This window comes from Apodemus sylvaticus, chromosome 5, assembly GCF_947179515.1.
Source record: "Apodemus sylvaticus chromosome 5, mApoSyl1.1, whole genome shotgun sequence".
Lineage (NCBI taxonomy): Eukaryota > Metazoa > Chordata > Mammalia > Rodentia > Muridae > Apodemus > Apodemus sylvaticus.
In genome coordinates, this window is record NC_067476.1 from 115,607,288 (window position 1) to 115,750,069 (window position 142,782).

The following is a 142,782-nucleotide window of genomic DNA, read 5'->3' on the forward strand; positions in this document are numbered from 1 at the left end:
CCTTTACATGGACAGGTAAAATGAAAGAAGACAGCAGCATTTGTAGCTGCCTTACTCAGTGGTGCCCGATCAGCAGCCTCGTGCTTGTCTCCATTCCCTCCCTGCCATATTTGTCTCTCTCTTAAACACAAGCTAAATAATTCTTAAATTGCTCTGACCAGGTATTTTGTCTTCAACAGTATTAATAATCACTATATCAAAGGAACAAGCCAAATCACCACCAACACAGATACCTTTTCCAGAGTGGATCAAGAGATGTATTAGAGACCTAGACAATGTGACTGCTGGTAAAAATGGCGTCTATTGATTCTGAGTTTATTCAAAGATGACCATTTAATGACTGGTTGCACCACAGTAATCCATGATAAACCAGATGATTTAGGACAAGTACACAGATGGGTGTGTACAAGCCTGTAGGGCATTTTCTTGATTAGTGATTAATTGGGGAAGAGTCCAGCCCATGGTAGGTGGTTGTCTTGGGTTCTGTAAGTGAGCTGAGCAAGTCATGAGACCCAAAGCAGTAAGCAGCACCCCATCTATGGCCTCTGTATTAGCTCCTGCCGCTAGGATCTTGTGTTCATGAACTCCTGTCCTGATGTCCTTCCATGATTAGCAGTGCTGTGGAAGCTAAGCCGAAGAAACTTGTGGTATCTTAATCACAGCAATAGAAACTGTAAGGGAGAATGCAGTTGTGATTTTTAAGTTGTTTTTGTGTGTGCCATGTGAGTGTGGGCGTGCGTGTACTATGGCCAACAGGTACGTGGTAGTCAAAGGGCTGCCCCAGCAGTCACTGCTCCTTCACTTCTGAGACAGTCTCTTCATTATTTACCACTGTGTATTCTAGGATAGCTGGGTCTTGAGCCTTGAAGGATTCCCGCCTCTGCCTCCCATTTTACCATTGCAGCACTGGGATCACCACGTGTGGCTTTACATTAGTTCTGGAACTTCAAGCATCACGCATTGGTGGCCATCATTTTATCCACTGAGCCACTGCCCTGGTATTTACTGTGATTTTTTTTTTTAAGTTGTTTCAGGGCTGGCAAGATGGCGCAGGGGACAGAAGCACTTGCTGCACAAGACTGACTATCCACACAGGGAGAACTGCCTCTCGGGAGTCATCCTTTAACCCTTACACGTATACCATGACACACATATGCCATCACTGACACACCAGATACACACATACAGTAAAACGTTTAGAAGCTGCTTGAAGTACAGGGGATGAGAACACTGAACTGTCTACTGTCTGGGGTTGGTACAGCGTTATAAGACCCCCTTTGAAAACCTCAGAGTTGATTAAAATATTTATTCCAATGAAACAAATAAAGGATCAAAAGGCTGTGGGTACCTTATAAATGTTAACAGAATGGCTAACAGTTTGTTCTTTCTTAAGTAGCTGACCAGGCTTACAATTTGACCTGTGTTCATACTTAAGTCCAAGTAAAATTTGTAATTTAAGAAAAACTAACTTGTGTATGGCGTGTGGGTATGAGCACACATGGGCCACAATGTGTGTGATCAAAGGACGGCTTTGTGGAGTTGGTTCTGTCCTTCTACTCTGTGGGTTCTGGAGAACTCAAATCACCAGCTTAGGCAGCGAGCACCTTCAGCCACTAAGCCATACTGCTGGCCCATGTCTTTTATTTTCGTTAGGTAAAATGAGTATTACCCTAGAGCTCCTTCCAGCTGTTAGGCCCATCTCCTTCCTGGCGCTGCACAGCATGCATCATAAGATGAAGGCCTGAATACTGCCGACCTTGGGTTTGAGGATGGGGTCTCTAGCGTTCCCGCTGCTGCAGTGTTCACAATCAATACTTCCAAACAACATGCAAATGCTCCCCTAATTTTCATGGGTGCTCACAACCAATACTTCCAAACATGCAAATGCTCTATTTTCATGTGTTCACAACAAATACTTCTGAAGAGCACGCAGTCTATTTTCATGTGTTCCCACTATGACTCAATCCGAGCTCACTCCTTCAAATCTCGCCTCCTCTCTATTTTCTTTTTTGAGTTATTTGCCAGTAGCTCAGACCTTAGACCCCAACCTTGGAGGGCAGACTAAATGATTCAGAGACGGGAACAAGTCCTGGACCCCAGTTGAGATCATTTTCAACAGTGACCAGCCCTACTGGATAGTCTCATCTGTCCAATCTTACATTCTCCTTAAATGTGACTTCATGTGGCACATTCCAGTGTGGTCTCCACCACAGAGATGTGTCACGTCAGCTAGCTCAACGTAATAAATGCAGCATTGAATCATTAATGACCTATGGCTCAGAGTAGGAAAATTTTATTCTTTAATAGCAATTGTTGGGAGAAAAGGGCCAAAGAGCGGAAGTTGGTCATCACAGAAGCCTTGATCAGAACAGCACAAGCTATTAGGAAAGCAATTTTTTTTTCTTCCAAGATGCTCCAGACTGGCCAGACTTCTATGATGACAAGAACACTGCACATGTCCTAGTGAACACAAGACTCTCCAGGGGACAAGAGTCTTCGATTACTCTAGACATTTTTATTCCTTACAATGGAGATGGTAAAGGAATTTGATTAGATTTCTTTCAGAGCAGATAAAGGACACCCACCCACACTAACAGACCTGTACAGACCAGTGTGAGAAATCCCCAGAAGGCACTTGAAACACACTTGACAAGGAGTGAAAGCAACACAGCGCGCGCTGCTCTGTCCTGCACAAGTCTTTACCACAGTTCAATAAACATGTATTCATTCTCTGCCCCACCACAGGCAGTACATTCTTTCCATGCTGACATATAGACACATCTATGTGTATGTATATATACCATCACCAATACAGGTTTCTGTGTCTTTTGTCTACAGAGGGAAAAAAAATTGTTTAACAGTGCACAGAAGTTCTAATCACTTTATCCAGAACAAAGGCGAGCACCCACCAAACCTTTCTATGCACCAAAAAGGGGAGAAGCAGGAAAATAAACACCTGGATTTTCCTCAGGCCATTGACTATTAAAATAACAAAATCTTGTATCTAAAAAGAAAAGCTTCTTCCATTGCAGGGCACAGGGTAGACATTTTTGGTACTGTAAATCTCACAGGCTCACACATCCATATTGCTTAGGAGGAAGAGAAAATTTCCTTTCATTGTTCACCATGTTTTAGCTAGTTTGTGTTATTTATCTTTGCTTAAATATAAACAAAGACTTACACATCAACATTTTCAAGGTGTTGACATTCCCAAGGTATTTGCAGATATTTTATGTACTGAGTCTGCTGTGATACAGGACTGCTGTACCAGTCCATTACTGCCCATCAGAGTTGCAGCCCTGACTAATCTTGCTGCATCAGAGGCAAACAAAAGGCTTACTTCTTCCCAGGAATAGGTGTACGTACACACACTCTTAGGACAAGGAAAACATTTTAGTGATGTCACTTAATTATCAGCTGCAGAATGCCCTGGAACCAACATTAATCTCCTAAGAGTTAAGAGGCAGATTCCACACATTTCTGTTTTTTAGCTGCTGGCTCCTCAGCCTTGTGCGAGTCTAAAGTGGCTGCACAGGCCTTGAGGCCAGGGTCTGCTCGAAGGCTGTCTGAGACCACAGTGAATCCTGACAGGAGGTACCCTCCACCTCCACTCATCAACAATTTGGGATGACTCCGATCTGGCAGAACCTAACCAAAACAGAAAAAACAGACATTCATGCATTTCTGAATTCTTATAAACTATGTCAACAATCTAATAAAAATCAGATTTTAAATGACAAATCTCTTGATGATTTACAATGCCTAAGGTTTAAGACTACTTCTTCATAGGACAATGCAGAAGGATATGTAAAAACAAGGGGATTTATTTATTTTAAACAAAATATATGAAGCTCTGCTTCTCTTAAACTGCATGCTAGTTTCTGTGGAGGGGTGTGAATGGTTTCTGTAGCCCTCTGGCCTATGCACTGGTGTCTCCCTTCTGATTTCAGGAAGTTTCAGGGCCAACAACAGGGTTTGGGGGTGTATGCAGAAGCAACATTGGATGACTACTTCCCTGCTATCTGTTAATCCCAGCAAGGGCTCTTCTCACTTGTCACTTTTGCCACATAAAAAGGCAGTGTTACACAGGACTACTGTGGTAGGAGAGACTTCAAGCAGCAGGGTGGGGCACAAGGTAACCTGGAAGTGCTCCCCTCCGATCTCCCTTCCTGAAGGGAAGTGGCTGCGAAGCACTCAAGCAGCAAAGCCCCTCCAGCTGCTGGGACTTCAGGATCTGCTTCAGGGATTATATGGAGGACAATCAAAACTGAGCCCAGGCACAAGAGCAGACCAGGGGCTCTGACAGTGGAGCAGTCTTTACTACTGGCGTCTCACTGGCCTGCTGGGGACTCTGCTCATTACTGTAGGCGGCTCTCCACCTTTGCAAGCACTCACCTAGCTAACACCATTTCCTCTCTTTTTATTCTTTAAAGGGCCCTTTCCCTAATAAACTGGCACAGATCTGAGGTGTGGCTCAGTGGCAGAGTACTTGCCCAGCATCCCTGAGATCCTGGGTGTGATATTTAACCCTGGCAGAGAAAGGGAGGCTGAGGGTCCCTTTAATGAACATGAATGTACCTCAGTCTATGTGCTCTGGAATAGCACACACCCCACCAGTAAATCCTGAAACTGGCTGGGAAGATGTGGCAGCAGAGGGCAGGGTCATTTCGTTTTCAGTGACCATCTCTACAGATGGCAAAGTCTTGAGAGTAGTATAGCTAGGTATTTGCATTTTAAATACCTCTGGACTAGGGCTACAGAATGTGTCACTCTGATATTAAAAGCAGGCCAGGAAGCCAGGTAGCCAGGGTATTTTTTTCTAAGTGACAGGCAGACATTTCAACCACTGACACTGTAGAACAGTGGCTCTACTTAACAACATACAGCACCGCTGCAGGAAGCCAGCAGCCCCAGAGACCGGCTCTAGGGCCCGGCAGTGAGAACACTTACCTGGTAATTTCTGAGCCAGGTTTCAGACAGCCTTAGGTTAATGACTCCTCCCCTCTCCCGAAGTTTTGTGTAGCATTCCAATAAAGGCTAAGGGCAAAACCGGAGTCCCATTAGGTATATCTCAAGCTACAGTACAAAGATCAAAATTTAGATGTAGGAGTTCTGTCCATTTCATCTCAGCATTACCTCTTTATACTGACAATAGACCACAAACGGCCTTGACGGGGCCACAAAATCTAGTAAAGACAGCAGCAGCGGTGTGGGGTGGAAACGACTGGCCACAATCAAACTGCAAGATAAAACAGAGAATATTATTCTACACCCTCCAAGAGGAGCATGGGTTTTAAATGTACTTAAAATGATCACATTTTAAGTCATGTGATTTATACATGATTATACATAGCTAAAATCCTAATACTCAGACCAGACAGGAACACTGCCTGGAGTCCCAGGTTGGCCTGAACTACACAGGGAGGTCTAGGCTAGTGTGAGCTATACAAGAACAGGGCACTATACAACATTCTAGTAATTCAAAGCAAAATGAAACCATGAACTACTTATTTAGAAGAAATAGGGTTATAAGTGTTTGTGCTGCCTGACAAATATATATTGGATAATCTTGTATTTTTTCTTTTAGATCATCTAGAAGCAAATCTAATACTATACCCTCAAATCCAGCTCCAATTGACAGGTGTTCTTTTTCTTAAAGATGTATTAGTGTGTGTGTATGTTTGTGTGTGTGTGTGTGTGTGTGTGTGTGTGTGTGTGCGCGCGCGCGCTTGCAGAGGCCAAGAGTATCTATAACTAGAGTTATAGATAGTCGTGGGCTGTGATCTAGGTAAACACCAGTTCTCTGTAGAAGTACCAAGCTCTCTTTCTTAACCATTTAGTCACCTCTCTAACCTCTGACAGAAGTTTTCAGTAGTTCTGTATTGGCCAGTGTCATAGCCATGTTAATGGCCCATACAGCCCCTACAGTCCTATCTGATAGTCATTAATGAAGGCTAAGATTTCTTTGACTTCTCTCCCTGCCAGACTTGGACTTTCTTTAAAACCAACCAACCAACCAACCAACCAAGTACTTATTTTTACTAGCCTAAAATAAAAGCTTTGATAAATTAACTATGTTTTAAAGTTATGAATACATATGCCTGCATGTAGGTATGTGTATGAGTGTTTCCAAAGAGGCCATGATGTTGGATCTCCCCGAAACTGGAATTAAAGGGAGTTAGTTCTGAGTGGCTGGGCAGGGTGTTGAACATAACGCTGGTCCTTTGAAAGAGCAGTGTATGCTCTTGAATGCTGAACCATCTTTCCAGCCCAGGTCCAACCTTTCTTAAATGAAAACAACCCCTCCTCTACCAAAACCCCAAAACAACTGAGAGAAAATCTCCATCTCATTTCCCACAACAATCAGGGCAGACAGTAGAAAGTGTGCTGCATTCAGAGCAGACCGCTGAGCGCCGTGAAGTGCCCCGCATCCTTTATCAACATACCCATCTGCATTTCTTTCTCTCAGCAGAGCGGCAGCCTCCATGTGTCTTTTCCTCTGCTCTTCTTGTCTCCTTTGCTTTTCCTGAATCTTTAAGGACAGCAAGAAACCAATGAACTGACAGACTGAGCCAGATGTACAGAAATGCCCTGACCTATCAGAGTGGAGCAGTGGTGTTCAATAGACAGTGGGAGGGACACACAAGGAAGCTTGTTCTCAAAAGGAACCCTCACTCGAACAGAACACTGCTGAAGGCAGCCACAAGAGTCACCCAGAGCTCCAGCCCAAAGAGTAAGTCACACAGCCAGGTACAAACACACCTGTTTCCCCAAGTATTTCTGAGAGTTAGCATCTGGGAACATAACGTTTCTTTTTTTTTTGTTGTTTTTTTTGTTTTGTTTTGTTTTTTTGGATTTGGTTTTTCGAGACAGGGTTTCTCTGTGTAGACCAGGCTGGCCTCGAACTCAGAAATCCGCCTGCCTCTGCCTCCCAGAGTGTTGGGATTACAGGTGTGCACTACCATCGCCCGGCAGAACCTACGTTTCAAAGTCAACCCAAATTTCACAACTTCAAACTCACCGAGGCTCTGACGCTATTACAAGAACACTGACTCTTGACATGCTTACATAATCTCTTTTGCTTCTTTTTTCTTTAGGCTCCTTGTCTTCTGGGTCCCCAGGAACACTTTCCACCGGCCTCTGTTGCGCTGCGTTGCTTTCTGGGGCATCCACAAGGCTGTCTTCATCTGCTTGCTCAGCGCTCGGTTTCTCCTCAAGCTCCCCGTTACTTGCTTCAACTGCAGTGCTGTCTTTAGGCTCTGAGCACAACATCTCAGCAGAAAATGTTCCTTTGAGGAGACTGTTTACTTTGTTGAGAGGGAATTCATAAAGACCACTGAGGAAAGATTTGGGAAATCCAAAACAAGCTGTTGCTGCCCGAACAGGCCCGTCTCCAGGGTACAGCTGAATAATGGAGCCAAAGCCTGAACAGACAAAACAGACAGACATCCGCACATGGAGGGACTCCAGACTTCGAGCCTCGGTCCTCACGCGATTCTTCTCCCATGTCTAGAGGGTGGAGAATGCCAAAGCCCATGGGGTAAGGGTGGTCCCTGAGCTCGCTGACATCCCAGTCCCTACAGAGAGAATACATTCCCAGAGACCCAGACATCTTGTTCAGAGGTCAGATGATTTGGGCCTATTTGCTTTTTCCTTGTTCAACCCCAGATAGGGTGGATGCAAGCTCTTGTTTTCTAGTCGGAGAAATCAGACAGGTCAGCTTGTGAATTCCAAGAGCAAATTCCTCCTGAGAAGCCTTCCCCGCTCAGCCCCTTGGTTCCTGAGATCACAGTAAATACCAGCTGTTCTACTAAAATCATTAGCCAATTGCAGCTCCAGAATCACCCCCACAGACACCAAAGCAGGAAAGGACAGCATCACAGGACACCAACACAGCCTCAGTGGGGAGAAATGGACCACACAGAAAGATTCTGGGACAGGAGCCATAGAGGTCTACTGAGCTCCCTGCCCTATTGGTAAAGAAACTCCATCTGCTTCTCTAACTGTCAGTTCTGGACTCCTTGCCTCACATGGAGGTAGTTTACCAAATTTGAAAACATCACCTTACCTCCCATTCGTTCCATCATGGCACCTAGTACCAAGCCCGAACACGTTTCCATGACAATCATTTTATTGCCAGCACGGATATTTCCCAACGTCAACATCTGAGCTAGTGTATCATATCTCATGTGGCTAAGGGGAAAAAAAAAAAAAAGGAAGATTCGCTCACTTTCAGCCAAGAAAAAACTGACATTTAATAATAGCTTTTCTAGTTGTTCTGTAAGAATTATATTCATAAGATTATTGTTTACTTGAGGCGACAATAAAAGGACTTACAATTTATGAGGAAGGAGGACACTTTATGCAGGTGAGCAAGCTTTTCATTTTACTTAAAATCATGACTCGCTTAAAGACATATTTCCCCTAATTATACTTTGAAAGGAAACAAAGCGTACTTAATTTTTCCAGGTTCTCTTGCATAATACATAATTGAAAGAATACGGGTAGATGGCTTCAAGATAGTAACGATGGCTTCATATCTAGGGGAATTAAGAGCAAAATAGCAATATGAAATAAAAAAAATTAAAACATCTCATTTTTTTTTGTAATATTTATGTAGTGAACAGAAAATATATACTATTTTCAACCATTTCAAGCAATGCGACTTACTTTTTCTTCTTCTTTTTAATATATTTATCTTGGGCAAATTCTGTCTTGTCTCGGAATGTTGTACTATTTTCAATTAGCTGCTGAACTATTTCCTGGAAGAAAAGGAGCAAGCATATTTCCTGAAGCTTTACCCCGGCACTTGGCTGAGGGTCTGATCTCCAGTCCCTCTTCCATGGGAGTCTGAGTGGGTCAACTCTGCATTTCTACACTCTACTTAGGACTTGGAACAAAGACATTGCAACTCCATTTAGACGTTTTCCCCCCGGTGTTGGGCATGAAATCTAGGGTCCTGTTCACCAACTTCCTTTAAACCAAGTTAGAGGAAGAGAGATTGCCAAGAAAGGAAAACTACAGATGAAGATCAGCCAAAATCAAACAAGCCGAGCTGTTAACTTCTCTTCCACTGGTACTCTGAATGTGTCTACTCTAATGTGTTTTGACTATATACGCATTTTACTCCACATTATAGACAAATTTGTTACATACAAATGAAGGGAAAGAATCTGTTTTTACCTCTCCTTTAATGCCCTTGTCTTTCAGAGCTTTTATATCATCTTGAGTAAGTTTCTGGGACTTTCCATCATCAACTATATTTCGATTATCAGTGCCCGCTTCTTTGGTCTCTAAGGAAAGAAATTGCTCTATGATAATTTTTGATAGAAAATTATTATTAAAGATCACATTTTAGTTACTTAATTTTACATGTATTTGTGTATGTGTAAGGGTTCACACATGGCATGGTGTCTGTAAGGTCAGAGGACACAGTTCCCTTCTACCACCACGTCTTAGGGATCAAACTGAACTCAGGTTGTCAGGTACTTTTACTAAGCCATCTTGCTTGCCCTGATTTGAAAATATTTTGCAATGTTTCCTTAAAAGGAAGGAAGGAAGGAAGGAAGGAAGGAAGGAAGGAAGGAAGGAAGGAAGGAAGGAAGGAAGGTAGGAAGAAAGGAAGAAAGGAAGAAAGAAAAAAAGAATGAATGAATAAAATAGTATTTTTGAAGAGCAGGCATAGTAGCACAGACCTTTAATCCAAACAGCAGGATCTTGGTTAGAGGCCAGCATGGAATACACTGGAGGCTCAGTGCTAATATAGAGACCCTTTCTCAAAAAGAAAATAAAATTATTTAATTTTATGCATTTGAGTGTTTTGCCTGCATGTACGAGTACCAGGAGCATGCCTGGTGCCTGAACTCAGAAAGGACATCAGCTCCCTGGAACTGAAGCTACAGACAGTTGTGAGCCTCCATGTGGGTGTTCAGAACTGAACCTGGGTCTTCTAAGAGAGCAACAAGTACTTTTACTGTTGGGCTACCGCTCTAGCATCCTGAAAGATTCTTTTTGAGATAAGGTCGTACATAGTGCAGGCTGGCCTCAAAGTTGCTACCAAATTAACTTGACTTCTGATCCCCAGCATACTCTTGAGTACTTCAGTGACTTGTCCAGTTTATGGAGTGCTGCAGATGAACCTGGGCCTCGAGTATGCTAGGTGAGCACTCTACCTATGTGCCTGCACTGCAGTCTTCTTGTCCTGAGTTCCCACCCACACCCAGCCCATCAGCCCCTCACGTCTGGTCTTAGCATTCTTTAGAACAACCTCTTGTTTTAGCTAAGTTTCCTGGAAAGTGTCCAAATTAAATGGAAGTCTGCCAAGCACCTATCTCCTCCCCGTGGTGTACCTGATGTGGGCTCTTCCAGCTTCTTCCTGAGTTGAAGACTTCCTCCGCTGCTCACTTCAAATGTTGATCCATAACTATGGCCAATGGCGTTATCCAGGTAGAACCACTGTTTTTCAAAAGTTACTTTTCTGAGGAAGAAAAGGCAACCAATCAACTAATTTCTTTTATGCTTCTGCTACAAAAAGTGTGCTAGTCCTAGTTTATTTCAAGAGTCCTCATGATAAATAGTTAACTGCATTACTTCCGTGAGGGCAAACTGACAAATGAACTAGAGAGAAGCAGGTTGGGGATAGATAGAAACATTTATGAAGAAGCCAGAAAAACACTGACTTTTAGAAGAAAAAAGACACTCCTTTTGTGGGACACAGGTCTGACTGCATTTTGCATTGTCACCCGGGATGCTTAAATTCACAGATTCTGCAGATCCCAACAGAGGTTTGACTGACAAGACTCCCAGGCCATAAGTAAGTCTCGTAACGCCCCGTGAAACTTGCACTAGAAAATCCCAACAGAATGATCACTTAAGATGACAACAATTTTTAAAGCCTATATCAGAATAAACATTATTGATAATCTACACACTAGAAATGGATGTAGCACCAATCAGGTACTGCCAAGGGCGAGGTATTAGGCTTCCTATCAGAGATCTGTCCCTTAGAGCATCTTTAAACACAAGCACACGACAGAAACCCTTTCCTTTCACAGAAAGCAAGCTAGCACCTGCTGTGTAACAACTGGACACTACCAGTGTGTACCCCTTCATTCCCACAGCAATCCTCAGGCACCCAGGACAGACATCCCAGGCCCAGGGAAGCACGCTGGTCAAGAGTCAGTTACCTGGTGTGGTGGGACACACTGCTCCCAACATGCAGGAGGCAGAGGTGGAAAGATGCCAAATTCCAGGCCAGATTTGCTTTAGCTAGTGTCGTAGGATGCTCCTCTGAATTACAACATGCCCTCCATATTGAAATATTTCCTTTAGGAGGGAAGAAGACACTCACCAACCTTAGGGGCTGAGCAAAAGGAGAACAAAAACCTGGAAGATTCTTGAGGTTCCCTATCTAACAAAATAAAAAGGAGTAAATAGTTGCTGCTGGATGGTGTGTGTGTGTGTATGTGTGTGTGTGTGCATGCGCGGGTGTTTGTGCACGTGCGTAGAAATAACAACTGATTGGTCAGGCTGCTGAGAGAAGTTCAGCTTAGGAGCTACTAGACAGCTTCAGGGGTGTAGGTTTCTGGGCGTAGTTACCCATGTTGAATGGGCTTTCTATAGTTGCCTTGTAAATAGCCCCTTAGCCACACTTCTGTTAGTAACTCTAATAAAAACCTCATTGGTTCACCAAACTGGACATTGCTGCAGTCATTACTTTGGTCTGCTGTGGGTTCCATTTCTGAGGTGAACTGATATGTGTATAGCGACTCCACAGAAAAAGCATGTCACATAACACACAATGACAGCGGTATACATGTTTGTGTGAGGAGCTAAAGCCACAGGATTGAAACAGGTCTGCAGGTAGTTTCTTTATCACATGGCATGGTTGACATAAAGAACAGCTTTGTACCTAAGGAGCTTCAGAGCCCAGCTTACATGCACTGAACTCTGAATTCTGGGACCTGTCCTGTCCTGGTGAATTTGTGCCCCGCATCACTCTTTTCATCTTTCCTTTCCAGTTCTCTATGATCCCACCATATCTTTGTATATCACATCCTTAAAAAAAAAAACGTAACTACTTTCATCCTGTATGAGTGTTTGGGTAGCACAGCTTGCTGTGGAAGTCAGAAGATCAACTCAGATACTGGTTCTTGCCTTCCATCTTTCTTTGGGACAAGGTCTCTCTTGTTCACTGTTATACATGTCAGGCTGGTGGCCTCGACCTTCTAGTGATTCTTCTGCATCCGCCTCCATCTTGCTGTAGGAACACTGGGAGTAAAGCTATGTGCCACCACACCTCATGCTTGTGTGGGTAAGAGCGTTACCCTTTGAGCCACCTCCCCTCATTCATCAAACGTCACTTGAACCACATGTCCTCTGGAGGTGCTCCTGAGGTGCTTCAGGACCAATGACCTCATTCATCAAACGTCACTTGAACCACATGTCCTCTGGAGGTGCTCCTGAGGTGCTTCAGGACCTAATGACCAAAGCTTGATTCTAGCTCCCGCATGGTAGAAGGAGAAAGCTGATTCATGCAAGGTGTTCTCTGACCTTCACATGCTTGCTACTGTATGCATGCACCCTCTATGAATGAATGAATGAATGAATGAATGAATAAATAAATAAATAAATTCATAAATGGAAAAATATTTTCAACTTTATAACTTGGTACAGATAATAACAATAAATAATCTAAATTTAGACCCAAGTAGTTTATCAAGATTTCACTAAGACCAGATTAAACTCATTTACAGGAAATACAGCCAGTGTGTAATAATGATTTGGGGACAGTGGGATGATAGATTTCCAGTAACTAACGTCTATTTGTGCCCCTTATCTCATCCTCGAAGCATGTTGGTATTAATGAAACGCTGAAGCTGGGCTGGCTTACGCCTCTGCCAGCCTGTCTTATGTGCAAAGGTGTGTGTGTGTGTGTGTGTGCACAAGTGTATGTGAGGTGGGGGGGGGGGGGAATGCACTCAAAAGACTGCCCAAAAGCTCAGTCAGGAAACTGTGGGAGGCGATCTGATAAATAATGAGCTGCAAGGTTCTTGGAACGGAGTAAGAGCTGCAGAGAGCCAAGATCGCTCGCGTTGCTGATAGGGAGTCTGGCTTGGGATGCGGCTGGGTTCAGCAAGTCATTTTCTAAATAAGACAAAAAAAATTACTATCATGCTTTTCCTAAGATAGTAAAAAGAGCTAGGAAATAACTTCTAAAGGGCACTTCTTAGGGGGCTGGAGAAATGACTCTCGGCACTTGAGAGCACTTACTGCTCTTCCACGGGATCTGACGTTGGTTCCCAGCACCCAAGTTGTGTGGTTCCCAATCGGCCATAACTCCAGCTCCAGGAAATACAAAGCATTTGCCCTCTGAGGGCACCAGAGTTCGTTCATGTACTCAAGCATGCAAACACGAACACACACACACACACACACACACACACAATTTAAAGCAATACTAGTTTTTTTTGAGACAGTATTTCTCTGTGTACCCAAAGAAACAAACTAATTAACAAAGAAAGTACTTTTTAGAACTGAAGATACTATATGACTCATTGGTAATAAAAAGGATCATCCAATAAAACTCGTTATAAAAAAGGACATTCAAATAGTTGTATCAGAAGAGGAAGCAAGCTGAGTGTGGTGCAGCAGACCTGTAATCCCACTACTTGGGAGGCAAAGAAGTGTTTGCTTCAGCTGGCTATCAGTAAGCACGGGTGAGCACAGCATTGGGCTTCACCCGGCTATGAACATTGTATTAAGTTCTCTTTTCTTACAGTTGTCGGATTTTTCCCACCGGGGTCCAGAGAAGAAGACTGCCTACCTGCAAGCCATACCACAAGAGATCTTTCTCTCTCACCTCCCTTCTTTCTTACGGAGGATGTTGAATTTATGGAGAAAGTGGGGAGGTGGGAGGAGGATCAGACATAATGAAGAGATCTGAATGTGAAAGTTTGGGTAAGTTCTGTAAGAATAGAGAGCCCCCCCCCCCCGAACCCTCGGGAAAGCACCCTCCGGGGTGGGAGTATCAAGAATGGAATTCTTGGGTAGAGAATCTGGCGCAGAAGATAGAACAGAAAGTTGGGGAGTGAAAGGTAGTGGCGAGTGCTATAGGATGAGAACATGAGAACGGTGCAAAGGAGATCCCATAAGCCAAGGATGCAGCAAGATCCCAGTGGGAAGGCCTCTGTGATAGGAAGACCCGAGTGGTAGCAACAGAGGCTGGGGAGCGGGATTCAAAGAGCCAAGAATGGGACACAGGAGGAGTGATTATCTGGATGGTGGTGCGCGCTGCCCTAGGCCAGCAACCAGACTTACTTTCTCCGCTGGACTTGCACTGCTTTGAACACATCTTCTCGCTTCAGCACCACGAAGTCGCCGTCATGGATGCAGTGGTCCCCGAGATGCGGGGGCTGTGAGCTCGGCTGCTCCGCTGCTGATGTCTCCATGGAAGCCAGGCAGCCTTCAACCTCGGTTCTGGCTCCAGCCGCTAGGAGCCCCGCACAACCAGGAGGGCCCTGCGCCTCCGCCAGCACCGCCCCCACGTGCTGCACGCCGCTTCCGCTTTCCGGTCCCGACTTCGGGACGGCTTCCGGGACTTCGGGCGACTTCCGTCCCTCTGAACTCTTTGATTGGCTACCCTTCATCCCCCCCCCCCCCAGTCGCGAGACTTCCTTAAGCCGAAGCGCGTCATAGACGCGCCAAAAAAGAACTTCAAGTGAAGTGCGAGTTTGCCTGCTGCTGGGTGTGCTCGGCCTTCTCTGCCCTGCGTCTCGCGTTCTGATGCGCAGCTCCGAGCACCGGGCTGCTCCGGAGAGTGTCTGCAGAGCTTGTGTGAGAGTGCGTTACTGCTTACGACTCTGTGGCGGGATGGAGGGCTCGGGGACTCCTGAAAGCAGGACGCGGGGAAGAGGTGTGAATGAAGTCGCTTTGCGGGTGGCTTTTCTCAGGCTGCTTCCCTATGTAGATGTTGGAATTGCCACCTTTCTCAATATGTTATTCTGGTGGACCGATGTGGAACGTAGTGTTATGACGGAATGTCTCATCCTGAAGACTTGAGTTTTTATCTCAGGACTATCACAAGCAACCTTAATTTTTATTAGTTTGCATACTTGCGAACCTTTTATTAATTAAATCCACTTAAAGGTAGGACAGGCTCTCCTAATGAATTGCACCACAGTGTATGACTCTATCAGTAGTCACACACATATCTGTGGGATAGGAATTTTTAAGTGGAATTATTTTCTTTCTGAACAGTTTTAGGACATCTTGCCACAGAAAATAATACATCGAAGATTGAGCTATGATATTTCCCCAGTATGGTACTGGCGAGGATTACATTCAGCCAATACTGCCTAATGTTAGTTCCACACTGCAAACATGTTCAAGTTACTGCCTTGATTTCTCTCTTGGTGGTTCGTTGAAAACTGGTACTGAATAAATGTCTATGGTGTACCTTAATCGTGATGGAGATCAAAAGAATTAACTGTACAGCACATAAGGTTTATTCCACAGCATGGAACTTTACAAGCCTAAGTACTACTAGTCTTAAACACAGTACATCAGTTTCCCCCTTTTTACGATGTTAATACATTTTTTTTTTTAAGGTGTGCTGTTGACTTTTAGAAGACATGAGTGGCGCATATAGAGGGAGAGGTTTTGGACGAGGAAGATTCCAAAGCTGGAAAAGAGGAAGAGGTGGTGGGAACTTCTCAGGAAGATGGAAAGAAAGAGAACACAGAGCTGACCTGAACCAAGCCGCAGGAAAGCATGCTTCTGGTAGGTGCAATCAGGGAGCAATGTGTTTTCAAACAGGAAAGAGACAGTCCAAGGGCCAGTAGGTGCTGAGTGGGTAAGGATGGGATACCAAGCCTGAGGACTCTCAGTTAGGTCCCTAGAACCCACATGGTGGAGGGAGAGAACTGGCTTCACAAGCTGCCCTCCACATGTGTATGGTGGCACGTGTGGACCCAGTGTGCACAGGCAGCATCATGTTAAAAAAAAAAATACAAGAAATGTAAATAATGGTAACGAATATGCCTACTACTAATAACCCCTAGTAGATAGCAGGACAGTTTAACTCAAACTTCAGGTCTGAAAGTTAATATTTATAATTCTTATTGAAATATCTAATTCAGAGTCTATTAATAAACTCTTGTAAAAGGAGAAACTAATTAGAGGGAGAAAAAGCCAATGCTTTGTTTTTTTTTTTTTTACTAACGTCATATTCTACTTTTTCAGAACAAACCTCACAACTTTTATGTCAACAGTCAACACTGGATCAGTTTATACCGTATAAGGGCTGGAAGCTTTACTTCTCTGAAGGTAGAGTTAAAGAACCATGAGTTATATATTCATATTTGGATACTGCAACTCATGTTACTGTGGTTCACGCGCCTTTCTATTATATGCCTTTCGTTCTTCCAAACATTTATTTGAAGCATTATTATTATATAACGTACCAGGAAAACAGGATCTGGTGAATGTTTCAAAAGATTTAATGCAAGGAACTGGACATGTGTATAGATGACTCAGAAGCAGAAAGAGAACACTGAGGTAACCCCCCTGAGTTCAGAGCACAGCAGTCTGATTCCTGTGACTGAGGGAGAGCAAGTCAAGGAATGCCGAGGTTATCAGAAGGTGGGGGCTCAGAGGTGGGGGCACAGCAGCGGTGTGGTGTTGTCTTCACTGCTAGGTGCCTTCCGAAGCGTCTTACTTTGTGAGGAGAACATAGACGAATGAAGCTGATTGTCCCTAGTAACTGAGGACGATCAGATGCTCTGGGAGGCTAGAACTGTACTATCCTGCGCAGTAGCAGATATGCTGTGGAACAAGGGGCTGGAGGGATGGCTCAGAAGTTAAGCATGCTTAGGAGCCTTAGCGTGGCCCCCAAAAGGAAGCTCACTCTGAAATCCTTTTTGACTTCTGCAGATGCCTGTATGTGTGGTGTGCACATCTTCTCTCTCTCTCTCTCTCTCTCTCTCTCTCTCTCTCTTTCTCTCTCTCTCTCCCCCTCCCCCCTTGCTCCCCTCACTCTCCCTCCCTTCCTCCCCTCTCCCTCTCTCTCCCTTTGTCCTTTCCTCCCTGCCTCCCTCCCTTTCTCCCTCCCTCCCTCCTCCCTCCCTCCCTCTTTATCTCGCTTTTTCTCGCTATCTTTCTCTCTCAAACACATACACTCTTAAAAAAAATGAAAACAAGAATAGTGTCTTATTACTTTCCAGACCTTCCAGTGTCTCCAATTGCCTGAACCTAATGACTGAATAGGAACTTGGGCAAAAATGACAATCAGAGAGCAGGAAATAGAGTAATAGGCTTCTTACCAAGAATTGGATGGCACTTGATGTTTGTAAAGTATGGAGATTTTTTTTTGTCTTCTTATAGTATCTACATTTATTATATCTCTTATGAGATCTGCTTTTGTTCTTGCTTTTATTTGTAGCTGTGGGTTTTTCCTCTCCAGTGTATTGTAGTGGTTGTAGTCAAGGATCCTGCCTTGTGACAGACTTTCAGTGTTCATTGTGTGAATGAATTCGTTTCCCCTCCCTATTAATTTGATAGATGTGTTTCATAGGAGATCTTTTGTTCCTTTAGGATACACTAGCCACACCATTTTTATTATGCCCTTAGTAGCTAGCTCAGACCACCACAAAGTGATTTTTAGATTACTAAAGATGGAATTCAAGGGATACTTTGCTTAAAATTGACCCAGCTGCATTTTATTAGACTTTCAATGAGAGAGAAATTGAGAGATACTATAGAATCTTGTAAAAATATTAAAAAGTAGCATTATAATTTTGAGATTCCAGTTAAGCTTTGGTCTGTCTCCAGATCTTCAGAAATAATTGACAAGTGGTGGTTTGAACTACTAGAATTTACTTTACAAAGATAGTGATTGTCAGAAGCTCCATTCATGTACATGGCTTTGCCCTTCTTATAATTGAATAAGATATTTGAAGTGATATATATACACATACCCTTTGAGGAGTCTAAGACTCAGAAAGTTTCTCAGATATTTGGACTTTTATATATGTTTTAGGTTATTTAGACATTAGTTTTGTTTAGTTTTGTTTTTTTAAGAATCTCAAGTGTTCATATCTGTATTTATCCAAATGCAATTACAACATGAAGTAAGTAAGGAGGAAAAATGTATGGGGTTTCTAGGGCTCTGTCTCAGCAATATAAAATGCTTCCATCTGTGATTCTTGGTGCTAATGCTGAATTTGTTGGATTAGTTTACAGTAATAACTCTCCTTTTATTGAGAAGATTCAAGCATTTGAGAAATTTTTCACAAGGCATATCGACTTATATGATAAGGTAAGTGCTTTCTATAACAACTTTAGCAGTCTGCCTTTATGTGACAGCTAACTACACAGAATGTTTGAGGAGCTAGTGAGCATGAGCAGTGCAGTTGGGGAGGTGTTATAAATACCGACTTCAAAAGTTTGTTAAGTATGTATATATAAATATTTTTATAATATTACAGCTTTGTAATAAAACTTAGAATTGTTACTGCATGACTATTATATACTTTCTGAAAATATACTAATGATAATTGACTCAAGAAAGCAATCATTGTATATTAATTTTAATCTTTTATAGGATGAAATAGAAAGAAAGGGAAGCATTTTGGTGGATTTTAAAGAACTGACAAAAGATGATGAAATAACCAACTTGATACCAGATATAGAAAGCGCACTAAGAGATGCCCCTGAGAAAACACTGGCATGTATGGGACTGGCAATACATCAGGTAAATTTGGCCAAAGTTTTAAAAGATATCATAGTGTTTGTACTTTTTGCTAACAGATGTTGATCAGAACTTAAAGATTGCAGTCTTCCCCCTAGAGGCAGCAAGTTCAGTCGATGTACAATTTACTTGAATTAGTTTAATTTTACCAAAGATACAGAAGTCATGCTTCCTTTTTGAGGAAGTATCTGATTTCATAGGAAATATAAAAGAGGCATGGAGTTAGGACCTTGGAGAAAAAGGACTTACCTCAGATGCAGTTTCTTTGGCATCAGGAAAATCACTTATTTCCCCAAGAGTCCCATATGTAAACTGGAAGTGACAGTATGTTCTGTGCTTGCATCAGTTCTTCTCAGAGACAGACAATACAACTTGTGAAAGCACCCACGTAAGTGCTTCAAGGTAAAGGGAAGCAGATCCCAGGACAGGCACTTGGCTGCCGTCAGAGGCTGGGGCACAATGGAAAGGTCAGAGGAAGATGTGGGCTTATGGTAGGTCTTACGGGGGTTTGTAGAATTTGGACATAGCAAGGAAGTCAGCATATCCAGGTGCAGCAAACATCACCACACAATTATGTGTACTGCTAGAAACCCTGCACTGATAATCTTGTTTCTCGTCTTTACACTCATCCGGTTGTCCATTATTTCTCTAGTCGGGCAACCACAACATCTCTTTAATCTAACATGATTTAAAGCACAGTTCCTTTCCATCCTTGCTTAGGCTAAGATACGCCCTACATAATTTTTTTTAGTGGAACCCTAATGGTTCCACTATAGTGGAAGCCAGTTCAGTGTATAATGGCTTAGAGGGCTGTCATTTTATATGTATCAGTGTTTTGTTCATAAGTATGTATGTGTCGTGCATGACTCGTGCTCAGAGCATTTAGAAAAGGGCATCAGTTCTTCTAGAACTGGACTTATGGATGGTTTTTGAGCCACTATGATGGGAACTGAACCTTGGTCCTCTGCAAGAGCAGCAAGTGTTCTTAACTGCCGAGCGTCTCCCCAGCCCCGACTGTAAGGTTTTTAATGCTAAGTTTGTTTGGGTCAGAAGTAGAAAGTAAGTAGGGATGCTGAAGTGTTCTGGTACAGGTGTAAGAAAATCCCAAATACAACAATCTACTGCCAAATAAATAGTCATAATCAAATATCAGTCTTTCAAGTGACTATCAGGGTACTATTTTTTTTTCTGGGCTGTTCATAAACTTTGGGTTCTACAATAATTTTGCTTAAAGAGAATATTTATTTTTCAATTTTCAAATAAGGTGTTAACTAAGGACCTTGAAAGGCATGCAGCTGAATTACAAGCTCAAGAGGGATTGTCTAATGGTGGAGAAACAATGGTAAACGTGCCACATATTTATGCACGGTGAGAAACATGATACTATTTCTTTCTCAATAACCTTTTGATTATAGCACAAACATATGGGTTTCATTGTGAAATTTTTATATGTATGTAAGATGTTACTTTGTTTCTATTTTCCTGGCATCCCCCACTGGGTTTTCTTATTTCCCTCTCAGCATTTGGGTGGAGCCCTTCCTGCCCTCATACAGTCCCCACATCTGTTTTCACAGCACAGAGATTCCATTACCTTCTCTTGTTTTTCCCCTCTTATCTCCTTTGAGACTTGTTCCCCCACTCTCATGACTTTCATGTTCTCTGTCTATGTGTCTATAAATCTAGATTTCATATATGTGAGGAAGCATGCCTTGTGTATTTCTGTCTCACACATTTCGCTTAACGAAATGATCTTCAGTTCTATCTATTTTCATGGAGTGTTATAATTTAATTCTCGTTTACAGTTTAACATAGTTCCCTTATGCCCCTTACTTGTTATAGACATCTAGGCTAGTTCCTTCCTTGGCTGTTGTGAATAGTATGCAGTAAATGCAAGTGTTCAAGTTTCTGGTGTTCTCGCTCAGAATCCTTCAGGGATTCTCGGTAGTGCTATAGCTGAGTCATTTGATCTCTGTATTGATTCCCACCAGCAATGTATAAGGAATCCTGACAAATAGTCATTCTGATTGAGATGAAATCTCAAAGCAGTATTACTTTGCTTTTCCCTGATGTCTAATGACAGCAAAATCCACGTATCTGTTGGTCGTTTGTATCTCTTCCCTCGTGGACTGTCTTCAGTGTATTCTTTCTTGCTCGAGTTATTTGGAGTAGTGGGAAGTGTTTAAGAACAGGAACCTTGGGCTGGTGAGATGGCTCAGCGGTTAAGAACACTGACTGCTCTCCCGAAGGTCCTGAGTTCAAATCCCAGTAACCACATGGTGGCTCACAACCATCCATAATGAGATCTGACCCCTCTTCTGGTGTGTCTGAAGACAGCTACGTTGTACTTACATATAATAAATAAATAAATCTTTAAAAAAAAAAAAAACAATTATCTTTAAAAAAAAAAAAAAAAGAACAGGAACCTTGGGTTAGGGTTACTGAGATAGCTCCGTAGCTGAGAGGTGCTGCCGTTGAGCCCGATGACCTGGGCTCAGTCTACAGAACCCGCATAGTGGAATGAGAGAGCCGACTCTCCCGAGTTGTCCTCTGACCTCCACACGCATGTTGTGGTGCACACACAAAACAGTAAATTCCAACAACCACAACAAAGAGCAAAACCATTGACAAGGTAGGTTTGTATAAACAAGGAAACCGACGTTCCTTACTAATTTGATACCATAATTACATCAGCCTGCTGGGGACTATTCAAAGACATCAGACAATTAACAGTTTTCTACTCGAGCAAGCTGATTTCCCAACCTGAAAACTTGTGAAGATTGGTTTTGAACTTGTCAAGACTATTGTTTGGATGTAATAATTTGTGGAGTGTACTTTGTTAAATTCTTAGATTTACATTGTTGACACAGAGAATAAATATTCTCCCGTTTATCTTTATAGTATATCCAGTTTTTAAAATACTTTAAACTTCAGAGTTTCATTTTTTTCTTCCAATATTTATAGAATATATTTTATAACAGTACACACCATTCGTCCCAGCACCCAAGAAACACAGACTGGTGGATCTCTGAGTTCAAAAATTAGAAACCCAAAGATAACGTTATCCTTTTGGAATTTTTTAATTTTTTTATTTTTGGGTTTTGAGACCGAGTTTCTCTGTGTAGTCCTGGCTGTCCTGGAACTTGCTCTGTAGACCATGAAGACCAACCTGGCCTCAGCCTCAGAGGACTGCCTGCCTCTTACCCCAGGCATTGGGATCAAAGGCGAGCACCTCCACTTCCTTTTCTTTAAAGAGAAAGTTTTCCCACTTTTTTTTCTAGACAGCTATATATGGGATTTACTATTTTTCATTTTTAATAAAATTTAACTTGTGAGGTTTCTGGTATACAGAGGGATGAATTCCGTAGCCGCGCCTAAAAGGAACTTGTGAAAATATAACTCTCTGTACATTGTAAGTTTATGGAGAGACACAATTTTGTTTTATTTTTAGAGTCTACAACTATGAGCCCTTAACACACCTCAAGAACATCCGAGCAACTTGCTATGGAAAATACATCTCTATCAGAGGGACTGTGGTTCGAGTCAGTAACATAAAGCCTCTCTGCACCAAAATGGCTTTTCAGTGTGCTGCATGTGGAGAGATTCAGAGTTTCCCTCTTCCAGATGGAAAATACAATCTTCCTACAAAGGTGATGTGTTCTGTGATTGACTGTATGCTCTTGTCTTTACCGAGGAGGCACATCAGTTTCCAGAGAATGTGCCATGCTTTTGAGCACAGCTGTCGCAGAGCGAATGGCCACACACAGAGAGCTGAAGCCACGAGCCGCCATGTTTCCTGATTGCCTGGGTAGAGGCCGGAAGAACCCTCACCTGGGAAACTTCCCCTCTGCGTCTCTGTGCGGTTGCCATTACAAGATGGGTCTGGTAGAGGGAGGGCCACACCTTTCTTCTGGGCTGGCTTTGGCTTCTGACACACATTATGGCCTTTCGGAGCTTATAGTCTACTCATGGCTATTGACAGCTGCTGTGGAAAGAGACCAGTTGGTAGGCAGAATGCTGTCTACATAAGCCAGCCTCAGAAATCATATAATTTCATTTCTGTCATGGCTGATTAGAGTGTGTTGCAGACTGCCTGGATTCCAGGAGAGAAAATTTGACTCCTGTTCCCGATAGGGAGTTATCCTGCTGCATAAATGATATAATGCCTTAAGCTGATACATGCATCTCAAGTTATACACACACACACACACACGCGCGCGCGCACGCGCACACACACGCACACACACACACACACACGCACACACATACAGTGACATAGGAAAACTTGAACACAACTTGCACATACAATGAGAAGCACCTGTCAAGTGACTGTAGCACGCAAACAACACAAAGGGAGATTATTGCTGTGAAGAGACACCACGACCATGGCAACTCTTAGAAATGAAAACACTTAATTGGGACTAGTGTACAGCTCGGAGGTTTAGTCCAGTATGGTGGTATGCAGGCAGACATACATGGCGCTAGAGAAGCTGCTGAGAGTTCTGTGTCTTGATGTGCAGGCAGCAGAAGGAGACTGGTGCCACACTGGGTATATCCTGTGCACTGGAGACCTCAAAGCTGCCTCCACATTGACACACTTCCTCCAACAAGGCTATCTATCCCTCCTGGCAGTGCCACTCTATGGCCAAGCTTTCAAACACATGCATCTGTGGGGGCCGTCCTTATTCATACCACCCACCACAGGGGGCTAGAGGAGAGCTGAGGGTTACTGAAGGTCCTTAGTGAGAGACTTTTCAAAAGTTGGAGATTAGGTCAAAGCATATGGCCTGAAGGAGGTGGTGCAGTCAAGGCGTCCAAGGACTGGGAGACTGCCTGGGACAGAGGAAGCAATAAGTACACGCTACGGAGGTAAGTGGGGAGCTTTGGCTACTCATAGCAAAGTAAACACAGGTGTGAAGGGTCAGCTAGAAAAGGACCAAGAGTGACAGCTGAAGATCGTAGCAAGAAGTGGGTGAGAATATAGCTGAGGTCTCTTAACGTGATCGGGGCTTGCCGGAAGCTGACTGTGGATGACTCCCTTGCAGTGTCCCGTGCCCGCGTGCCGAGGGAGGTCGTTTGCTCCGTTGCGCAGCTCTCCTCTCACAGTTACACTGGACTGGCAGTTGATCAAGTAAGCCCTCATCCTGCTGAGTGACTCCAAGGTGGCAGAGATTACTGATGAGTCTGCTTTAAAATGATTATTGCTTCTTTGAAATTGATTGCTTACTGTATCCTAGAGAGGATGCAGCAATACTTCCCGTTGCTAATGAGAAGTGGTTCATTTCCTATCTAGATGATGTGATTCATTGTACATTCCACGATGGACTGGGATAACATTGATGCTTTAGGTAAAGGATCACTTAGAAGTGGGCTGTTTGGTGACATGCTCTCGTTCTCTATTCAGCATGTTGTACCACTTATCATTGGCTTGTTTTTCTTTATTTGTTTTAAAAGTCAGGCATTATTTCTGTATTTTTAAGGAAGACTTATTTATGTACAGTATGTCTACATGAATATATGCTGTGAGTGTGAGCGCCCATGGAGGTCAGAAGAGGGGCATTTAAGGGCAGAAGAAGAGCATTGGCCCCTCTGGAGCTGTGGTTACAGGCAGTCCATGAGTGCTGGGAAGCTAACCTGGGTCCCGTGGTAGAGCACTGGGTGCTCTTAACCACTGAGACGTCTCTCCAGCGTCATCATTTTTTTTTCATCCAGTAATTTTAGGTTTTCTTGATTATATGTCATATGTCCATAACCATATTTAAAAATAAAAATAAAAAAAGACTTAGATCCCTCGAGTTGGGTCTGTGTAATTTTCCCTGCTCTTAGTGAAAGGTTTGATGCTATTCTAATGCTCATTCCTTTTAGGGTGCTGGACACTTCTGCCCCACCTTATAATCTCTTTATTTGTGCAGTAATGAAGTGGTGAAGGAATGTTCAGTTATCCTCATGGCCCTCGACACTTTCTGCCCGAGTTGTCTTTAGCTGTCCTGTGTGCTGTGTGCTTCTCTCTTTGGCTCCTGTCAGACGCATCCCCTAGATTCCTGATGCCGTCTCTTTGCCTTACCCTTTCATATTTCTGCAGGCTTTCCAAATTAAAGTGGCTTCTTGTTATGTCATTTCTAGAAATGTGCTTGGTTGTTACTGTATTGAGGCAGTAACTTTGTAGCCACGTGTAACCTTGCCCCAACTCTTCCTGCTGAGAACCTTGGTTGCCACTTCTCTCTGCCCTTTTTCAACAGTTATCTCTCAACAGCGATGTGGTAGCTTTACTCTCTGGGCAAGATATGTTTGCATCTCAGTAGTTAAGGAAATTGCTTGTGAGGTTTGTCTGTGCATTCTGGGCTTTATTTTGCTTTACCCGCCACATCTTTCCTATTTGGTGTCTTCAGAAAGAGTGAGTCCTATTTGTTAGTTTTTGAGGGGTCATAGGTGAATGAATACACAGATTCATTCTGCCATCCTGAATTGGAAACTGCTAACGTGCTTCTTTTTATATACCATTGAACTTAAAAACCAGCCCGTCTTCATCTAGAACAGCATTATACAGATCCTGAGTTGAAGAAACAACTGTATGTAAAATATATTCTAACTGAAAACTTTGGAATGCCTTAGAATCCAGGAGCTGATGTCTGATGCACAGAGAGAAGCTGGTCGGATCCCTCGAACAATAGAATGTGAACTTGTTCATGATCTTGTAGATAGTTGTGTCCCAGGAGATACAGTGACTGTTACTGGAATTGTCAAAGTCTCAAATACTGAAGAAGGTATGTTGTAACTTTTTCAACAGCTGTCTCTCAACAGTGATGTGTTAGCTTTTTTTCATTATAGAAGATATTTCTACATTTCAAATAATTTAGGAAATTCCTTGATCCTTGTGTATGATAAGGTATTTGGTGGCCCAGGCTTGAAATTGCACTCTTTGGGAAGCTGAGGTAGGATAGTCACAGTTTGAGGTTAATTTTGAGGATTTGTGTCTAAAAAGCCTCTAGTGAGGGAGTAACTCACTTTTTACTGATTCACCCTGAGTTATAAGTCTTGTTTAACACTCTAGTCAATTGTATGGAAAATGAAACAGTCCATTTAATATTTTGAATTTACAGGTTCTCGAAATAAGAATGATAAGTGCATGTTCCTTTTGTACATTGAAGCAAATTCTGTTAGCAACAGCAAAGGTCAGAAAGCACAGAGTGCGGAGGACGGCTGCCAGCACGGGGCACTGATGGAGTTCTCCCTCAAGGACCTGTACGCCATCCAGGAGATCCAGGCCGAGGACAGCCTGTTTAAGCTCATTGTCAAGTATGCATTAAGTTACTGAAGCTTTGTTAGGAATATGCATGTCAACTTGCCCTTGTTACTAGTCAAAAAATCTAGACAGAATGGTTGGCCAACGAGTCCAAGCCATATCTAGATTGCTGTCTGTTTTAGGACCTGTGAAGGTTTTTATATTTATGAATGGTGTAAGAAAATGAAGAGTACTTCATAATACAAAATTATATGAAATTCATATATTATATGACATTTGGTATCCATAACAAAGCTTTATGAACAGAGCCACCTTCAGTCACTTCTAGGAGTTCCTAGCTGCCTTCGCACTGTGGTGACAGTGTGTAGCAGCAATGAAACCACACCCTTGGCAATGGGCGTTGATGCTGATGCCTTTCAGAAAACCGCTACCTAGTGTAAATGAAGACCGGCTTTCATAAGTGTGTCATAATAAAGTTGCTTTGGCATCCTCACAGTTTGAGAGTAATTTTGAAACAATGAGGAAAATCATGAGACTGAATTTACCATGCCTAGGAGTAGTGAAGAAAGACTTGGAATGCGGTCTGTGAAGAAATTGGTCTTGTCATACTCCCTTTTTCCAAGGCTTTGGGTTCCAGAATTGAGACTTTGTCTCTCTGCTTGAAGTATGTCAGTTCACCAACTGAAGAAAGTTTTGAGTTACTTGAGTTCTTGTCCTTAATCTCTCAAGACTTCCCCTCCAAATAGGCATTCTGACTTACTCTGTGGTAGCTAGTGCTGTGATTGGGTCAGCAGAGGTAAGCTACATAGGAATTGTCTGTTGTCTGAGCAGGAGCCTAAGGAGCAGCCACGTTGAGGCTCAGACACCTCTCTGTCATCCTTACCGCTTATAAGTGAAGTCGCCTCTTAGCAGCCCTTTGTCCCTGGTCACCAGTTTGCCTTCTTCCCTTTTGACTTCTTGTTTGTGGTTTCATCATCTAAAGTAGAGTTTTCCAGGACTTGTCACTTTATCAGAAGATTGGCAAACGAGGTGGACTATTTTTTTTGAAAATTTCTGGTGAAGCATATCAATCTGATTCATTTGCATGTTGTTAGCAGCTGCCTTCTACACTACATGTTGACTACTTAAGGCTGAAGCTATAGTCTACAAGGCTGAAATTTACATCCTGGACCTTTAAGAAACAGTTGATTGACCATACTAGGTGAGAGAACAGAGGAGCTAGTATGAGAATTCCCATATATGACAGGTGATATGTCAGTTTAGATTCCTGTGGAAGCAGTGATTGTGTTAAATGCCATTTATTTGGTAGAAGAGCTTAGAGATAGCAGGAAGGCAGGAGCAGTCCGAGAGGGGACACCGGGCCGGTGCTCTAATGAGCAGGTGGTTGCCATTAGCTGCCTGTGGGGACCTAGACTTGAGGAAAAGCCCAGCACTTCTGTTCTGCCCTTGTGTCTACTGAGGATGCTTCTGTAGCCATAGAAAAGTCTGTGATAGACTTTCAGGTGACTGGTAGGGTGTGGCTGGCCGTTAGCCCAGAACATGGTAAAGATGAGTTCCAAGGGGCGCCAGTTTCTGTTTACATTTAATAAAAAAGGAGGAAGATTCATAGTCTACTCCTGGTCCCTTCCCTATCCATTTTTATTTGTCCCTTGCTTACAAGATGTATATATGTAAATGCCATGTTTGTGTATGCATGCACATACCTACGTACATGAAAATGTCTGCATGCATTATGCTGACAATCAAGTATGTTCCTTGTGTTTCTGTTGGTAAGCATCTTATGTTCTGAGCCTGTCTCTCAGAGAACCTGCGGCTTAGAGGTTGCCTGGGCCGGGCAGTGGGCTCCGGGGAGCTTCTGTCCCCACCTTCCCCGTGCTACGATTGCACTTCTTCCCTCCCTGGCTTTTCACTGGGTGCTGGGATCTGAAATGCTTGTGCTTTCACGGCTCGTACTCTGCGGCTGAGCCATCGCTCTAGCCCTTGTAGATTTCTTTCTTTTTTCTTTTTCTTTTAAATATTATTTATTTAATGTTTTGTGTACAGTGTAGCTGTCTTCAGATGCACCAGAAGAGTGCATCGGATCCTATTATAGATGGATTGTGAGCCACCATGTGGTTGCTGGGAATTGAACTCAGGACCTCTGGAAGAGCAGTCAGTGCTCTTAACTGCTGAGCTGTCTCTCCAGCCTGTAGATTTATTTCTTTATATTCACATTCTTCATCTGACTCTTCTGAATTGAACTGAAAAGGATGAAATTTTATACCACCTTTGAATACTAATATTTGTGCTGAGCTCATATATTTGTGTTTTCCCTTCATTGACTTTACAGTTCTCAAGATGTCTGTTCTTTTTGTTTTGTTTTGTTTTGTTTTGTTTTGTTTTGTTTTGTTTTTCGAGACAAGGTTTCTCTGTGTAGCCCTGGCTGTCCTGAACTCACTCTGTAGACCAGGCTGGCCTCGAACTCAGAAATCTGCCTGCTTCTGCCTCCCAAGTGCTGGGATTAAAGGTGTGCACCACCGCTGCCTGGCAAGATGTCTGTTCAAAGAAAACAAATAACCAGGAGTGCAGAAGACCTCATGATAGTGTATTTTAAATGTTCTGTCAGATCAGCTATGTATTGAGTTAATTTAAGATGGTTTTCAAGCACTCTCTTGAAGCTTGGATTTTAAAGCATTCTTTTCTTTATAGATTAAATAAGACTTGAAAAAGCTTACTATAAGAATAAAATTTATAGGGTTGAGGAGATAAAAATTTGCCTCCCCTTTGATATTAAATAAAGGAGATTAAGAAAATTGTAAAGTAGCTCTTCTAATGTACCTATCAATTTAAGTTAGAATCTAAAAGTTGTATTCTGTTTTTCAGCTCACTTTGTCCTGTCATTTTTGGTCATGAAGTAAGTATATTACTTCAGTTTAATTTAAAAAAGTACATTGTTGTCAATATTAATACTTTAAAGTAGTGAGATTCTCCTACCAGTCATTAGTAAATATGAATCATCATTCTCTATAACAGCAGTTTTCAACCTGTGAGTTGTAATTCATAACAGTAGCAAAATTACAGTTATGAAGTACTGTACACTGAAGTCATTTTTTGGTGGGGCTTCCACAACATAAGGAAGTAGATTAAAGGGCTGTAGCATTAGGAAGGTTGAGAACCACTGTTCTGTAAGTTTATGTGGAAGCTGAATAATATCCCTGAAACTGTCAACAGTTACTGGGATTGGACGCCTTTCAAAGTGACTAGACACTAAACACCAATAGGTGTTTTGTGTTTCCCACTTTGGAATGAATTGTTGGTTTACAAAGTTGTTCTTAGCAATTGCCAAGGTCCTGTTGATTTAGATGCTTCCAATCTTTGTTTTTAATCATTTGTGTTATAGCAGGTTGTTTCTAGACAAACTTTTTTTTTTCTTTTTTAGACCAGGTTTTGCTTTGTTGTCTCAGAAAGCCTTGAGCCCATAACCTTCCTGTGTCTGTATCTCAAATGCTATGATTGCAGACATACTTAGCTTTGCTTCCCAACTTCATTGTAAAACAGTAAAATTCAGTCATGTTAAAAAGTATCCTGACTGGTGGTGCAGCTCAGGGCTGAGCACCTGACTAATTAGGCACTAAGCCTTGGGCTTCATCAACACTGCAAAGGTGGTAATCCCCAGACAGACCAGTGCCGTAGACAGGCGGAATGCCTCTTGCTAGTTATCTTTACATCTCTCTCTCTGTTCTCTCCTTCCACTCCAAGCTTGTTAAAGCAGGTCTGACGTTAGCGCTCTTTGGCGGTAGCCAAAAGTACGCAGATGACAAAAACAGGATTCCCATTCGAGGAGACCCACACGTCCTGATTGTTGGAGATCCAGGCTTGGGGAAGAGTCAGATGCTGCAGGTAGAAAATCAGTTACTTGGTATTTTGCCTTTTGCTTATATAATTAGCAGGTGACATTTTTCAAAGTATGACATGTTTGGGTTGTAGGGGAACTAGTTTGTCTAGGGTTACAGAGGTACTAGTGTGTATGAGTAATTCACAGTGTGTTTGGCCTTTTCACTTCAAGCTACCCCTGCCACACAGACTGCATAAGCATCTTGGCTATGGAGGTCTTAACTATGATGAAACACTGTTTACCTGACAACACCGTTATTATACCTGGCAATGCTAGTCTATTGTGCAGTGACTACATCAAGGACCAGATGGTGAAGGATGTAGAGTTGGGGCATGCATTCTCTCCATACAAGCACATAAGCTTCTTACTGCTTACTGATTCAGGTAAAGGTAGGGGGTCCATCTGTATACATCTCCACTGTTTCTCTCAAGCCAAAGCAAAGCAGCTTCTTTTTTTTGTTTTGTTTTGTTTTGTTTTGTTTTGTTTTGTTTTGTTTTCCGAGACAGGGTTTCTCTGTGTAGCTCCGGCTGTCCTGGAACTCACTCTGTAGACCAGGCTGGCCTCGAACTCAGAAATCCACCTGCCTCTGCCTCCCAAGTGCTGGGATTAAAGGCGTGTGCCACCACCACCTGGCACAAAGCAACTTCTTTGATCAATCAGTTTTTAGCCACCAAAGAAGGTTCTGTCTCTGCCAGCCAGAGCCTGCTGCTGTTTCCTTCTTAGGTTCATAAGAAGGTACTATTTGTGGTTTTCTCAGTGATACCTAGTAGACTTGGTGCAGTGTCCTTCTTAAGGATGCCTTCTCCCACCTTACCAAGGACTCCCTGGCCCTCTGGTGAGTAGCAGTCATTCCTGTGGTTGATAACTCTTCATCCAGCAGTTGAGCACTCCGGTTGTGTCTTGCAGTTATGTTTGAAACTCTTTGAACATGGTATAGGCAGCCTGAAGCTAGTACTTGTTTCTCTCTAGTTCCCCCAGGTGGTCCTGATGTGCAGACAGGATGGTGTGATCCTCCCGTTGGCATTGGCACCCATCGTCCTTCCCTTGCATGTGTCATATTTATTCCCCTTGGCTAAATATTAAACCAGTCATTTTAGTTCCTTTAAAACATTGCATCCTTGTTTGGGTCTCTTTGTCCAGAAGAGCCTGCTTTTACCTGTTCTGAGCCCTTGCATCAGCCTATATCTAAGACAGGCTTACCTAGCTGTAAGTTATAATAAAGTGAAAACAGGCTGAAGAGATGACTCATTGGTTAAGAGTTCTTGGTACTCATGTAGAGGACCTGGATTTGGTTCCCAGCACCCACATAGCAGATCACAACTGTTTCTAGTTTCAGTGGATGTAATGCCCTCTTCTGGCCTCCATGGGCACTGCACACATGCTACCCTTAGTACATGCATGCAAAACAGTCATCAATATAAAAATAAATGACTAAATAAATATTTTTAAGGGGGAAATGGCTAGCCAGGTTGAAGAAATAATTATTTTTAAAGGGGAAATAGCCAGATTATGGAGGATAAGGTGCATCCAGGGTTCTGAGTTGTTGAAGCTTTCTTCTATGGTTTGTGCAATTGTGTGTGTAACTTTTGAACTAGTGTTATACATGTGGAAGCCTGCTTTTACCTTCACAGTAACTGATTGTATATAGCCTAAAATTTTATTTGTATGTTTTGTTCGGGCTGGGGAATGGCTCAGTGGATATGAGCACACCCATGTAAATAGCTGGGCATCACTGCACACGCCTGTAACCCCAGTGCTGCTGGGTCAACCTCAAGAGCTTACTGATCCCAGCCTGGCTGACCCTGGTAAACTTCTGGTTCAGTGAGCAGCTCTGTCTCCAAGCAGTAAAGTGGAGAGTGATTGATAGAGGAAGACTGCACAGGCACACATGCAGGCACATCCAAAACAATTTTAAAATCCAAAAACAATTTTAAAGAGCTCTAACATTAGAGGCCATGTTTTTAAAGAAATACACCACTACTAATAGACCCACTTAACATTTACATTCCTACTTTGTTTTGATCACTTAGGAAACCACCCCAGTATCAGCATTGTCAGGATTCTCAAAAAAGACTAACAGAGGGCTGAGTCTGTGGCTCAGTGCACAGAATGCTCACCTGGCACACACAGAATGACTCCAGTGGTGGTATACCCCTGGAAAACCGGCACTCCAGGTCATCCTCTGCGCCGCATAGTGAGTCTGAGGACAATCTCAGCTACACGAGACCCTGTCTCGGGGAATAAAAGTGGCCTAGCAATTAAGAACATTGGCTGTTCTAGAGGACCCAAGTGTGGTTCCCCGTACCCATGTCAGGTGGCTTAGAATCTCTTTAATTCCAGCCCCAGGAGATCCACTGCCCTCTTCTGGCTTTTATGGGTATCAACCCATTTGTGATACATGCACACGCACATGCACACGCACGCACACATGCACGCATGCACGCACGCGAGCATAAGGAAATGGGACGTAGGTTCAGGGATTGAGCTGTTGACTATGATGGTCAGTGATTCTTCTTTACTGGTGTGTGTGTGTGTGTTACAGTATGGAGACAGTCATGATTCAGGTTTCACTAAACTTCAGAGCTTGTTGTTTCCGGTAAACTGTCTAGCCAGCAAGTCCTGGGCATCTGCCTGTTTCCACTCCGGTAGTGCCAGGATTATGAACGTATGAACATTAGAAACGGGAGCTGGGGATCCAAACTCGGGTTCTTATGCTGCATGACAAAGACTTTATCCACTGAGCCATCTCTTCCAGCCCTCTAATGATTTTTAAACCTTTGTTTTAAATAGGCAGTGTGCAATGTGGCACCGCGTGGTGTGTATGTTTGTGGAAATACCACCACCAGCTCTGGTCTGACTGTAACTCTTTCAAAAGACAGCTCCTCAGGAGATTTTGCTTTGGAAGCTGGTGCCCTTGTACTTGGTGACCAAGGTGAGAGACAAAAGGGACTAATGATTCTGGGGCTTAACACCTTTTTCTTCTTGAAACAGTTGTCTTGCTGTATAGGTCAGATTGCATCAAGAGGCATCCTCCAGCCTCTACCACCCAAGTGCTGTAATTAGAAGCATGTGCCACCACCGCTGGATCAATCTCTTCATTTCAATGAATTGACTTTTAGTTTGAGAGTCATTTCTACAGTACTGTCCCAGCCAGTGAACTGACAATGAGTGTCAAATAATAATGGAAAACACAGTACTATCATTTTATTCTATTATACAGCTGAAACCGGTGTTACTTTTAGAATCTTATAACAAATATGTCAAAATTAAATAATCTAATAAAATATGGATAGTTTCTACAGCTCCAACTTTATAACCCTGTTACATTTGTGACCATTTGGAGTTTTATCGTAAGTTCCAAATAGAGTCAGTTTGGATTATCCAGTGGATCATCTCTCGTTCCTACTGCCTAGTGACACGTATACAGTGAGATCAAAGACCTGCAGGCAAAACACCCATGCATATGGAGCAAAATAAATAAATAAATAAATAAATAAATAAATAAATAAATAAATAAATAAATAATTTAAAAAATTAGTATTTTCCTTTAGTATCTGGTAGAATGACCAGAAAAAGTTTAAGTATTAAATTTTGTGACAACATTTTATTCAGACAGGCAAAAGAGTTGAGAATTGTTATAGTTGTTTGAATTTTGTGCTTTATAGCCGTGGTTCAGGTGAGATGACTTAGCAGTCAAGAACACTTGCTGGTCTTTCAGATGACTTGGGTTCAATTCCCAGCACCCACATGGCATCTTAAACTGTCTCTAACTACAGGTCCAGGAGGTCTGAGATTCTCATCTGGCCTCAGTACCCACTAAACACACATTGTCCATAAATATATATATACATGCAGGTAAAAGACTCATACACACAAAATAAAAATCTTTAAAAAATGCAGTAGAAGTTTCCTGTCTGAGCAAAACTGAAATCCAAGCATGAACAATATCCATGAAATGTTTATGGTTTATCTAGGGCTACTAGATAAACCATTGATGATCGCCAGCCAGGCAGTGGTGCTGTAAGCCTTTAATCCCAGCATGTGGCCTACTCTACAGAGCTAGTTCCAGGGCAGCCAGGGCTACACAGAGAAAGCTATTTTAAAAAAACACAAACAAAAACTGATCAACACACAAAACTGTCCCTGTCAAATGAGAGGATAGATAGAGAGGAAAGGCTTATAGTAACTCCAGTGACTACAGAAAAGAGCACAGTTGCAGAGGTAACAAAGGAAACACAACACAGTGGGTGACTGGTTCCATGCAGTAGGAACCCAGATGTAGATGTAGCACTGGGACTGACTTCAAGGGTGTGAGAGAGTCCTGACTCTCAGGTGTCTTAGGTTCAAGTCCCAGCACTGCAAAAATAGCTCTATAGATCTTCAAATACAGACAAGCTAATGAGCAGTTATTTCTCCTATGTGCTTAGCTGGCCAGGATTTGGTGGCCAGAGTACAGGTGAGTTTAACCAGAGAACCCCTAACTGGTGTGAAGAAGAGGGAGAAAGCACACAAGGGTGGTGAGGATCCCCAGGGATGTGTGCTTTAGGAGTAACATCCCCGGTGCTCAGAAAGCTTCAGCCGTGGTGCTGTGTGTAAAGTGTCCCCGCATGCGCCATCAGTGCCTCCTGTCACTATGTATGCTCTTCCGCCCAAACCATGCTGCCACAGCCTGCCCAAGACTCAGCTCAAGGAGCACCTTTTTTGTTAGCCCTTTTATTCCCCATTTTAACTATATTGTTTCAGAAAGCTACCACATAGTCCTGCACATCTCTTCTCCTCTCCTCTCTCTTCTCCTCTCCTCCTCTCTTCCCCTCTTCTCCTCTCCCCCTCTCCCCTCTTCTTTCCTCCTCCCCCCAGGACAGGGTTTCTTTGTGTAGCACTGGCTATCCTGGAACTCTCTTACAGTCCAGGCTAGCCTCAAACTCAAAGTCCATTTGCCTTTTCCTCTGTCCAGTGGTCTGGGGAGTACAGCTCTTAGATGTTTGTATCTTACCTAACTGGTTAAGTCGTGATCCATTTTAAGACTTGCATATCTTCATGTATGCGGCTGCCTGCCACATCCTGTGCTCCCCACAGAGGGTGGAGAGTAAGCAGTGGCACGAGGCTTAGAATGAGACAGATGCATCATTTGCTGTAAAACATGGCAGTCCTCATTGACATTTGATAATTTTAAATTCTAGAATCAAATGGAAATAGTCATTGTGCAGCAACTTCTAAGAAGCCTTACAAATTTGGAAGCTGACCAAAGAAAGGTGTTTTTGTCTATTTTTCTGCTGTGCTTGTAGGCATTTGTGGAATAGATGAATTTGATAAAATGGGGAACCAGCATCAAGCCTTGTTAGAAGCCATGGAGCAGCAGAGTATCAGCCTTGCTAAGGCTGGTGTGGTGTGCAGCCTCCCTGCCAGAACCTCCATCATTGCTGCTGCAAATCCAGTCGGAGGACACTACAACAAAGCCAGAACAGTTTCTGAGAATTTAAAGTAAGTTTCTTCAAATGTGTATGCTGTGAGTTAGTAAGGATAGTTGAGTGTATCAGGAGATAGCTCACAGAAGTTAGAGGTCTCCAGGAATGTACAGAAATGTGAATCCTTAAATCCTGGGGACAGTTGGGTTGCCCTGATAGGCTGCCTGGAACTAGCCGGTGTTTTAGATGCAGTGTCAGTGTTGGGGGTGGGGAGGAAAGAATCTGCACATGCTCAATGTTTGAGACCGCCTTGTATTGTTGTGTATGTTGTTTACACTAACCACTTTGCTTAGGATTCCTGATTATAGTTAACAACCCCATAGACACTCGTGTAGAATGTGTTTATCACCATCATTGTTTACCATCAAAAATCAGAAGTTGTTTCAAACCTTAGTTGGCTGATTCCAGATGTTGCTTCTTTCCTGCTTCCTAGGATGGGGAGTGCCCTACTGTCCAGATTCGATTTGGTCTTTATCTTATTAGATACGCCGAATGAACAGCATGACCACTTACTTTCTGAACATGTGATCGCGATCAGAGCTGGGAAGCAGAGAGTGGTTAGCAGTGCCACGGTCGCTCGTGTGCTCAGTCAAGACTCAAATACTTCTGTACTTGAAGTGGTTTCTGAGAAGCCATTATCAGAAAGACTAAAGGTATACATGTTTCTTTTTTTGTTTTTGTTTTTTTGAAATGGTTTCTCTGTGTAGCCCTGGCTGTGCTGGAACTCACTCTGTAGACCAGACTGGCCTCAAACTCAGAAATCCACCTGCCTCTGCCTCCCAAGCTTGGTTTATTTAGAGAAGCTTTAGAACATTTTTTATTTACCTAAACAAGCTAGAAATTTTCAGCCATTGATTTCATCCTATTCTAGGTGACTCCTGGGGAAAAGACAGATCCGATTCCACATCAGCTGTTGAGGAAGTACATTGGTTACGCACGGCAGTATGTCCACCCACGGTTGTCCACGGAAGCTGCTCAGGCTCTTCAGGATTTCTACCTGGAGCTCCGCAAGCAGAGCCAGCGCATGGGCAGCTCCCCCATCACCACGCGGCAGCTCGAGTCTTTGATCCGTCTGACAGAGGTTTGCGTGCTTTGTCTTTATGCTTTCCGTGGCTAGAGGAAGAGGAGAGGAGTTCAGCCTGATGACACAAACCCCTAAGCTCAGCTACTCAAGAGGCTGACTTTGTATGAGGCCTGCAAAGTACAGAGATAAAGATGCAGTTCAATGGCCTTGAGTGCTCACTCAGTGTGTGCAAGGCCCTAGAGTCAGTCTCCAGCACTGAGAGGGGTTGGTTGAGGGTGTGTGTGTGTGTGTGTGTGTGTGTGTGTGAGAGAGAGAGAGAGAGAGAGAGAGAGAGAGAGAGAGACATTATGTTATGATTTCTCCTTTGATCAGTTTTCTTTACTATCTATCATCTTTCTACATCAAAAGTGAGTAAATAAAAGATTTTTTTTAGATTTATTCACTTTTTTTTTTTTTTTTCCGATAAAGGGTTTCTCTGTGTAGCCCTGACTGTCCTGGAACTCACTCTGTAGACCAGGCTAGCCTTGAACTCAGAAATCCACCTGCCTCTGCCTCCCAAGTGCTGAGATTAAAGGTGTGCGCCACCACCGCCCAGCTGATTTATTCACTTTTGTAACATGTCAAAGCTACAGATTTCTTTCTAGGCAAAGGACCAATTATGCCAAGCAACTTTTATTTTTTTAAATGATACTGTAGATTTCTAAAGTGTCTGTAAAGTGGTGAGGTTATCTAGAATTCCAGGCTTCCGATTTGAGCAGATGGAATGTGGAATCTGCTGAGTGTCTTGACTGATTATGTGACAGGTTGTAGGCGTAGGCAGCCTTTCTAAGCGCAGTACTGTGTGTCTGTCACATTGCACAATGCTCCAAGTACTGCTGCAGTTACAGTTAGCTGCGTCGGATGTTAACGTTCTTTTGATCCTAAAATATGGTTGACTCCTGTTATTTTAGTTTAAATATTTCCTGATAGTAAAAGGCAAGGGTAAAAATATATTTTCATAACCAAATCTCCTGAAATGAACACTCACAAAAATATTAGTAGGTAAAAGTAAATTTTGGCTGTATTTTAAGCTATTTGTACACTTTTCTAATTTTTAAAGATTTTTTTTTTATTCTTTGAGAACTGCCTGCATGCATACAGTATATCTTAATGATAGTCAGTCCTAGCCCACCCTACATAATGAATGATTAAGCTTTGATACAAGTATCTGCACAAGTGGTGAAAGTATTCATCTTTTATTTTAAAATAGTTGTTTTCCTTCACAGGCACGGGCAAGGTTAGAATTGAGAGAGGAGGCGACTAAAGAAGATGCTGAAGATATAATTGAAATTATGAAGCATAGGTAAGACTAACACTAATGTTCTAATGTTGGGGGAGGCAGTGCCATCCACACTGGCCATCAGAGGACAGCTTCTGGAAGTCAGGTCTTACTCTGTGTGGGTCCCAGGGATTGAACCAACGTTGGTCTTGGCCAATACCTTTACCGGCTCAGTCATCTTCTATTTAATTTTTGTAGGAATCTGTTCTTTCTCTTTTTTCTTTCTCACCTCCCTTCCCAATCCTCACTCCTTCCTCCCCTTGCCCCATCCTTTCTTCTCATCTCTTCCCCCCGACCCCTGACCCCTGACCCCCTTCCTCTCTCTCTCCCTTCTGTTTGGTGTTTTTGCTAGGTAATATCTGTTTCTTCAAAGGCAGATGTAGAGATACAAGTTTGCTTATGTCAGAATCAGGGTGCTTTGCTAGTTCCTCTCTGCTCCTGTTGAAGAACAAGGCTTTTATGGTCCAACTGGAGGCTGCCGTGGCAGGATTTACCGAAGGGGCCTCAAGGTGGCTCAGCGCAGTAAAAGTACCTGGCATACAAACCATGGTTGATTCATGCAAACAAGCTCAATGTGGAAGGAGAGAAATAACTCCACGAAGTGGCTCTCCGACTTCCACGCGTGGGCGTGTGTGTATACAATGATAGTGTTCTCCAGTGCTAGTGTAGTGCATGTTAATGGGCACTCCGGTCTGCCAGATTCGACCGTTAAGGTGAGCTGCATAGATCCTCCTCCTCCTACTCATACCATAAACTGAGGTCAGATCAGAAGTTCCAAGGAAGTTTTACGGTCCAGCACTCATTGCTGTCCTTCTAATCAGTAGGGGGGGGTGGAGCTGATGATCATTTTCTCCCTTTCCCAGCAGGGAGACTTCACCTCACTTGGTTTATTATGCTCGCCCCGGTTCTGACACACCTGTAGCTCCTTATCTGCTTAGGGTAGAGGGCCACGCTGCTGCCCCGGAAGGCTTGAGTAACATCTGCAGCTTGCTTCCTGATTTTATAGGCAGTCTGTGGAAGGAGAACTTTTTCTTTAATTCAGTGTCAGCAACAAGGGGAGAGACTAGTTTGATTCCAGGTGGCTAGGGTTATCTGGCATTTTCCGAGATGGAGAGCCAGCTAACATGTCATTTTCAGGTCTGTTAGGCTTCCATGCTTTCTCAGTCTATGAGAACGAGGACCTCACCTCCTTTCCAATGTCGTCCAGGGCCCAGAATCCTGGTATTAAATGTCCTTCATTACTCAAAAATGTTTGCCCTTTTGCAGTTCTTATCTCTTCTGCTTCATTGAAATTACAGTTAATGTGTTATACCTGTAAACTTACATTTTTCACTGGGAAGCAGAAGCATGAGCAAGAGAAATCTGAATCGTGACATGGCTCATCTGAGTTAGCAGAGTGCATACTTGTGCATTTTTTTGAAAAGTAAATGTTTTTATTTAGTAAGTAGTTTATGTTTACTAAATAATGTTTACAAACTTGAAGCTATTGTAGAAAGAAGAATAGCACTACCTCCTGAGATTAGGTTGCTGAGCGCTTTTTCACTGTGGGGAATTATGTCAGATATTTTACAAATCTTTTTTTTTTTCCAAATGGAAGCAAGGTAGCATGGATTAAAATCCCAGGTTTCAGTCATTATTAGTGTAACATTTGCAAGTTGTTCATGCTTGCATGCCAAAGCTGTCTTCATCTGTAAAAAGGAATACCTATAAATCCCCAGGCATAGGGCTGCTGGGAGGAGGCCTCTGGTAACTAAATAGAATCACCATCTGTCAGTAACTGAAAGCATGTCTGGAAATAAAGGAACATTAATTTATTGCTTAATTTAGGTAGATTGAACCTGAATGTAGTAAATAATGTACACTCAGTCAGGAAATGGGCGGCCCTCACTCTTCTGTCACGTGCTCCTGTCTTACTTTATGTGCATTTCAGTCCATATAGCTTCTCTTCTATTCAAGGAACAGACTGTGACAGTCAAGGTCATCCCTAAGGACTGCTTAAGGACAAGGCTAAGATCTGTTCTGTTCACTGCCCTGCACGTGGGTGGAAAATACATATTTGATAATTTTGAGTCAACACTTTGTCTCTTAAACTGCCTCTGGGATTTTATGTCCCACTGTACAGATGTGGGATCAGCAGTAGAGCTGGATTACAAGGCGGGTAATTCCATCTGTAATGGATATTGCAGGCTCCAGCCAAAACTCACTGTCAATGCCTATTTCTCTTTCTTGGTGATTCTGTAACAACAGAGAGAACAGAAGAGAAGTGGGGTTAGTGTCTGACTGTCACCACTGTAATTCATCATGAGCTGGGTTCTAAGATTTCTTCATGGGTATGGGTGTTTTGTCTGCACAGAGGCAGACTAGAGAATGGAACATCTTGGAGTTAGAGGTGCTCACGTGCGGCCACGGGTGCTCTTAAACCCCAGTCTTCTGCAAGAGCAGTCTGTGAGCTAAACCGTGGAACCATTTCTCCTGCCACCTTAGACTTTTAAACATCTTTTCTTTGTAGATGCTATGGTAGGAAATAATAGCACACCCTTACCTAAGAAAACCTAAAATATGTCTTCATAAATTTTATAAATCAGAAATGTTTTTGGTATTTATAATATTGCTTTTCAACTCTACATTTTTACATTTCATATTTGCAAATTTGTTTTGGTGTTTTGAAATAGGATCCCTTCCTCCATATCCCTAACTGGCCTACTTCTTGTTCATGTATTTCAGGCTGTCTTTAGGCTCAAGGGAGTTCTTATGCTTTAGCTCCTGAGTACTGGGATTACAGGCATTTACTGGCAAACTGGTTATGGTTTTGATCTTTCAGAAAGATCAGTAATTGTGTTCAAAATACTTTTCTGTCAATTTATATCATAGTGATTTTCAAAGTGATGTTTTATACCACCTCCAGACTTTGTGTGTGTGTGTGTGTGTGTGTGTTTAAGACAGGGTTTCTCTGTGTAGCACTGGCTGTCCTGGAACTCATTCTGTAGACCAGGCTGGCCTCGAACTCAGAAATCCTCCTGCTTCTGCCTCCCAAGTGCTGGGATTAAAGACATGCGCCACCACTTCCTGGCTTCAGACTTCTATTATGAATTGGAAACCCAGCCCAAAAATTTCTGTAGTCCTGCCGCATGAGATAATCCTTTCTTCTCCATCTTTAAGCATGCTAGGAACTTACTCAGATGAATTTGGGAACCTGGACTTTGAGCGATCCCAGCATGGCTCTGGGATGAGCAACAGGTCAACGGCAAAAAGATTTATTTCTGCTCTCAACAGCATTGCTGAAAGAACTTATAACAACATATTTCAATTTCATCAGCTTCGTCAGATTGCTAAAGAACTAAACATTCAGGTATGATGACCTAAACACTGAAGTGAATGTCAGAGGGTTCTTATTAATATAGCAAAAACACAGGGTTCTTATTAATATAGCAAAAACACTTGTTTTGTTTTGTTTTTCTAGCTGTTTTCTCTGTGTACAACTGTGGCTATCCTGGAATTCTGTAGACCAGGCTGGCCTTGAACTCAGAGATCTGTCTGCCTCTTCCTCTGCCTCCTGAGTACTGGGACTAAAGGCGAGCACATCCATGCTCGGGAACAAAACCACTTTTCAGCTCTAAGATTCTTTGTTACCTCTTCTCAAAGGTTTTGGCATTTCGGTTGAGGGGCTTTTTTTAGCAACACTTGGGCTCTCTATTCTTGAGTGTCCTGTGGCTACTCATTGCCATGACTCTGATTTCTCGGTTGCTGAATCCCTGCTGCTCCTACTTTGGAGCTCTAGTGGAAAGCAGTGTAATTGCACTTTAAATGTGGCAAGTAGTTTTAGATGTAAGATCATGCAATTTCAAAAGCTGGTCTAAGTTGGGCTTTTAATTAAGACAAAGGATTATTTAATGGACTGCTCTACGAAGCACACACTGTTTTTGTTTGTTTGCCTAGGAAGCTTGTTGGGTATACATCTGTTTAGAGATTGATGTGAAACTCATTTTTGGCATATTACTGAATGTGCTAACTCTTAATATTTGCTTTTAGGTTGCCGACTTTGAAAACTTCATTGGATCACTGAATGACCAGGGTTATCTCTTGAAAAAAGGCCCAAAGATTTACCAGCTTCAAACTACGTGAAGGACTTTACCCCATCAGGGCTTCCTGTGGTTTAAAATAGCTCAGAATCATCTTAATTACAAAACTGAAAATAAAAATTCTGAAAAACTACACAACTCCTATAACAGAAAAAAGGCGTATCCATAATTTATCCAGAAGAATAAGAGTAAATTGTTTCCATTATTTTACCTAAAGAACATATTTATTTTATCTAACATAAGCATTATTTGTGCTTTTGACTCATCATATTTTTATTAGTGCTTTTTAGCACTATAAAATATATATCAGATGTCTAGCAGGCATTCAGCTAATACATAAACAAATTAGTATGTGTTCAGGTGAAATTTTATTTAAAACATTAAACTTTGAATTGCATAAATTGTTCAGGTCACAAAAAATTCTTCATTTGTTTTTAACTGGTTGTGGGCAGTGGACTTGGCTTCTCATTTGAAATGTAGTGGAAATTTATTGACTTAATTAGAAGTCTTTTCTGAGAAGTATTATTTACAGAATTGTATGACTGCTGATGATTTAAAAAAAATTCCTCCAGGAGTAGTTCATAAAATAAAACCAGCCTGCTGCCATGGTGCTCACGTTGGTTGCCTCTGGGCCACTCCTGTACCTGTGTTCTCCTCATGGATGCCACTCCTGTACCCGGGAGAGCCCCTGCAGAAGGGGGAGGGAGGGAGAGCTCACCTGCACCAGGGCAGCGTGCAGCACCGGCCAGGCCTCCTCATGTTGCTGAGTTCAAGAGAGAAAGCACGGACAGAAACCTGGGCTTGCCAGGCTGGGGGACATGCTGAGGAGTTCCCTAGGCTGGGGGACATGCTGAGGAGTTCCCTAGGCTGGGGGACATGCTGAGGAGTTCCCTGGGGTCTGCTTCAAGGAGGCAGGACCAATGAAATCAGAATTCATGATGTTTTTGTGAGTCTTCAAGTGGAACTGGACCTCCAGCCAAAGCATTTTTTTGTATATATAGCCAACAAGCATGTTAGCATATAAGAGCTACTGATTGGAAATTACTTAACTTCCAGGAAGCCAGAAGCTGAAAAGCTAAAATCACCAAAATACTCAAAAACTGAGTTGGGGAGATGGCTTAGTTGGTAAAGTCTGAGTCAGATCCTCTTATAAAAAGCCAAGGATGCTCCATTTGGAACCCTAATGCTGGGCAGAGGTAGGAGAGAGACAGTTCCCCGAAGCTTACTGACCAGTCGGAACTGGTGAAGCCACTTCATAGTAGAGCCAGTCTCCAAACAGTGAGGTGAAGTCCTTCAGCATCAGCCTCTGCCCCAACACTTGCCTGTGCACATACAAAAAGCAGTGTGCATTGAGCCACCAAAATAACCACTAAGTTTTTGCAATGAATATTTAACTGATAGTAAATCCAAAATGAAAGTGAAATGTGGGATAATATGCCATAGAATACCATAGGGATATTAAAGCCTGACTTGAAGGAACCAAATGGTCCTGTTATAAATCCTATCAAAGTCGGTTGCTGGTTGCTTACATTAGCCACAAGCAGCTCCATCAGTTGACCCCTCTGTCCCATCAGTCTGTAATGTTTACTTTGTCCCGTCAATTCAGATTTTCCTGAGAGAAAAATGGGTCTATTGGACTACTGTAATTAAAGGCTAAGGCTATATACAAGGGATGTAACTAACAGAAACTGACTTTGTTTTGTTTTTGAGACAGATTTACAGATTTTCTCTGTGTAGCCCTGGCTGACCTGGAATTTACAGGGATCTATCGCAGGGACTAAAGGTGTGTACCATCACTGCCTGGATTTTTTTTTTTTTTCCATTTCCCCCCCCCCCCCCCCCCCCCCCCCCCGAGACAGTTTCTCTGTGTAGCCCTGGCTGTCCTGGACTCACTCTGTAGACCAGGCTGGCATCGAACTCAGAAATGCCTCCCAAGTGTGATTAAAGGTGTGCGCCACCACTGCCCAGCATGGATTTTTCTTTTCCTTTTCTTTTGAAGCAAGGTCTCATTATGGAGACCAGACTGACCCTTAACTCACAGAAATCCTCCTGCTTCTGCCTCCCATGTGCTGGAATTAAAGGTGTGTACCATCACTGCCTGGATTTTTCTTCTTTTCCTTTTCTTTTGAAGCAAGGTTTCTTTATGGAGGCCAGACTGCCCTTGAACTCACATGAACCCTCCTGCCTCTGCCTCCCATGTGCTGGGATTAAAGGTGTGTACCATGACCACCTGGATTTTTTCCTTTTTCTTCTTTTTCTCTTTCTTTCACACTACTGCTTAGATTCTCTCTCACACTCATTCTTTCTCTCTCTCTCCTCCCCCCCCATAAAAGTTAAAGCAAATACAGAAAGTATGTTAAGAGTTGTTGAGAGGATAAATAATGCACTATAACGTAAGCACTTCCCAAGTAAACAATTAGTGATTGCTATTACCGACATTTCCCATTGCTACTTTGGACCTATTCATATGCATTTAGTGCTCAGAAAGCAGAGTAGGTACTTAACTACTTTGATGCCAACACTAATGTTTTAAATCTCCAGTGGTAATACAGAGCCATGCACGCCGCGGGCCACATGACAACAGGCAGAGCCTGATATAACTGGCTTCCTGTGGTCACGTGGGTCTCTCTTATGGTCTGCACTACCTGTCATTCTTCTTAGCCTGCAGGCACAAGCTTCTTTGCTTACTAGCCACGCCTTCTAGCTCGCTGGCCTTAGCTGCACGTGCTCGCCGCTGCCGCCCGGAGGCGCCAGTGAGCAGAGCTGCTGGGTGTCGTGAAAACGTCGTGAAAGCTGCCTCTCTTGGCGGTTCAGGCCACCTGTATAAGAGGAAAGTGCCAGTGTGGATATTAGTATGGAGGTATCCATACGGCCTCAGCACCTTTCTCTTTCTATAGAGAAGCTGGCGGCCGGTGCCAGGGGCTTCTGAGTTCTCGACTCTTGGATTCTGTGGAGGCCACAGGCCATGCTGGCTTGGCGCGTGGCGCGCGGCGCCTGGGGGTCCCTTTGCGCGGCCGTCCGGCCTCCGGGGGCGCGGCTCGGCAGAGGCGGCTCCCGCCGGGCCCTGCTGCCGCCCGCGGCCTCCTGCCTGGGCTGCCTGGCTGAGCGCTGGCGGCTGCGTCCGGCCGCGTTCGCCTTGCGGCTGCCCGGCACCAGCCCGCGGACCCACTGCTCGGGCGCGGGGAAGGCAGCCCCGGAGCCCGCCGCCGGAGGAGGTGCCGCCGCGCAGGCCCCCGGCGCCCGGTGGGTTCCGGCGAGCGCCGCCAGTTCGGTACGTACGAGGGTCGGCCGAGCGCCGGGGTTGCGGGTGACGGACTCGGCGCTCTGTCGCGACACTCACCCGGTGTTCTGGGAAGTTGCGGGCAGCCAGGGCGTTCGATCTCGGTGAACTTCAGGGGGCTCCAGCCGGGTACGGTCTCTGGCCAAGTTGGAACCCACTGTAATGCCCTTCTGTCCACACCCGCTGATGGGAGGTGTGTCTGCACGTTGCATAGGTAAAAACCAGTATCGCTCGTCTACTTAAAAATCTGTTTTTAAATTTTTGAAGTGGATCTTAAGTGTATAGGTTAAGTTCTGCGGAATCTTAAAAACAGCCCGTCTGTTCGTTTGTGCAGATTTACATCATCCTTTGGCCTTTAGTAATCTTTACAATAGCACGGAGGATAATTACTTGGCTTCAGTTGTAATGAAAAGATCTTTCAACTTTGTATTAGAGAAAACTTAAGACTGTTGTTGACTAACAGAAGGATTTGTCCACCTTACCTGATAAGATAACTTCCCAAGCAGGTGACCCCAGAGCATGAGTGTGGCCCAGCTTTTGATGTCATGTTAGCAAGCTCGTGCAATTATTACATCTTCAATTGTTAGGTCTTCAGAGGCCACTGTACTGCTCTGCTTCCCTCAGTTACACAGCATGGGCTGAGGTGGCCACACCCCGGCAGGGGTCACAACTTCAGGAATAGCTTTAAAACTCTCGGAGCTTGAACGCTGGATGCTCTGAAGTTGCCCTCAACCTGGCTGAAGCCCTTCCCAGCACAGTTGGCCGAGTATGCCACAGGTTATCTGGTTGGGTAATTTGAGATTAAGCTTTGTCGACTTTTACAAATGTACAAATGGAATAGCTAGATGTTAATGAACTTTTTGTAGGGTTGTTTCTGTTTTTCGAGCTAGCTCTTCTGTGTAACAGCCCTGGCTGTCCTGGAACTTGGTCGGCTGGCCTCGAACTCAGGTGGAACCTTCGACCAAAGGCCTGTACTACCACCGCGCCAGTGAACACTTTTTGTAGGGGACAGGCGCACTTCCTGGCCCAATAGCCAGCTGTAGTTGTGTCTTTACCAAGGGAAGTGATGAAGCTGCTTACAGCTTTCTATTTAGTCTTGCTCTATCAGGATGTTAGACTAACTTTGGAGCTCCTCATTCCTAGCCTTTGCTTGCTTGTTTTAGTTTTGAGACAGGGTTTCTGTGTGTAGCTCTGGCTGTCCTGAATCAGTACACCAGGCTAGCCTCGAACTCAGAGATCCACCTACCTCTGCCTCTTGAGCACCTGGAATAAAGGTGTGTGTTTTCTAGCACAACTGTGAGCTAAAGCTACCTTTGTCTCTTGCCAGCCTTTGTGAGCTGCTGTAATATTGGGTCAGTATCTGACATAGCCCCACAGTGTGGTCGGTAGCCTTACTCTTTTCCTTACACATACAAAGGTCAGGGCAAATCCCAGAGCTGCCTCACCAATCTGACACTTCTTCTAAATTTCAGATACATTCTGATCTTTGAACCTGGGTGTAAATGAGCATGTTTTCTTTTTGTTTGTTTGTTTGTTGTTTGTTTGTTTGTTTTGAGACAGGTTTTCTCTGTGTAGCCCTGGCAGTCCTGGAACTCACTCTATAGACCAGGCTGGCCTTGAACTCAGAAATCCGCCTGCCTCTGCCTCCCAAGTGCTGGGATTAAAGGCGTGCACCACCACTGCCTGGCTTATGTTTTCCTACAACTATAGGGCGTAATCCTATTTGAATAGAAGATTCCAGAGTAGAGGGTGTATTGCTTCTGATTTGGCCATTGTCCCTGTAGAATTTGAAGTTCTATAATTTTCAGTGACTGTATTCTCTACCTGACTCCAACAACCACCGTATTATCCCTCTACACCGATATGCTTCCTGTTGGGTTCTGATTATGAAATGCCTTTCCTTACGAGGTAGGTGAGTCCTGAGATTTTTACAGATAATCTTGAGAAATGAGCGTTGCCACTTTCCCCTTTGGTTTATGCACACATACTTGCTGCTGGACACACATCATGATCTCAGCTTCCCTGGACTGTCTTCACTCCACGTGTGTCCTGGGAACGGAGGTTGTCGGAGCGGGCAGCGAAAACTGTGCCCAGGGAGCTCACAGGCCTGTTTTTTTTTTTTCCCTTAAAAAGGTTAAGGTTTAGGCAAATTGGTTACTGATTTCCTGATTTAAAGGGATGTTAAAATAGTTCTTTGCAGAGTAGTTGTACGGGGTGGACTCGACTAATGAAGAAAACAGTTGAGGCTCCAGGGAAGACCTTTACTTGTTGTTTCTGTACCATGTGGCATGGGGGCCTCAGCTTTGCTAGGCCGAAGGGTTTAGAAGCTGGAGTGCGCTCATGAGTTTTGTCTTTAGCAGTGAGTGCTGTCCATCAGTGCAGTTGCCAGGAGCCCTTCCGGTGGTGCCAGTGTCTTAACAGCTTTGTTCCCTATGAAGTTTCAAGGAACCGAAAGTCCCAGGCGGGAGCTGTGAATGCCTCAGGTTGTTACCTGAGGCACTGGACAGATTTATAGAACTCTGCATTTCTATATATCTCTCTTGGATTTAGCAGCTTTTGAATACCTGGAATTGATAATTTAGTTTATTTTCTGACAAAATTCTAGTCTATTTGGCTACTTAGAAGATCTTTCAAATCTTTTTGCTTTAATGAAGTCTTTAGAAGCTAGTTTATATGGTGAATAAGGCATGTTCATCTTTTATGTTAAAATTTTTCTCTGTGCATATATACTTATATGTGCTTACAAGTATTAACGTTTATCTACTTACCCTTCAGTTAATAAAGTATACATTTAAAGTATGAATTTATAGTATTTTATTCAAATCGTGCTGTCTTTGTCTTTCAGTATGAAAATCCATGGACAATCCCAAATTTGTTGTCAATGACGAGAATTGGCCTGGCCCCGGTGTTGGGCTATCTGATTCTTGAAGAAGATTTTAATGTTGCACTAGGCGTTTTTGCTTTAGCCGGGCTAACGGATTTGGTAAGTTGTGAATATATTTGCTTTTTTCTCCCTTTCAAATTCTAAGCTGTCTGTAACTCCCGTTGAAGCCCAGGCTTACCCTTTTCTGAAAGGATGTCCTCAGCATGAGTGTGATCTAGTACTTTGTGTAAGGACTTGTCTTGAGCATCCATGTGGAGCTGCTTTATAAGATTTAAGGGAGCATGTAAAGGTTGTGGAGAGCCCTAGGAAAAGGTGCTCTTTATCCTTGGTGTTTAACTTCTTCTGAAGAGAAACCTCCTTAGAAATGCTCAAGGGTGAGAGCCTGAGGTAAAGTAAGTAAGGAGTGAGCAGAGCTGGAACGCCTGTGTGTGCTGTGAAGGAAGTGGCCTGGTGTGCATGTTGCAGGGACCCAGGGTGTGCCCTGCGAGCTGGTCCCGCCCGTGCGGAGGCTGGCCTCCAGCTGCTGTCCTGTGACTGCTGTGCAGCGAAGGCCTTGATTTGAGATGAGGCTGGGCATGCTTCCTTCTATTCCTTAGCATGCGCACAGGAGAGGGGCTCTCTGATGTCAGTCTCCACAGTTGAGAGTGTGATATCAAAATAGAATTGGGAAGGTGATTTTATGATAGAAGGCTTTACTTTTGCTGACTGATCACTACCATCATATATATGGCTGTATTTACAAACGATTTGAAATGATTTATTACATTCCAGTCCTACAAACACGATTGGGAGAGGTGAAGAAGGGCAGAGGAAAAACTAGAGATTAGGCAGTGTGAGCCTGTGGGAATGGGACAGTGTCTTCACATACATATACACACACACACACACATACATACATACATACATACATACATACATACATACAGGGGGCACCTGGGTGGGGACAGCTCATATGTCCTCAAAACTATTTGGGTTTTTTTTGTTTTGTTTTTAACATTTTTGCCCAGATTTTATTTATTTATTTATTTACTTATTTACTTATTTATTTACTTACTTATTTAATGATACTAGAAAATTCATTTTCCTTTTGTGGTTCATAGACAGCCTTCACCTTGACGCAGTAGCATTGGTGGTCAGTGTAGAATTAGCTGGAGGCTTTGAAGGGGACAGAGGCGAGCATCCGCACTGTCACACTTTCTAAGTGTGCACAGGACAGCCTTCCACATGCTTTCGTCCTTCCCTGACAGATGCTAGTTTTCCTTTGTCATCATCTGACGTTCTCACGTCTCTCCCCACTTCACAACCTGCTTTCCCACTGAAGCCTGAAGGTCTCCACTCATTTTTGGTGTGGGCTGAAAGTGTGACCCAGAATTTGACTGATAAAAATGTTTTAAGTTGTAAAGTGTTTTGGTTTTTTGGATTAACTAACTTACTTACTTTTCTTTCTTTCTTTCTTTCTTTCTTTCTTTCTTTCTTTCTTTCTTTCTTTCTTTCTTTCTTTCTCTTTCCTTCCTTCCTTCCTTCCTTCCTTCCTTCCTTCCTTCCTTCCTTCCTTCCTTCCTTCCTTCCTTCCTTCTTTCCTTCCTTCCTTTCGGTTTTTGAGACAGGGTTTCTCTGTGTAGCCCTGGCTGTCCTGGAACTCACTCTGTAGACCAGGCTGGCCTCGAACTCAGAAATCTGCCTGCCTCTGCCTCCCAAGTGCTGGGATTAAAGGTGTGTGCCACCACTGCCTGACTGGATTCACTTTTTATATTTGTTCATTTGTGAGGCGTTTGTGGGGTAGAGAATCAACTGCCACATGAAATGGCCTCATTGAATGAAGACAAGTGTGACATGAGGTACATGGAAAGCAGGATTGACTGACACCAGACTGCGCAGGTCTCTGGGGATTTTGATTCTTCTGCCCTCACCAGCTTTAAATGGGAATGGCAGGATGTGATTGTGGCTAAGTACCGCCATGCTGACTGCTGGACTGGTGGACAGGAGGGAAGCAGATTTCCCAGGGTACATGCAAGTAACACTTTGGGGCATGGGGAACCCGAGACGGGACAGTTCAGGAGGCACCAAGCTTCTAAAATGCCTGCTGTTGAAGCTGAGACAGTAATGTAATGAAGGCCATGAGATGGGGAGCTGGCAGTCTCTGAGGTAAAGTGAAGGGAGGGAGAGGGAGAGATGAGCAGGAGGAAAGAAACCGAAGCCTGAGGCCGCCTGATAGCACGCGGGTGATCTGCGGGAGAACATTCTAGAGGCATGAGGAGGATTGGCCTAAGCTGGTAAGCAAATGAGGGGTGGTAATGACTGGCCCTGCTTTTAAGGAAGTTTTGCTCTGTAGGGGAACAGAAAGAGGGCCAAGGACTGGTTGTTTTAGAGATAGGTGTACTAGGAAATATTTTGCATTAGCTGAGTGATAAAAGACCCTGCAGAAGAGGGAAAGGCTGTGCAGAGGAGATTGGGGGGGGGCGGGGAGGGTAAAACTACAAACAGTAGGGATGGGCTTCAAGTAGGGAAGACAGTGGATACGGCTGGGCCCTGGGCCGGCTGGGCAGTATATGGAGTGCAACATGGGGGAGGACTGGCTGCCTTTTCCTGTTTTCTTCTAGGAGAGAATAGACACGGCCATGGGCTAGAATGAGAGCATTTAGTAGGAATGGAGCAGGTCATGGGTGACCAAATATCTAAGCATGATAAGAAAAGATAAATGCTGTCAGTAGATGAGGGTAGCCAGGAACTGAGTGCCCTTAGGTTTACGTCATGAATTTGTGATGTTGGCCCATTTATGTATTTTATGTATTTATGTATTTATCCAGGTGCATGCAGGCCTGAAATGCATGGCAGTGCGGTTGAGGGAGGAGTGAGGTGCAGTGAAGGAGTTGTACATGTTTGCAAAGGAAGGACTCAAGTTAGCAGAACAGTGAAGCCGGGAGATGATGGTGAAGAGAGGCTGTCAAGGCCTTAGCTCCCCACTGCAGACTTTACATGTCTATTCACTTAAGAACATACACTTAAGAGCAGGCTGCAGGCCTGTAATCCCAACACCAAAGGCAGGCTAATAGCGGCAAGATTTGGACCAGTGAAGTCTACATAGTGGGTTCTGGACTACAGAGTAAGAGAACTCTTCTCCAAAAAAAAAGCAAGGCAGACAAGCAAAAAAAAAAAAAAAAAAAAGCCTAGAGTACTAGGGTGAGGGGAAGAGGAAGAAGGCTGATAGATTGTTCTGATTGTGATTGGAGTAGTTAGTAACTGCCTTTTTGAGGACTTGCTAAGAGGAGGGCCAGGTAACCTGCCTCGCTCAAGGTCAATGCAAGAAGGGAATGCAAATCCAGGACTTGAACTAGTTCTCTCTGCTGTTCTGTTTGTGTTGCTGCAGATTGGTTTTCTTTCTTTCTTTCTTTCTTTCTTTCTTTCTTTCTTTCTTTCTTTCTTTCTTTCTTTCTTTCTTTCTTTCTTTCTTTCTTCTTTCTTTCTCTCTTCTTTCTTTCTCTCTTTCTCTCTTTCTCTCTCTCTTCCTCTCTCTCTCTCTTCCTCTCTTCCTCTCTTTCTTTCTCTTTCTCTCTTTCTCTTTCTCTCTTCTCTCTCTTTCTCTCTTTCTTTCTCTTTCTTTTTTTCTCAAGACAGGGTTTCTCTGTATAGTCTTGGCTGTCCTGGAACTCACTCTGTAGACCAGGCTGGCCTCGAACTCAGAAATCCACCTGCCTCTACCTTCCAACTGCTGGGATTAAAGGCATGTGCCACCACCGCAGGGCAGAGATGGGTTTTCTTTTGCTGTGCTAGGCTAGGAATCCTCCCCAGGCCTAGGCCAATTTCTTAACTACTCCTGTATGCCTGTCTCCTTAAATTTAAGGGAATACTTATAACAAGGAGGAGTTACTGTCTTTAAAAGGTATCATGCCTAATTGCAAACAAGTTAGTTTTGATAGAAATTTCAAACATTTGTTGAAGTATAAATTTAAATACATACGTCATAGTTAAATAACCATCCATCAGAGCCTTGGCTAAACAGGACATTTCTGTCAGTGCCAGAGTCACTAGGCAGCACCTGGTTTTGTTCCTTTTTGTGGCCCTAATGTCCCAAGTCTGGCCCTATCTCAAATTAGGCTGGAGATTCAGTTTTTATGGTAACAAGCTTGTCAATCAAGTGTGATCTGTGCTTTAAAATACTATTTTTAATCAAAATAAGTAATAAAAATAATTTGTCAGGCATGATGGTGATAATTTTAATCCCAGCTCTTGGGAGGCAGTAACAGGGGAATTTCTGTTGAGTTCAAAGGCCAGCCTGGTCTACATAGAAGTGAGATCCTGTTTCAAAAAAAGGAAGGAAGGAAGGAAGGAAGGAAGGAAGGAAGGAAGGAAGGAAGGAAAGAAAAGAGAAAAAAACCAGGCAGTGGTGGAGCACGCCTTTAATCAAAGCATTTGGGAGGCAGAGGCAGGTCTATCTCTGAGTTCAAGGCTAAGCTGTCTACAGAACGAATTCCAGGACTGGTAGGTCTACACAGAAAGACACTATCTTAAGAAACAAGCAAAACAAACAAATAAACAAAAGATATTTTAAGTATTAGCGAATATAAGTAATACAAGCGTAGTCAGAATCTTGAATTAGTAGTGGTACTAAAATTGTGTGTGTGTGTGTGTAGGTGTGTGTGGTGCAGGTCATCAAACCCAGAGCCTCACGGAAGCTAGCTAGTGAGCACTCTTTACTGAACTCTAGCCTAATCCTTTGAATACAATAAATTTTAAAACTGAGAAATAATCTTACCACGAGTTAGATAAGAGAGATGGTTCTGCCAGGTCTTGAACCAGTTCAGCGGACCTGAGATTGAATTTTAGTACCCACATCAGATGGCTGCCAGTTGCCTGTGCCTCCAGGCCAGAGGATCTGACAGTTCCCTTTGGCCTCTTTGGACACCACACACACATGGCTCAGGCGAGCGCGCGCGCACACACACACATAACTCACAAGAGTCAGATACTACAGTAAAACAGATAGGGATGTGAAAGCCAACTGTCACAAGTAAGAAGTAGTACTGAAGGTGTCTGCTTTGGCTCCAAAGAGTAGGCACCTAGTCCCTCTCGGTCAGTCTGCTCGCTGTGAGTTCTGTGGGGGTTCTTTATTTCTACATCTGTGTTTAGGTTCATCCTACATGGGAATGTTGTAAAAATAGTGAGAAGTCAGTAGGACATCGAGAAGGAGAAAGAACAATAGTATAAACATGAAATTCATTTCAAACTAATGGCTATTTTAAAAACTAAAGGAGTAAGAATGTTTGGGGATTTTTAAAAAAACAAGATTTTACTGACATTTTCTGAAAGTATAGTTGTTTTTCTGGTATTTCTTAGGCTTCAAATTATCTATTCTGCTTGAATTATGACGTTTATTTAAAAAACACTTCTATTTTCAGTTGGATGGATTTATTGCTCGAAACTGGGCCAATCAAAAATCAGCTTTGGGAAGTGCTCTTGATCCACTTGCTGATAAAGTTCTTATCAGCATCTTATATATTAGCTTGACCTATGCAGATCTTATTCCAGGTAAGAACACTGTCATGTGTACCTTAAATAGCAAGGAAGAACAATGGTAGTGAGCTTAGGCCTTTTCTTGAAAGAAATGGTTTTTCTTCCAAAATATATTTTTAACTTTAAACTGTTTCCTTGATTTTAAATAAACTGTTTTACTTATCACAGTCACACTGTTTATTACAGAATTTAGATTCTTGTTATACTAAATAACTTTGTTTAAAATTAATTGACATAGTAGTACATGATACTCTAGAAATTTTTGGTCATCCATTGTGTTTTAGTGCCCAGATATTTGGAAGTAATTTAAAATCTTTGTAAGTTGCTGATTTTTCTTTTCAGTTTTTATTTAATGTATATGGTATGTGTGAGTGTTTTGTCTGTATGTATGTCTGTGTCCTCTTGGTGCCTGGTTCTTATGGAAGGTAGAAGAGGGTATCAGATCCCCTAGAGGAATTAGAGATAGAGACAGTTTTGAGCTGCCATGTCCTGAAATCAAACCCAGGCCCTCTAGAACAGCCAGTGCTAATAACTGCTGAGCCATCTCTCCAGCCCCGTGGTTATCTTAAGTACAGTTTATTCAAGATGAGAACTCTTGGTACTATGAAGATGGCTGTAAAAATGTACATTATTATTGTACAGTTTCAAATCATATACAATGCATTGTGTGATTACCCTGAAACTGTCTGGTCTCTTGCTCTGAGTATTCATTGTGCATGCTTCTTTGGTTCTTCATCTTGTGCTTAGGCTGTATGTATTTCTCAAGCAGCTTTTCTTCCTCATCCCCCAAGAGTTAGAAGTGGGTTTGAGAACAGAAACTGGTCTGTTGTTGGTGTCTAGAAGTGTATGGAGTCTCATTCTGGTCTTTTAGTGCCCATTGTTGGCATCTGGCAGACGGTGTAGTGATTTCCTTCTTCTGGTTCTGCACATGGTCCTTGAGTGCCCGTCATTGGTGTCTGGTAGACGCCGTAGTGATGCCCGCCCAGCTTGATGCTCTTTTTAGTTTTGGTTTTCTTAGTGCTCTAGACTTATTAGTTAGATACTCTTAGCTGTTTCCAGTGTTGTGATATTAGAATTGGCTTTTTCCAGAATTAATTTCTCTGTGGTAAATAAAAGTCTGTTGGGGTTTTGATTGATTTGGTTACATGGAATTTATAGATCTCTTTGGAACTTTTGGCATTTTTTTTTACGAGAGACTTCTGGGTCACAATGCCATGTATCTACTATATTTAGGCGTCCTCTGATGTCTTTAGAGTTTTATAATTTTCTTCAAGACAACAATACATTTTTGATAGATTTATTCTCAAGTATTTGATAATTCTTAAAGTTCTTACCAGTGGAAGCTTTTAAGCTCTGTTGTGTGTTAGTTGATGTATTGATGATGTAATGGGTCTCATCATTAAGTTATGATGAAATGGGTTTCATCATGGGTCTTCATTACACATTGTTCTTAGCCATTTCCATCCCGTTGCCTCCCATGAACCCTTGTCATTTCCAGGTTAGCTCCCCTCTGCTTCCTGTTACACTGCATGCTCTTAACCTGCTCTATGACCCACCTTGCTTAAGATCAGGGAGCTCCTTTCTAGCTTTATGACCCACAAAACCGTAAATATTCACATACATGCCTAAACATGCATTGCATGCATGTAAAATCTTAAATTTAAGTTTGACACAACAGAAGACCCTTGTTTTTGAGGCTGGCTTTTTTAGCCTAATATGTCGCTACAAATGTCATAAATCTCTTTTTCATTTAATGGCATACAATTTTTATCCATTCATTCATGAGCATCTAGGCTGGTTCAGTTTCCTGGCTTTTGTGAATAGCAAGCGCAGCAGCAAACACGCCTCTGTATGCTAGCGTCCTGCTGTGTAGTCAGGAGTGGCTGGCTGGGTTATATGCTTCTGTCTCTTGACGGAGCTCCTACAGATTTCTGCAGTGGTCGCATTCCCACCCCAGAATGCACTCTGACTTTTCCTGGTGACGCCGTCCTCTTGGGTCCCTGTCTCTAGCAGCCTCATCAGACAGGTGAATGACTTTTTCTTCTGCTCTTGGATTGTGTTCATGTGACATTATGGTTTTTTTTATTTTGACGTTTGATAGAATTTGTTGAAGCCATTGGAGAGAGTTTTGAAATGTTTTTTAATTTTTTTCTTTAATTGTTCCAGAGTAATTCATTGTAACAATTTATCCCGTGTACATTTTGCAAGTTGTGGTTGTTTTTTCCTGGGTACTTACCCACTTTATTTATATTAAGAAGTTTCTTATTTGTAGCAACTTTTTGTTGGTACCATAAGACATATGCTATGTAGAAATACCCTAATTCTCATCTTGAATACTGTTTCCTTCTGTCTTTCTCTTGATTAATTTTGCCACATGTTTGCCAGTCCTATGACTTCTAATGAACCAAATATGGGTTTGAAAAGAGTCCCTGACTATTGACTTTTTAACTGTCACTCTCCCTTTCCTTTTCTGGGTTTTCCTGGATCCTTTTTTTGTATACAAGTTTTTCTAAAAGGAATAAGAAAGGAACCACGTGTAATGAAACATTCTTTAGTAGTAACCATATTAAAAAATGATAGATAGATTAACATTTTAATAATATCTTACTTAGCCCACTGTGTCAATGTCATTGTGCTGGCCTGGGGAGATGACTTAGTGGGTACAGACTCCAAGCTGGAGGGCCTTAGGTTCAGGCCTGGACCCACATGATGGAAAGAGAGAAAAGGCACAGAGCAGTTCTCTGACCTGCTGTGCCATGGCCCCCACCACAGAGGCTTACACACAAAGCTTTTAAATGTAATTCTAAAAGTTTAGAATGTGATTCTAGTATATAATCAATAAAAAATTACTACATTGAAGTTTAAAACTTCAAAATCGAGTGTTTACTTGCATTTACCATATGTTTCCATTCTGATGATGAACCACCTCTTAGATTTGGACAGTACTCATGGCTGTGACAGCACAGCCTTATAGATGGCCCTTTGCTGGTGGCTCTCTGACTTGTCTGAAGTTGGTTTGAGCTACATTTCCTGCTTCTGTGTCTCTCTCCCTTATTATGTGTGTTGGAGCTCTTGTCATTGTCCGTGCAGAATAGCTTCCTGCTTTCATGACATTTTCTTTCTATCTGGTTAATAATTATTTCTTAGGTTGGGAATGTGCCTGAGTGTCAGAATCCTAGCATGCACAAAGCTCTGTAGGTGTCTTTGGTTAATGATTTCAAGCTTAACTATGTTGTCAGTGACCTGAGTCCTCCAGCCTATATACAGTCAGATTTTACAAACATGTGCATCAGTGAATGGATATTCTACAGGACTGTGTTGTGAAGCTCTGTATAAGCTCAGTAAGTGTAATTTTCAGTCTTGTTGAACTCTTTCATTTCTTGAAACCCTTGGTCTGCTTGTCAATTACGGGGAGATTAGGCTGAAGTTTTCTTCTTTGTGTCTTGTTTTACTCAACCCCCACCCAATCTCCCCACAATTCTAATTTTGCCTTCTAATCATGCTAGTAACAGCATATAAGTTGAAATTAAATATTTATGACAAATGGAGTATTTTATTTGGACATGGTTCACCAGAGGGTTGCAGGTATTAAAATAACTTCAAAAGACACTGCCAGGTTCCAGTGCTGGACTGAAGTAACTGCAAGAGCACTTCACTGCCCAGGTCTGCATCCCATAGACCTCCATTCACCTCCATCCCTGCACAGCTTTCTTACAGTTGAGGATTTTGATTTGCGAGGTTGGCTGCATTTTAAATTGTGATTGTTAATTTATCAGCCAGTACTTACTGTAGAAATGTTTAATGATTTTTAAAAATGCATCTATAAATCATGGTTTACATGGTTTATAGTAGCCTGGCACATGCTCTGCTAGACACATTTTCTCTTTGAAACAGCACCATAATAGAGGATGAAGCCAAGGCAAATTCAGTTTGATGTGCGAGCCTATAGAATGTCAGAACAGGAGAGGGTCCTAAACACACCCTTGGATTACCCCTGAGCTGTTTGAAAATACCATGAAAGGGATATCTGTGAACTATGATTTGAATTCAGGATTTTTCCCATTAAATTTATTTTGAAAAAGATTCAGGATTGTGGTTGTAACTTTTGTTTGGTACAAAAGGCTCCAAAGTAAGTATGCTCTCTCCCTCCCATCTCTCCCTCCTGTTGCCTGTGGCTCTGGGACCATCCTGGGAAATCTGAGAAATATGTGTTGAGTATACCCAATCACAAACAGTTTGGAGTTTTGGATTGTTTGGAGATTAGTGATGCTCAGCTGGCAATATGCAAATATTTCAGAATCAAGAAACGGAAATCTGAAATGTCTCTTGTCTAAGTACTTTGGGTAAGGAAGACTCAGCTAGTGATAAAATTGATTGACAGGTCGGGCAGGGAGAACAGCAGATGTATGGGTAGGAGCTAGCTTAGCAAGAGTGGAAAATTTTTGTGTTTCAGGAAACTCTATGTAAAACTCTAGAAAATAGGCTAAAATTCAGAGACAAGAAACCTCGAGACTTCCAGGGTATTCAGCTTCTCTGACATGACCCTTTAACTGCCTTATTGTTGCTTTTCATTGGATTCCAGTGAGCAGGAGGTCTTTTTCCCAGAAACTCAAAGCTGAGAAGAGAAGGGTGTTGGGAGGCTGGGTGTAGCTTACACTATTACATACAGACTTGCAGTTTATAGACAGACACACGAGAGAACATGTGATGAGTGGATTGGAATTCTAGAGGAGGATAAGTCAGAGAGCCAGAGGCATGGAAAGACCAGGGCTTCACCATAGGGGCCTGAATCAATAAATCTTTACTACAAACTCTTTCTTAAGGGAAACATCGAAGAATGTGAGACTGACTGAGTCTTTACTGCAGACATCATATCTGTTAGTAATTTTTAATCTCATTAAAATTATTTTATCTTTGATTTTCAGTCCCACTCACTTACATGATAATTTCAAGAGATGTAATGTTGATCGCTGCTGTGTTTTATGTCAGATACCGAACTCTGCCAACACCGGTAAGGTTCAGAACATATTCCTTTAGCATTACTTCTAACCTAATTATTGAATGCAGTTTCACTTTATGAAGTTTATGACTTTATGACTTTATGGCAGTTATTTCTTAGTTTATTTATCAGGAACTAGGAGAAAATGCCCTGCAATTAGAACATATGAATAGTCCATTTTAAAAGCTGGATTTGTCAGCTGGATGTGCTGACATATGATGCTTTTGATCTCAGCCTTGCAGAGGCAGAAGCAGGTGGAGTTCTAAGGCTGAGCCTACTCTAGGGCTACAAACTACAGAGAGATCCTAATGAAACACAAAAGCAAAAGCCTACTTTCTGTTTTTAAGTCCAGCTTTTGATGGTGTATGAGGCCCGGGGTAGCCAGCTAGGCCCCAGCAGACTGTTAGAGGTGTTTGCTGTTTCCACGCCGTCTCCTGAGTCACTGTGGATGGTCTAGAAGTGCTTTTTAAAATCATCACAGAAGAATAGAATAGCTTGCTTACATACTGTTCATTGGCTCTGAATAGTTGAGCACATAAGTATAACATTCATTACCTTTTTGGTTCTCAGGAAAAATAGAGATATATTTTAATTATTTTGCTTTTTAACTTGTAAAAGAGTAACATACGTTTCTTTAGTGACTGTGTAATGAAGCAGACTGGGTGGGAGTGACTGTATACAATTGTGTAGCACTTGACAAATGTACATTTTAAAGAATCTTATTTTTAATAGTCTCATTAGAACATAACAAAGTATGTAAATAGTGCTCATTTTACTCAATAAACAGGATGGGTAAGCACTAGTAATTTTTGTTAGAAACCTGAACGATTATCTGCATTTTTTTTTCTTTTGCCAGCGAACACTAGCTAAGTACTTCAATCCTTGCTATGCCACTGCTAGGTTAAAACCAACATTCATCAGCAAGGTAAGATACTCATAGCAGCCTTTTAAAAAAGTCAGTCCTTTCTGAACTTTTCTTATAATGAAATGTATATAAGTCTGGAGCAGCTTAGAATGAGAACATTGTTAAAAGGTTGTTTATAAGTGTGTACACACACATGGGTAGAGGGCAGGGATATCTGTAGGGTCAGTTGTCTCTTTCCTTCTTGTGGGTCCTGGGATTGAACTCCGGTTGTGAGGTTTGGCTATAGCACTTTTGATTACTGAACTATCTCACCAACTTGAGAATGAGATAACTTTAAATGCATTGATTAGAGGGGCTAGAAAATGGGTCATGTCTGTCTTCTAAATTTTTTTAGATTGTTAGTATCTTTGTTATTGTTAGTGCAGTTTATCTTTGTTGATGGTTTTAAGAATGAGATCATAGGGCAGGTGAAAAGGGAGATGTAAGTACTCTTTGATTGAGATGTAAAATTATGAAGAGTTTCTTGTGCGTTTCCTATCATTCATTTATTTTAATTGCAAGTGCCTGTGTGTAGTATAGAAGAGTGTGTGTATGTGTGTGTGTGTGTGTGTGTGTTGTGGGCTGATGTTGGCAGTCTTCCTCTCGCTTTCCACAATTATTGATTGAAGCAAAGTCTCCTAGTTAGCTCTCGCTTGCCTTAGCTCCGAGATGATTTCCTGTCACCACCCTGCTGAGCCGTATCTAGCCCCAACCTTTGTATTTTTAAAGAGTGTTAGATGAAAAGGGAATAGACAATTGCACTCATTAATAAACAGTCTGAGTGGCCTGTTGTGTTTTGGTAAGTCTTTTTCAGGATCATAAATGTATATCAGCCTTTGCACAGCAAAGATTAAGGCCTTGACAAGTTCACTGAAGCTGTCCTTCCATTCCGTTTCTTATAACAGAGATGGAACAGATTAGTTATCTTTGAGACAGAGGGACCATTGTTTTATATTAGGCTCCCTGGCACAGGATATTACTACCATAAGAGGGAGCTTTTGGCTTCAAGTGACTGTGTCGGGTAGCAGTTTGAATGTAGCACTCCATAGAAAGTCACCTGAAATACTGGGACAAATGCACCAGTAACCACGTGTTCTGGAAAACACATTGATTTTTTTAAAGTCAAAGTGTGATCACTGTCGTGTGATGCAGAATAAATAACAGGACCAGGGAGTGTCTCTGTACACCTTCCTCAACTGCCCCATGCTCTTTGTTTAATAGAATGCTGTCTCTTGACTCTTTCTGATTCTGTTTCATGCTGTTGGGGGTAAACAGTGCTTATTTCCCTAGAAGATTTCACAGCAATAAATGAATTACAGTTTTCTGACCTCACAGGGTACGCAGGCAGTCAAGTGGCCTTGGAAGTCTGGGTTCTAGGTTTACTCTAGTGTTTACTGTGTCCTTTCACCCAAGGAGAAGCCACCTCACTGTTTCATGTTTACAGGATTGTATGAGGACAGCTAGGGACAAGAGCAGAGAATCATATAGCATCCTTGAATTGCTATGGGATTCAAGGGGTGGTACTTTCTGATAGTTGTCACTGCCCTTGTTATAAATGATGAGTACCTATGTGGGCAGATGGATCAGTTAGTGACTCTGACCTGGTACTCACCCGGGAATGCCAACTTTAGCATGGATAATGCCAGCCAATTTCTAGAATGCTTAGAACATATCATGATGAGAATAGCTTTGCTTCAAAAGCTTAAAATAGGGTTCATTTGATACGTTGATTTATAATGCTTTTATTTTAAGGTAAATACAGCAGTCCAGTTAATTTTGGTGGCAGCTTCTTTGGCAGCTCCAGTTTTCAATTATGCTGACAGCATTTATCTTCAGGCACTATGGTAAGTTTACTTCAAATTTACATTCAAACTACCAAAGCTACTAAATTTACTGTGGAAAACTTAGAATTATTCTGAGACTATTAGTACAATGACCTGTTGTGATAAGTCTAGAATAACTTGGCTCTTGAAGTGTATAATGAACACGAGGAAGACAAACTGTGGCCACCATCTTTTCCTCCATTCTCTCCTCCACTCCTTTTCTTTGTGCACTGAGTCCACTCAGTGCTACTGTGTGCATGGGTGCACTGGAGCATGGGCAGCTTCAGGAGCCATAGCCTGAAAAAGTTTTCTCCCACCCAGCAGCCATCAGTTGTCAATAGCTCCTCAGAAAGGAGTTGACCTTTGAGTTCCTGCAGTGTCCATGCAGACTTTAGCTGGTTTGTGCATGCATACAGTCAGCTACTACAATTTCACATGTGCAGTGTCTTTGTCATGTCCAATAAGTACTGTTTTGTGGCAAATGCCCACTGCCTCTGGTTCTTATAATTTTCCTCTGCTTCTTGCAATTTAATCCCTGAGCCTTGCAGGTGGGGAGTGTGATACAGCTTTTCTATTTGCACTGAGCATTCCATAGTCTCTCAGAAGCAACAATTAATTACCCAGCTGTAAACCCTGAGAGCTACAATAGCAAGTGGAAGATGTGCCCATGTTTGCAGTAGTGGAATAAATGTTATGGGAGTAACCAACCACTTTCTGGTTGTATTTAAAACCTACTTCAGAAAATGGACCTAAAGTCAGGTTCCTTTAACAGGACTCCCAAACCATTGGATGACCAAAGCATAGGCCCTAGGAAAGAACTTAACATCTACTAAATGGACATAGTAATGAGTTGCCTCTCTAAGTTCGTGTCTGTATACCCTTAAGTTAGTGCATCTCCCTACACTCAGCAGAGCAGCTGCTTGTTTACAGTAGATAGTGATTAACACAACTAACCAATGTGCACGGTCAGTCTTAGTCTTACTGTAAGGTATGGAGCACAGACGGTAGCAGTCACAGCTTAGAGGGATGAGAATGGTTGCTAATGTGTTAGAGTTTGGGAGGAAGAGGAAAGTAGAAGAGGGTAAGTGCAGGAAGAAGTGTCGTCCGAGCCACAGCGATAGCTGAGTTGGATGCCCAGCCTAGCGAGGGCGCAGACGGGGGACTCCCAGTGCGAGCACTGCAAAGTTTGTTTCAGTGTGCTAATTCCTTAGTTGTAAATATCTTGAAATATGTCAAACTCAAACTTTCAAGTGTTCTAAATAGGCTGCCATGTTGCTGTTTAGTGATATTTGGTAAACATTTAATTATAATTAAGCTTTAGAGCTCTGAACAAAGTTGATTGGTTAATCAAAGTAAATTATACTAAACATTTTTTAAAATGATACAGTCTAAACTTTATTTTCTTACATAAAATAAATGGGTTTTTTTCTCTTTATTTTGGGTTAACAATAGAGGCTCTTTTTTCTCTCAAATAAACTGCATCCAGATATAACCTGATCTCCTGTTTTTGCTTCAGGGTATTGCATGACTTTAGGTAGGCTCCAAGCAGCCTTAAGCAGGAACTGTCTAGTTGGAGCCTTATCTCTCCAGTCTGTTTACAGTTGTCTCCATTCATGTCCCGTCTGAGTGTGGGAGAAAATGAGAACATTGAACAGAGAACATTCGTGTGGGAATGGAGAGTAGCTCTTCCCACTGGTGTGTAGGCCTGAGTAATTAGATGGCTTTTATTTGGCATCACCAGCGTAAATGAGACCTTAACCATGAGTTTAGATTTTGTAGTCAAGGCAGTTTCATCCACAGTCCTGTTTTCTTAGCTCATTTTCACATGTGTACTTCATGATTTCTGCTGCTGGTGTTTTAGATTTGATGGCTGAATCCCATTTCTCTCCTGTCAAGGGGTTGTACAGCATTCACCACAGCTGCGTCAGGATACAGTTATTATCACTATGGTCGGAAAACTGTTCAGGTGATAAAGGGCAAATGAGAGGCACCCGGATCCAGCTGCAAGGGAGCGACTCGTGTCATCGGCAGCAGCGCCAGCGAAAGCTACAGGACTTTCCCGATCTTGGTATTCAGCTTGCGAAAGGTCCCGTCAGACAAACCATGTCTTCAAAACCGAAGAAATGTATGGCGAAAATAAGCTCGATCATGGGCCTACACAGAATTTCCAGTGTATTTTTAAATACAAATAAAACTATAATGTAGAATTTTTAATCTTAGGTTTTTGATTAATTTGTGAGATGAATTATTCTAGTTATTCTTTTTTTTAAAATGTTTTTTTTTTTAAAAAAAACATAGTTGGTAACATGGAAACAAAGCAAAGCAGCAGGGGATTTCCTGAGATTACGTGCATACCACACAGCATGGCTATACATTTGTATGCTTGAATCTTAAATCGATAAACTCACTAACAGTTCATATGATTAATACTTGATCATTTGAAAAGTGAGAGTAAACTTAGCTGTGGGTACTGTAAAAGTGTACAGAGATTTAAAATGCAGGAAGTTTTGAAAATAAAAAAGAACCAACAAAAAAGAAGGCATGGAAGTTCACCAGTAGTCTTCTAGGCTCTCAGGTACCAAATAGTGTTTATATATCAGGTTAACAGATAACACAGGAGTCAAAAGGGAGAACACGCGTATTAGGCTTTGTATCCGAAAGGCAGAGAATGACATCATGCCTTCTCACTGTTTCTAATGGGATGTTTGTATGATACTAGAACCTGTACGCATATGTCATGTAAATAGTATGAAACTTTCTATTTTTCAAAGTTTTTTTTTTTTTTAACTTTGGGGAATATTCTATTGTTAACATGATTAAAAAAAAGAATAAAAGAGCTAGAAAAAAAAAACCTTGTGCCTTCCACTTGGGTTGTTCTGTGGTGTGGGTGTAAGAGACTTGTAAATTTCCGATCTATGGAGTGCACTTAGGGGCAGCACTTCCCCCTACATTTAAAACTTACTGGTTCCAGACTGTCTGACAGTAAAGCCCTGCCCTGCCCTTGTGTTTAGAGAAGTGGAGTACAGGTAGTGTCATGAGCTATGAGGCTCCTCCACATACTACAGGCCTTTGTTTGCCTTCTCTCCTTAGCTTAACCTAAGTATGATGTGGATATAAAAGTTCAGGGCTTTTCTGCACCTGCCCTTGCTTTGAAATAATCACAAGGAGACAAATATTTATTGATAAACTTGCACTATAACTGGGCAGAGTTCTGATTTATATTCTAACCCTGCTATGCTGCCTACCCCAGCCCCGTGCCTCATTACCTGCCTTCCTAGCCTTGCCCTGGCTGCTCCTCCCCATCCATGTCCTCACGGCAACTCCCTCCTGGCCACTCAATATTCTCTACCCAGGACGCCCTCACTGGGATTGGAAGTCTAGCCTTAACTCTCCTCACCAGCTATAGGTGGATCACCTCTTGAACCAATCAGAGGTAAGGAGAACAATGTCTTCCAAAATACCAAGTCAGAAAGTGCTTCATTACGATGACAATACCAAAGTTTGGACTGTACTCAGATGATGTCCGGTACAGAAATCAGCATTTGAATACACTGCATGAAAACACACTCCAACATGGAACTGTACGGTGAGCCTCTAGTCATTTTGTTGGAACTGTGTAGAAGTTAAAGACAGAAACTTGGGCTTTATTGCATGGTGTGACTCTGTTGCTGGTCCAGGCTTCTTATCCCAGAGCACCTATGAGAATGCCCCCAGTCTCGGGTATTTGGATATTTGGTTTCGGAGGTTCAGAAGTGTGTCGCTGGGAGTAGGCTCTGAGGTGTCAAGGCCATGGGCCATTCCCATCTGCTCTCTGCTTTTGCTTGTGATTCAAGATTTGGTCAGCTTTTAGCTCCAACTGCTGTTTGTACCTGCTGCCAGCTTCTTACCCTCTGGAATCACAAGTAATAACCCTTTCCTTATGTGCGTTGCTTCGGTCATGGTATTTAGTCACAGCAATAGAGAAGTAGTGCAGCCACCCTAGTCTTGGAGCATACTAAACCCTACCACTGAATCACGGGTCGGAGAGGGGTGGGGCAAGGCTGGCTGTCGCCTCGGCCTCAACTCTTCCATAGCAGTTTTCTAACTGGGAGCTGCTGAGGCTGGAGATGGACTGCTGGAGCAGCCAGGATGGTGACTGAGAAATGTCAGATAAAAAGATGGCAGAGTGCTTATGGAGGGAATTAGGTGTTTCCTCTGCTTTATTATATTTGCTTATTGTGGTGGTTGTTGACCTGTAGTATCCTTGGCATGAAGGGTTTTTGATCTAACTCTGGTCAACACACTTTTTCTACTCTTACAGACCAAATGTCCTCGGGATTTTCTGTATTGAATTGCTACAAAATACATTCTGTATTAAACATACTGGAATTGTATTTAAATGAGAACATTAGAGTATACATTTATGTATATAAATTGGCAAATTTATTAAGTATTTCCATAGAACAGACTCATTCTTGAGAGTCGGCTAAAAACACTGAGGCCATTTATGTGTCTTAGGACTTAATACTAATTCACATTTTGGCTTTTCTAACTATTTATTTATTTATTTTTTTATTAATCATTCTATTCGTTTACATCTCAAATGATATCTCCCTTCCCGGTTACCCTTACACACACACACACCCGTCCCACATCTCCCCTTCCCCCCTCCCCCTCCCCTTTGCTCTATGAGGGTGCTCCTGCACCCACTCCCGTTCCTCTTTAGCGGGATCTGGAGGAGTCTTTCAAATTCTCTTGGGCATATATTTGATGAGACTAAGGATACAGTTTAGAATGTTGAAAACACGCTTCGATACCCACTTAGAAATGTATAGTGTGATTCATATTCAGGTCCAGCCTTGATATGCTTGCTGTCTACAGCAAGATGTTTGTGCTGCAGCCTGTTCTGAAGATGAGAGATGGATTCAAACAACTTTTCCTTACAATAGAAATAAGCACTGTTGTGAGTTCAATTTTGCCTCCTCTCCAAATGCTTATAATCCCACCATTTGGAAAGGCAGAAGCAGAAGGATCTGAGTTGAGGCCAGCATGGGCTGCACAGTAAGGCCTGTCTAAGCAGCAGAAGGTCATTTTATTTTTGTCTATTGAGTCTTGGGTGAAATACAGAAAGCCCTGGAAGCAAATAACCTTGCCCTGTGTCTCCCAAGTGTTACCAGAAGGCCAATTTAACTGTGAAGCTTACCATACATGTTTTGACACACCCTGAAATACAAGTAAGAATCCAGAAGGCCTTAGAAAACCAACGATAGCTCTTCCCTTGGCCATCAGCTCAAGGCCAACTGAACTCATTGTGCTAAAATCGGAGGTCACAAGGGAACATTTGTGCAAGAAACTTAGAGATGGCATTTCCAAAAGAAGCTGCGTTCCTTATTACGACTGCTTCCTTTGTTATCCCATCTCCTTCCTTCCGAGCAGTATCCCTCTGGTACTGGGGTATGTACCGAGTACTGACCCACCTGAAGCAGGTCACAGAATGACAGGAGCCAGTAAGACTGGCATCAGGTTAGTGAGAACAACAATAAGAGGGTGACACTCATCCCTTCCACAGAGGAGGACGCAGTGCAGTTGCTGTGAGCCTGAGATGTGGTGGTTTCAGGGACCGTGGAGCTCATGCTATCTTTAGGCATCAGAACATTGATTCATGCAGATGTGTTTTGAAGGGGAGACGCTGGGATAATTGAAGTTTTGGAGCCTCGGCATGGTCAAAGGCTGGCTTTATCTGGTTGCTGGAAGTAAACTCAAGGCCTCAAATGTGTCTGATTTGGATGCTGGGGATAAACCCAAGGCCTTGTACAAGCTAGGACATCACTACCACTGAGTTACTTCCTCAGCTCTGGCTGGGTTTTTGAAGGCCACCAGGTGTGTGCCATAGAATTGCCTGTGTGGCTTCCAGCGCTGTCTCCAGAGACATACAGACAGCACCAGTGTGCTAACCAGTAACAGGGCACTGGCGGTACACAGTCCCCAGAAGATGACCACGGAGCTGGACTTGGTTGTGAAAGTGGCACATGACCTCCTCCAACCTGAGACCTGTGGTTGGCTCAGGCCTGCCCTGTTGGCCGCCAGTATACACACACGGTAGGTGGTACCTGGTGACAGCTTATACAAGGGGTGCTGTCGGGCAGTGGCATAGATGTCCATTATGGATTGGTTCCCAGATCCTCCTTCTGTGAAGTAGTGGATCTGATACCAGAGCACCACTGAGTTGGGGGCACACCAGTGGATGAGCACTGATGTGTCAGTCACCTCAGACACCCCCTGCAGCGTGGGAGGGTCTGGAATGGTGTCCTCTCCACTGAGACCAGGGCAGCGGCATCTGAAGCGCCTCTGCAGCTCTGCGCATGGGGTCTGTAGATGCTTGCAGGGGTGGTAATCACAGGAGCCATCCTGCAGAGGGGCTGCCACCTGGTCTTGAGTCTCCTCCTCCTCGCTGTCATCTAACAGCAAAACTGGGATCTCGTCCTGTGGAGGATCTGTGTGGAGAGCCTGGGGGGTGGCGTGTGTCTTCTGGTTGGTCTGAAATACGCTCCTGGGATTTGGTGAAGTAGGCAAGGGTTCAAGGTATTTGCTGACTAACGGGGTAGAGGCAGATGAGACACTGGGCTCAAGGATATGTGTGGCAATCTGCTCTGCCCCTGAACTGGCAGCACCAGGCAGAGCCCCGGAAGGACTGTTAACTGCCTCAGAGTTAGTAGTGGACTGGGCGCTTTCCTTTGATCCTTGTGTGGGTGAAGCTATGGTGAGGGAGGGGACTTTGGTGATATTTTGTTGGCTTCCTCCAGGCTGAGCAGACAGGGCCATGCTCTGCCCAGTGGAAGGCCCCTGTGTGCGTGGTGCAGAGACGGAATGATCGAAGTGGAGTGGGTTTGAAGCCAGGAGGGTGGTGCTTTGGTCTGACCTGCACACGTCAGACAGGTGGGGGAGGGAGAGGGGACCTGAGAAGGGGCCCCTGTATCCTAAAGCAGGCTCACACATGGTATCTGTTGCCCTGTAAGGGAAACCAATCATTTAGGAGATACCTGGATTTCAAGGTATTAAATCCTCTCTATCAGATATTACCTAGTAACATTATTTTATTAGCCTAGGAAACTTTTGAAGGAAGTCTTGTCATCCCTTCTAGGCAGAAAAGGAAATAGGAAGGTGCTAACTGCTCATAGCTAGCAAATGGCAGAGGACAGTCATATCTGCTGTAGGAAGTAGAATGAAGCCAGACTTTCTGGCTTTAGGCTGTGCTCTCAGCATCTTTTTTAACTGCATGGGGAGCCCCTGACTCTTAAGGGATTTGGCAAAAGCCACTGGAAGCAAAGTAGGGAATGGAAGTGAGGAGCCCCACACCACAGCTGGACGATTGAGGGTGGCTGATTCTAAAACGGAGCAATTAGCTGGCGGAGGTGGTCCAGGAGCGCTCACGATCAATGACATCCCTAGATCCTTAGCACCCATCTTCTCACACCTGCTTGGGTACCGTTCTCCTGGTGTATCTTAGAGAAAAGTTCTTCTAAGCCAAGAGATACTATTAGAATCTGTTTCCGGCCAGGAGAAGGCTCTTTAAGCATACTGGCCTCAGGCTGAATGGTCAAGAGCTAGGCTGTCTCTTGGGTGGTCAAAGGGCTTAGTGGTTAAAGCACAGATGGAGATTAATACTGCCTCCAACATCCCAAAGCTGCATGAGTCAATATATCAAGTGCTTCACTTGTTTTAGTTCCATTCCTTTGTCTGTAAAATGGAAAACTAGTACAACTGTTCTTGCTCTGCCCACAGGGCATACAGACTACATTTCCCAGTCTCCTTTGCAGTTAGGTATGGCCTACCCATAAACTGTTGACCAACGAATGAGTGGAAATGGTGAGCACCCTCTAGCAGCTGTTCCTTTTAAAAGCTTCCAAGTCTACTTTCCCAAGTTCTTTGCCCTTTCTGGCTAGCTGCAATACAAGCAGAGTCTCCATTCCCTCAGCGTGACTACATTGGCGTGAGTGCTCGTATGATCAAACAGGCAAGACACTAGCTGGGCGAACTCCAGCTTTGGAGGGTTGATTCTCACCTCACAGCCATCTACTTGGTAAATGTGTTACCTGTGTAAGACAGTTTTGTTCACATCCACGAGAAGCCAAGCCAGCTCACAGCTGCAAGTGAGAGGATTGCCAAAGAGGCTGACGGACAAGACCTGGGAGGAATTCACAGTCCACGGACCAAAGGAACTCAAGTTGCAGCTGAAATGACACATACACAAGTGTACACAAGTCAGTTAAGCGACGCTTCTAGGGTCAATTTGAACAATTAGGTTTACAATGTTCCCATGAGAGCTGGAGAGGTGGCCCGTGGTTAAGAGCATTAACTGCTTTTCTAAAGGACCTGGGCTCAGTTCTCAGCACCCACATGGTGGCTAAGAACCATCAGTAACATCCAGAGGGCCTCACATCCTCTGATGTCCATGGTGCACAGACATAAAGACAAATAATTAAATCTTTAAAAAATATTTATGGGGGCTGGAGAGATGGCTCAGCGGTTAAGAGCACTGACTGCTCTACCAAAAGTCCTAAGTTCAAATCCTAGCAACCACATCTGTAATGAGATCTGGTGTGTCTGAAAAACAGCTACAGTGTACTTACATATAATAATAAATAAAATTTTAAAAAAATTTATGTTTGGTTTTTATGTATATGAGTTCTGTATTTGCATGCATGCCTACAAGACAGAAGAGAGCATTAGATCCAATTATAGATGGTTATGAGCCATGGTGGGAACTGAACTCAGGATTTCTGAAAGAACAGTGGTCTTAACTACTAAACTCTAGCCCCCAAATAATTGTAAAAGAAGGAAAAAAATGTTTCTAAGAGACATAGTGGATTATGGAGAAAACAATTCTGTAAACAATAGAACTTTAAGTAGAACCCAAAATGGACTTAGAGCTCCTAGATTGCCAACCAAACTCTGTCTTTATTATTTCTTATGGACTAAAGAAAATATCCCCACGCCAAGTGCTTTTATTAAGGGTCTGTGATGATGAAGGTGTGTGTAACTATAAATATCTGCACAAAAATAGGTAGTAGATGCTATTGTTATATACTGGGGATTAAACCCAGAGCCCCACACATACTAGGTATATTACCACTGAGCTATACACACCCTTAATCCACAACTCTTAGTGAAACACCACTGGATAAATCCTGAGAGCCAGAGAGTAGAGCGAGTCAGGACAAAGATTCTGTTAGACTCCATGGAAGAAAGAGGAGAGAGCCCAGAGTGGGTCTGCCATCGCTGAGTATGGTGGATGATTTGTGAAAATGGCCACAGGTTCTCTTTCCTCTGTAAGCACATACCACTGCAGTGTGATTGCTTCTTTCCACATCAAAAGCTAGTGTGTAACTCTAGACCCCTGGAGACATGGTGACATACTGAGGCCAGCAGGATATTAGCAAATGTGATGTAGACAGAAATGAGAAAGCCGTGGAGTTGGGCCATAGTTGATGGCACGATGCCAGTACTTATATGATGCCTTGATTAGTGTACCGGTTAGGTCTTGCTCCTTCATCTGTTCCGACTGCCTCTTGTGAACTAGGCAAGGGTATCTGTTGGACTACACCAGTGAAGGCTTTTCCTTGCACTCTAGGAAGACACAGCTCAACAAGTCAGCCATGTTGGTCATGTACTGGAGGCTATCTGCAGAGATTTGTGGTACTCTGGCCCAGCTGGAGTGACAAAGGAGCTGAGCTCTCTGAAGGGGAGAGGGGAGTTGGGTTGAGGTGGCTCTTGTGGCTGTGGATGCTATGGGGAGGGTGCCACAAGCAGGGAGGTGGGAGTCAGGTCTGGGTGAGCTGCCAGGTCTCTTCCATGGCCGCTGCCTTTGCTCTGAAGTTAGTCCGGTGCCTTGGGACAATACTCAGAGCTGGCTAGGAGTCAAGATCAGGAAGTGAGATTCAAGCAGCCTTCAGCAGCAAAAGCTTCAGGAGAGTACTCTCCCCTAGAGTATTACAGCTCTTATACGACAGATGCTCCCAGCCGATCTTTGATGAAACCTCTCTCCTTTATTCCTTGTGGACAGGGTCTGATGTACATTTTGGGATTGGGCTGGGATCTAAAACCAGATGCTTTCCATCAGCTTGGTCTGGGATGTTTAGGGATGCCTCATCTGCATGTGGAGGGGTTTCCGAGTGCTGTCTCTATGTGACTGATTGTCACAGTCCTCTCCATGGGGTGCCATGGTCATGGGACAGAGACCTGGTCAGGAGTAGGTGAAGCACCTACCACCCTCAAGTCTGAGGGTCCAGAGTTTCTGAACCCACTCAACCTTACCAAGTTTCCAGGCCCAGTTCACTGCCCCACAAACACATAGCAGTTGGGGCTCCAAGAATAAGAGACACAAACCCCAACTTTCAATGCTCTCTACTTTCCAATTCAGTACTGGCTCAGGTAAGTCACCAGGCATCAAGTCAAGCTTTTAATGGGTGAGGACGAGCAATCACAATGAGGCAGCCACGCCTACAGAAAAGGTGGAGAATTCTGCTTGGCATATTTACAGTTCTCATGCTCGCAAGGGCAGATCCACTCCCGGGTCTCTCCTGCTCCTTCCCTGGAGTCTAACAGAATGTTTGACCTGGGCTCCTCACACTCTCTTGAGCTCCTTGACTCGCTTACATTTTAATTCTATATTCATATAGAATATGAATTCTTCCTATTGAGTCGTAATTCATCATGGGCAACATGGGCTGCAAAGAGCTATGGCTCTCACACATCTTTCTCACTCAGCCCGATGGCGCATTACCACCACCTGCTTTACAACGCAGCACAGGGTGTGTGGGCCTCTGCTGGGGTTCTGATGGCCTGTGCTGGTTGGCAGCCAGACATCTGCTTTTTTATAGTAAAGTGTGCACTTCTTGAAAGTTGGAACCATATTGTCCTTACTGTCATAACCACCATCTTCAGTAGCAGCAGCTTCACCACCACCATTATATCATACAGTCATCACCACCATCATCGTCACCTCCACCAGTTAGTATTATCATCTGTGTGTGTGGCGGGGGAGGGGTGGCGGTGTGGTGAGGGGCTAGGCATGTCGATGTGTATGTGGGAGTGTGTATCCATGCATGTGCCTGTGGAGGTCGGAGGTTGACTTCAGGGTGTTCTCCTCACTCACCTTCCTCCTGAGTTTTTGAAGCAGGGTCTCTGCACTGCACTTGAAGCTTGCCATTTAGCCGAGGCTGGCGGGTCAGCAAATTCCAGGGATGTACCTGTCTCTGCATCCCCTATGCTAATGTGTCATATGTGCACCACCATGCCTGCCGTGCCAGAGATTGGAACTCAGATCCTCATGTGCCTCTATTCTAGTCCTACCTTTACTAATTCTACAGACACCCGCTGTACTCCAGAAACCCACTCAAGGGCTCCTATTTGCCTTTCCTATGTGAAAAGCCCAAGAGAGAGAGAGAGAGAGAGAGGAGGGGGGAGGGAAAAGGAGAGGGAGAGGGAAAGGGAGAGGGAGAGCAAGAGAGTGGGCACCATAGTTACATTTCTGCTTTACTTTGTATCATTTTCCAATGTTTAATTCCTTTTCCTTTGCATCTTTGTATTTTTATCAAGCTCAAAGCAGTCAGAGCCACAAAGTGTTTTCCCTCCACCCTCTCAGTAGCTAGTTCCTGGATGAAGCACAACTGTTCACTCTTAAGGAAACATAGTTCTATCTTTGGCACCCACTTGAACAAAGGAAAGCTAAGAAGACCCACACTTGGGCTTCTCCTGGATTGCTAGCCATGACACCACCCGAATCCACAATATGGGAAGCCCTTTAGTGCCTCTGAGAGACCATCCTGCTGGACTCTGGGAGGCAGGCCTTCCACCCGTGAAAAGTGCTAGGCCCAAGTGGGCTAGGGAACACAAAACCTTACAGCAGAACTAAGGGTCAGTGCCACTACTTTTTTTTTTTTTTTTTTTTTTTTTTTTTTTTTTGGTTTTCCAAGACAGGGTTTCTCTGTGTAGTCCTGACTGTCCTGGAACTCATTCTGTAGACCAGGCTGGCCTCGAACTCAGAAATCCGCCTGCCTCTGCCTCCCAAGTGCTGGGATTAAAGGCGTGCACCACCACTGCCCGGCAGTGCCATTACTTTTAATCTTTACAAATAGTCAGCACCCCAGAGCAGACTGTTAAATAACTGGATATTTCAAACATAGCTGTTTTAGACTTCGATTCAACAGAAACCACAGGGGCTGAGAGCATTGAGTAAGGGGCTAGCTGAAGTACCCAGATCCCAAAGAGAATTGCTCTACACCCTGTTCAAGACAAGGGAAGTCCGAGAGATGAGGTTTTACTGGCCTGTCACCCACCTGTAAACTCAAGACTGGACAGTGGTTTGGAAGCTCCTCTAATTCCTGTCCCTACCAAAACACAAGGGAGAAGAAAGGATGCTTCAATGTCCAATGACAAGTCCTAGATTTAGGCCCCAAGGACAGGAAGTGGCCTGGGGTCATCCTCAGTGTCCTACTGCTCTGAGAAGTCAAGCCACTGCCTGCTACTAGAATCACAGCACCAGCTCCAGATCCTACTGCATGGTAAACCTTCCTACCCCCTCTTCTTCCCTTTCAACCCTACTCATACGCAGGGATGGACTGAAAAGGCATCATCTGGGGAAAAAATGGGGGTCCAGTGGAGATAAGGTCTGGTGTCCTCGGCTCCTCATTGCTAATGATTTGGCTGTGGAGACTGTCTGGGACCTTCATAAGATACCATGAGGAAGATGAGGGAGAACAGAAGCCCAAGAGAATTTGGAAGAGCAGTGGCAGAAACAGTAAGGACTGGTGTGCCATATAAAATTCAATATAGTTTAATGGGCAAAATCAGTCCAGTAATAAAAGCTGGGCTTAGAATCACTTACTGCTGGAACTGAAGGACTTGTAGATCAGGTGTGTCTTGAAAGATCTCTGTGTGGACAGAAGAAAGTGCCGGGGATCCTTGACAATCCAGCTGCTGCAGGTGGGGAGTCATCTTGAAAATGTCTCCCTCCAGTGTCTTCAGCCTGGGCATCTTTCTCAGGTAGAGGAATTTGAGCTTTGGCAGATTTCTGATCCACCCAGACTCAACTGAAATCAAAGGGAATTACCCATTACAGCAAGGAACAAAATCCTAGGGGACCAGAACCATCACTAAGGAAATGCGTGACAGGGTGAGGTCACTGGTACAGCAGCTGGAAAGGCCCTTTCTCAGCTATGCCTAATCCTTCTTACAGCCCAAGTTGGTTAAGACCACAGAGAAGCAATGGACAACCCACAGCCACACTCACAATGGCTGTGAGTCTGTGCCCGGGACATCATCTCCAAGCCGCTGCTGTCACAGCCTCTGGTTAAACTCCACATGCAAAATAGCCAGACTTAGCTCCAGTGCCCCAGAGCTGAGAGCTTTTGAGGAACATAAGAAAGAACTGTGCACACACAGTTAGAGGAGGCACCAGGAACTCAATTTTGTAATCTCTCAATTTATGGAGAACATTCCCCTTTCTGAATTTCTTGTTCTCTCTAGCCTCCTGCTGCCCTACCTCTCAAGGCTGTGATGAACATGTGCTTATAGACACATGAAGTATCTTTAAAGAATAATAAAAACACTTGAATCAAAGACACTTCTACACTCTGTTGAAAGGATCCAACATCCATAGAAACAATGGGGGCGTCGGGGCAGCAGAATCAATGAATTCCTCTTCAGCATGCTTGAGACTAAGTTCAGCTGTCATAGGCCACAATGAAAACTTCACCTCGCCACCCCATAGCATTCATCTAGCCAGAGCGCAGCGGGCAACATATTGAACCCTGTTGGGCAGTGGTGGCGCATGCCTTTAATCCCAGCACTTGGGAGGCAGAGGCAGGTAGATATCTGAGTTTGAGGCCAGCCTGGTCTACAGAGTGAGTCCAGGACAGCCAGGGCTATACAGAGAAACCCTGTCTCAAAAAAACAAAACAAAACAAACAAACAAACAAACAAACAAACAAAAAGATGCTGAGCCCTGCCTGGGGGATGCTTAGGCTTGGATCTGGAGACGTTAGGCGCTAGACCTGTGAGACTTTGGTGAAGTCACGCCACCATTCCGTGCCTTAGTTTCCTCACATATAATCTGGAGATTGTCAGCAGTTCTGTGATTGTGGGGCACTCTGGGCACACGCGGCTGGTTTCTGGGACCACGTCTGGAAGAACGCAGCCCTAACCCCCCACCTTGCCAGAGGCACACGTGTAGCCCTCACACCGCACCTACCTCTTTCTAGGCTCGAGCCGCTCAGGTCCAAGAGCTCCAGCGCCGCCAGGGGCCCACCGTCCTCCCCAGCGAATGCCTCCGGGGCGATGTGGCCCAGTTCACTGCAGGAGAGGTTGAGAAGCTGCAGCGCTGGGAAGCATGCGAAGGTCCGTGGCGGCAGCGCCCGCAGTGGGTTCCCGGCCAGAGCCAGCGAGCGCAGGCTGCTCCCGGAAGGCGCCGCGCAGGGCGGCAGCTCGGCCAGCAGGTTGTGGCTGAGGTCGAGCTCACGCAGCCCGGCCGGTGTGCCGCGGCCCCAGTGCAGCACGGAGATGCGGTTGTGGTGCAGCGTGAGCACGCGCAGCTCCGGCAGGCGGCCGAGCACAGGCTCGCCAAGGGCGCGCAGCAGGTTGTGGCTGCCGTCGAGGCTGCGCAGCGTGCGCGGCAGGCAGCTGGGCAGGCGCTCCAGGCTGCGGTTCGCCAGGTTCAGGGCGGTGGTTCCCGCGGCGGGGAGCCCCTCGCAGGGAGAGTCGGTGGCGCGGCGGTCGAGGCTGTCCCAGACTCCCTGCTGAGTGAGTCGGAAGAGGGGGATAGTCTCCTGGGAACGCCCCTCCAGGCTCTGGCTCTGCACCATCCGCAGTTGTAGCAGGAGCTGCAGCAGCTGCAGCATCAGCGGCCACCGCATGTCAAATCTCTAGGGAAAGACTATCGAGGGTCCATGATTTCAGAGGAAACCCCCGAACGAAAGACACACAACGTTCCTGGAGGGCGCAGGGTGTGAGGGAGGGAGGGAGGGAGGGAGGGGGAGAGAGAGAGAGAGAGACAGAGACAGAGACAGAGACAGAGACAGAGACAGAGCCCGTCGGGAGGAAGCACCTCCACCCTCATCCCCACCCCCACCCTCATCCCCACCCCCACTCTCACCTCATGCTTGTCAGTGAGCAGGTGGAGACCAGCTTTTTCCTCATCTCTGGTGCAGAATCCACCTCACACCTGCTCGTCCTTGCTTTTCTAGCAGGAGTCTTTCCTTGTCTTTTCCATGCCTGACCTGACTCTTCCAGACCCCACCCCACCCCGCCCCACCCCCGCCATGCTTCCGTGTGCCCCTTCTATGAGTTTTTGAGAGAAGTTTGTTTTCTCTTCCTCTGTAAACTTCCCCCACCCCAGATTAAGCAGCTTCTTCCTCAGGAAGGATTTAGTTGTGCCTAGAAACACTCACCAGACTAACTCTCCATAATACAAGGGCCCTGCCACTTGCTAGTTTGTATAAAATAAGTTGTGGCGTCTCTTTCTTAAGAGAAAGCTCAGGGTTGCCTTCAGAAGAGGATAGGAGTCCTAGACACCCGCAAGACTTGGGATCCTGGTCCTATATAGGTTCTAAGAGAAGTCAGCACTGGGTGTCAGCCCTCTGCAGGAGGGAGTGCCCAGCCCTGTGGCAAAGTAGCTTCTGAACAAGGCCTGAAGTCACTGCCTGCTAGACCTGGCTCCCTGCTGATCTCTGACCACCATTAAGGCTCCTTAGGGAAAGGCTCCCCTATTGGTAGGGAGTTAAAGTGGTGAGAAAGTTGCTGGTAATTGGAGCCAGGTGCTAATGTATCCTGTAGCAAGTCCTACGTACCTGGAAGCGGCACCCTTTTAGGCCCTCAGTCTGTTGAATATCGCAGGAACTTCCAGTGACTTCCCGGGTCTGTTCTGAATGTCAGAGGGAGGTCCCGGCTGCCCTCCTCCAGCTCTATCCAGGAGGAGCCTGAGACACTCCTGCCCTGAAGCCCCTCCCTCTCCACCAAGACTCCTTTTCTATCCCTCTTCTTCCCTCTCCCCTCAGGCCTCTCTTTCCACAGACCTGGCATTCCCAGCCCCACCCCCACTCCTCCCCCATCCTCCTCTTTCCTTGCTCAAGGTTTCCTAAGCTTGAGAAAAGAAGGCAGCAACAAGGGCTGGTGCCCAGTACGGTCACCTCTCAGGAATCTTTTATTCTTTCTTCTAGGTGATTCCAACCATCCTGGGATGGGTGGAGGCTGGTGAACCGAGAGAGAAAGAACCTGCCTTTCCCGAGGGAGGGGTGGTTTCTCAGAGAGGCTTGCAGAGCTTGGGACCACAGACCTGCAGAGGAGTCTTCAAGCTGGATGTAGCTCAAAAACGCATGCAAGAGGCCCCGAGAAGAGTGATTGTTCTGAGACCCAGTTCAGTGACAATCTGGTGTTTGCTTCTGAAATGTGGCGAGAATAAATAGAGACCAGAAATGCAGAAAGGACATTCCTGTCCTGAGGCTGAGATGATGGGTCCCAATTATCAAAACATGCAGGTCCCATAGAAAGACACAGCATTGTCTGCAGCACCTGTTTGGAGTAGACAGTGCTATTCTCTTTAGGGTTCCTGGGCTCCTCCCTGCTTTTCCCAGACCTACCAGGAAGACCGAGAGCAGGCTGGGCTATTATCCCCAGTCCTTTGTATATAGATCCTAGGACCAGAGCCTCCTATTTCCCCCACTGTCAGTGCTTATCTGGGCATCTCTGAGAAATCCCAGGAACCTTGCAAACTGGTCTGATGAGATTACTAGTCCCTGGCGGTTTCCTTTGAAGTCATCATCATGCAGCGTCTGAAAGATAAGTGTTTTAGCCTAGGCCAGCGGAGGCCTTGTTTAGAAGCATTCCTCCTCCTTTGCCGGAGCCAGGTTAAGGGAAATCTGCTCAGTGCTCCCCACTAGGGAAGTGGCTGGCCGGGAGATCTGGGTCCTGGCCCAGGTGGTAGAAATTGGACACCACTGGTTGATCAAGGCGGGAGGGATGAGTGGGAGGGGGTTGTGGAAATCCAGGGAAAGATGGGACAGGGGAGGGAACACTGAGGTTAGCTCTTGTGGCCTAGCCGTAAAATCCTTAATGCTTTGGGCAGAGTTGCATACCCAAGAATCAAAGCCTCAAACTTCTCTCAATATTAAATATACTCTGTCCACCCTGGTCAAGCCATTACCTCCTTTGAAGCCAGCAGGGATGGGCTGATTTCAGATGGAGACACCGGATAAGAAGGACCAGAACCCACTGAAATATAAGTACCCCGGTTAGATAAACCACAAGGAGGAAAGGCGTTCATAAACTTGGAAGGTTTATAAAATAGGACTTGAGAAACCATGTTGGGGACACTCCTGCGTATACTAATGGGGAGGGGTAGGGAGAGCCCCTGGTCCTGAGATCATCACCTTGTGGCCAGGAGATCTGGGTCCTGGCCCAGGTGGTAGAAATTGGACACCACTGGTTGATCAAGGCGGGAGGGATGAGTGGGAGGGGGTTGTGGAAATCCAGGGAAAGATGGGACAGGGGAGGGAACACTGAGGTTAGCTCTTGTGGCCCAGCCGTGAAATCCTTAATGCTTTGGGCAGAGTTGCATACCCAAGAATCAAAGCCTCAAACTTCTCTCAATATTAAATATACTGAAACTCACATCCTCTTAGCCAGCTTCCTGGTGTGTTTCTTGCTGCCTGCTGTGCAGTGCTAGCCAGAGCTGAATGAGCCATCTAGGTGATAGATAGGCTGTTTAAGCAGGGTCCTCTGGGTTGCTCTATTGTTTCAATAGATAGGTTCCTGGTGCTATCCAATTGGGTCCCTACACTGGGGAACCTGATGTCAGTCCCTGTGTGGGTTCATTTAGGGCTCCTTTTTTATGCATTGGGTTAGCCTTGCCTTTGTATAGTACTTTCTGATATTCATCACCATCTCTCATCTTTGCTGCTAGATCCCAGGTTCATTCTCTCATGGAATCTTCTTAAGGTACTGCCTACTATCCCATGATAAGGAAACTGAAGTCCCCAGGGTTGACTGGGCTATGGAGCAGGTGATGGGTGAGTCAGACGGTGTTCAGGTGTTCAGTTGCTTTCAGTGGATTGATTGAGTGTATTCCCTTGTAACATAACCGTTCTTAGCTATTTAGATAAATCCATATCACTTAAGACACTAAAATATAAAGAAAATTTCCTTTTTGTCTGCGAGCTGACTTCTTGGGCGTAGTAGGGATGAGGAAGTGCCACTTGGGCACTTTTCAGGGACACTGAAGAACTCTGTTGCAGTCCTTTCTCCTCTTCTAGCACCTCAGGAGCATAAGAAAAGATGACATAAGTGTTTTTAGCATAGGAGGATGTTGCATGTAATAATTTAAAAAAATCAATCCACACTAATTAATGCTGGCTACGCCCCAGTACCAGGCACCACATCAGAGGAAGGATGTGGCAGATATTTGAAAAACAGTACACTGTCATAGCACTTTAGCATCCTCATGGATTACTGTCTATTACAGGTGAGGGCAGGTGAGAAATAAGGCTAGAGTCTGTGATCGGGCAATGACAGTCTCCCAGTCTCCCAGTCTCCCCTCCCCCATTGGGAGCTGCAAGCTCTGGTCTTCCCTGTTTCCCTTCTGTTTGCCTGCCTCTGAATTGCTCTATCTTCCCAGCCAACCACCTCCTGTGGCTTGTTGTCACAAGTTCCCATCATCCAGTAAAACCCAAACTCCAGAGGCTTGTAATTTATCAGTCAGATTTATAACAGTAAAGTCTCAACTCATAAAACGCCCACTCAAAGAACTCAAAACTCAATTGATATTGCCTCAAGTTGCCCAGCTAGATCAGGCCAATTGCCCTATATTATTCTATTGCTCTTCTATGACATTCGTAGCTACCTGTGGCTATTTCAAGTCACGTGGATCCAGTTAGTCCTCTTTCCTCCATCTTTCTCTGTCCCCCATTCCTCCTGCCCCCCCAAACTCCTAGCTCCACCTTCCTTTGTCATTGCCCAGTCACAGACTCTAGCCTTATCTCACCTGCCCTCACCTGTGATAGACAGCAATCCACGAGGATGCTAAAGTGCTGTGACAGTGTCCTGGGACCACAAAGTACTGCTTTTCAAATATCTGCCACATCCTTCCTCTGATGTGGTGCCTGAACTATTCCCCTGCTGGAGTCTCTCTCCTTTGAGCAACCGAGTCTCTTAATCAACCTCTTCTCTACTTACTGTTTCCCTCAGAAGGAGACCTTTAACTAAGGGCTCATGTGCTGGGAGTTTATTTGGGAGACGATCTGAGAAAGCCCAGAGAGTCTGATGGTAATGAGTTGGCACTGCTGTAAAAAGAAAGACTTAGTTGTGCTGAAGACTCTGGGGGAATGTGTCTGTCAAGTGTTGAGGAGTATGCATTCACCCCCAGCTTCTGTATTCTGCTGGTCCTAGGGTTCTTAGTGCTGCAGCTCCCAGACATATCTGGCTTCTTCTGGCATGGTGGGAGTCACTCCACTGGCTCTGGGTGAGTCCTGAGTGTGCCCGGTACAGCTCCTATCACGATTTCCCCTTCCTTGCTCTAAGCTGCATTAAGGGCCCACCCCAGGTGCTCTTTCCTGGGTGGTACAGGCTGCGTGGCACAGATAATTGGTAGAGTCCCTCCATCTGCAAGACTGAGAACTAGCCACATTGCCCATCCCACTAGCTCCAGGGTGCAGAGTCTGGCACCTGGGGAAAATGAATGGAGAAAGGCATGATGGAATGGGATCATGGTTGGCCCTAGTGTTGAGATGGTTAAAGAGAGAGTGGAGATAGGGGAGGGGACTGATGTGGAAATACAAAATTGAATCACCATGGGTCTAGAGAGCTTGCTCAGTGGTTAAGAGTACTTACCATTACAGAATACCTGGGTTTGGTTTCTAGCACCCACAGGATGCCCCAAAACTATAACTCTAGTTCCATGGGATTCAATGGCTCCTTCTGACCTTTTTTTGGGTTACTGTATACACAGGGAGCATGCATACACACACACACACACACACACACACACACTTAGGCACACATATACATATAAATAAAATAAATATCTTTAAAGAAATGTAAATCATCAAGGATTTTGCAATCATGGGTTCCCAACAGGGCTTTGGGACAGGGGATTTCTCCTGGAAGATCACATGATTAGAATGTTAGAAATACATGGCCCCCAGGGAAACAATCAGTAATTACACGTCTTCTCTGGGTATGTGTACAAATCGGGGTCAAAAATCCTTGATTTTAGAAAGGTCTTGACCATTTGTCTGGTCCTGGCCCGACCCTGTCCATTTTGGAGACAGAAAGCTGAAGTTCCAGAGAGGATTACAGCTTGCCTGAAGTCACATAGTTGTGAGTTTCTAGCTAGTGAGGACAAGGGTGACCTCACTCTCATAAATCCTTCCAGGCCATTTCTTGACAGTCCCGGGTCTCTCCTGCCCTGTTGTAGGAGTGGGAGCCTGACCTGCATGAATTGTCAAGTCACTCACTTCTTGAATGCTAAGCATTAGTGAGAACTCTAGGACTTTTGACCTGTGCTGTTCTGCCCCATTCCAAGGACTGTCAGAATGTATACCCCAGATTTAGGCTGCCCCAGAGATCTTCCAAGGGGGTCTTGCCTGGCTGTGTTCACATCTCTGGCAGCCTGGAGTAGGGTGACAGGGATTGCCAGGTGACAGCCCAGTCAATGCATCATCAGCCTGGCCTTTCAGATGCCAGCTGGCTCTGGTGAAGTCTTCCCCTCCAGCTGCTGGAGTTGGAATGTGCAGAAGTAAAGCCTCATTCTTCTCTGACACTTGCGATAAGCTGGTGAAATGGGAAGGTGATTGTGGGAGGACGCGGTACCAGGTTGTCAAGTCTCCGCAAAGGCCCTGATCTCACGGAGTGGTATGCAGCACACAGGCTGCAAGAACTCCCAGCATTCATGTGGACTCACCGACAACCTGCCAGGGGGGAATGGGTCTTAAGGAGTAAGATGGTGACATCTGAGACCTCTCGGTGTCAGTAAGACTTCCACATAGGTATCTGTGGAATGCTAAACATCATTGAAACGATTCAAACTGAACTGAGGCGCCAGGCACAAATGTGTCACTTTCTTTTGCATATAGAGGTGAGAAGAAGCAGGCATAGGCTGTGCCCATAAATGGATTTTGGAGTTCTCTACCACTAGGGATGCAACAGAGAGCAAAGAACATTAAAAAGGGACACAGGGTGTGGATTGTCATCTTAGAGCGCCTTTACCTTCTGAGGACAATGGCTGTAAATCCAACCTATTGCATGTGGTATTTGTCAACTAGATCAGCTGGATTAGCAACTCAGTGTGCACATACTGGCATATGTGTTGGGGGCTCACATATAAAAGGAAGTCCTAAAGCTAAATAAGGCTTGGACTCTGGCCTCTAGCAGAAGACAGAAGACGCCACTCACATGATAGAGTGAGCCCACTATCACAAGGAGCTGAGCCGTGAGCAGCTTACTCTCTGTTCATCCCTGTGTCTGGCAGTACTTATCCGAGACACATGTGCTGGGTGTTGGACGTGAAATGGCCTCAGAGTCCCCCAAAAGACTTGGTTTCTTCTTCCTGGCACTGCTGAGAGGTATTTGGAACCGTTAAGAGGTAGGGATGCCTGGTAGGAAGCTGTCTCATCAGAAATGTACTCTTGAAGGAGATAGTAGAACCCAGAACTTCATCTTTCTTTGCTTCCTGCCCACAAGGAAGTGAGCAGGGCTGTTTCACTACCTTCTGCCACCAGATTGTACTGCCTGACATAGACCTGAAATGATGGTCACTCTGCTGTGGACTAAAACCTCTGAATCTGTGTGCTAAAACAAATCTTGTTAGGTGGTTGACTACCTTGGGTCTTTATTACAGGAACAGAAAGCTAACAACCCACTTGCTCAACTGATATTTGCTGAATGCATGTTTATTAATTATTCTGCGCCCTTCTAGTTCTGATTAGTTATGTTTCTTTATTTGGAATGTTTTGGAGATGGACAATCAGGTTTAAGTGTATTCAGACTTCTAATATATTCGGGAAAATCCTTACAAAATAAAAGTGCTCAAATTACACAACCCTAACAATGATTTGTAATCCTAAGAAACTTGGGTATTATTTGTTACCATTTTCCAAAGCAACTTGCATGTGCAATGTGCATGTTAAACTGTGTTGAATCAAGTGCAGTGACCTGCCTGGTTTAGGGATTGGCCTAACTGGGGTAGCAGGAAATAAGGAAGGACATACCTTCAGAAAAGCTGGGCTGGGCTGGGCTGTGTGCTCTGATGGAGATGAGGAAGTTGCTGTACACAATTTCAGCATTCTGAGAGGATGAGGATGCTGCAGCTGATACTTTCTGCACAGGTCAGTTTCATCTAAAGGTCAATGAGTTGCTCCTCAACATTTGTACTGGAATGGGGGAAGGCTTTGCCATCAATGGGTCTTAGACATTGAGGTCCTTGGCAGTGCTGCACCCATGTCAACAATACACATTCACTCAGGACTTTAGCTGCCCCCCACAATAAGAAGATGCATATTGCCCAGTAGGCAGGTATGTGCTTAAAGGATCATTACTCACCGTGGAAATACACATTTATGCCATAATGAAACACTACTATGTACTATGTACCATCACAATGGCCAAAATTAAAAAGTAAATCAAAAGCCATGGAGCACCAATACCAAGTATTGGAGGAAAAAGAACCCTTATGAATAGTTCATAGGAATGCCATATGATATCATACATGTACCCTATTACTCAGAAATTATACCCCAAACTTATACTCAAAAGAAGTAATGTTGATAATAACAACTTCATTCATATATATGCCTGCAACTGGAAACAACCCAGATTTTTAAATAAGAAAATTTTATGGAGTCATAAAATATAGTGTAGGCATACAATGAGCTACAGTATAGTCACAAAAGAGAAAAAAAGATGCTACACTCAAAGACATAGATGAATCTCCATGTTGTTTTGTTTGACAGAAGTCAGGCACACAGAGTATGTATTGTTCCCATTTATATGAAGTTCAAGTAAAGGATAAATGTGTGTAGTGGTTTGTGTTTTTACTCCTAGCACTCAGAGACAAAGGGGGGTGATTCTTGAATCTCAAAGTTCAGTGCCAGCCTGGCCTATAAAGTGAGCTCCAGGCAAGCTAGGGATACATGGTGAGACTCTGTATCAATTTTTAAAAAGGTAATTGATAATTAGAGAGGTAGTTAGCTCTGAAGAGCCTCTGAGGCAGAGGATCCAGGATGTGTGGAAGACTAGAGGTGCGATAGACATGCTGGGGAGGGAATCCAGTGTGGCAGAAAGAGAGTAAGGACTGAAGGAGGAGAGTGGGGAGGAGAGTCTGCAAAGGTCATGTGGGGTTGGTTTCGGAAAGGCTTTATTAGTCTTTGGTGCAGTTTCACATCTCATATTTCACTTCTTTTGGCTGTGTGGTAGAATGGTGCCTCCTAACTTATAGAGTTGGGTAAGGACATTTCCAAACTTTGCTTTATCAATGATTATAGAAAGTGGCATGTGTCACTTCCAGGAATTACATTCAATTGTTGCTTTGAGATCCTTAGGTGGGGTGGGTGGGTGTCTCCCTTTCACATAACTGTTGGTGTATGTATGTATGTATGTATGTATCCATCCATCTCTATCTATCTATCTATCTATCTATCTATCTATCTATCCATCTATCTATCTCCTACCTGTTTATTTGTGATGGTGGGTGCTCCATCTGCCTGGGTCTCTAGGAACTCCCTCTAGACTGCTAGGCTGAACCCTTAGATAGATATTATGAGACCTAAGTGACTTATCATGAACCCGATTATTTGGATAGTTGCAGGCTTTGTGCATGGTGTCAGGTTCACTCATTCAACACACTGAATGTACTTAGCAGCTGTTCTAAATCTCCTTCTCTCCCAACATAGCCCCTTCTCTACCGGCAGTAGGCAAATAAACAAGGTGCTTACCAGTTGCATGAGCATGATGAAGGGGTGAGGAAGGAGAGTGGAAATGGCCATCAGAAGGCATTGTTTCTTTGGAGCCCTGGTGGAGGAAGAGCTGTGCGGTGTACAGAGTCACAGGCAGAGTGTTCCATGGGATGGTAAGAAAGATCCTTCTGTGTCTGAGTCACAGAAGCAGATCTTTGTGTCTAGCAGCTCGTGAGTGAGGAGGGAGGGAGGCAGCGGTGCTATCTTGTAAGACAGACAGAGGAGGGAGGGAGGCAGCGGTGCTATCTTGTAAGACAGACAGGACACGTATCAGGTGTTCAGAGGTCAAAGGTTGCTGTGGTGCTTTGAAGGAAAAAGCAGAAGTAGAATTATTTTCCATTGAAGGCATGTTGTGGATGTTGCTGGCAGCAAGGGTGGAGACGAATAATCTTGAAGCACTTGGCAATTAGAAGTAACACAATTTATTAATAGATTGGAAATGAATGCGGTAGGATGAACAATAGCCTGAGAGATGTTCATTGCTTAGTTTCCAGAAGGGGTAAGTGTTACCTTATTTAGCAAAGAGAACATGGCACCACCCCCAGTTAGCTGGGCCTAGTCACACCAATTGCTACTCAAGACAATGTCCTACTGGCCTACTAGCAGGTCTTATGGAGGCATTTTCTCAACTAAGAGTCCCTCTTCCCAAATGACTCTAGATTGTGTTCAGCTGACATAAAACTAACCAAGACAACAAACACCCAGAAAGCTTCCATCAATTCCAACAAACTGTACCCATTAAAGGATAGCTCCCAGTGCCCACTAGCTTAGCTCCTGGTAACTTCTGCTGTATTTTATTTCCCTTCATTTGCCTACTTAAAGTACTACATGTAAATGGACTCAAATGCATTTGTTTTTTTTTTCTTTAAAGATTTATTTATTATTATATGTAAGTACACTGTAGCTGTTTTCAGACACCGCAGAAGAGGGCATCAGATCTCATTGTGGATGGTTGTGAGCCACCATGTGGTTGCTGGGATTTAAACTCAGGACCTTTGGAAGAGTAGTCAGTGCTCTTCACTACTGAGCCATCTCTCCAGCCCCATACATTTGTTTTTTGTTCCTGAATTATTTCATTAAACATATTTTCTCAACAAATGGTGCTGGTTCAATTGGAGGTCAGCATGCAGGAGAATGCGAATTGATCCATTCTTATCTCCTTGTACTAAGCTCAACTCCAAGTGGATCAAGGACCTCCACATAAAACCAGACACACTGAAACTAATAGAAAAGAAACTGGGGAAAACCCTTGAGGACCTGGGCACAGGGGAAAAGTTCCTGAACAGAACACCAATAGCTTATGCTCTAAGATCAAGAATTGGCAAATGGGATCTCATAAAATTACAAAGTTTCTGTAAGGCAAAGGACACTGTCAAAAGGACAAAATGGCAACCAACAAATTGGGAAAAGATCTTCACCAACCCTACATCCGATAGAGGGCTAATATCCAATATATACAAAAAACTCAAGAAGTTAGACCCCAGGGAACCAAATAACCCTATTAAAAATGGGGTACAGACCTAAACAAAGAATTTTCACCTGAAGAAATTCGGATGGCCGAGAAGCACCTTAAGAAATGCTCAACATCATTAGTCATTAGGGAAATGCAAATCAAAACAACCCTGAGATTTCACCTCACACCAGTCAGAATGGCTAAGGTTAAAACTCAGGAGACAGCAGGTGTTGGCAAGGATGTGGAGAAAGAGGAACACTCCTCCACTGCTGGTGGGATTGTAAGATGGTACAACCACTATGGAAATCAGTCTGGCGATTCCTAAGAAAACTGGACATGACAGTTCTGGAGGACCCTGCTATATCTCTCCTGGGCATATACCCAGAGGATTCCCCAGCATGCAATAATGACACATGCTCCACTATGTTCATAGCAGCCTTATTTACAATAGCCAGAAGTTGGAAAGAACCCAGATATCCCTCAATGGAGGAATGGATACAGAAAATGTGGTATATATACACAATGGAGTTCTATTCAGCAATTAAAAACAATGAATTCATGAATTTTTTAGGCAAATGGATGGAACTGGAAAAATACCATCCTAAGCGAGGTAACACAATCACAAAAGAATACACATGGAATGCAATCATTGATAAGTGGATATTAATTAGCCCTGAAGCTTTGAATACTGAAAATACAATTAGCATATCAAATGATTCCCATGAAGAAGGAAGAAGAGGGCCCTAATCCTGGAAAGGCTTGATCCAGCATTATAGGGGAGTACCAGGACAGAGAAAAGGGAGGGGGAAAGATAGGAGAATGGATGGAGAGAAGAGGACTTCTGGGACATATGGGAGAGGGACTGGGAAAGGGGAAAGCTTTTGGAATGTAAATAAAGAATATAGAAAAAAACGTATTTTCAAGGTCCACTCCTATTATATTATGTATTAAATTCCATTCCCTTTTGTGAGTAGATAGCATTGCTTGTTATTTTAAGCAACCAAATTTGTGTGATTGGTTTTGGTTGCCATGGGAAACTAATTTATGTGATGAGAGGATAAAAGATGCCAAGGTGACTCGTAGGTGTTTGGCTGAGAATTGGGCGGACCAAGGCAGAAATCCACAAATGCAACAGATTCGGTGCAGCTCTGTTCTGGGACATGTTCACTTGGAGATGGCTGTTCTGTCTTCAAAGGACATGCTGGGGAGGCAGTTGATGATGTTTCTCTGGAATTCCTCCCAAGTGCTGGGGAGTTGCTGCCGTTGGAAGGCATCAGCACATAGATAATTTGTAAGGAAAATTGATGGGTTGTACTCACCCAAGGAATGTGTATACACCAAGGAAGATGAGGCAATGTACAAGGCAAGGTCAGACCAGCGTTGGAAGGTGAAGCAGAGGAAGGCAGGGCAGCTGGGCAGGAACAGGCGGGGGGTTGGCAGAAAACTCAAGGAAACTTGGCTCGGGAGGTTCAGAATGGTTTTTTCCTAGAAAAGCATGGCCAGTTGGGTTCTGAGCCAACAGGCAAGGGAGAGCTACTTAGGATTTGAATACAAGGGGTGTGCTGTGCTGACATAAGCAAGAAAAGTGTGGGCTAAAGACAGGAGACAGAGTGTGTTAGTGTTCTTAGTGCTTCTTCCTAGTGCCAGGGAGGTAAAACACTGGCCCAAGTTTTAAATAGTTTCCAAGGTTTATGTGTATGTGCGTTTTGCCTACACATGTGCATACTATGTGTCCTCAGAGGCCAGAAGAGGGTGTTGGTTCTTCTGGGACTGGAGTTAGTGATGGATGTGAGCCACAATGTGGGTGCTGGGACTCAAACCTAAGTCCTTTAGAAGAACATCCCAGTGCTCTTGATAAACCACTGAGTCAACTCCCTAGCCCCAATGAGGAAAGTTTTGCTGTTAGGTGCAAAAGAAGAGGGAACAACAGACAGTTTTGAAACCATTTGAAGTGAAAGATACTATGGATAGATAGTTCTGGCTATCTAACAAGAACCCAAGCCTTAGTGGCTTTAACCAAGTCCCTGTAGTCTATTCTATGATTTTCTAGTTAGGAATTTGTCAGAGCTTGGCTATGAGGCTCATTTACTTCAAGTAGCATTGGATGAAGTTGTAGGTAAGAATCAGCTTTGTTTGGGCTGGATTTAAGGACTTGATTTCATTCAATGGCTGGTACTGTTCTGAGGATGGCTAGAAGATCTGTCTTATTGGGCCAGTTCAGTTGGCGAGGGCTCCTAAGGAGAATGCTGGACTAGTTAGGCATGACACACAGTTTGTTGTTGCCTATGCCTGGAAGCTGCACTGGATCGCTTCTGCTGTGCTCTGTGGTCTGGCCAACTGCAAACCCACCCAGATCTAGTAGGAGATGATCTAGATCCCACCTCTCCATGGGAACACTGTTAAATAATTTATAGCCAAGATTGACACTCCTCCCAAGGCAGAATACATTTACAGGCTGGATGGGAGTGTGTCAGGAATCTGAGAAAATACTTAAGAAAAGGGTGATTACAGGAGTGAAGCCCTTCAGAAGCCTCAAGGGGTTGCCCAGAGGGTTGGAGATGGCTACTCTTCTTACCAAGAGAGGAGGGAAGGAAGTCTTAGCGAGGCAGACAGTGGCAGGATGAGGCTACGAGGTTCAACAGCAACCAAATGAGTATACTGGCCAGGGTCAAATGATAAGGGCTGAAAAGAAGGCTGGGCATGACAGCCTCAGGGCTGGGACACGAGGGTCTTTTGTTGTTTTGTTTTTGTTTGTTTGTTTGCTTGCTTGCTTTAAAGCAGATTTAATAGGAATGGCATTCAGTTGTTACTGAAAATAACACCAATTAGAAATATGTGATTACTAGTTCTCACTAATGTATTAGTAATCCTGTAACTTTATGGCTAATTATTAGTTTTCTGAAATATTTTCCCGAATCTGTAAGGGAATAGTCTACATCTCAGGAGCTGTTTGGTGTGCTGGTTAGTTTTGTTAACTTGACCCAATCTAGAGTCACAAACTAGGGAACCTCACCTGAGGAGTTGACTCCATTAGATTGGCCTGTGGCACACGCACACAAAGACATACACACATGCACATTTTTTACTAAAAATCTTAAAAATTTTTAAATATGTATTTGTTTTATGTGTAGTATGTGTATGTGGAGGATGTGTTTTATGTTTGTATGTGTAGTATGAGACTTTTGCCTGATGTGTGTATATGTACCGTATGTATTGCTAGTGTGTGTGGAGGTGAGAAGAGGGTGATAGATCTCCTGAACTAGAATTATAGACAGTTGTAAATCAGTATGTAAGTGCCAGGAACCAAGCCCAGGTCTTCTGCAACAGCATCAGATGCTCTTAACCACTGGGACACCTCTCTAGTCACAATACAAATTATTTTTAAAGAGTATGGCAGGAGCAGGGCGGTAGTGGCACACACCTGTAATCCCAGCACTCTGGGAGGCAGAGGCAGGTGGATTTCTGAGTTCGAGGCCAGCCTGGTCTACAGAGTGAGTTCCAGGACAGCCAGGGCTATACAGAGAAACCCTGTCTGAAAAAAACAAAATCCCCCAAAAAACCCACAACAAAACAAACAAACAAACAAACAAAAAGTATGGTAGGAATTAGTCTTCAGAAATTGTCTTGCTAGGCAATGTCTTTTTGTAAATGATGTGCAAATATGTTTGAAATTCTTTTGATACATTTATTTATGTGAACTGGGGAGAAGGGCACATGCTACGGCAGGTAGGTGGGAGTCAGAGGACAACTTCTGGGGATCAAACTGAGGTTATCAGCTGGGCGGTGGTGGCACATGCCTTTAATTCCAGCACTTTGGAGGCAGAGGCAGGCAGATTTCTGAGTTCGAGCCTAGCCTGGTCTATAGAGTGAGTTCCAGGACAGCCAGGGCTACACAGAGAAACCCTATCTCAAAAAAAAAAAAAAAAAAAAAAAAAAAAAAAAAAAAAGAAAGAAAGAAAAAGAAAACAAAACGTAGGTTATCAGGCTTAGTGGCATGCACCCTCACCCAGAGACAGCCTGCTGATTTACATATTTATAATTGTTCTGAAATTTCTTTCAGGAATTTATGGTTCACACTCACACACACTCACATACACACACACTCACACACTCACACATACACTCACACACACTCACACAAACTCACACACACATTAATGGTTGGCATCATCTTAGTAATCATCATCATCATCAGACAGTTTTATTTTTTAAAATCACTCATTAAAATTACTCTATCATAATCTCACCTTAGTCTTGGACGTTTCCCAAGACTGCATCATCATGGGAATAATACGGTTATGTTGTTCTCTTGCTGAGAATTTCCAAGGGGGAATTAAATGTTTTGGGCAACACCCGTGTAAAAGTTCACAGGGTTCATAGAGTCACATCTGAAGTGAAAACTTAAGGGCTCTTTGGAAAGTCAGTTGGATAATGTTTTGCTGGGGCAAACACATGAAGGAACTAAGCTGAGGTGGACACAGGTGTGAAAGGCTAAGGCAGACTCATGAAGGAACATTTCTCTGAAGCAGACACAGGAGAGAGGATGCTCTGCTAAAGCAAGCATGTGAAAGGACACATGATGCAGGATTGTTCGCTAATGACACGCATGTATTGGTCTTCCTTACCCTGTGTAGTTGAACTGCATTTGTCAGAACGCCAGAGAGAGAAACACACCAAAAAACTTCTGGTGGTGTGCTGCAGTTTGTTGCCGCTTCCAAAGACTTGGGCTGATTGATGCACGTGCTGAAGCAAGACCCGTGCTGAGGCAAGCACGTGGAGGACACGTGAGATTTGGAGGGTATAAATAGGAGCGATGACGACAGAGCTTGGCTAGCTGATACAGCTAGCTGTGCAAAGCTTGTGGGTCTTCTGTCTTCACTTATCTTTGCTTCCCTGAGAGAGGCGCAGCTGAGAATTTATCCTGGTGTTTCTGTTGGTCTATCCTGCTGACTGAAGCTGAGGCTGAGGCCTGGCTGTCTCTGCTAGGTCGAGTCACCACTGTTGCTAACCTGACACTACTGAACTGGTACTGCTGGTGTATCCGTGAGGTGTTTGTGACTGGATGGAACTGCCATTGCCTGCTAACCTGTTTTCTAAACAAGTCCACTTTTCCAAATCCCTTTCTTTCCCACTACCTATGGTGGGTGGTGGGCTACAGGGGAGGTTAAAGCATCTTTAAAAATAGAATTTGAAAAATTGAAAGTCACACATAACACATTCAGCACTACAGGTCTTTTATCTCCTCCCCAGGTGCATGCTGGGTCCCACTGACTTTCCCCTCCATGCCCTTCTTACTGTATACGGTATGCTTCATGTCTCTATACTGGGTTCTCATCTTCTCAGCTGGCTGAGCTAGAAATTTTAGGTTTAAGCTTGACTCTGTTCCCTCATTGTGCAAATTCAGTGTCGGGACAATGAGGAATGTGCTTGGTTATAGGTTCCAGAAAAACTACTTAATAGTGGTGTGAATACACAGAGGTTCAGGGAAACACCCAGAGATACTCTGTCCCTAGTTAGTCAAAATGACAGAAATGAGAAGCACCACAAATGTGCAAGCAGGTGCAAGCTATCACTTCCCCTTCAGCTGCCCTGTGTAGGCACAAAAGTATTCCGGGCGAGAGGTGCGCTATCTCGGGGTGCTCCTCTCATTCTTGGGCTTATTGCCTCTGGCTGCAAGAGGGTTGCAGAGCCTCCAGGTATTGCATCCACATCCAGGACGGGGTGGACTAGGAAGGTGAAGTCTAACATAACAGCATTGCCTTTTCATCAAGATGACAGATAGCCACAGGGATCTCCACAGCGTACCTCAGGCCCCACTGGTCAGAACTAGGTCATGTGTGCACCCTTAGCCACAAGAGACAATGGGAGCTTGGGAAATAGGAGCCTCGTGATTGGTCTAGAGCACTGGGGCTGGGCACATTGACTCTATCAAAACTCAAGTTCTGTTATGGAGGAATAAGGGAAAATGTTTGTTTTTGTTTTTGCATGCAGATAATAGTCATAATAGTCTTGGCCAGTCAGCAAACTCTTTTTGGCTCTGAGATGGCTTGCCAGTGTTCTCCTACCCCACGTACTGCCTCTGGCCAGGTCTCTGGGTCTGTAGATTACCATAGCCTTTGACCTGCCCCTGTACCTTCCAGTGTGGCCTGATTTCCCTATCAGTCCCCACACTTGGTTTCTGCGTGCCAAGCTGACTGTGGGCCATTATGGAGAAGAGAAATGCCTAGTTTTCTCTACTTGTGACATCTGCCAAGCTTGACTGAATTCCTTGCCTCTCTCTCTACTTGGTGAATCTGTTGTTGACCTCCAAGACTGAGTTAAAATATTTCCCCTGAGAAAACTTTCCTAATGTGCTCTTGACTCTACTATCACAAACTAGCCTCAACTTCTTGGTTTCCTGTGTTTATTTATTGTGTTTGCTCTGTCATAACCCTAACCCTAAACCTAGTTCTAACCTTCTAACACTAACTCTCTAACCCTAATCCTTTCACACAAACCCTAATCCCTAACCCTAACTCTAACCCTTTAGCCCTCTAACCCTGACCCTGATCTTGGCCCTAACCCTAACCCTATCTGTAAGCCTCTAACCCCAATTCTAATCATAACTCTAACCCTTTAGCCCTCTAACCCTGACCCTGATCCTAACCCTAACCCCAACCTTGTCTTTCAACCATGTCACTTGTTGATGCACGCTGATCCTGGCACATCGCACGTGCCTGTGGAAGAATTCTCCTCATTTTCATCAGTAAAATAATCCTGACTTCTAGCTGAGTTTGTGACTACTTTGAATGAAGAGCAAATACTTTAAATGCCCTTGAGGAGAGTTAACACCATGTGACATGCCTGGAGCCACAGCTGCCTTGTTGGACCAAGGGATGACTTTGGGAGCACAAGCTGGATGTGCTCCCAAAGAGCAAGAAGATGAAAGATTGTAGATTGCGGGCTTGTGTACTGATCTGTGGTCTAGCATTGCCTACACAAGGAGGTTTAGGTGGAAGAAGAGAAAATTTCCCCAAGTAGCGACTCAACAGAGAGAATTTTCTGGTAGCAATATATATATATGCTTTAAAAGAAATTGATTTAGACCAGACACAGTGTCCTCACAGGTCAGTTACCCAGACATTCAGGAGGTTAAGGCACAAGAATCTTGAGTTTAAGGCCAGCTTGGGTTGAAGAGCAGGAGTCTGGAAAAAAAATGTCAGGGAGGCTGAGGATGGGGAATGCAGCTCAGTGATGAGAGTTTGCCTTCACATGCAAACCCAAGACTCTGTCTCCAGGGCAACAAGGGGCAAAAGTTGGTTCGGTTGAATTACAATTACCATAGGTTGAAAATGACTGGTGGTTAGGTCTATTAGGTTCTGACATATATTACGCCATGTGGTATTTTAAAAATATATTTGCTTTTAATTTTTAATTATGCATTTGTAGGTGTCTCTGTTTGTGGGTATGCTCATGTGAGCTCAGAGGCAAGGCATTGGGTTACCCTGGGGCTGGAGTCACAAGCAGCCGTGGGTTATCCGGTATAGGTGCTGGGAACAGAACACGGGCTCTCTGCAAGAGCAATGTGCAGTCTTCACCACTGAGCCAGCTAGCCAGCTGTGTCACGTGGGAACATTGAAATCAGAGCACCTGCCCTCACTGCTGCCTGTCACCTGCAGATGCCACATGGCAGCAACAGGAATTGAGTCTTTAAAACTGCATTTTATTCAGAGAGCTGGTGATCCGAGAAGACGGTGGATCAGCATCTAGAGATCTGTCTTGCATCTCATCACCAGAAGGCAGATTATATGCAGGGACCAGAGAGAGGACAAAAGCATCCCATCATCCCGGAGCTCAGGCTTGCCCCTCTGGTCAGGTGGTTGGTCCAGGTTTTGAGAGTTTTGATGTCTAGCTCTCATTACCATCCCTTGCCCTCTCTCCTATCCTCCTGTGGATGTTTTGGTCCAGGCACTTCTCAAAATGATGAGTCTGGTTAATTTAGTGTCTGCTGGTATCCACTTTGTACCAGGGTCATCTGGACAAAGAGTGACTGTTAACTCAAAAGGCATAGTAATTAACAGTGGGCATGTGCTAAGCATTAGTATCATAGACATGCCAGTTCTCTCTTTCTCTTTTTATGTGCAGTACGAGAACATCTTTAACACAATGAATACAAATGTGTCACCTTATGTCTCTCTTCTCCTCTACAAATAGGAGGCAGTGTGTGTAGGGGTTGCAAATGACCTTATACCATGTGCCTGTTTATTTCCTGCCTCAGTGATTTTGTGTTTGTGACACTCTGTTCTACAGGTTACAAGGAGGGAGCTATTTGGCCAATGTTTTCCAAACCTTTGCAGGTCATTTGTTCTCCTGATGAGCACTTGGCTTCCAGAGTCAGCTGCAAAGTGGGGAAAAGGTCAGGACAACATCTCACTTGACTTCCCCAAATGGGGCTTGGTCCCCAAGGGAGAGTCATTGCTCTCTGGTGTGATTTGGCATCAATCACTTGTGAGCAGCAGGGAGGTTTGGGTCGAGTGTTTGTTGATCTCTGGTTGGGGTTTGATATCCTTTTCTTCCTTCTTGAGCCCACTGCTGACCTAGACTTACAAATGAGTGACCCATTGGAAAAGTGCAGCAATACTTGGCTTCTGAGGAACTGTGTGACACTTGGCATCAGAGGAGCTGTTTAGTAGAAAATGTGGCATTTGGAGTCTAATATAAAGTAATTGGAGGGAAAAATTCCATGATTTTATGAACTTCATCTAAATATCTTCTGTGTAAAATCAACTCAGGTATTACCTGCTGGTGATTGAGTTTGAGCTGGGGGTTTTCAGGTGATCATTGCTGTGATAAAGACATGACTGTCCCAGTTAGGGTTATGATTGCTGTTATGCAACACCATGACCAAAAACAACTTGAGGAGGAAAGGGTTTATTTGGCTTCTGCCAAAATTTATTGTACATCATTGAAGGAATCAGGACAGGAACTCAAACAGGGCAGGAACCTTGGGGCAGGAGCTAATGCAGAGGCCATAGAGGGGTACCGCTCACTAGCTCTCTCCTCATAGCTTGCTCAGCCTGCTTTCTTATAGAATCTAGGATCACCATTCCAGGGATAGCACCACTTATAAGAGCAGATCTTATGGAGGCATTTTCTCAGTTGAGGTTCCCTCTTCTCAGATGATTGTAGCTTGTGCCAAGTGGACATAAAACTTTCCAGCACAATGACCAAAAGCTACTTGGGAGGAATTTCATCTTACAGGTGCAGCTCATTGTGAAGGGAAGGCAGGACAGAAGTGAATCCACTGTCAAGGTTGACAGCCACAATGAGTGAAGATACTCAAAGGCCCTGACTATTGTGTGGAGTGTCCTTTTGTGAAGTTCAAGGCACAGAGGAGTTGGTTAGTAAGGGACATAGCATGAGCAGTTCTCTGAGTTAATTAGAAGATTTGGATGATGTAAGCCTTTGCATGCTGCCTGTGCCCCTTTCCACAATGCATCTGCTTGCTGTAAATCTCATGTCTTCAAATATACTTAGGCATAAGATGGTAAAAAGGGGATTCTTCCTAAAAGTTCACTTGGGGGGGACATCATTTTGCTTTTTGTTCATATATCCCCAAATAGTTCAACCTGCACTGAACCCTGCCTCCCATACCCAGTCACAACTGGCAATACGTTTAAATAGAACCTGTTCAAATTTGATGGTCAGTGGGAGAGGAGAAACTTATTTGGAGAAGGCTGTGCATGCAGCTCAACTGGGGTTTGAGTCTCTCTCTCTCTCTCTCTCTGTGTGTGTGTGTGTGTGAGAGAGAGAGAGAGAGAGAGAGAGAGAGAGACAGACAGACAGACAGACAGACAGACAGACACAGAGAAAGACACAGAGACAACGAACAGAAAAAGGAGGGAGGGAGGGAGGGGGAGGTTTAGGAAACTGTTCTTTATACTTCCTGACCTCACACAGGATGCCATCATGAATAACTACAACCCAGGATTCCTGGCAGAGAAGTTTGAATTCACACCGAACAGTCAAGGGCAGCACTGAAGAGTGTGCCTGGGTTCAGAAAATCTGGCCTCAGAGCCTTGCTTCCTGTGTCCTAGCTTGTGACCTTGACAAGCTTTGAGACTGCATGCTGTTACACTGTGTGCTGGGGCTGGATTATCTCAGCTGGGTCATCTGATGTCCACAGCTCTCTCTAAGCCTGTGTGCACTACTGTCACATTAGCTGTGGCGTGAGTCTCTACATCATAGGGACTGACAAATCAGCATTCCCCACGGCCACAGAGCTCCTAAACATTTACCAGCACTTCATTTCTCAATCTGTGCAGTGAAACTTATAGCCCATGTCTGACTGAAGAGAGAGCTTGTGAGAGACATGAAGCCCAAGTGACAATCGGCATTACTCCACGCCTCTCTCAAAAACCAGTCTCTCTCTGCCGTGACCTGTGAACTATATTGCTGAAACTGCCCTTTGGGGAGGTAGCAGCTGCTTTCACTCCCTGTCTCCTAAATTTGCAAAGCTGTTTCACCTCCTGGGATCTCTCTTGCCCTGGGGCATATGTGACAATGGTGCAGCCTGTCTTTGTAGCATGAAATGTAAATGACATAGCCAGAGGAGCTGGAGATGACAAGGTTGGATTGGCATTTGCACAGCCCTCCTTCCCTGTGCCTTACAGAGCCTTGCTGACTCCATGCTGGTTTGGGTCTTGTGTTTCTGAGGTCTACACTTTGAGTAGCAAGGTCTCAAGTTAAAACCATTGTGCGTTTAATATTTGGCATTTGGCCTTCAACAGCAATGAGGAAATTCACACTTGATGTGTGTATCTTTGGGGAAAGAAATACGGGCTTTTTTTTTTTTTAAGTAGTAGTGGTTCTCAGAGGTTGGCTTGGCTTCCAGCCCTGGTTCTTTGGAGATAGGCAGAAGCTTAAGTGACCGCAGAGTGACCTCGCCCCTTCTGTAAGTCTCCAGCCATCTCCACCTCCCAGAATACCCCACCGTCCCAATGTCAGGCTGCCAGGAACAGCGTCCTTGCTCTCTCCTAACAGACATATGGCCCACTTGGGATCCAGCTAGGTGCGGTATTCAAGCTAGCTGCCCCTCTGCCAGCCCATTGCCTTCCCTGTTACAGGCCCTACAGAGAGCCCCAAGGCCTGTCAGGATGATGTACTGTTTGGATCATACCACATGGGCTTTGGTGCCTCCCTCCCCAGAAGTCTTCCACTCCCTCACAAAGGGCTCTGCCTCTTTCTTAGGCTCTGCGTTTTCATGTCATGTGATCAGAAATGTTGGGAGCTCTCCTGGAGGCTTTTTCTATATCTTTTACTCTGATGGCATTAAAGATGGGGTTCCATGTGACTCTGGTCTCAGGTCTAGTTTAATTATCAGGCTCCCATTCTTTACTTAGCGAGAGGGTTTCCTATGTAAAGAAATCTGAGAAGTTACCACATACACTTAGGTTTACAGTTATGTAGACGTGCTTTGAAATTATGCTTCATGCACGCTTGGCATACACTCTCCCAACTGAGATACATCCTCAGGCTAATTAAAATGATTTTTAAATTACTTCAGGAAATAATTATTGCATAGCATCTTGGCTTCTAAGTCTGCTGACGAAAGGACTAGCTTTCAAATGGAAAGACTCCTTATTTCCTTACTGTTTAGGACTCAAAACCCAAATTAAAAACAACAAAAACCTTTTAGTGAGGTATTTCTCCATCTCCCAGACTTCTTTGGTCTACCTCTATCTTACCCATCTAACTCTGGTGCAGCCAATCTCCCAAGCTGGTGATACATTCCTACCTGATATGGGGATGTTGACTTGGTGGCTGGGAATGGTAGCCACTGGGTCACACTGAACCTGGGAGTAGGGGACACTGAGTCTCATTGAGTGGGAGTTGACTAGTGCCTTAAGGCTGAGCAGGGCTAGAGAAGGTTGACAAACTTGGCTCTGAATCCTTTTCCCCAGGGGCTTTTCAGCCACACAAGCTGAGGGTAGTTTTGGCTCTTCAGTAGAATGAGTAGAAGAGTTCTTTTTGCCCCCATATGGGCTGATGTGAGGATCGCATGTGGAGAGATTCCTATAAGCCAGGTTTATACCTATTAGGGATCATTATCCATTAAATAAAGAGGGAGGTGCCCTCAGCATTCAGCTATCAAACGCTGGGGCTGTGACTCTTCCTTTCTCGCTGGTTATATAGTTATTTGCTTTCTGGTAGTTTCTCAAGATCTAGAAAGGGTCAAGACAGGCCATGGTAAGGGTAGGACAGGGTATCTGATACCCATCAATAAGAAAAGAGCTGAAAGCAAAGATTAAGAAAAGGTCTTGGTTGACGTCTTAGAACTCGAGGCCAAGCACACTCTAATCTCCTGGAGAAGGAACTGGAATCTTGGTGTGCAGAGCACATGACAGGCCTGAGTGGCCCTTCCTTCACAGCAGAAAGAATGGTTACCTTTAAACAGACAGCAGGCAGAATACGGCACAACTTGACTGTATTCAAACACATATAAAAAATCAAATTTAAAGTCATATAAATAATACAGTGCAGATTTCAGCATCTATGGTGAATAATACAGCAGATGGGATGTGTGTGTGGGACAAACAAATTAAAATTTCACCAAGGACAAGTCACCTGACCATTTGTATCCAAATGTGAACCCCCTCTCTCTAAAGAAAAGATCAAATTTTTCTTTAGAACCATGGCATTTAACGTCTTTTTCTTATACCGGTTTGTTCCTTTGAGCTGTGTAACCACGGGAGAAATGCTACCCCAAAACTGCAAAATGTCTGCAGCCAACTCCCCTAAGCATTTCATGGAAATGTCAGCCAACCATGAAAGGCTGAGGGGCTGATCTGAAGGCCTGGTCTGGGCAGCCTGAGGAGGCTGCATTCTCATGGGCAACGTGTAACCAAGGTAACCTGTAATCAAGGAGGTCATTGGGACCAGAATTTGAAAGATCTATCTAGACTGTAGTATGCAAATCTTTTTCATCTGAGAAAGGCTCTGATTATGGAGCCCTGGATGGCTTCAGACTCACAGAGGTCTGCCTGTGCCTTCTGAGTTCTGGGATTAAAGGTGTACACACTGGGTGTACACTACACTCAGCCTAGTGGTGTACCCAGGAGCATACTGCACCCTGTCTAGGCCCTAAACTGCAGAGCCTAGGACAGCAAAGAACAGCATCGTGTTTACTGTACACACTTAACATACTTGTCTGCATAAAAATACCCCAAATTAATGATGGGAACCAGATCTTCCAAATGCTTAAAGTACTTCCAAGCAAAGTTGAGCCCCAGAAATTCAGTGAGTACTGAACTGGAAAGGTTCATGAGTATTCACCTCTAGGGAGAGGCTAAAAGAAATCTCCAGAAGGTTCTTCTGGTCTCAGGCCAGGACTATCTCCTGACTCCTGGAATTGCAGAACTCTCCCTTCCCAGGTGGCTTTGTTGGGAAACAAAGCAACAGCTGAGGCTTGAAGCTCTCTGGGCTCCATCCCAAACCCTGAAACATGCAGAGTTCAAGGAAAGCTCTTGCTCTATCTGTGCAGTCTGAGTTTGTGTTGAAGGACAAGGCTGTGTGTCAACAAGAGACAACACCTCCCTTTAGCTCTGAGGCTGCAATCCACTTAACTCAAAACCCAATCATCCCCTCCTACCAAAAAACCAGAATATGACATTCAGGCAGCTGCCAAAGGCTTATGCTTGTAGCAGGGCAGGGATGATAGTGCAAATACAGCCCCCAAGAATCTTCTATTGTCTTGTGATTTACAAAGCTCAAAATGTTTAGGGCAAATGGCAGGAATCATAGAGGCACAGTCCACATCCAGAATGCAGCTCAATGGTAAGGGTAATTTCTTACAAACCCAGACCACCCATGGCTTTGAAAGCAGAACTTCAACATGGTGGACTCTGAAACAGTTTTGCCTGCCTTTCTTTATTTGGTTGGAATGGAGGTCTGACTGGATTTGGAATCCTGTCAGGGATTTTTTTTGAGTAGCTTTTAATTTTGTGTGTGTGTGTGTGTGTGTGTGTGTGTGTGTGTATAGGTACTCATGGAATTCAGAAGGCATCAGATCCCTTAAAGCTAGGCATTTGGCACTCAGCTGAGGTCCTCCATAAGAGCAACAAGACCTCTTAACTGCTGAGATATCTTCTCAGCTCCGAGGAAGGTGCTTTTGATTAACAGAGAGTTGGGCCTGTTTTCTTGAGACCCGGTCCAGACTCGAACCGACTGAGTCATGGATCTTAGCTAAGTATGGGCTCCCATGTATCCCTTCATCACCTGTGTCTTTAAGAAGGACTTCCATGAGTCTGTGTGATTCCTTGGGAATGGAGCTTCTCGTGTCAGCAATACTATGAGGACCAATGATTAGACCAGATGGTGAGTGGTCACCTTAACAGATGTGACAGTCCCTGTAAACTGATGATGCTGAAGACCACTGTAACCTGCTCCTTCCCACTCATCTCTTTGACCTCCAAAGAAAAAAGGTGTCGAGACTCCCTCTGCCACTTTGGCAAGATGAGAGCTATGCTCAGTTTTGTTACGTTAGACCTGAGTGTGTGGCGTGAGATTTGTACTCGCTATGCATCCCATTTACCCGCCTTTCTCTCTGTTGACTTACTGTGAGGCATACAGGCAGGTCAGCTGCTGGTTAGCACCAAAGCCACACTGCTGGAGAACCATGATGGGCCTTAGAGCATCCATAGAGTACCAGACCCCTCTCTCCCCCCACCCATTTCATAGGAAAAGTAGCAGGAGCCTAGATACTGCTGGCAGCGTGAGGCAAAGTAAGGAGAGAGATGTGTTCAGCATGCTCAGACGAGGCAAGGACCTGGGCATCTGATGGTTAGCATGCATTGTGTTGCTCTGGAAGCTACACACAGGGAAAGCCACAGACCCTATCCATTCTGGAAGGGACTCCTAGTCCAGGTAGGCCAAGAGGGCCTGCTTCATGTCAGTCCTGACCGCCAGTCAGTTTGTGAAAGAGGTCCTCATCGAGAGTTTCATTTTGGTCCTTGGATCGTGTAGACAAGAAGATGTAGCCACCAATGTACTCGTGTACAATCTTGCAATCTGCACTTAGGCAGGTGAATGCGATGAAGACATTTTGGTCAAACTCAATTGCCACCTGGAAAAGTAAGCCGTGGATAAACTTAAATTCCAACAAGGAAGGATGAGAAAAGCAGCTGTTACCCTGGAGATAGTCCCCAAAGCTGAGGACTAGTGAGGTCTCCCAAACCAAAAATGGCTTTATGAAAAATGTCTTTGCTCTTTGCGCCCTCTTGTGGTATCAGATCTATTGCGTGCCTGGCAAATCATTGGGCATTTCCATTGCTTTTTCAGAGGTTAATTATGTCCCTTTTTCAATTGTCTGTCTGCTTGCCTGTCTGTCTGTCTGCTTGTCTGTCTATCTATCTATCTATCTATCTATCTATCTATCTATCTATCTATCTATCATCTAGTCTGTCTGCTTGCCTATCATCTATCTGTCTGTCTGTCTATATATCCATTCACTTTACATACTGAACACTGTCCCGCCTCCTAGTCCTCCCTTCCCACAGTTTCTCCCCTTCCCCTTCTTCTCTGAGGAGAGAGAGGAGAGGGAGGAAAGGGAGGAGAGGAAGGAGAGGAAGGAGAGGGAGGAGACGGAGGAGAGAGAGAAGAGGGAGGGTCCCACTGGGTCTCCTCTCACTTCGGCACATCAAGTCTCTGCAGGGCTAGGCAGTTTCCTCTCCCACTGAGGCCAGACTAGAAAGCAAAGAAAGGAATACTCTGAGGAAACGAGCTGAGGAAACATGAGGGAATGCAGCTGGGAATGGGGTGAACGAGAACAAAGCACTATTAATGAACATGCCATTGCCTTTCCAACTCCAACTTTCTACTAAAAATTTTAGTTTTTGATTGAAACCTCCCTAGTTTTTCACTGTAAAACAATTGAAATAAAAGTTAAAAAAAAAAAGAATGTCTCAATTACCCTCTGTGTGCAGGAACAGGAAGCTTTGTGGATTCTTTAAAATGAAGTCTCACTGAGTCTGGAAACCCTAACCTGCTGTGATCCTCCTGTCTTAGCCTCTTGAGTGCTAGGATTACAGGTGTGAGTCACCATTGTGAGCTGTTGTGATGGTTTGTATATGCTCGGCCCAGGGAGTGGCACTGTTAGGAGGTGTGGCCTTGTTGACGTAGGTGTGTCACTGTGGATGTGGGCTTAAGACCCTCACCCTAGCTGCCTGGAAGTTAGTCTTCCACTAGCAGCCTTCAGATGAAGATGTAGAACTCTCAGCTCCTCCTGCACCATGCCTGCCTGGATGCTGCCATGCTCCTGCCTTGATGATAATGGTCTGAACTTCTGAACCTGTAAGCCAGCCCCAATTAAATGTTGTCCTTATAAGAGTTGCCTTAGTCATGGTGTCTGTTTACAGCACTAAAACCCTAAGACAGCTGTAGACTGTTTAATAAAGAATAAAAGGCCTGCCTTAATTTTCCAGTAGTCATCGCCCTTTATCCCTTCCTACTCAAGAGTTCAAAACACCATAAGACTTAGAGGATGGCCCATTCTTACCTGCTTCCCCTGGAGTTCCCTGCATATCTTTTAAAATGGCTGGTGCTCATTTCCCACTCCTGGACAGTGATTTTAACTCCTTGAGGTGTTAGATCTACTTTCTGACCTTCATTCTATACATGTGCGACCAGACAGACAACATTGCTGGGAGGAATCCAGCATTCTGAAAATAGTGTGGGTCTCTTACTGCTCCTTCATGGTGCTGGTTTTCCTTTCGAAAAGAAACATGTAAAAGGAGCGATGGAAGACAGACTTGTTTATATTTGGTGAGTGTGCTGGGTATGTGCATGCACCCGTGTGCATCCATGTGGAGACCAGCGCACATGATCACACTCTTCTCTGTCACTCTCTACTTACTCCTTTAAGGCAGGGTCTGTGGCTGAACAGTAGCGCCATGTTTGACCTAGCTAGGCTGGTCACAAGCTCCTGGGACGTGCCCGACTTCACTCTTTGAGTCCAAGGGTACGTGCATTTATAGTCGTGCCTAATGTTTTACATGGATGTTAAGGATTCAAATCTGTTCCCTCAAGCTTAGGCAGCATGCACTCTTAACCACTGAGCCACCCTGCCATCTGCAAGACAGATTTAAAAAATGATTTATTTACTTTTATTTCATGTGCATTGGTGTTTTGACTACATGCATGTCTGTGTGAGGGTGTGAATTACATACAGTTTTGAACTACCCTGTGGGTGCTGGGAACCGAACCCGGGTCCTCTGGAAGAGTAGCCCACTGCTCTTAACTGCTGAACTGTCTCTTCATCCCCCTACTCCCTGCAAAATAGAATTTTTTTTTTAAAGAAAAAGATTTATTTAATGAGTACACTGTCGATTACACACCATAAGAGGGCATCGGATCTCATTACAGATGGTTGTGAGCCACCATGTGGTTGCTGGGAATTGAACTCAGGACCTCTGGAAGAGCAGTTAGTGCTCTTAACTGCTGAGACATCATTCCAGGCCCCACAAGAACAGATTTTTATACCAGTAGCATCAAACTCTTCTGTATCATCAGTAGACTACTAAGGTACCTCTAACTTTATCTAGAATTTTCTATGATGTACACTTGGTATTGGCCTAAATATAGCTCATAGGTTGTAAAATGAAGGGAAAAGTTACAGAGCTGTGGGCATGAGAGCTCATCTCATAGGACAAGCTTTCCTCGGTCATCTCTGGGCATCTTCGTTGTGCCTCCAGCACTACTCCCCTCCTAGGTCTGGACTGTTCTCTGGGTAGGCAACTAACCCTGTGGGTCCTCAGGTAGTTAGATGAGGTGTTCATGGACTTGTTCTGTGTAGGGCTCATCTAGGGTAGTTTCTGCTAAGCAATGATTGTGCTCCATCACATATAATCCTATGGTAAGTTTATGGAAATGGAACCAACTGCACAGCCCTTTTATAATCTATGTGGAAGATCTTTATAGATGCTAAGCCAGTTGGCAGTGCTAACTGAAGAACTCTGGGTCTAGACTGGTTAGGAAACTGTCCAGAAACCCAGGCTAGTATTTTAGTGGGCAATGTCCATAACTCCAGTGTTCTAACTATAAAGGCACCTTTTAAAAGGTCAGAGTAAGCTGAATCTTGGAGACTGCGTTACCATTGAGTTGGACTATCAGAAGCTTCTGCCTCACCTGCCGGATCTCCCAGTTGACGTTCCATTGCTTCATATTGGCGAATCTCCATGTCGTAACTGGTATCCCAGTGACTGCATCGATTCTAATCAACCTGTTGTATGAAACTCCCAGGATGTCATCTTTCTTGCTTCCTTTAAATCTGAAAATAATAGCATAAATTAAGAGAACTGTCATTCAGATATAGTTTCTTTGAAATCACGTATTATTTTTGTCTGTATGCATGATGCATATGTGTGGGCACAAAACACACGTGCGGAGATCAGAGGACAACTTTCTGGTGTCAGTTCTCTCCTTCCACTTTTGTGTGGGTTCTGGGGAACTCAGATCACCAGGCTTGTGCAGCTTTTACCTGCTGAGCCAGCTCGCTGGCCCCACCTATAGTTTCTTAAAGGCCAACCCATAACATTTCTAAATTATCTCAGAAGAAAAAACAATGAGCAACCTGCTTCCTAAAGGAGGGCTCTCTTATGGTGACAAAGAAGTTAGGAAGAATGGGAGGGAATTAAAACGTTCCTGAAGATCGTCTTTAAAAGAAGATGACGTCAGAAGAAAGTGAAATCTGAGGAAGTCAAATCACTTCATACAAAATCAGCACCACTGGGTTCTAGGCTGAGGGGGTAGAATATTCTGACCGTCAGGGAGGAAAGAGCTTGGATAAGTGAAGCCCATCTGCCAGTTAAGATAACAGAAACAAAGCAAAGCATGATCGGGAGTTTGAGCACGATCTTATTGCCATTTTAGATAGAGGTCAGAAAAGGAGATGACAGAACTAAAGAATCAATGCCTGGGGATTAGTGAGCTACATGGTTATCTGACAAAAAGTATTCCAGGTAGAGGGCACAGCTGCTTATGTGTATGAGTATACTTAAGGACTGCCAGGAGGCCGGGGTATGTATGAGGAGGGCAGAGGAAGGGACACAGAGAGCTAAGCTGCAAAAACACTCTGAGGGGGGCACAGAAAGACTCTAGGTTGTTTTGAGCAAGGTTTAGCATGGACTGTCTTAGGTTTTACAAGATTCACTCTGCCTGGTATTCTGGAAGAAAAGGCTAGCAGCAGGGAGACTAAGTGAGCTCACCTAGCACTACCCAGGTGGTGGCGGAGATAGTGCTAGATTCTCTGTGTGCTTTGGAGGTAGAGCTGCTAGGATTTTCCAGAATACGTGATGTCAACGCAACAGAGATCACAGAGTCAAGAACGACTTGGGGCATATCTACAGGAAGAATTTTCATTTAATGAGGTGCAGAATAATTCAAGGAGAGGCAGCTCTGAGTGGGGGATTAGGAGTTTTGGATATGATAAGATGAGATGCCAACTCATTAGACACTCTGATGTGGTTGGATGGATGAATCTGCAGTTTTAGAAAGGGTTCCTGGCTCAGGATGTACATCGCGGAGTAAGCAGCTCCTTATGTAAAGGAAGCTAAGCAAACAGCTGAGCCCCAAGAGGGCAAGCGTAGTCTGAGCAGCGGTTGAAGCTCCATTGGCTTGTGTGCTCCAGTGTTATAAGAAACCAAGGAGACAAGGATGAACTAGGAAAGGAGAATTGGCCAGGGAGGGAGGAAAGCTGCTATATTAGTAGTCAAAGGCGTGCTTTACAGTCAAAGGCGCTAACAGGCCTTGAGTCACAAGGGCTCAGAGTTAGCCACTGGAGTCAGTAAAGGTTGAGGGCCACCAGCAGGTGACCTTGAAGACAGCAAGTGGAAGGCTGTGGAGTGGGGAGGGGCATTCTTGGAGTGGTTTGTCCAACATGCTGAAGGATTTGTGCTGGAAAGGGAACAGACACAGGGGCAGCAAGGGAGGATGTGAGGATGAGAGGCTGATAGCAGTGTGGATGCTGTAGAAGAGACAAAAGCAATCTGGGAACTACTCTAATTGAACAAACCACTTTTCATCTTTTTTTATCTCTTCCCAGGATCATTTATATCCTTTACTATTCATTCTATTACCTTAAGTCTTTATTTTGAAGCAAATAAACAAACCAACTTTTAGAGACAGGATCCTATGTTATCCAGGCTGATTCTCTGGTCTCCATCTCTCAAGGGCTGGAATCACAAGTCTCTATTACCATGCCCAGTTTTATGAAATACTGGGGATTGAACCTAGCACGTTGTGCATGCTAAGTGAGTTCTCTACCAACTGAGCTACACCTGTAGTCCTCTTAACATTTAATATCAAAACTCAATGTACATCTTGCTTTACTGTATGAAGATCCCTTGGGCTGCTCTCTAGCTTCCAGGAAGTTGGGATGTACAGACCCAGTTTCCTGAGGACGTCCAAGTTCCTACCGCTGCCCATCACCCTACACATGGCTCTGTTCTAGCCCATCCTTCTAGCCCTCTTCTAGCCTTGGGAAATATAGATTTTTAAAAACTATACCTTCAATTTCTGCCTCAACATCTTTATAAACAAAATTTGGAGGTTACAGGTGCAGGAGTTGGCAGGACTAAGAGGCAAAAGGAGAAGTCATGTCCAGGAGTAATCATCATCCTGGCAGGGCCTGCCCATACTTTACAACTGATTACCACAGGGCTCACACTGTTTCCCTGTTGGATTTGCTCAACAGAGTACTTCCAGATATTCCATTGCATGCTCCAAAGCTCAATCTTGGGAAGACCAATGCAAATGCCCAGGGTCAGAACTTAGCATGGGAAGAGGTGAGATTGCATGCTGGGCCTTGTTGGTTCAAGTATCCCTGCTTTCCACTGTGTGCTGACCTCTGAGTTACAGGTAAGTGTGTGCCATGTATATATACATGCATACATGTGTGTGCTCATATGTGAATAGCCAATACAACTTTGTCCTCTCTGCATCTTTTTTTTTTCTTCTTTGAGCTTGGGATGGAACAGGGGGTGGGGGGTGGGGGGCTACCACTGTGTTCTACCACTGTGCTATATCCCGAGTCACTGATGGTTTGAGATAGTGTCTGGCTATGAAGCTCAGGTTACCCTTAAACACAATGTTCCTTTGCCCTTATCTTGATCGGCAGACTGATAAGGGTGTGCCACCCTGTGCCATTCCCCTTAACCTTTTTGTTATGGTGAATAGAGCAGAAGGAATTGGTTTTTGGGACAAGAAGTGTAAGCAAAAGTTAAATGAGAGGTGGATAAATGAGATGTGAAGAGAAGGAGGTGGATAAAGAAGTGTGAACACATTCCCTTGTTAGCAGAGGCAGGAGGAGCCAGACCTGTGGCCAGAACTAAGGGAAAATGTACCTCTGGGCATAACAGCATCTTACAGCACAAGTCCATGAGCTATGCTGTGAAATGATTACTGCTTGCTATCATTCTCTCTTACTTAAAAAAGTAGGGTCAGCTGGCTTAAGAAAAAAAAAAGAGTATTTGAAGTTGGGAAAATAATTGGAGCGATATGGAAGGTTCTGGAGAGAAGGGAGTGGTAGAAGCTAGATTTGATGAAAACATCAATTTATAAGCCTGTCTATCAGTCACATTTTGGAGACTCATACTCTATGTGGTGGACACAGTCATCATACCGGAATGGATTACCAATGTCAGTATCTCTGACTAACGGGTGAACTTGGACGAATTATGTAACCTATTTTTCCATAGAAAAATACGTTCTCATTTGTAAAATACCAGAAAGAGATAACAGATAAGCCACACCGAGGGCGTCCAGACCCAGCTATCTACTGTGATCCACAGGAGCAGGGTCTGTATCTGGAAAGGCTGGGGAACGTAATCCATGGGGAAACCCAAAACTCTACAAAGCCACGCAAGGGCCGCTGTGTGAGATACATGACAGTGAGAGAAACTTGACATGTGGCACCAGCTCTGCAGCTGACACTCTCCTTTTGGTTTGGCCCAGGTGGCTAGCCTAAAATAACACAATTTCTTTGTAAAATGTGAACATTTTCCCTACATTTAGCTGACTTTATGGAGTGTTGACTCACTGAGCAGAAGGTATGGAAGATTCTGAAGGGCAACGTACTCGGGCCATTTGTAAAATGGTAACATTCTAAAATAGGAAGAACTTGACATTCTAGACTAAGTGAGAACAGTAGGCTTCCAGAAGGCCGCCTATGGTTGGACAGCAGATGGAAGGCAAAGGGACCCTGTAGTCACCTGACAAGGTAGTAGGTGAGGCCGAACTCAGGTAAAGACTGCCATGCCTGGATGAACTGCAGTTTGGCTTCGACCAGAGGCATCTGGGCTACGTTATGGTGAGCTTCGAGGATCCGGGCCGCCAGCTAAGCAGAAATGAGAGAGATCAAACTCGACGTCAGAGCTCCTGGTTGCTTAGTAGCCACCCTTCTGGATCCAGGTCCCCGGTGAGAAAGATAAATACAGGGCTCTACTGAACTCTGCACGGACGGCTCGCTCTGTTAATTAACTGAAGAATTAATTTACTTTATCCTTTCTGCCGAGTTATGAACATGATTGAGTGGGAGGGTCAAGATCAAGCAACACCCACACGTTTCTAGGGTTCATGCAAATGGCTCTCTCTTCAGCGCTGATTCCATTGCAATATGTTTACCTGTGCAACTTTTAACCCACTCTATGGAAGTATACTTTTGATTCCTAATTTGTAGGGACTAAATTACTTTATCCTTAATTAAGTTCAACCTGGAACTATTACTGTTTTCAAACAGTGGTAAAATAACTTCTAACAAATGATCTATCGACAACGATTCTATCACATTGTCTACTACCCAGTGCATGGTCAAATTTCTGTTAACCTATTTTTAATGGTGATGGCCTTAATTGGATGCAGTCCCTCCTTTTCTTTTAGCACGTAAGTACTGTATAAAACAGCCAAGCAGGCAAGTACCTGTTTAGACTTGTGCTTTTTGGCACAGCGGGGCGATACTAAACATTCCGGGTTCATATCCATGTTTTCAAGACTGGAAGCCACCAGAGGTGATGAGTTCCGGTTTTTCATCTTGAGAAAGGAAAGGATGCTGACGACCTCTGGCTGATAGGAGCTGTCTGCCATGGTTTTACCCTTTGATGCCAAGATGCAGGCAGCCATCCACCGGGCATATTGATCCTCCTGAAACAAAAGCCAGAGAGCTTAGAAGTGGGTTCACCTTGCCACAGACACAACAGAGCTTGGCTCTATGTAGTTGATCATAGCCAAAAGGTGGAGAAGCAACAGAGACCTTGGGCTATGATAAAAAGTTATCACCTTCCAGTCAAGGAAACATGTGAGATGCACATGCTCTCTGTGGCTGTTAACCATTGAATGCATCACCCAGCATGCTTTGAGCCATTCTGCACAGGAAACTTTGTGTGATGATGCAAAGAGATATAGAAGTCCTGAGCTGTGCAGATGAATGAAGTTTCAAACTTCCAGAGAGCTTCACAGATCTGATTTTCATCTTCACAACATGGCTGACAAACATGATAACGAACTGCCCCCTTCCACCAGCTTTTTGTATTATTTGTAACCTCGTCCTAGGTGAAGATTCTAACTCTTTAAGGCAGCAATCATGGCCTTGGATGGAATTTGAACCAGTCAATAGCAGTTCCTATTAGTCTTTAAAGCCTGTGTCGTGCAGCCTGGGAATCCAGAATAAATAAGTCAGCTCAAACTGCAGCAAGGAGCCAAGCCTGGCTAGACCTTTATCCAATCAGATGCAGTCAGCTAAGAGCAGCCTGGAACATCAGACTCCTGCAGCTAACATTCCGGTGTTTTTGGAACATCAGTGCGACACACGTCTGTTACAGAGCAGCAGCCTGAGATTCTGTTTCTATATGGCTGCTGTTTATACAGTTCTATAGAGATACCTTTGGTTTTGACGTGATGTGAAAACATGATTTATTGATCATTATTTTTCCCTTTCAGTGAATAATTCAATACCTTACATATAGTAGTTAGTACTTTGCTGTAATATAGGCTTTGTGACTCAGCCTATGTGTAGACTAATGTATGTGTTCTGAGCATGCCTAAGGCAGGCTAAGCTGGGAGAGTTGTAGGTTAGGGGTTTTAAATGCAATTTTGGCTAAACTACATAATTTTAATTTATGATGTGTTTATAGGATTTAACTATTATGTGAAAATCAATGAGTTATCAGTATGTTTTGCTCAGGTATTAAATTATATGTAAGTGTATGTATGTATGTATGATTATTTATTTTTGTGTGTGGAGTTGGTAAGTACAATGTGTATGCCAGGTCATGAGTGGAGGAGGTCAGAAGACAAGCTGAGGGATCCAACTTTTTCCTTCTACTGGGTGAGTCCGAGGAATTGAACTCAGATCATCTAGCTTGGCAGCAAGCACCTTTAGTCACTGAGCCATCTCAGCAGCCCCTGCTCCTAGTCTTAATACAGAGGAACTGATGAGACCTGGGGACTTTACTTACATGGTCACATCTCAAATACACTTCATTCATGCCATCAGCAACAGGTATTAGTAACTTGATTCCAAATTTTCTCCCCGATACATTCACATCTGGCACAATTTCACAGCCTGAAGAACAAAAAGGAGGGGCAAAACTGAGTGCCGAGAAATCTGTTGTAATAAATATCAATATAAAGTCTTTGCTGTAGCAAAGCTACAAGACTGTAAGCGAAAGCTAGAACAGCAACCAATAACAATAATTAAAGGAAAACTAGTTAGGCTTATAAACAACATGGATAAAAATATGATTTTATTATTTTCTTTAAAAAATTGATTGAATTCATTTTTAGGATGATCTTGCCTATCTTGTTAGAAATAATTACACACATATACATATTTATATATACACACATATGCATATATATGCATACACACACACATATATCTACACACATATATATGTACATATACATATATGTAGTGAGACAAGATCTCAATGTGTCCCAGGCTGGCCTTGAATTTTCTGTGTAGTTTAGGCTGACCCTGAATCTATAATCTCCTTCCCTCAGGTTGTTATCCCCACTCCTGGTATGAATACAAAATTTAAAAGAGATCAAAGCAGAAGTGATTCTCTGCTACAATGACGGCAGTGCTGAGCACACTGATGATTAAGTAACTCAGAAGCAGAGACACCAACACACTCACAGTCCCTTTCAGACACGAGAGTGGACACTAATGTAATTAAGAATGAAACACAAGATTCCTTGGCATTTGTTTTCCTCTTCTGCAATCTTGGAATCGAACCAGGAACCTTGCACAAAAGTACATGCAGTACCACAGGGCTCCATCCCCAACCTGAACACAACTGTGTTTTTGAACCAGACAGCCTCTCCACACTGTATGAGAAGGGAGAGCACAGCACAGACTCCGTGCAATGGTCGTGATCTCTGATGGAGAGGAGCTTCCGTTTGGCAAACAGCAAGGCTCAGCAGTTCCTCTGGATCCTGCTGAAACCGGGCTTTCGGTCTGCACCACAGCAAGGTGCAAGAATCTCTTACCTCTAATGTTTAGCTTCTCTATTGGCTCTCCTTGTTCAAGTTCCTTATTTTTAAAGTAGGCTATCGATGTGTCTTTAAAGACAAACCAGTATTGCTTGTAAGCTTTTAACATTAGCTTCTTGGGCCTGCAAATTAAAATACAACCAATATTTAAATGCCAGTCAGAACTGCAGAACGCATTGCAAAGTTTGAGTAGATTGAGGCTTTGAGATAACATGATCTTCATTTTTTAAAACAATTTTCAAATTTCTGGTTTTACTTCTAGTTTTTTAATGGTGCTGAGGAGCAAACCTCAGGCTCTGTGCAGGCTGAGCACATGCCATCCCATCAAGTTGCATCCCCAGACCACTAATGTAAAAGCAAGAAAGGAACCACCACTGTGCAATGCACAAATTAATACAAATTAATTCAAAGGCCCAGGAGTTGAGAGTTGGGCCTCTTTGATCCATATTCTTCCTTGCCACATCTCATTTAAAAGAAATCGAATACCTACCCCCTGATGTATGTGTATTTATAAACAGTAACACTACGCTACTAAAATATTATTAAATCTACACAAAACCATAAAGTGAATGTAATACGTAGCCCATTTCAAGAAAGGAAGCTGTTACTTACTCAAAACCCAATGGAGTTATCCCAGCTGTGATTACTGAGCCACCATGCCATAGCCTTGCCTGTACAAGTATTTGTTGAGATAAAACTACTAATTTTCATCTTCCCTGAAGCCAGTCACTCAGGAGAGTTAAGTAGAATATACCGATTTAAAAAATTTTAATCAATAGGTTTCAAACTCACTGTAGCTCTTGAATTAGATGATATTTAACATGGAAGTAAATGTTACCGAGTCTTAAAAGCATTCGGACTTTTTATCTTCTTTTATGGTTTTAAGGACTGAAGTTGGACCTGGCACACCAGATGACGCTCTACCATTGAACTACATTCTCAGTCTTTACTGTTTTTATAAAACTACTTTACTGGGAAGGGGTGGTGGAGGGGAACTAAGGAGAAGAAAGTATGATGACACTTAACTGGGAAGGTGCCACGATGCATTACTTTGTCAGATTAAAAATTACTCAAACCTTGTATTGAGGTATGATTGACATATAACGACCTGTGTATATTTGATGCATCAGTCTAGATGGATTTGGGGTACCAGTGTGAGATCATTGCCACGAGTGTCCCATCTGTGTTTGAAACATCTCAGTTCCTCGGACCTTCCTCATTACTGTTCTCTTTAGTGCATGGAGAGTTAATTTTCCTAGCAAATTACTCTCTGCTGCAGAGACCTCTAGGGCTTTTTATCTTATAGATCAAATCTCTGTATCTTTTCGTCATCAGCTTGTCTTCTCCTCGGTCAGACCACACCACAGTGCTTCTACATCTGTGAATTTGATGTTTAGATCTACAACATTTCTCTTATTGGCAACAGGGTAACCATGGAAACATTGCAGAATATTTTGAAAACATTATCTTTGGGGGCTGGAGAGTTGGCTTAGCACTTCAGGGCACTTAATGCACCCACATGGCAACTCACAACCATGTGTAACTCTATGTCCCCGGGGTCCAATGCCCTCTCCTGGCCTCTGTGGGCACCAGGCATCCACTTAGCACACATACATGCAGGCAAAACACTCATATACATAAAATATGAAAAAAATAGAAAAAAATGATATTTTCACAACATTACTATCATTCAAAAACTAGTTATACAATTGCTATTTCATAATTGTTCCTTCAAGGGGAAATCAGTGTGGTTATTGATTTGGAAGCATGTGGTGGCTTACAAGTGATGCCCATAGGGTCTTCAGTTTGGGATACTTATTTTTGAAAAACAAAATGTCACAATACCACGTACAGGCATTTGCCCACATGAAGCCAGTAAGCCTTTTCTTCTTTGTTTTGTTTTGTTTTTTCTGTATAGTCCTGGCTGTCCCAGAAATCACTCTGTAGAATAGGCTGGCCTTCAACTGAGAGATTCACCTGCCTCTGCTTCCCAAGTTCTGGGATTAAAGGCATATGCCACTACTCCCCATCTACCAGGAAGTCATGGGGGAATCAAGCTTTCATAATCATTCCCCATTTATTTACGAAGTATTGCAGAGATCCCAGAATATTTTAAGACTCTTATCTTGAAATAAATCAAGCAACCCCTACAGTTCATGTGTAAATATTACTGAAGTCCCTTGCTATGGTAGCTTGCCTATACATAACTCAGTGAACAAACTTCACCTGTAGCATTCCTGTTAACTTCTCAGGGAGCCATCTGATCGCCTCCAAAGTGGCACTGGTAGCAGGTGGTGGCCCCTTGCAGCTTTGTCATGTTTCCTGGTCACATGGTGTCACTTACTAGTAGTGCCGAGACTTATGAATCTGTTTTTCTCAAATGTGGATATATTAGGTTCATGTTTGTTTGGTATATATTTATGGGCCAACAGGAAGTAGACTTGAAAAGTCTGACTGAGTGCTCTCTTAGAACTGCCCAGACCACTTCCCATCTGTACTTGGCACCCATGTGTCATGACTGGGCTGCCCCCTCTCTGTTGTCCTCCAGCAGGGAGTCCAACCTTTTCTCCTTCTGGTACTAAAAACTTTCCCTTATCAATGGTTTGTTTTATCAAGATTTGTTGATTTGGGTTGGAGAGATGGGTTTGCGGTTAAGAGCACTGACTGCTCTTCCAGAGGTCATGAGCTCAAATCCCAAGAACCATATGGTGGCTCACAAGCATCTGTAATGAGATCGGATGCCCTCTTCTGGTGTGTCTGAAGACAACAGCTACAGTGTACTTACACATAGTAAATAAATAAATCTTAAAAAAAAATAACATTTACTAATTTATTGATTTCTCTTGCCAGAGACCCATGATCCATGAATTTAAGGATTTTTATTTTAAACATTTATGAAAAACTCTAAGTATTCTCTTTTGAATGTTTCATTCTCTTCAACCATTTTTCCTAGAACTCCCAGTAGATACAAGTTGGGCCTTCTTAGTGTATTTAACTCATATTTTTAAAAAAGATTTATTTAAGCCGGGCGGTGGTGGTGCACGCCTATAATCTCAGCATTCTGGGAGGCAGAGGCAGGCAGGTTTCTAAGTTTGAGGCCAGCCTGGTCTACAGAGTGAGTTCCAGGACAGCCAGGGCTATACAGAGAAACCCTGTCTCGAAAAAATCAGATCCAAAAAACCAAAAAAAAAAAAAAACAGATATATTTATTATGTATACAGTGTTCTTCCTGCAGAAGAGCACACTAGATCTCATAGATGGTGTGAGTCACCATGTGGTTGCTGGGAATTGAACTCAGGACCTCTGGAAGAGTAGACAGTGCTTTTAATTTCTGAGCCATCTCTCTAGTCCTAAATTCATATTTTAATTTATGCCTTCTTGGGCTTTCTTTGATGGTATTGAATAATTTGATGGTTAATATTCTAAAAGAATTACACATTTTATTTTGAGTCAAGTTCTCACTATGTAGCCTAGGCTGGCCTCAAACTTGTAGCAAATCCTTACATCTCTTCCTAACAATGTAATATTTCTATGCTACACATTTGTCTCCAGAATTTCTATTTGTATCCTTTCAATAATACTTTATTTTGCTATAATTTTTACTTTTAAATTTACTTAATGATTGTAGTCATGCTCACTTGATAGTTTCTTAATAGTTTTATCACCTAAAATTATTAATGGTACATTAATTTATGTGGCTGTGATTGTTAGTGGGAACTCAAGTTGTTTTCCATATGAAGTGTGTGGATGTCTCCCTTTAAGCATTTTCAGTTGCTGGGGTTTGTGGTCCAAACCAGCTTCAGTTTAGATTCTCTTATCATTTATTTTAATCTGTTTAAAGCACAAGCTTTGGCTGTGAGTCTACAGAGAAGCTTTCTCTTCTTCCACAGATGGCATGGATAATGTCTGTGCAAGAATAACACAAGAAAGCACCAGCCCTAGCCAGGGGTGGCAGCACACCTCCTTAACTCCAGCACCTGGAGGCAGAGGTAGGCAGATCAGATCTCTGGGAGTTCCAGCCAAGCCTGGTCTACATAGTGAGTTCTAGGTCAGCCAGAGCCACACAGTAAGTAGCCTGCCTCAAAAGCAATGACCAACCCAATCAACTCAACAAATCAAACCAACAAATGCCAGCCTCAAGCCACAAGAACCCAATTCTTATGTGGCTGTGGCTTTGTTTATATGACTAAGTCTCTTCAAGCCGAAATTTCTCAGCTTCACTTTATGAACATTTTTGTTATTTGCAATCTAGTATTTTACATGGTATTCATCACCATTACCAGCTAAAGCCATCAGGTGGCAGAACTGAAGAGGATACAGGTCACGACCAACATGCCATCTCTTTGTAAAACACTAGACCATATACAGGAAGGGGCTGTGTCATTTGTTTCATGAAGTGCTGGCTATACTCTATTCAGAGACTATGAAGACCAAATTTCTTTGTGAAACAATTTTACATGTTTTAAAAAGCTATACATGTCATATTGAATTGCTCTTTCCCCCTGATGGTCTGAGTGTTATTAGACTGATCAATTGTAGTTACAGGCATTTATGCCATAGTTATCTCAGGTCACATCCTATCATCACAACAAAAGACTAAACAAGCCAATACTAGAAACCCAGTGAGATACTTTGGATCCTAGATTCTCTAGACCCCATTCCCCATTCAGTCTTTGCAAGTTCTTTGCATCTTAAAAGCAACTTGCATTCCCCACCCCCTCCCGGCTCTCTGAAAAGCCAGCTGCCCCAGTGAAGCATTGGTTTGTTAAGAAAAGTCAATAAACCATAAAGTGACACAGTAACCCGCATTGTTTCTTTCAATCCAACACTCCTTGGCACTATCACAAAAGTGGCAGTCACCCATTAAAGCAAACAGAAACAGGAGCAGATTGGCCAACACTGAGCAGGTGAATGGAGGTTAACAAAAGGGACTCCTCCCTGGAAACCCAGGAACAAAGTGCTTTAATCAAATGATTCTTAACACTGCTAAACAGCTCTCAGAGGGTGTCAGGTCCTGAGCCTCCCAACCTGACCCTAACAGAAACAGCATTCATTCTTGCAGTTCATTATTGCTGACCTGCTCATATTCACACCACTGGTGTGTGAATATCTATATGCCAAGCACTGTACTAAATTCTTCAAATGCCCCATTTTATTGAATGCTCCCAACAAACTTAAGAAGAGGATACTCCCACTTTGATAGCACAAGAAATCAAAGCACAGAGTCATAAAAACTCCACTCCAGGTGACCGGGGCATGTGATGGGGGAGTTACTGTTCAACCCACCATTGTCTTATGCCAAAGCCCATTACACAGAGCCCACCTTTGACCTGTGAACCTGCGTGCTCTATGCAATTATGTTCAATCCAGACCCCACTTGTGAGGGTCTGTTTCAAGATACTTACCTAAATAATTTGAGATAATCTGCGAGTTTAGGGATGTCAGTAATGTCCTCCTAAGGAGAAATATGAGAGTTACTAGCAGGAACTTCATAGATGGAGCTGCTAGTTTATACCTGTGGCACCCAGTATGTCAGTCACTTGCCACAGAGACTTAAAATCTGAATTAATTAAAGTGAAATAAAATGAGAAACTGAGTTCCTTAGTTATGTAAACCATAGTCGTTGTTGCTGGGGACTTTGTTGGGGTGGAAGCTGAATGGGAAACACTCCGGGGCCCCTGGGCAGGTGGCAAAGTCCTGTTTCTCAATTCTGGATGGTAACTTGGTTGACTATATTAATTTGTTAATATGTATAGTAATATTTTTTTTTTACTTTGTGAGGATAAGAATATGAAAAGAGATTAAAAAACCAACTGATACTTTTTATACCTACATGTCATTCAAGTTAAAAATATGAGTTAGAAATGACTTTAATGTATGAACAGATCTGTATGAGCATATATCTTTTGTAATTTTTAAATTAAAGTGGGCGACTCTAGTAACGTCCAGGTCACTGATTAAACCTGAAAGGCACCTGGTTCAAAGTTCATTCTGAGGTGGCAGTTGATGGCTGACTGCGGCATATAAAAGCTACTGAGGGAAGGAGGGACTTTCTCATTTGTTCCAAGAAGGATTAACTTCCTGTTACATATTCAGTGTAGTGGCAGGCACAAAGGAGCTCTGACTTCTGATCAGGCAGGGCTCTGCTTTGTGTATTAAGTGTTTGCTCTCCTGAGAAACCAACTTCCTGTTTTAAGGCCATTATCAATAAGAGGACTCACAGTGAATGCACAAGAATGTGGTGAATAAAAAAAAAAAAAGAATGTGGTGACTCGTTTAGCTCCGGTTTCAGTGGACCCACTGCCTGAAATCAATGTGATTAAACCGGTCATTATTACCTTGGTTGAAGAAGTTAAAACAAAAGAGTGCTCAGTGAAAGAATCAAACCAGCGGGGCACTGCGACTGCAAGGCTTTATCCAGCCACCTCTGCTGAGGGTCAAGGGTGGAAACCAGTTTTCCTTCTAAGGTATGACTGGAGGGTTTTAGTTTCAGAAATAAAAAAAAACTGTTTCGGAGTGTTTGATGATCTCCTAAAACCTTCCTAATGCTAGGGCCTTTTAATACAGTTCCTCATGTTGGGGTGACCCCCAGCCATAAAATTATTTTTGTTGCTACTTTGTTGCTAACTGTAATTTTGCTGCTGCAGTTAGTTGTGATGTAAATAACTGCTATGCAGAATCTCTGAGATGTGACAGTCGTGAAAGGGCTTTTCAACCCCCTAAAGAGGTCACAACCCATTGTTGAGAAGCATTGTCTTCCTCTCTGAAAAGCCATCCTCTCTGTCAGCCTCCCTCACTCAGTGACAACATATGACCAGACACCAAGGCTTTTAAAGCCTTTTCTTCATCCTCATGGGTGCCCTGTGCCATAGGCTGTGTGGCTCTTTTTAGACTTAAAAGACCACTCCATGTCCCTTGCTAGTGTAGTGGAGCCCATTGTAATTTCGCCACAGACACTGCCAACTGATCCCCAGGAAGAAAGTCAATGTAACAGCTTCAATTGGTGGTGATAAAATTCTCCTAATGGTCCCTTGTAGAGAGCTAATCCAAGAGAAGCCAGTTCTTGCTAACTTTAAGTCTGTCACACAAGCAGCATACTTTCTTTTTGGATGACATTTTCTCTTTCCTCCACTCTGCACCTTCGAGAACAAATTCTGAGTTAGCAGAAGCATTCATACCAAAGTGTTGTCCGCCTTTCCGCCTTCGAGGGTCACTTCCAAGCTAGACAATGCTGCTTCTACCTCGTCAACCTCAGACTTGGTTGCAAAGTCCTGTATATCAGCACACAGCGACAGCTTGCTGATATGATACTATAACATAAACAGAGGTTTTATTTTAATTATTTAAATTAACGTATGTTCTTGAGACAGAATCTTGTTAAAGGTTCTAGACTGTTCAGGCTAGACTCAACCTCTCTAGGGAGCATAAACTACCCTTGAACTTATGATCTTCCTGCCTCAGTTCTCTGAAATAGTGAGATTACAGGCATGCTCTACCTCACCTTGCTCAAGACAGTGGTTTTACAAATGTGACAGCCACAAATGGACCATTGACCATCTCTTCTTTTTCAGGAAAATTTCCCTCAAATCCTGAATTCCTCCTGGAAGGAACTCTGTCTGTGCAGGGAAATGACATGTAATTAAACTAACTGTGAGATTTAACGTTAGTTGTGGTCAAACCTAGTTCTGCCTTGTCATTGTACCTGTGGAGGCAAGTGACAGGAAATGCAGAATGCCTTACACAGTATGTGCACACATGTAGATGGCAAGGAACATTTTGCATGGAAACCTACTCTTCTAATTTTCATTTCTTTCTTCAGAGAAACAAACAGAATGCTTTAACTAGAACAAACTAAACTTCTTCCCCCCACCCCAGGAAGAGCTGCAGACATCCCATAACCTGCAGGGCTGCAAAGATCAGCATCTCTTCTTCTGTGCAGTCTATTTCCTCCAAGAGAACAGCCCACCTGGCTTGCTCGTAGAGTTGGTTTATTCGGACAGCGTCATACTAGAGAAAGAGAAAGAGATATGTGTGTGCGTGATCTTGAATAAAGAATAAAGTCTAGCTCAGGCAACTGCAAGGAATTTACTATCATCCCCCTGCCCACTTCCTCTTTTGACATGTGAGGTCAGCTTCTTCAAAAAAAAAAAAAAAAAAAACCAAGTCAATCCAGCTCAGATACCACGATTTTTCCTCTCTGTATCATGTTTCTATTGAGAATAAAAGCAGGCACTAGATAATAGGTAGTCAAAGATGACACTGATCTTCAAGCTCTGCCAATCCAAGAGGAATATGACAGGGTCTTTTTAAATGGAACTTTATACGAATTGTTTCAGTAAACTAGAGGAAGTAATATTCAAGTATTGTCAGGACAGCTTTGAAAAAGAGCCACATTGAAAGAGACACACCGGGCTGGTGAGATGGCTCAGTGGTTAAGAGCACTGACTGCTCTTCCAAAGGTCCTGAGTTCAATTCCCAGCAACCATATGGTGGCTCACAACCATCTGTAACGAGATCTGGTCTGTCTGAAGATAACTACAGTGTACTCACATATAATAAATAAATCTAAAAAAAAAAAAAAAGAAAGAGACACACCAGACATGAAACACAGTAACCACTACAGCATAGCATTTGTTTATGATGGGCAGCAGTTACTAATGCATATATATATGCACTATATATCTTGAGTAAGAATGGCCCTCATGAGCTTGTATTTGACTACTTAGCCCCCAGGTGTGGTAATCTCATTGGAGGATGTGTGTTACTAGGGGGTGGGCTTTGAGGTTTCACAGCCTATGCCATTCCCAGTTAATTCTCTCTCTTTCTATGACTGGCTTTAATAAAAATCTGAGGACAATTAGCTGGGCAGAAAGTGGAAGGTGGGACTTCCTGGGAGGGAGAAAAGAATTCTGGGAAGAAGACAGAGGAAGGCATTTTTATTTATTTATTTATTTATTTATTTATTTATTTATTTATTTATTTATTTTTTGGCCAGGAGACATGAAAGGAGACAGACAAGACTATAGGCTTAGAAGGTACAGCTAGCCACGTCGATAGAGCTAGATGGCTGGGTTAGCTTAGATGAGCTAGTTCAGAACCTGCCCAGCCTAGGCCTAAGCTTTGAAATATTAAAAGCTCTCTGTGGTTGGTTGGGGGAATTAGTTGGTTAAGGAATAACTGCAGTCATACTAATTTCCAGTACTAATGGAATGCTACTAATCATTTTTTTAAAGCAATGCCTGCTGCTATGTTCCCTCACATGATGGGCATGGGCTTACCCTCTAACTGTAGGCCCTCAGTAATCTCTTTCTTCTATAAAATGCCTTGGCCATGGCGTTTTGTCACTGGTATTGAAAATTAACAGATATTTGGCTTTTGCTTGTTTACTTTTGTTTTTGGAGACAGGGTTTCTCTGTGGCCATAACTGTCCTGGATCTCCCTTTGTAGACCAGGCTGTCCTTGAGCTCACAGAGATCTGTTTGCCTTCACATGCTGGGATTAAAGGTGTGCACCATCACTGCCCAGATGATATTTGGCTTTAAAAGGAAGGGAATTCAGATTCATGGTATAACGTGGGTGATTCCCAAAAATGAAATGCTTGAGACAAACTCCAAGGAAAAATATTGCATAATGGCACTTATATACACTATCTAGGTTAGGCAGATTAATCCATTCAGAAAATCAGAAGTAAAGGATTCTGTCATGACCAGGGGCTTAGGGAAGGAGAAGAGAGCTGTTGTTTAATGAATAGCAGTTATGGATAACAAAGAAAGTTTTGGGAATGGACATTAATAATACTTGCACAACACTATGAATGTGCTCATAACACCAAGTTACCACCTAAGACCAAGAGGGTAAATGAATATGTCCACTATAAGGAATAAGAAAATTCCAAATTTGTGCATAAATGATCATAGCATTATTAACAGTAGTCAAATAGGGACATAATTCAGATATTCCTTGATTAATGAATTTGATGATAGTATATAAAATAATAGAATATTTTTGGTAATAAAATAAAATAATTGTACATACATACATATAGATGAACTTTGAAAACATACTATGTGAAGGAAATTAGTCACAACATTCTTCATGCTCTATAACTCTACTTGTTACTTAAAAACCTTTTATTTGAGGCAGGGTCTCATGTAGCTCAGGCTGGCTTGGAACTCTCCACGTGTTTGAGGATGACCATGAACTCCTGATGCTCTTGCTTTCAGCTCCCAAGTGTGAGGACTGGGATCACAGAGATGAGCCACCACATATAGTTTTCTGTGGTGCTGCCATTGGAAGTCAGTGCCAGGCAAATGCCTTGTGGAAGGCGCTAAGTCCTCAGCCAAAATAGGCAAATCTGTAAAGAGATTAGTTTGCTTCTTGCCTAGGGCTGGGAGGATTGAATGGTGATCAGGAATGTTTGCTAATGGAGTACAGGCCTTCTTATGGGGTCATGGAATGTTTTGAAATTATGGTTGAACAATTCTGTGAACACATAAAAAGCATTGCAGCGTGCATATTGTTGGGTGAACATATATATGGTCTTTAAATGAGCAGAGGGAGACTTCTGTTTCTCTTCCTTTCTCTCCTTTCCTCCTTCCTCTCTTTTTTCTGGTTTTACTCTCTTTTTGGTCTTGGAATTGAACCTAGAAGCTCAGAGCATGCTTTACTATTGAACCTCACTCCTTGGGGCAAGATGCCTAAAAGTTATGATGTATAAAGTAGACTTGACACATAAAATTAAGCATTTACAGTGGAAAAAAAAACCTTTTAAAGGTTATAAGATAAAGATTGAAAGAATGTATTTCAATAAATAGAAAAGATAATATCCATGAATGCAAACTATTTGTATGAGTGAATTTAAAAATCAGACAATCCACAAGGATACAGAACAAACCCAATCAGGTGTCTCACAGAGAAGACCAGATGGCCATTTAAACACTAGAAAAGATACCCAGCCTTATCATAAATTAGAGAATTCTAACTAAGACAAGACAAGAGAGTTCCTTCTCTTTCAGACTGGCCTGTGAGATATTGATGGTGGCTGATGTTGTGGGACAGGAGCAGCTGGTACTTTTGGCAGGCGTGGCCATTAGGAAAGCTGTCTAGACATATTTCTTAATATCCTCTTGCACTTTGATGAGTATCTAGACAGAAATGTAGGCACTCACCAGATACTCTGGTAAGAATTTTTGCCACATTTGGGTCCCAACAGTCTATGTGGGGCTGCCTTTCTTTGATTATATTTCAGTTGATAAAAGAACAAATCAGACTGTATAATGACATGAAAGACAGCTCAATAAGGTAAAAAGCTGCAAACTCAAAGCATGGAAAAGCTCCAACCTATACAGGGAATACAAGGCCCCGGAAATCTGGTAAAACACAGGCTAATAAACATGTGCGAAGAATCTGCAAGGATGGTTAGCCATGAAAATGTGACTGCCTTTAGGAGGCAGGTCATGGCAAAGGGTGATTTTCTTCTCTGTTCTTTTGAAATGAGTTTACTGTGTATATTTAGGGTTTGCAACATGAAACAATGGTATAATATGGATTATAATTTGAATTTGTGTGTGAAAAGAGCATCTAACTTATCAAACATCATAATTTAACAAACACTTGCAATCTATACGTGTTTACTGCCCATAGTCCTCATGTCCTGCATGAACCTGTTGTCCACTACTTCCTGCCCTTTGACCTATATCTCCCTATTGCCTATCTACCCCATCAGCACACTCTTGTTAATACTGCAGCTTGGTGTATCTATGCTCTTTAACTGCTATTGTTCTCTTTTTGGAGTCTATATACAAATGTCTGCTTTATCTCACTGGGCACATGTGTCAGGAGCCATCATAGGAGAAGCTAATAAGAGCAGGTGACTTTCTTGAGATGAGTCTGCCTTGATTTAAAATCCATGATGGATTTGCTCTGATAGACAAGGCCCAGGAGAAACTCATTTTAGGAAAGATTCCTGCTATTAATATGCTTTTCCTGTTATTATTAAATATATAACCATCACTAGGTATTAGCCCACCCTTTTAAGAAGATCTGTGCAGAACAACAAAGATGTACTGTCATGTAGTGATTCTATATAGGCAAATAGATAATAATGCTATAGAATTCCTGACTTGACTCAAATAATTTTAGGAAGCGTTTTTTTTAGAGATGGTCTTAGTTGCTAGAAATAAATATTAAATAATAAAGCTAGAATCAAGAATAGAGCGTGCCCACTCCTAAGAATAATAAGGAATAATGAGGAATACAGTGAGCTTCATAATCACACTAAAAAGAGAAATAGACTTGGGACAATTTTGTGTTCAAGGAAAAACATTTAGGTCCAAGGATAAAGTCACAGGTGTGCACTATGATAAGGCAAGGCCATGTGAAAACTGTTGCTTTGAACTTTTAGTTAGTATATTATAATGAAACACTGCTTTGAACTTAAATCAACTTAAGTCTTCTGTAACTCCCATTCTTTGTAACATTTTTATCTCTCAGGTAATTTTCTAAAGAACTTTTTGTCTAAGAAGGTATAAAAGACCAGATAAAAGAAATAAAGTTGTTGGTTGTTGGTTAAATGATTTGGCTTGGGGAGCTTTGATCCTTCCATCCTTCCATCCATCCATCCATCCATCCATCCATCCATCCGTTCATCCATCCATCCATCCAAATGTGTACATCTGTTTGTCTATATGTATGTGTGCAGGTATATATGTGTAAGCATGCATGAATATTTATGGAATTGATTGTAATAGACTGTTAGGCCTGGCAAGAGTGTAGGTGTATGAATGTTTGAATATATATATATATCTGTCTGTGCATATTTGCCTGCCTGTATACAGCATCTTAATTCTTTCTTTTTTTTGTTTTTTTTGGGGGGGGGATTTGTTTTTTTGTTTTTTTTTTTTTTGGTTTTTTTTTTTTTTTTGTTTTTTTTTTTTTTTTTGGTTTTGTTGAGACAGGGTTTCTCTGTGTAGCTCTGGCTGTTCTGGAACTCACACTGTAGATCAGGCTGGCCTCGAACTCAGAAATCCGCCTGCCTCTGCCTCCCAGAGTGCTGGGATTACAGGCGTGCGCTACCACCACCTGGCAGCATCTTAATTCTTTTCCTTTCCTTCTTCTTTGGTTCACAAAGAGTTAACCAGTTTCTCCAGAGAGGCTTCTGGCAGATTCACCAGACAAAGGAGCACCAGAAATAAATCTTTTCACTTATCTCCTCCTGTTTTTTGATGAGGTGCTAAACAGTTTCTGGCTTCAGAGGAACTCAGACAGGCAGGCCAGCTACCCCAGCAAAGTGACTTAGACTTAAGGCAGGTAAGAATTTTGTTATAAGTCTTTACTCCACCGATGCTCTTCTTCCTCCACTGCTTCAAGAAGAACTAAACAAGAAAGGACAACCGCAGGGACTGGCCCCTGGCACATATGTGTTCTTCAGACCCATCTGTGTTGTGGCAAATGACAAGATGTCTTTTAACATAATTCATATATATGTATATGAGACTTCACAGAGTTTATTCATTCAGGCTAAACATTATTATTTTTAATTCTAAATAGCCCTTCTTTGCATTTCACTTAAAAGTAATCTCAATTGTGGTAAAATATGTGTAATAAAACCTGTCTTGGCCATTTAAGATGTACAGTTTAGTGGCATAGGTCCATCCAAAATACTATACAACCATCACCACCACAAGCTCTTCAGCTTGTAAGACCAAGATTCTATTCTCTTAAATCATAGTTTCTATGTTAGGTTTTGTTCTGTTTTTAGGAAATGCTTTTCTAATCTCTCTCTCTCTCTCTCTCTCTCTCTCTCTCTCTCTCTCTCTCTCTCTCTCTCTCCATGGTGTGCTTGTGTGCAGTATGGGCATGTATTCATGTAGGCTTGTGAATGTAGGCCAGAGGCCTGTGATAGTGCCCTCTTCCATCACCCTCTGCCTATTCCTTTGAGGCAAGGCTTCTCCCTGAACATAGAGTTCACGGTTTTTCAGCTTGGCTGGCATCCAGAAAGCCTCAGTGTCACCTCTGTATCACTGCCTGCCTCAGTTCTGGAGTCACAGGCCCATGTGAGACCATGCTTTGGGTGCTAGGATCTAAACTCAGGTCCTTAGGATTGTGCAGCAAGCAGTCTTAATTACTAGCCACTTCCCAGGCCCATTTGAAAAATTTTTTAGCAATAGCTATACATTTTACTATATACTTAGAAGACATACAATTGATAAAGAAAATATGAAGGAGCAATGGAAATACTCAGAGGACCTCAGTAGACTCCTCAGGGGTTGGTTAGCACCGGATTATTTTTCCTTTTGTATTAATCTTATGCCTGTTAAAAAGAGAGGCAATAGCGAATGTCTAAACGTGAAGCAAGCCCAAACCAGAGAATAGCTCTGAAATGGTAAATAGGAAAGCCGACATGCTGGAATTACAGATGTGTGCCATGACCCCTGATTTCTAGAGAATGAGTTTTATAGTACATAAATTATTGTTCAATCAAGACTTTACAACTGGGTTGGAGAGATGGCTCAGTGGTTAAGAGCACTGACGGCTCTTCCAGAGGTCCTGAGTTCAGTTCCCAGCAACCACATGGTGGCTCACAACCATCTGGAATTGGGATCCAATGCCCTCTTCTGGTGTGTCTGAAGACAGCAGCAGTATGCCCACATACATGAAATAAATAAAAACAAAGAAATTCACATGTACAGTAGACTTGAATCCAGGTGAGGTGGCATACACTTATCATCTTAGACAGAGGAGCTGAAGCAGGAGGATCATCTGAGCATGGGAGTTAGAGACCAGACTGGACAACATAGCCAGGCTCCTTTCAAAAACAAATAAAACTAAAAGCCATGCAGCTGCTACCACTCACCCCCTACACACACACACACACACACACACACACACACACACACACACACATGGATCCTGTTTTAGTTCATAGATTATAGACAAAATCTAAATAGTGATATCAAAACAGTCACATTTGACCAGCAAGGTCAACCTAGATATTTGTCAGCCCCTCAGTCCTAGTATATCTAGGTACTAATACTCCAGGATCTCAGTGGGATAGGCCGCTCAGCCAGGCTTTCTTCAGAGTAGTTAATAAAGATTTTGAAAGTGTAATAAAAGCTCTCACACCTGAACGTCTTTACATGCTCCACAAGCCAAATCAAATAATGGTGTGTAAAATACATTAAACTACAGTTATCTGCAGCTACAAGTTAACAGTAGATCAATAGGATCCAGAAGAAGGGCTCAATGCTGGCCTCTCCCTGTCCCCAGAGCTGTCCAATCCAGAGATTCTCTATTGGTTCTGCCTGGCTTTGAGGTTTCCCTCGAAGAGGCCGGTTTTCCCCTGCAAATGCTGAGGCACCATCGGTAGCTCATTAACAGCATCCTGTAGGTTACTATCTCTGAGAATACTTTGATCTCTTTTCCATCTATTTAGGAACAACTCTTTCTTCAGTGGATATGTTGGAAAGTTTTATGCCAACTTGACATCAACTAAAGGTCACCAGAGAGGACAGGTCCTCATTGAGAGAATGCTTCTATTGGACTGGAGGCGAGCTAGTAGGGCATTTTCTTAATTAATGATTAATGGGAGAGAGCCCAGCCAAGTACGGGTGGTGCCATACCTGGGTTGGTGGTCCTGGGTTCTCTAAGAAAGTACAAGCATGCCATGAGGCTCCTCCATGGCTTCGGTGTCACTTCTTGCCTCTATGTCCCTCTATGTGAGTTCCTACACTGACTTCCTCTGATATGGAAGAGTAACCCCAAGTTGCTTTGGTCAAGGTGTTTCATCGCAGCAATAGTAACAACCAGGTATAGTAACAATTGGGTATGGACTACCTGGGTTAATGCTTAGCCCTCATTTTCCTGTCTCCTGGTTGACTAAAGCTAGAACCTCACGCCTTGGAGGGCATGGGTGCATTCTGCCATCTCTGTTGTGCGCATTCCTGCTTCTGTCTGTCTCATTAGCTCAGTGAGTGCCTTTCCCATATACCAACCGAGATGCACACAGGGTAATAAACCTGTATTGTCATTTCCATGTCCTCAAGAAAGTTTATTGTTTAATGTGATCACGAGGTCCTCTGACCTCTGGGAATGGAGGTCAGTATCCTGGGGGGAGGGTACTCTAATGCTCTTATTGCTTACACAAAACTTGAAGATAGTGTGACTGACAGAGCTAGAAAAGACAGTTTCTTTTCTTCATGTTTTAAACATATTTAAAAGGGTTCACAAAAAAACAAATGCACTGACTAATTCTTTTTTAACAACAGTATGGTATAAACGTATTATAATATACTTAAGCAATTCTCTACTGATGGACATTTAGGTGGTTTCCAGTTGTTTTTAAAAGCCAATTACACAGTAATAACCTATAGTAATAATATATAAAGTTACATAAGTGCCACTATGCTGTAAATAGATTTGCAGGTCAAAGTAGAGTTGTAATTCTGATAGATATTGCCACATTGCTTTCTGTGGAGGCTAGACGAGTTTGAATTTTGACTTACAATGACTTGTGAGACCTATTCTGGGTTTTATTATTTATTTGCGATAACAACAACAACAACAACAACAAAAAGAACACATTGTTAGCATTCCTTCTAGGCTCCACCCCACAGTTACCTGGCAACAGCCAGGTATGCCTGGCTCACTGTAAAAGGGGATGTTTGCCCCTCCTTACTCTCTTACCCTCTCTGTTCCTTCTTCCTCCCTCCTCTCTCCGTTTGTTCCTGACTGACCTCTCTTCTGTGAGCTCACTCTTTCTCTTTCTTTCTCTCTTCTTCTTTCCCTCTCTCTCTTCCTTTCTCTATCTCTACTTACTCCTCAATCCCCCTCCCCATGCCCTAAATAAACTCTCTTCCATATTATATCCCCGGTACCTCAGGGGGAAGGGATGCCTCAGCATGGGCCTGCAAAGAGGCTCCCTCCCACCTCACCATGCACCTCCTTCACCAAACATATCTTGGCTCTTTCTTTCTTTTTTATAAAACACAACACACATACTTTGCTATGCTTCTTTGGTAAAGAATTTGCTTACTACAGTTTATTGTCTCATGTGGCAGACCTGTGCATTTTAGTTTGTTGGCTTTAATGCCTGAGAGTTTTAGATTTCCTGCATGCAACTTAGTTCTAAAAATAGTTGTTTGATAAATAAGTGAATAAATAAACTAACAGATGGGGAGACATTTGAATAGATAAAATGGAGTCAGTATATTGGCTTAGCAATTAAAACAGTGTGAATATATTTTCTATTCATATTTATCTAGATTTGTGAAGCATTTTAGGTAGGTTATTAGAACAGAAAGCACAGGACAACATAGTTTATTTGGGAACTAAATGAGAAAAGACTGGAGTTGAACTAGGGATAGGATTTTAAAATGAAATCACAAAGTCCTCAGCAACAGTCAGGAGAAATCTCTTTTTGGGTTGTTGGTCAGGGGAGTCTAAGAGACTCTTAAGTAATACTGGTTATAACTGTCACCCTTAGTTGTCCCCCAGAAGTTGAAGGTAAGTCCCTGTTGATGACACCACAAATTTCAGTCATAGTGCTCAGATGATTATGAGCTAGATCTGACCTAAAAGCCTCCTTTTTGCTTTTGTAGTACCAGAAGGTACTATGTAAAATTCCAAGAAAGAAAAGCAATTAAAAGTCTTACCCATCTATATCTATGAACCACAGTAACTAGCTTGGCAAGACAATCTTACAGTGTAACAGTGGCACTCATATCTAGGCAGTAACCAACAGCTCTCTAGTTAGTTAGGCTTGAGTCTCACTGAATAGGAGAGAAATCATATTGGTGCTGAAAACCTAGGATAACCTCCTACTGTCACTTTCCTAGACCAGTATAATCCCTAACTTCCTTTTAAATACTTACCCTATACACCCAGAGAAGTGTAGCTTTCAAGGTTATTTTGACACAATGGAGACCATTGCAGGAGTCCCCAAGTGGTCAAAATGCAGAGGACAACTGACTATGGGATGCTCGCTCCAGTTGCTACACCTACAACCCAATTCCCACACCTAAGGCTCAGACCATTCTGAAGTAGGGGTGGAAAGATTGCAAAAGCCAGATGACCAGAAAGTCTGCTTTGAGATGACAGGGAAGTTACAACCATGAAATCTCAACAATATATATGCTTCAATAAGAACTGAGCAATTTTAATAACAGCTGGCATTCCAGCGTGGATAACATGGATGTCTCATGGGGCCCCATCCATAGATACACACACACACACACACACACACACACACACACACATACTGAGAAGGAATGAGGTGTTTTATTTTGTTTTGTTCATTTTGTTGTTTGTTTTTGGAAGAAATTCAGTAGGGAAGCCAGGGAACTGAAACTGGCCACAGATAGGCATAGATGGCCATAGATTGGAAAGATAGCTACAAATCAACCAAGAGGGCAGAGGTGTTGCTACAGGGAAGAAAAGTGCAGAGAAAGGTAGAGGCAGGCTTCTCACACAAATGCTCAGAGAGAAATGAAGAAGAGCAGGAGACACAAGCCCTGCCTGGGGCTGATGCGGGGAGGTTGCCTGGCCACGAAGACCACACTGCTTCATTTTAAGTTTTCTATAACGGGCCAGTTAGCGGCTGACGCTCAGCTTTCCTGTAGACTCATCTCAACTCTCATCAAATTTCCTAATATTCGTTGGGTAGAGATTTGCCCATGCTCTTTACTTAGACAGATGATCCCTTTCCACTAAAGACATTTTATACTGTGGTGGGGCGTCTTGTGTGAGTCACCTGGTGGTCCTGGCTTGCTCTTAGGAAAGTGTCCGCAAGCACTTCACAAAAGGAAAACAAAATGAAACAAAAGAATGATTTCTTACTTTAGGGTTCAAGTCAAAGAAGGTGTAGTATTTAAATCTCAACAGCAGCTGCTCGTCCTCTTGAATGCTTTGTTCCATAAGGGATCTTGAGGAATCCAGCCAGCTGGGAAACAACAGGTTAGGATTTAAAAACCAGCTCGCTTTGCAAACATACCCACCACACTGAGTTACACATTACATAAATCCACGGGCATGGGCAGGGCAAACAATGTCAACAAAACCAATCAGCACATAATAGCTTATATTTGTACCTTACCTTATTGTTCTTAAGTTAAAAAATATTCTTAATGACACATGAAAGTTGATATCTAGTGTTTCTCTTCTTTTCTTTCCCTTCTTTTTTTCTTCCCTTCCTTTCCCTCCCCTTTCCTCCCTCCCTCCCTCCCTCCCTCCCTCCCTCCCTCCCTCCCTCCCTCCCTCCCTTCCTTCCTTCCTTCCTTCCTTCCTTCCTTCCTTCCTTCCTTCCTTCCTTCCTTCTTTTTTTGAGACAGAATCTCACGTGTACTCCAAGCTAGCTTTGAACTCCAAGCTCTTGCTTCCTGAGTGTTGGAATCATAGGCACGTACCATCATGTCTGTCACTACCTTGGTGTAGCAGACAAAGTGACCAAGTCTCTGTGAATTTTATGATCTATGCAAAGGTATAGCTCCATTGTGGATCCAGCATGTAAGTCCTTGTCTCTAACTGCCTGCCCTGCTGCTCCATCATGGTCAGCCCAAAGCTAGGTCTAGCTTAGGCAGTGTGCAGTCTTTTGACAAGCAACACATCATCGTCATCTACAAAGTTCATGATGGAGAACTACATAACTGCACAGCAAAATAAAAACTTAAAACTAATAATTTAAGGGACTTTGTAATTTTGTGTTGTGCTTTTTTGTGGTTATCTTGTGCATGTATGACCGATGGTCCACAGGTTGGACATGCCTAGTAGACCCTTTTGCAGAGAAGGAAAAAAATCACATGTGCTGTGCAATGTATTAACCTCTAGCCAGGCATGGCTACTGAACATTTAAATGTAAATAATGTCACATCTTAATTCTTTTTTAGTTTATTTATTTTTATGTATGCATGCTCTATCTGCATGTATAGCTGCGTGCCAGAAGAGAGCATCAGATCCCACTATAGGTGATCATGAGCCACCAAGTGGTTGCTGGGAATTGAACTCTGGACCTCCGAAAGAGCAGCCAATGTTCTTAACCACTGAGCCATCTCTCTAGCCATGCAACTTAATATTAACTAAGGAGAAGCACTGTTCTATAAAATATAGCATAAGCTGGGTTGACCACCTTCACTGTCTCCAACAGGTTCATGCTTATAAGCTACTGACCCCCGCCCCCTAAACTCTTTTTACAACAAGAGTTGTAGTTATGGATGAAGACATCAAGTTATTTGAATAAAGCAGTTTTGCTACCCTTTAAAGATATTGAGACCACCCTAGTCTGTTCATGTTTTTGTCTGTTAAAGTTAGCCTTCTGAATTTTGCTAAAAAGCACTATGTTCATGCCTATAACTTCCCAAATTAGACAGTACCCATCTCTTTGACATCTTTTAGTATATGAACACCAGTTCAGACAGGAGAAAGATGAAGCCCCATCCTTACCCTGCATTCATCTTGGCTTTGTCAACCAGAGATCGAGGCTGGAACATGTCGGCGAGGACATCTGGTGATGGAGGAGGTTGGCTGAAGGCCAGAACACTGCAGTTTTGCTCTGTCAGAGGGCTGTCACCAAACCAAGTCATGGTGGATAAAGCTGGTGTCCCATTAATGGGGTCATATGTGGGTGTCATGGTCTTACTGTACAAGCCAGGGCTTACTAAGAGGCAAGGAGAGAAGGAGTTTGATAGGTGATTTATCTTAGGAATCTTTAGAAGAAGTTATACTGAAACAATTTTGATTTAAATGTCCCAGAAGTCAGGATGGTAGGGAGGTCAGTTACACATAGGTAAAGATGTTGTCTAGACCTTCCAGTCTTGGGATCCCAGACATGTAGAAGTTTCCAAAACTCAGTACAGATAAATCTTGGTAAGTAAGCCCTTTCTAACTGTTCAAAGTTCTCTTAGGGAACTGAGATACAAAATGTCTCAGACAGCAAAGGGATATGTTTGTTACTTTTAAAAACACAGTAACTGCTTCCCTGATTCTCACTGAACACTGTTCAATTTCCCCTTTTATTCTTTGCATTGAAATATACAAGAAAAGCCCTCGATATTACAAGAAAGCTAGTGAAGTTGTTTTGATATGGGAAGAAAGGATATATATTCTCAGAATCTTTACCTGCCTTCCCTGTACAAGCCAATGAATACTGCTTAAGAGTCACACAAAGACAAACGAGAAAAAGAGAAATATATTTAAATGATCTAAATTGCCTTCTTTCTAAAATTTACCTTTTTCACTCACAATTCATGGTTATATGTGCTTGAATTACAACATATGATACACAATCAAAACCATGAGTTACTAAGCATACCTTTGTAAGAGTCTTAATTTAAAACCTCTTTAAACTTAATGAGATATTCCTCCCTCAACTTGTCAGTTGATCCTTCTCTGTGTGGAGAGAACATGGAGAAAGGAAGAGGGGGAGATAGAGATCCCCTTTGTTGCTTCAAGGGTCCTGGTGTGGCTTCTTTAGACTTTCTCATCCAGTCAGTTCCCAAACTGATGGAGGGGTTGGGGAGGGGGAGGGGGAAAGGGAGAGACTTGTTTTCCTTTGGGGTCTACAGTCAGAAGCTGAAGCAGCAGCCCCTTACCTGGGGAACCTGAGCTTGTTGAAGAACTTTCTAGATTCAGGATGTCTTCCATCACTGGTTCTTTACTATTTTTTTCTTTCTTCTTTTTCTTTTTACAATAGTCACTAGAAGGCTTTAACAATGAGAGCTCTTCTGGTCTTCTGATATCTGAAATAAAACAAAGTAACAACTGACAAAAACAAAAAGCAAGAGAACTAAGAAGAAAAAGAATTCCTTCTGAGGTTCATAACTGTTTTGTGTATTTGATAAGTCTCTGTTGGGATGGGGAGATTTTGACAGCAAAGGGAACCCACTACATCTGGCTTGAAAGAGCAGAAAAGGAAGAAAGATCGTCCCCCCCACCAAGTTGGAAGGAGAGCAAACAGTGGTAGGAGGTTCAGACTAGTGCGACTTCTAATCTGGTTTGTGTTTTAACTTGTGATGAAGTTATGTCAGGTGCATGCAGAGCAAAGGGGACGGTTTCATGCCCTTCACCACAGGCTTGCCAGCCAGTTCCTAGCACTGTCACTGCTGTGAGGCTCTTAATATTGTCCATGAGCTACTGATTTTTTCCTCCTTTCCTTCCTATCCCCCACTCTGGTTTGTAAATTACCCCAAAGGGCCCCAACATCCTTTTTGATTTGTGGACCATTGACTCTGCAATCTCTCTTTCCCTACACAATGGTCATTAATCATTTCCTGCCAACCCTTGGAGGTGTCCTCATGTTCTGTTTTGCCTTCTGAACCTCCATCCATTAATGTGTGCCGGCCTGACTCCCAGTAGTTTGAGAGCATCTGGATATCTGTCAAGAGCTTGTGCTACCTGTTGGCCATGTTCTATATTACACACCTCCAGCCGTCCATGGGAGAGGATTCATTCTCCCCACAAAGAGCTGTCAGTGCTAGGCTCCTTCACCCTCCTGGAACAGCCCCGGAGCTGTCTATACTGCCTCTCAGAGGTCCTGGCTGCCCACACTGTGACACTCTTACTGGAAGCTGAATGTCTATAATCTCTCTTCCCAGTTTCCACACAGTATATCCTGGCATCGGGACCTAAGTTCTAGATTGCTTATCTCAGAGTTGGCTTTTGAAGCTATGATAACCCTTCCTTGACTCATCCAGGTAGTCAGGGCTGCTGGCAACCTACTGAGCAGCCTCAGTTTCAGCTATAATCCAAGGAAGTGACTGTTTTCAGGGTTCTGGTACCTGCTTTTCTAGATCCTCTCATCCAGTCAGTTCATAAGCTGCTTGGCGCTCAGAGGTCTGAGCAATGCAGCCGTCTCTCTCCATCAGCCAGGATGTCTGACCACCAGGCTACAAACATACCAGGGACCATTTTATACACGTCTGATAACTTAAATATTATAGTGTAAGCGTTAAACATAAAATAAGAAAGCAAAACTCCACTGAGGCTCTGTGCCTATTTTGTCCCTCAGAGGAAACCCGCCATACTGCTAAGTGAGCTAGTGTTGATGGATGTAAGAGCTGTGATTAGAGATGCTGAGCAGAGCTCTCTCTTAATGTATCTTCAAAGCTACAGTTAGAGAGGAGAGCAGCTGACTGCTTGCCCTCACCTGGGATGTGTCACCAGGTCCCTTTGGGGTGTGGAAAAGGCCTCTTCATTTGGTTTGTTACTTGATGTTGGAACCCTCGCTAGAATACTACCAACCAAAACAACAATGTGCCCTTTTGCTTCACATTTACCTACCATACTCGATACTCGAGGTCAGGGATGCTCGAGGAACTTATGCTCCCCAATGGAATATTCCATGTATTGAATGGTTCACTAAACAGCCACTGGGCAGCCAGTGTGCGCCGGACATTGATATGTGGAGTTAGTGTTTCTTCCTAATCCTGTTTTAGGACAGCAGAACCCTTAATGTCGAACAAGGACAGTCCTGAACCTGTGAACGCCTTCCTTCTTTTGCTCTACCTCCCATCCCATTTTAACACTCTCTAGACCTTCTTGCCTGTTTGCTGACCACCCATCTCTGCTTGCTTCAAAGGCTGAGATGCCGGCAATCTTCGTCACAGTATCAGCCATGCACTACACTGTCCACTGCACAGTAGGGCTCAAAGAGCACTTGTTGAATAAATGAAGGAATGAGGCAGCTTATAGTTTAGTGGGGGGAGAGAGAATACTCAATGAGACAATATTCTGTGTTCACTCGCTGGGTGATATTTAATATTCTTGGTACCAAAGAAGATATCCACATATTTAAAAAAGTAGGAAATAAGAACCACTCATAGTACCAGGGTCCCTGTTTCTATAGGGTATCATAAAGAAAAAATTAGTCGTAGTAGTGTTGTTTCTGTGATGTTATACCACGAGACACCAATTCATCAGATAATCCTGGTGACATATGCTGGTAATCCTCATAGGTTTCAGGCTGAGGCAGGAGGACCACAAGTTTGAGGTAAGCCTTGGCTACTAAGATCATATTTAAAAACCGAACAAAAATAAGATTAGCCTTCTATTGATAAATATGTTTTGTGTGTGTGTGCGCGCGCACGCGCGCGTGTGTGTGTGTGTGTGTGTGTGTGTGTGTAGTATGTATGTAGATGTTTGTGTGTTTTCAGGCACTTGTGTGCACATATGTGTGAGGTCAGAAGACATCCTTGGTGTCATTCCTCAGGAGCTATGCACCTTGTTTTACTGAGATAGGTCTTTCACTGGCCTGGACCAAACAGGGCAGGCTAGCTGGTCAGTGAATCCCAGGGATCCACCCATCTCAGCCTTCTCACCGCTGGGCTCACAAGTCTACACCACCATGTTCATCATTTTAAAAACATGGTTTCTGCCAGGCATGGTGGCGCACACCTGTAATCCCAGCACTTGGGAGGCAGAGGCAGGCGGATTTCTGAGTTCGAGGCCAGCCTGGTCTACAGAGTGAGTTCCAGGACAGCCAGGGCTACACCAAGAAACCCTGTTTCGAAAAACCAAAAAACCAAAACAAAACAAAAACATGGTTTCTGGGGCTTGATAAGGCAAACACTGTATTTGCTAAGTTCTCTTCCCAAAGAGTGCTTTTCTGTTTAAGCTTCTTAAATAACTTTTGTCATTATTTACAGGAGCCAAGTACTAATAAAGGAATTGAAGTGTGCAGTGCCATCATCCCAAGGATAGAGACCACACAGTATGTCATAATAAAAGATTTAACAAAAAAATAAAAGATTTAACAAAACTCCCATTTCTTTGTCTTAAAAAGTGGAGTTTGGAGAAACAAGTTTGGAGTGGTAGGCTTACCATGGCCACTTCTACTTACAAATGTATTTGAATAGCTAATTGTAAGCTTGTGGAAATGATTTATGCAAATAGCGTTCCTTTCCTTTCAATTCCACTCTGAAGGGCTGCAGTGCTCTGCCTTGGGCATGGGAATTTACTTCCTTGTAAAGGAGCGTTCTCCAGCCAAGGCTTGAGGCGGGCAGAAAGCATAAGTAATTTTCCTGTCTTCCTTTGCCAAAAGTCTAAAGGGCACCTCCCCTACTGGGGAACTCACTCAGCACTTTGCAGATATCAGCCACGGCTTTAAACACCACCGCAGAAAAGCTGACACGCAGCCGCACGGTCTTGGCGTTGGGTAGGCGGAGGCGGAGCATCTTATGCTGAGGGGTGAACAGAAGCTTGGCATCAGCCTGGACTCCACACTTGTCCAGGGTCCAGTGCGTTTTCAGAAGCCAGCAGCGCTTCTGCTCCCACCACAGAGCAAAGTCTGACCAGTCTTGGGCTATGTCTGCAAAAGCGGAGAACACAGTTTATGAGAGGAAGCCGAGTACTCAAGTTGCTGCCACCTCTATTCATGGCTTGCGAAGCACTAATCTTTAGTTTACAATCTTTTTATGGTTCAAGACTCTATGTACAGTTCTTAGCTTCCTTCCAAAGTCTCCCAGGAGGGGCAGGGAACAAATGGTGTCTGAACTCTACTCTTATTTACCTTTAAGTATCACGAAAAAAATATAAAACAAAGCTTTTGTTCTAATGAATGCTAAACCATACCCCAAGCTTTCTATGCATCAATCTTGATTGCTTAATCAATCGTAATCTCTTACAGAAATTAATTCTTGTACTACTGGATCACAAGTGAACAGTGACAGTCCCCCACAGGCCACACAAAACATGGAAAGCTGACAGCTCACTCTTCCCAGCCATGTCTTCTCTGAGAAGTGAGAAAACCCTTCTCTCACTGCTCTGAGTAGCAGCATCAGATTATTTTGGAAGGCAATGGACCAGTAATTGTTCTCTGTGGCATAGAATATATCTGCTGTGGTTGGGATATGGCTTGAGTGTTCCCCAAGGCTTTATGAGTTGAGGGTTGACCTACACTGTTAAGGATGAAGAAGAATGTAGAGATTTAATCTGACCATAGTATTAGGAGGTAGAGACTTTGGAAAGTAAGTAGGATTAGGTATGACCATTAAAACACAGCCCCTCTGGTCGAATCTGTTGCTTTTACAACAAAGCAGGAGAATCCAGCTAGAGACACACATCCGCGTGCGCACACACACACACACACACACACACACACACGTATATATTCATTCTAATATAGTTTACCATTGTATTTTGAGCTTTTACAAAGGTGGCTGGGTTCATTTGAAAACTCTTGTATGGGTCACTCCTTCTCTTCCTGGGAGATTAGAGGTGGGGAAGGGGCACATGTTGTCGGGAAATCTAGAGCCAGCCATGGACTGTAATGGAAGGGGGAGGGCAGCACAGAGGGGTTTGAACACAGGAAAAACAAGGAGAAGGAGTGACTTACTCATCTGCTCCACAAGTCTGAGCATCACTCCTCCAATATGCAGGTCCCCAGACACCCTCAGCGTGATGTCTGTCTGTTCTTCATCTGCGTGGTCAACTCGGACCACAAGCTCCCAGGATGCAGATGTGAAGTCACCAGATGACAGCATTCTGGCCCAGGCAGGTGTCTTCAGGGACAAAAGACAAATAATAGATCAGAATGGCAGGGGACAGTACAGTGTGCCAGCAGGTCCTCAGAGAAAAGCTATTGTCTTTTGTTTTTATATTTTTATTTTAGAATTTTTTGTTCAAAGAATTCTGTAAGGTTTCTGGTACCTAGATATTAAATTAGGATCCTAATTGTATATATAAAAAGACTTATAAAAGTAATCACAGCTATCTAAAGTTCTGGTTTTTTATTTTCTCTACTGGAGTATATATTTTTTGCCCATATGATCTATCAATCTTAGTTTTCCCTTTCAACTAGTTTTTCTTGATTTCTCTGACAAAACACAATAGACCATGGCAATATTCCATGAGATCTTTAAGAAATTTCCATATTTACTGAAATATAGTTTGTATGATATAAAATATACAGATTTTAATGTAACAGTTCAACAAATTATGCAAAATATACTTCAGTACACTCAATTATAAGAAGCTTCCCACTAAAACCATTTCCCTCGGAAACCCTCTCTCTAGTATCTCTCATAGATCAGTGTTACTATATTCCTTCTAGTACTATTGCTATCTTCTGTATAAGAGCCCTAAAATTAAACTCAGCAAGATAACTGCACATCAATCATGATCTTACTTTAATGTGTACGACAGCATAGGCCCATGACAATAATTAAGGTGCATGTGTGTTTGATTTACTTAAACTACTGTTTTATTTCTATAGTGTTTTGGTGTCTAACCCAGGGCCTTGTGCATTCTCGTCAAATGATCTTAGCACTGACCTATATAGCTCCCACTCAAAGGAAGTCACTCTTTTAAAGCACACGATAAGATTTTTTTTTTGGAGACAAGTTCACTCTCTTGCCTCAGTCTCCCAAGGGCTAGCATGGCAGGTGTGTGCCACCCCTTTTGGCCCCACAAAGGTTTTGGATATGTTGTTGGCAAAAGATAAAAAACAAAAACAAACAAACAAAAACCAAACAGGAGTGACTGGCCAAAATTTAGTCTTTAAAATAATGTAGGGTTCACAGTTTTCTCCTAACTGGAAGTACTAAAAGGCCAAAAAAAAAAAAAAAAGCAAGCAAAATAACCCAGGCTGTTATGATCTGGTGGTTTTAGGAAAATCAGAATCCAAAGCAGACAGAACTTCAATAAAACTTGAGATGTTGGCTCAAGTGATGTTGCTAATTTGGGCGTTTAAAAGGGTTTCAAATAAAGGCACTTAAATGACTGTAAGGAATCCTTTTCATGTCCCTGTGCAAGACAGCTCCTGAGAAGAAGGCCGTGCTTCATAAGCTCTATCTGGAAGGACCCACTGTACTAATATTCTCAAGACAGCTCTCCTAACCCCACACCCAGTCTCATACTCCGAGACCCAGACAGCTTCTATGGCTCACACTCAGCGGCACAAGTCACAACAAGCAGGTGAAAAAGTAGATGCAGGACTCAGTTCTTTCGTCCATCTAGCAGGCCCATCTGAAGCTGGGGTGGTAGTGGTGTGTGAGGGACACTGCCTTCATAACAATGGATAATTAAACCACCAATGTCACACCACGTGTTATCTCAGATGGCGTATATGTAAGTCCTAAGCGAATTTCAAAAAACGCACTAGATAGAGTCACTACCACAAATCCAAAGATCGACTACTGCACATCTGAATGTGGTTAGGACAGATTTAAGGTGTTTGAATGAAATTCAAGAGCTCAGGAGTGCTTTATAACCAGCGGCATCCCAAGGTGCAGTGCTAGGATGCCTCTGTGTTGAGAGCCTCACGGGCGACCGTTTGCGGTTGCTGATTGAACTGGCTCGCTCCCCTCATGGCCTGCGCTATTTCTGCACTGCGATCAGCTCCTTCCCTCTCACCAACACCCATTTATAAACCGAGGAAACTGGGGTTGAGGGAAGGTAGGATACTTGCTGCAATTTACTTTAAGTTCATCCCCCTTTACTCTAGACAAGTCACTCTGAAAAACATCTTCGGCGATTTCACAACAATAAGAGAACAAACTCGTAACACATGAATGGATTCTAGCTGTTGACAAAGTCTATCATTTCTAAAACAGATCAGCAGTGAAGAGACAATTAAAACAGCCTCTTCACGGTCAACTCCACAAGCAATCTCCAAAATGCTATTTTTTATTTTTGAGGCCGAGTTTCAAATAATGTTCTGCATATAAAGAAATAACTTTATTTCTAAAAAGATTTACTTTTGCTCATTTTCTAGGCTTTCAGGGTCAATTTTAAAACAAAAAGGACACAGGGTCCTTAGTTTTTCTGATTGGAGTGATTAACCCATTTGTATGGAAAATGGACAGATCCCTTACAACGAAAATTCCTCTTAAAATGAAGCCGATCTGGTTTCCCCACATTCCTTTCCTATCTCTCCGCGCCTTCATTTTGGCCTGAGGTTCTCATCCTGAACAAGTTGTTACTTGTGGAGCAAACTTGAGCGGTGTGGAAGCTCACCCAAGGAGACCAAAATAGGAGGCAACAAGGCACCTTGGATTTACCTTTCCTGGTGAAGGTCGCTCCTTCCCGGTTCAAAGAGAATGCGGGGAAGAAAAAAAAAAAAAGAGGGAAGAAAGCCCGGAGTATACCTGGGCGCTCGGTTTTGGAGGGTGTCGCAGGGTCCTAGGTGCCCAGCCACCTGTCCTTTGCCCATTAACGAAAGCGGTCCGCGCCGATCAGAAGTGTTCCTGTGCCCGGCCAGATTCCCGGGCTCGAGGTGATCACCTCCAGACAAAATTATTTCAATTCAACAACCGTTTAACTGCACAGAGCTGCAGAAAAGAAGAGGGGCAGGGTCCCAAGTCTCCGCTGTGCGGGTTCCAGCCTGGCGATGCTCGCTCAGCAGCTCAAGAGCTCACCTGCTATGGAGCCCGCGGCGTCCGGTCTGCAGCCCGCACGTGGACAGCTGCGTCCCCAGAGGCCGACTGGGGCGAGCAGGGGTCTCGCGGGACCGCACCAGGATACAGCGGGTCGGGTGACGTTGCGGGGACCTCACGACAACCAGTACGAGCTCCTGGAGCCTGCCGCCCAGCTCCCTAGCTCAGTCCGCGTCCCGGGGCCGCAGCGTCGCGGCGCAGGCTAGCGCGGCGGGCAGGCGGGGGCACGTCCACCCCGGCCTGCTAGGTCTTGCTAGCAGGAGAAGGTTGCAGATACAATAAGGGTTGTAGGGAGCCGCAGGGCTACTCCAGGCAGGAGCCGAGCAGCCTGGAACACACTCCACCCCTCCCGCCTCCACTTTTATATGGCTTTTCCTGGACGCCTCCAGGGTTCTGGGTATCTTGAAGCCCTCCGGTACTGGCCCAGGACCCAAGGCCCAGCCGATTTCCCTGCCCCTTAGGTAAATTTGTCACTGATACCTGGGGCCAGGGAGAATCCCTTCCTGTCTGCAACTGTCTACCTATGCAGTGTTCTGGAGCAAGCCTGACCAGACAGGTGGCAAGAACGGAGGCGATTCATCTCTGAGTAAGAGGGTGGTGTCAGTCCTCCAAAAACAGCGAGGAAGCCCCCTCTGATCAAACCAACTCCAAGCCACAGGCTGGGCCACTCCTGGAGTAGTGGCTCACCCCAGGCAGTCATCTGTTATTTCCGGCTGGCTGTATTCTCCAGACAGCTGCCCTTGCAGGAAGTGTGGGAGACTTTGGGTAATTACCCCAGCTTGATGAACTCCCCCACCTCCGGGACAGCATACGTTTGGTTGAATGCTTACTGTGCCAGGCCTGGGGCGGGGCTCTGGGGATACAGTGGTTAAGAAAACAAAAGTTCTTTGACTGGAAATGAGTAGAAGGCTGGGTCGCAGCCTCTCCTTGGGAAACTTTATGCATCCTGTCTCAGGCCTCGGGTATGGTGTACCGATGAGGTGAATCTGACATTAACTTCGAAAATATTCTGAAATTTAAAGTCGAATCTTTTGTTGTTGTTGTTGTTGTTATTGCTGTTCGAACATCACAATATTTAGGAATTGTTTTGGCTTACAAGTATTTTACATTTGAATTACAAGCTTGGTGGTACAGAGCTTTCACTACAAGCACCACTCTACATTCTAGCCCCAATGCCTAAATAAATAGATATCACTTGAACTTTATCAACTAATGCAGGGTCTTAAGAGCAGAGGGAGGGCTCAGTTCTGTGGCAGAGCACCTGTCCCCGAGTTACTTCCCTGGCATGCACAGAGAAAATTTTCCGACTAAAATAATT

At 43.5% G+C, this 142,782-nt stretch overlaps 5 protein-coding genes across 7 annotated transcripts; 2 read left to right on the forward strand and 3 right to left on the reverse strand.

Moving 5' to 3' along the window:
- Nucleotides 1-2,277: 2,277 nt before the first annotated feature.
- Trmt6 (tRNA methyltransferase 6 non-catalytic subunit) lies at nt 2,278-14,562 on the reverse strand. The gene is made up of 11 exons (XM_052183708.1): nt 14,320-14,562; nt 10,350-10,477; nt 9,184-9,293; nt 8,671-8,762; nt 8,457-8,540; nt 8,069-8,193; nt 7,069-7,424; nt 6,447-6,532; nt 5,137-5,239; nt 4,951-5,037; nt 2,278-3,648 (listed from the first exon to the last, which is right to left on the reverse strand). Exons 1-11 carry the CDS (start codon nt 14,448-14,450, stop codon nt 3,457-3,459), a joined length of 1,494 nt encoding a protein of 497 aa, XP_052039668.1. The 5' UTR covers nt 14,451-14,562; the 3' UTR covers nt 2,278-3,456.
- Nucleotides 14,563-14,671: 109 nt separating this feature from the next.
- Nucleotides 14,672-42,248, forward strand: Mcm8 (minichromosome maintenance 8 homologous recombination repair factor). 2 transcript variants are annotated; one of them, XM_052183709.1, is made up of 19 exons: nt 14,672-14,841; nt 15,609-15,780; nt 16,243-16,326; nt 18,234-18,316; nt 18,602-18,751; nt 20,013-20,116; nt 22,197-22,395; nt 23,791-23,876; nt 25,358-25,509; nt 25,846-26,041; nt 28,851-28,881; nt 29,727-29,867; nt 32,653-32,794; nt 35,148-35,343; nt 35,761-35,980; nt 36,199-36,408; nt 37,617-37,693; nt 40,829-41,018; nt 41,699-42,248. In XM_052183709.1, the coding sequence occupies exons 2-19, from the start codon at nt 15,633-15,635 to the stop codon at nt 41,789-41,791; spliced, it is 2,502 nt and encodes an 833-aa protein (XP_052039669.1). In that variant the 5' UTR covers nt 14,672-14,841; nt 15,609-15,632; the 3' UTR covers nt 41,792-42,248. The 2 variants fall into 2 exon arrangements, with proteins under 2 accessions (XP_052039669.1, XP_052039670.1); XM_052183710.1 differs by having other exon boundaries at nt 14,672-14,835.
- Nucleotides 42,249-44,524: 2,276 nt separating this feature from the next.
- On the forward strand, nt 44,525-63,996 carry Crls1 (cardiolipin synthase 1). The gene is made up of 7 exons (XM_052183711.1): nt 44,525-45,019; nt 47,874-48,011; nt 53,309-53,438; nt 58,349-58,434; nt 59,279-59,347; nt 61,079-61,170; nt 63,046-63,996. The coding sequence occupies exons 1-7, from the start codon at nt 44,714-44,716 to the stop codon at nt 63,131-63,133; spliced, it is 909 nt and encodes a 302-aa protein (XP_052039671.1). The 5' UTR covers nt 44,525-44,713; the 3' UTR covers nt 63,134-63,996.
- Nucleotides 63,997-65,808: 1,812 nt separating this feature from the next.
- Lrrn4 (leucine rich repeat neuronal 4) lies at nt 65,809-77,167 on the reverse strand. Of its 2 annotated transcripts, none has more exons than XM_052183712.1 (5): nt 76,974-77,167; nt 75,380-76,060; nt 74,015-74,219; nt 69,222-69,359; nt 65,809-68,137 (listed from the first exon to the last, which is right to left on the reverse strand). In XM_052183712.1, the coding sequence occupies exons 2-5, from the start codon at nt 76,038-76,040 to the stop codon at nt 66,958-66,960; spliced, it is 2,184 nt and encodes a 727-aa protein (XP_052039672.1). In that variant the 5' UTR covers nt 76,041-76,060; nt 76,974-77,167; the 3' UTR covers nt 65,809-66,957. The 2 variants fall into 2 exon arrangements, with proteins under 2 accessions (XP_052039672.1, XP_052039673.1); XM_052183713.1 differs by lacking the exon at nt 76,974-77,167 and adding an exon at nt 76,280-76,391.
- Nucleotides 77,168-99,057: 21,890 nt separating this feature from the next.
- Nucleotides 99,058-142,043, reverse strand: Fermt1 (FERM domain containing kindlin 1). Its single transcript, XM_052183714.1, has 15 exons — nt 141,447-142,043; nt 138,425-138,590; nt 137,165-137,398; nt 133,686-133,832; nt 132,538-132,751; nt 130,939-131,041; nt 120,004-120,111; nt 119,283-119,414; nt 117,510-117,559; nt 112,102-112,226; nt 111,066-111,172; nt 109,531-109,752; nt 108,825-108,949; nt 104,743-104,884; nt 99,058-101,683 (listed from the first exon to the last, which is right to left on the reverse strand). The coding sequence occupies exons 2-15, from the start codon at nt 138,570-138,572 to the stop codon at nt 101,510-101,512; spliced, it is 2,031 nt and encodes a 676-aa protein (XP_052039674.1). The 5' UTR covers nt 138,573-138,590; nt 141,447-142,043; the 3' UTR covers nt 99,058-101,509.
- Between the last annotated feature and the right edge of the window lie 739 nt (nt 142,044-142,782).

Coding starts and splice junctions, on each gene's coding strand:
- Fermt1 (XM_052183714.1), bottom strand. CDS start 138,572: ATGCTGTCATCTGGTGACTTCACATCTGCATCCTGGGAGCTTGTGGTC. Junction 133,833..137,164: donor TGATATCTGCAAAGTGCTGA/GTGAGTTCCCCA, acceptor GTTTTATTTCAG/ATATCAGAAGACCAGAAGAG. Junction 104,885..108,824: donor CTCACCTACTACCTTGTCAG/GTGACTACAGGG, acceptor TATTATTTTCAG/ATTTAAAGGAAGCAAGAAAG.
- Mcm8 (XM_052183709.1), top strand. CDS start 15,633: ATGAGTGGCGCATATAGAGGGAGAGGTTTTGGACGAGGAAGATTCCAA. Junction 35,344..35,760: donor ACAGTTTCTGAGAATTTAAA/GTAAGTTTCTTC, acceptor CCTGCTTCCTAG/GATGGGGAGTGCCCTACTGT. Junction 41,019..41,698: donor CTAAAGAACTAAACATTCAG/GTATGATGACCT, acceptor ATTTGCTTTTAG/GTTGCCGACTTTGAAAACTT.
- Lrrn4 (XM_052183712.1), bottom strand. CDS start 76,040: ATGCGGTGGCCGCTGATGCTGCAGCTGCTGCAGCTCCTGCTACAACTG. Junction 69,360..74,014: donor CAAGTCCTTCAGTTCCAGCA/GTAAGTGATTCT, acceptor GTGTCATTTCAG/CTGCAACTTGAGTTCCTTTG. Junction 68,138..69,221: donor AACAAAACTGTCTTACACAG/GTAACACATTTA, acceptor TTTCCCTTACAG/GGCAACAGATACCATGTGTG.
- Crls1 (XM_052183711.1), top strand. CDS start 44,714: ATGCTGGCTTGGCGCGTGGCGCGCGGCGCCTGGGGGTCCCTTTGCGCG. Junction 48,012..53,308: donor TAGCCGGGCTAACGGATTTG/GTAAGTTGTGAA, acceptor TTCTATTTTCAG/TTGGATGGATTTATTGCTCG. Junction 61,171..63,045: donor ATTTATCTTCAGGCACTATG/GTAAGTTTACTT, acceptor TCTCCTGTCAAG/GGGTTGTACAGCATTCACCA.
- Trmt6 (XM_052183708.1), bottom strand. CDS start 14,450: ATGGAGACATCAGCAGCGGAGCAGCCGAGCTCACAGCCCCCGCATCTC. Junction 8,541..8,670: donor ATTAAAAAGAAGAAGAAAAA/GTAAGTCGCATT, acceptor TAATTCCCCTAG/ATATGAAGCCATCGTTACTA. Junction 7,425..8,068: donor CATGATGGAACGAATGGGAG/GTAAGGTGATGT, acceptor TTGTCTGTTCAG/GCTTTGGCTCCATTATTCAG.